The 144,179-nt window shown below is 42.9% G+C and overlaps 1 protein-coding gene across 3 annotated transcripts; it reads left to right on the top strand.

Moving 5' to 3' along the window:
• Positions 1-25,186: 25,186 nt before the first annotated feature.
• Positions 25,187-128,599, top strand: TSPAN1 (tetraspanin 1). 3 transcript variants are annotated; one of them, XM_048497740.1, is made up of 9 exons: positions 25,187-25,358; positions 97,689-97,839; positions 102,591-102,655; positions 112,954-113,160; positions 116,453-116,527; positions 120,920-121,018; positions 121,913-122,053; positions 125,303-125,386; positions 127,625-128,599. In XM_048497740.1, the coding sequence occupies exons 2-9, from the start codon at positions 97,758-97,760 to the stop codon at positions 127,676-127,678; spliced, it is 807 nt and encodes a 268-aa protein (XP_048353697.1). In that variant the 5' UTR covers positions 25,187-25,358; positions 97,689-97,757; the 3' UTR covers positions 127,679-128,599. The 3 variants fall into 3 exon arrangements, with proteins under 3 accessions (XP_048353697.1, XP_048353696.1, XP_048353698.1); XM_048497739.1 differs by having other exon boundaries at positions 25,187-25,370; XM_048497741.1 differs by lacking the exons at positions 25,187-25,358; positions 97,689-97,839 and adding an exon at positions 101,836-101,936.
• The last annotated feature ends 15,580 nt before the right edge of the window (positions 128,600-144,179 follow it).

Here is a 144,179-nt window from a genome sequence, read left to right as displayed (position 1 = left end):
TGCCTTTTTCTTCTAAGAAAATCCGCGGGGTGGGGGCAAACCAACACTACCGGCTCCGGTTCTTTTGCACGTGGCCCTTTAAGAACCCAGGGAGCTGGCCTCAATCTGAGCATCTCACCACCCTGCCTCTGCTGCCTGACTGGGATAGCCTCCTTGCCCCAGTTCTGCCTTACCCAAGCCAGGACTGTGCGTGTCAACCAGCCTCATGGACAGCGGGATTCGCACTCTGGACAGTTCCGTTGTGGAATGGAAAGGGTTACCTTATACCAGACCTAAGCATTATACGGCCCGCAGGCCATATCCGGCCCGCCAGATGACCCTGACTGGCCCCCCTGCCGTGCTGGGGAGCGAGGTGTCTTTGAAAGGCCCGCAGAAGCCGGTTGCCTTGGCTGCCAGCTTCTGCGGGGCTTTCAAAAGCGCCTCGGCCCCCTGCCTTTTGGCCGGCCCTCCACAATATTTTCTGTTTCTTATGCGGCCCCATGGAAAAAATAATTGCCCACCCCTGCCTTATACTAAAAACCAAGACAGCACCATATAATAATGTGAATTGAAAAGGGAAAGAGGGATTCCATTTGACCACCCCAAAAGAAGAGGAGGAGGAGGAGGAGGAAGAAAAGGGGGAGGAGTAGTTTGGATTTATATCCCCCTTCTCTCCTGTAGGAGACTCAAAGGGGCTTACAACCTTCTTGCCCTTCACCCCTCACAACAAACACCCTGAGAGGTGCGTGCGGCTGAGAGAGCTCCGAAAATCTGTGACTATCCCAAGGTTACACAGCTGGTGTGTGTGGGAGTGCACAGGCTAATCTGAATTCCCCAGATAAGCCTCCACAACTCAAGCTGCAGAGCTGGAAATCAAACCTAGTTCCTCCAGATCACAGTGCACCTGCTCTTAGCCACTATGCCACTGCTGCACCCAAAAGGCTATGCTGGGGATTATTGGACCTGCATGGATATCTGTGTGGGTTGCGGACTGTGATGAGAAGGACAATTTATTCTAGAATAAAAGCAAACCGCATTGATTCCTGACCTTTTTGATGCAGTTTCGTTGCTTGATGGCATTCACACATGGCCAGGTAGTCACACATCTTCTGCCTGCTTTGCAACTCCCGGGTTTCTGCATCACCCAGGAATGCGGCGCAAACAACCGCTCTGATTGGCTGTTGCACCATCATGGGGCCGTCCGGGGGCGGGCTTCCAAATTGCTTCCCATCCCATTTCCGTGGACGGGCTGTTGAGCTACCGTGTTAACGGAGGCGAAACGACTGAATGAGCCACCGTGTTGCAAATGTATCAAAGCAACGGTGCCATGGGGACTTGGTAGCTCGAGCTATCAGGCACACACAACCGAATGCGAGGAGGGGAGGGAGTCGAGTGAGACTCAAGCGGAACAATGGGATGTGCGCGCGCAACCGGCAAGCCCAATCGCGTTCCCATTGGCTGGATCAAATCACGTCACACTGTGGGTTGCCAATTTGACTGTCGCTATATCTATAGATTTGTTTCATGACCTAGCCACCAGATTGTGGGGGGAAACCGGTTTTTCCAAGAAAGTTGCAGAAGTATCGAGCGACTGGAAAAATGTGGAACAACGGCTGGAATGTGGCACAGAAGGGGGGTCGGGACACATTTCGGCTTAAGTGTGTGCAAACAAATGTGGGAAACAGCAACGAACTCACATGCTGGATCTGCAACAAACAGTGTGTGCAAAAACGCCCATACATTTATTTGGCGTACCCTGTAATATAGCCATTATCACCCCCCCCCCAATTCTTCAGAAACCAAAATCACCCATTTAGTTTGTCACAGAGACAAGATTTTGTTAGGATTTTGCAAGTGTCTGTCACAACTCAGTTCTAAAAGGGTTAACTTTTCACATGTAAACAAGCTGCTGAAGTCATTGATTATGACCTGATCTGTTGAATAGCTATTGATCAGTCAGATAGCCACTGCTTATGTATTAGCGAGCACATACATCCAAAGATATAAAGTTATGGTAACTCTGTTTATTTGAGCAGACACAAGGTAGAAACATCATATGAGACAGCAGATAGGTAACAAGTTCTAACCAGACATACAGTAATGTAGATGTGTAATAGGAAAGAAAGGATTTCTTATTTTATCTCCATGTAACCCTCCCTTATAGTTAGTAAACTCATATATAAAAAACAACTGAGAATCTGTCTCTTCTGTTCTATCAATATACATATTTGAACACAGGGCCTTCTAGATTCTAGCTCATTCTCAGACAGATTGTGTTGGGAAATTTCGTATTTTCCCCTCAATCACTTAAAAAGTTTAATATGAAAATACAATAACAGTTGATGCCAGAGACAGTCCATCTTGGGAAGGACACAGAAAATCCCATACAATAAAGTTGCCCCTTTTCCTGGACTTGTTAAAATAGAAACACTTGTGAAGCCATGAATTTGAATATATTTCCTTAATGCACAAGGTGGAATTGTCTTAACTATTGAAAGCATCCATGCGTCCATTTTGTATCAATAGTTTAAAAGTGGCTTTTTCTTTTTGAAGAGAAGGTTCTTTGGAGTTGTGAAGACCACCATTTGCAAAATAGATCCTTGTCCTTCCTGGCTAATACAATCTTGCCAGGTTGTGCTTGAATGGAATTTCCCCAACCCCCATACAGTAAAATAATAGGAAATAGTAAGACCGCTGTAAAAGACCTCTTTTTGGTGTCATGATATGAGAATTGGCTGCAATTCTTCCAGGGGTCTGCAACCTGCTGCTCTCCAGATGTCCTCTATACAGCCTTCCAACCAGAAAATGGGAGATCAGCTCAAAGGCATCTGCATTATCACAGAAGTCCCTCAGGGCTATCTGGTTACCCCAAATTTTAGAGAAGCAGTAGAAGAAGCAGAGCACCAATGTTTTTGTGATCCATGGGACTGAAACGCTGTTCCTTTATTCATGGCTGCGATCCGTAGGACAAATGGAGCTGCAACTGGGGAGCAGGAGAAGAGAGTTACAAAATATTCCATAAGTGGGTACAAGGAAGGAAGAGATTCTGTGGAACATCAGCAGAAAATTGAAACCTTAGGCAGCAGCCATTCTTAATTCAGCTGTTGTAAATGTTCAGTAATATTCAGTGGTGTATATTTTTCCCATGTATTAGTCTCCTGTGACAATATTTTACAAAGTTTCAGCAGCAAACATTACATCTGCTCTTCATCTGAGAGCTTGTCTGTAATGTAGTCTATTGCATCACAAATCTACAAAGTGTTTAATATATTCATCTTGGTCACAATAAATTAATAATATAGACCAAAAGAGAATTAAACAATAATAAAAACTATTAGTAGGTATGGAACAAAATACACCAATGACAACAGATTATTATCCAGTAGTTCTTTTTTCTTTCTGTTTGCGCTGTACTGATTTTTCTGCTTTTACTAGTAACAAATAGCTGTATGAAAGTAATTGGTGCCATTCACTAGATCCTGCTGGACATAGGAATACCTTCTTAACATACTACTCCACTGTATTCAAACAGAATGATTTGGTCTAGCTAAATTTGCGTCTTTAAGCATTTAGAAAAGACTTTTGTGTGTTGGAACTGCTCATCAGAAATTCAGAGGTCAAGCAAGTTCGTTAGGTACATCTGAAAGTCATCCCTAAACTGATAAACTTCTTCTCCAGCAAAACAGAGAATCATTGTGGCTTCAGGATTTGGAGTGTTCATTGGGAATGATCTCAATCCAATCCTCTTCTGGTGCCTCAAGAACTACCTGTCCATAACCTTGTTGGTCAGAGGACAAATGCAAACAAACACAAACAGTATCAGGAGTCATCCCTGCTGCCAATAAACCTCATGTGAGCAAACAGTGTGCTGGAAAATACAGCAACACAATTTCCCTTCCCCTTTCCTTCTGTATGCTGGACTCTTCCCAAAGTCAACCCACACCAAAGGCATTCCTGTAACATCACCTCAGTGATTCCCTGAAGAGCAATTAAATGGTCCCCAGCTGCCAGCTGTGCTGCCAATCAAGCTACATCAATCTAACAACTACGGACAAAGTCAAGAAGGCGAGACGAAGATGGATCTTCCATTCCTGCCCCAGGCAGGGTGACTGCCTTCTGGAAAACCAGAAAGTGAGAGGGCAGCATCACTGTGCAATCAAGGAGCAGACAGTTGGGTAGTGAATTCCCTAAGAGTCATCTGTTCCCATTGTCTCTAATTCTCAGAAACCTGCCTGTGAAAAGAGGTTCTTTAGCAAAACCATGTAATATTGAATCAGGTGCTCTACCAGTCTGAAAATCTTGGAGAATGCAGGGCAAGCAGGCATTTTGAGATGAGAAAGAGTCTCTCTCCCCCTCCCAATCTGAGTCAATGGCAACACAAAGCAGTGTTGAAAATGCATTAAGGAGCTGAGATATATTTTCAGGAGTTTCAGATATTTTTTGTGGAAATGTGTATGTTTCATGACAAGGAACCTTCCGTTGAATACCTAAACAAATCCCCAACCCCATCCCAAATCACCATCCACTTGGAGCACACATCACGATGCAGATACATTGCTAATTCTCTGCATATGTTGGTAGTCCATATATTTGGACAAAAAAAAATGAAATTAGACCAACACTAATGTTGTAGTATGTGCAGCCAACTTTTTGCTAGCAATATGCGAGATGTTCTCCTTGTTCTCACTGGGAGCCATCTTAAGGATTTCCTTTCCAAGGGCTTTCCAAGCTTCCAAGGGCTGACCTGACAGCATATAAAGTTGCTGTGGAGCTGCCAGGAAGCCCCTTAATACTAGGGGACAAAGCCATTCACATCCCTTATCACTGCTACCACCTACGTATATATTTAGCAACAGTGATGAGACTTTATGTCTCACAAATTCCATTAGCTATCCTTGTCACAAATGCTGTCCAATCAGCTAATGAAACACCAGGGAACCCCTCATGCCACACTGCAGACTTTCCATTCTCTCCATTCTTTGAAGACCCATATTAGCCCTAGGAGCAATAAATCAAATGTTTGTTAAAGGATTACAATCAATTACACAGCAAAGACCAGCTGTATACTGCCCCCAAAGCCTAAATATTGCTAGACTATGGTGTTTGGAGCACTATGGCTTAAGCAGTGGTGGCGAATCTTTGGCACTCCAGATGTTATGGTCTACAATTCCCATCAGCCCTTGCCAGCACGACCAATTGGCCATGCTGGCAGGGGCTCATGGGAATTGTAGTCCATAACATCTGGAGTGCCAAAGGTTCGCCACCACGGGCTTAGAGTGATTTCCTACCTGTGGACTGGATCTCAGACCCTCCACCAGCTACAATGAGAGCCTCAATAATCTCTACATGATGTTCAGAATTCACATCCATGCTGGCAATACAAAGACAAAAAAAATAACAGAAGCAATGGGTCTTGTACTTGAATTCTGCTGGGATGGTAGATGGAAAATGGCATTCAGAGACCTATGAGACAATACGATATTGACCTTTTTTCTATGCACAGCTTACCAGAGAATTTTCCAATGGCCAAACCTTGTGATTTGGTAACTTTTATGTGAAACCATTCCATACACCTTCTTTACCACCATTGTTTTGACTCCCCTCCCCTGTCTCTTCAGTTGGATTTATTTCACATGCTAAATAAGTGGAAAAGAATAGGTTTTCTTATCTGACATGTAAATGGATTTCACTTAGGGTGTCTGTCATACTGTCAGACAGGAATAAAATCTGATTTTCGAATAGCTCAGGTTGGGCTGATTTGCTCACAGAGCAGTAAAAAAGAACCTCAACCAACTCCTGCAACATGTCTGATAAATATTACAGCTCAACAGTCTCACCTTAACAAGGATGGTCTGAAAAGTACTTTACTGAAGGCCTCTCCAAACACCCTGGGTGTGAGGTGACTCTTGTTGGCATTCTGGCACAGTTTGTAGAAATATCTGATCAGCTGCTGCAGTAGACATCTGTGCCACTGGGGAAGGCAAGGAGACTCCAGGATCAGCTTTATTTGTTCGTCACACTGTTTCATAGTTTGAGTTTCTAAAAGAAAGATGGAGGTGGAAGAAAAAGAGATTTTGTCTATAGGTAAAAATGCAAGGCAGGCAATTTTTGAATCATTTCACCAAAACTTAACCATTGGTTCTTATCTGCTTCCCTTGAGTTGGGAAGCTGAGTGCCCTCCCCCCAGGCTTCCTGATTCCAAGGGGACCTGGGAACCCACCTTAAGCACTTGCTTACCTAAATGGCAACACACCAAGGATGCCTTTAGGGAAAGGATTCTGCTCCACTGGCTGGCTGAGACTGGCTCAAGGCTCCTGACAATCAGCTGGAAGGCAGCCTTGAACCAGGAGTGAGGAAATGAAGAAATGAATCATAGCTGAAGCTGCTTCCCATGAGAATTGCTGAACTCATGAGAAATCTTGAATGGTGGAGTCACCAATGGGGCTAGAATCAGGAAGGGCCAGTCTTTTTGAAAAGCAAAAGGAGATCAGTTGAGAATGATAAACTGACTAGTTCTTGCTCCTCAAGTTGAAAGGAGCAGGGGCAGAGAGGGGTAGAGAATAATTGTGATCATTCCTCCACAGTCTGAGGATTATGGGAGAGTACATGAGAATTATATGCTGGCAAGGATCTGCCAGACTTTTTGAACAGTCTTCCAAAATGCAGGCTCCATCCTGACTCAACAGAACTTGAGTTTACTTAGTAGTGGGGAAGATTTGTTCATAACTAAAGTGTACGTTAGAGGAGGATTTGGGGCCAAAGGATCCCAGTCAATGATTCACAAATATTAGCTACTACACACATGAATTTTAGAATCTGTCCATTCTCGCTCTGTACTATAAAGACACCTTTGATCTAACAAGTTCCTATAATGGGTGAAGCAGTCCTAACTTCCTATAACGAGTGAATCAGTCTTAACTTCCGATAAAGGATGAAGCAGTCCTGACAGATGTGCATTTTGTGTTATTGTAGTGTGTGCTAATGTACATTGGCCTTTTCTATATGCACAGCTTACCACAGATTTTCCCAGTGGTCAAATGGAAACATTTTCTGTGAAATCATTCCACAGAACCCCTTGCTCCTGGTCATTTTGCCCCCCACCCCCCGTCTCTTCAGTCACCTTTATTCCACATGCTATTGATGAAAACATATTATTTCTGAGGTGGTGGGATGTCATCCATGATGCAGAAGTACAATCCTCCCCCCTTTTTTCTTTTGCACAGGCATTCTAGCGTTACTGCACAATTACATTTTGAAGCAGCAATTCAAAAATGTCTCATCCTCCACTTCTACTACTGAGAACTACCAACCCAAAATGGAAGCCAACACAACTCCATTACCTGAATGAATGTAAACATGTAGCCCAATCCTCTCCACAAAGAACCATATTTTCTGGCCAAATTTGATCTGCAGTAATGCACAACTGATTACATGCTGCAATTACACCAAGTATTCTTCTTAATTGTCCCCAGCTTCAAAATGGGTCTCTGTCCTAACACTGCATTGGTAGTTTGATATGAAATTGCCAAAGCTGATCCAATTGAACATGCTAGCTTGAATCTCTGCCTGAATTTTCAGATCCCAGGTTTTATGTGTAATTGACAAAGTTGATCGAATTGACCATGCTAGTTTGTATCTCTGCCTGAACGTTAAGATTGCAAGTTTTGTGTGAAACTCACAAAGTTGATTCAATTGACCAAGCTAGTTGTAGCTGTGCCTCCAGGCTATATCACCAGTTTGAGATGACAAAGAATAAAAATAAAAAAGAATTCCTTTTGAAAATGGAGGAAGAAGGGGAGAAGAAAAGGGATGTGAATAAAGGCCAGGTGCTTGCACAAAATGGAAGCAAAAAGCCCCCTACTGGAGCTGGTGCCATTGCCTGAAGGAGCAGAAACATGTAGCTCCCCCACTCAAAAGAACCACATTTTTGACCACATTAAAGCTGCAGTAACACACAATTGTTACTGTGGCAGTCCCTTGGCAATTTTTTTTCCAGCAAAAGCAATTTCTCTTGTCAATTTCACCTGCTTCTAACTGGGAACACAGTGCATCTTTATTTTAACATTAAATAGCTAATTTGTGATGAAATTGACAAAGCTGTAACAGCGGGGCTGTCTTTGTCCTAATGTTATATCATAGTCCCCTCCCCCACAAAAATCAATGTTCCACTGCAAGTGCTATATGAAATTGACAAAGCTGATCCAATTGACTGTGCTTTTGTGTGTGTCTGACTGAATGCTAGTTCAATATAAGGATAATATTTTTAAAATCCTTTCGGAAATGAAGGAGGGGAAGAGAAGATGGCTGAAGGGGAGTTTGGGCGACTACACATGGGCATGGATAAGGACCAGGAGTTTGGTGGGGCAGAGAAATAAAGACAGTTTCAACATGATCGCAGGCTCAAGGAAAGCTGGCTCAGAAATGGAGTGAAAAAAATTGCAGTAAAAGTGCTCAGGAACACAATGAAGGAAAAACATTTCTGGAATCAAAGGGAGGGAAAATGTGCAAAATTAAAAAAATGTAGCATTTGGTGGCAAGATACATAGTGAATGACTCATGCAGAAAAGACCCTTGTGTCTTTTTAATATTCTCACTCTGGAGTGATCGGCCTCTAATGCTGAAACAAACAGGAAAATAAACTAGATTTCCTGTTAAAATTCAGGAACAGGGTTTAAGAATCAAAAAGTGGTTAACATCTTTGCATTTGCTTCTAAAGAATGTTCAGTTTATAGCCCATCAGAACATATAGTTATTGTCAATATTTTCACGTTATTCCACAACATCAGGCCTACAAACTATGCCATCTGAGTGATGTGTCTTTATTACCAACTAGCGGGGCCTGGCCACGTGTTGCTGTGGTGAAATGGGAAAGGAACAGTAGCAGCAAATCAATTGCAGAGGCCAGCAGTACATGCTCATGGAAATGCGCAGGCTGATACTGTGCGATGTCATTGATGTGTGTGACCGCATCCTCCCTCACTTCTCTTCCCTTGCATGGCACCCCTCCCCCTACCTCCCTCCCCTTTCCCTTTGCTAGAGTGGGTGGGTCATATCAAGATGCTGTGCCCCCTCCCTCCCCTCCCTTTCATGCCACCCCTCACTGTCTCCCCTCCCTAACTTCTGTTCCCTTGCATGCCTCCCCCTCCGTCCCTTCCCTCTCCCACCCTCTCTTCCCTTGCATGCCACCCCTCCCCCTCTTCCGTCTCCCTCTGCTAGGGTGGGTGGGTCACATCCAGATGCTGGGCCCGCTCCCTCCCCTCCCTTGCATGCCACCCCTCACTCTCTGTCCCCTCCCCCACTTCTCTTCCCTTGCATGCCTCCCCCTCTGTCCCTTCCCTCTCCCTCCGCTGAATGTGTATGAGAGTAGATGTGTTGTGTGGTAGTAGTGGGTGAGGCTCAGAGAGTGAAAGGTACCTGCGTGTGAGGGGGGGGAACCCCCAGAGGTGGGATCCAGCAGGTTCTCACAGGTTCCTGAGAGTAGGTTACTAATTATTTGTGTGTGCCAAGAGGGGGTTACTAACTGGTGATTTTGCCACATGATTTTTGCCTTAGTTACGCCCCTCCTCTCAGCAGTAGCGCGCAGAACTTGAAGCAGTCTAGCAGGAGGTGCACTGGTGTGCGTGGCAGCCTGCACCTGCATGCATTTGTTTCCCGCCCAAGGACCGGCGCAGCGGCTGCGTCCTTGCCACAGCCCCGCCCAGGAATGCCCCGCCCCTGGAATGCTTGGCCATGCCCCCATCGTGTCCCGCCCAGCCCCATTGGCGCTACACCACAGTTTGAATCCCACCACCATGGGAACCTGTTACTAAAATGTTTGGATCCCTCCACTGGAACCCCACCTGACATCTCACATGGCAACGTGTGTATGTGTTTCACGTCCACTCGAATTATTGCCTATGTTCTGTTTTCACTGCTCATATCTGGCCATCTGAGCGAACATTCTAAGAGCACGAACATTCTAAGGGTGACAGTTACACACAGGCAGCTTCATGGCCTGGTGTGCCAGGAAAAAGATGTTTTACCTGGCTCAGGTGTTTTGTCTGACAGCGAGAGGTACGTAAGAACACAGTCGGTGAATGAGTAAGTATCTGTGAAATTTTCAGAGCTTTTGGGCCAGCAGGTGCGGGGTTATTCTCGAAGCAACAAACGCATGGTTCCATTTTTATATATATAGATTGACATCATTATTGCATTAGGATGGCTTAAACCATTGTCCAGCTTGCATCATGGCCATGGCTACATTTTTACGCATTTCAGCAGCTGAATCTCAATATATCACATCCATTTTGCTGTTCTTACAAGGTCCTTTTTATAATGTTTGTCTTGCTGAAGCAGAGTTTCTCTGTTTTCCCAAGCCGTCCTATTGCAATAATGGAAACAGCTAGACCTATTAAACAAAGTAGAAGAAGGTCTCTTGGGATCTGCAGACGCGACAAAGTCTGGAGATAACAATATGGGGAAAAATCCTCGCTTTTCTCTGGAGTGGAATAGATGCCCCCTGGTAGATCTTCCGCACGACATTTCAAACAATTTGTGGGTTTTAGAGTTCAAATACCTGGGAGCTGGATGGCAACTACTTGGACAGTATCTTCACATAACCTGATACAGTTTACATTTCATACAGGCAATCTTTAAAAAAAAATATTTTGCTTTCTGTCCAAGAAGACATTGTGTTCAGTTCTTCTTGCGTTACTTCATGGTATTAACCTAGATTGGTATGTTCAGGAAGCTGTAGCTATTTTTTTTTCTAGTTCCCAGAACCGGTTGTTACCAGCCTGGCCTCTCTGCCCTCCCTTAAAACCTAGGCTCTTAAAGGGAAAGCACCTTTCCCTTTAAGAGGACTTTTCCTCTTAAGAGGACCTTTTCCTTTAAGAGCCTTAATTGAGGGACCGAGGCCAGTCTGGAAAGTGGAGTTTACTAGGCGGGAGGGGGAGGAAATCCTCCAGGTCCTGCTGCCTGCCTGAAACTAAAGCAGAGCCTCCATAAGTGAATGGGAGGGGGAGGGGTGTGGTGGCAAGACTCTGGATGTTGAGGGCTAGGCAGAAGCCTTCCCTCTCCCCCACTCTCTGCAAAAGGCTAGCTGTGTCCTTGGGGGGCTGGCAGAAGCCTTCCCTCTCCCCCCAACCACCCCAAAAGGCGAGCTGGACCCTTGGGGGGCCGGCAGAAGCCTTCCCTCTCCCCCCAACAACACCAAAACAACCCCAAAATGTTCAGGCACATTGCCAGGGGCATGAGCTGCGATGTGCTGGTGATTTGGGGTGACCAAGTGCAAAAATCAGGAGGATCCATGAGGATCTGTGTGTTTTAACTACATTTTTGTGCCACTGTGGTGCCATGGCACTGTGGTGCCATGGGATGCAGGGTTATTGTGTTCAGACATGTGTGTAGGGGTATGAGCTGTGATGTGCAGGTGATTTTTGGGTGACCAAGTGGAAAAATCATGAGGATTCATGAGGATCCATGTTTCTCAAGCAGATTTTTGCATCACTGCGGCACCACAAAGTGTGGGATCTGTGATTGTTGTGTTCAGACACGTGGCTAATGGCAGGAGTTGTGAAGTGCTGGTGATTTTGGGATGACTTAGTGCAAAAATCATGAGGATCGGTGTTTTTCAAGCAGGTTTTTTCATTAATATTTTAAAACTCTTTCTTATAACAATCTAGTTTTGTGCACCTGTTTTTTTGTTCTAATTTAAGTATTAGCTGTATGAAATAATACACTACCTTTCGATATATCTTTTTTAATGCTTAGAATAGTCATTAGGGCAGCAAACTGGTCGTTAAATTATTTGAATCCCACTACTGGGTATGTTTGATTTGTATGTGAACTTCCCTCTTTTGAATTCTGGCTTTGGCTAGAATTCAGTTGGCCTCTCTCTATACATGGCTCTTAAGCAAGGGTAACCATCTACTGTATTCTGGGGGGCTACAAATCCCCCGAGCTCAGTGGTCCATGTTGCTGCACAACCTGGACACCTCACTACTTGTTAGACTCTTTAAGTTAGTTCTTACAATTAGCATTAAAGGCTTCATGGAGCACATACACACAGATATGGTAAGGGTACCATACAACAGTAAACAGGATGCAATAGAAAAATACAGACCTCTATCTGGCTGTTTTTTTTTGGGGGGGGAAACTCTTCCCAGAAAGACTATGGGCAAAATATTTTTCACACTTTGATTAAATATGCTGGGGCTGCTGCAGTCCAGGTAACCCTATTTTGAAGGCCAGATCTAGCACATGAACTGCCAATGAGACACCTCTAGTTTACTGGGTAGGAATCTGCTCTCAGTTCTGCCATAGACCCTGTTATGTAGACCTGGGCAAATCACAAGCTCCAATCCTAGCACTGTCCTGACTCACAGAAGATATGCAAGAATATCCTGGTGATTTTAAGGTTCTTGTTCAAAATGTGAAGGAAAACAGATTTTTGCCTAGAGTCTCAGGTCTGGTCTCTTCCTCAGAATATGACAATTTAATATATGCAACAACCTGGGACTTATTTCTTGCTTAGGATTGCAGCCAAAATAATATCTGTACTGCTAATATAAACAAATTCTTTAAAATGGAAGCTAAGGTGTAGGAAATTTTGTGTGAAGTTCTCTGCTGTATGTACCAATTACACAGATGTGTTGCAGGCCTTAAAATATGGGGGTGGGTGGGTTGCTGTGATTCTCTAGTGGGTAGCAGCTGTTCTTTAAAATCTTATCTTGACAAAGTTGTCTCAGTAACCACTGGCTCCACCACATCTGCAACATTAATGTCTGATGATAATAATTAGCAAGCAGAGTGTGATGGTACAATGGTGCAGCTCATTAATGAGGCTGCTGGGATGCAAAATGGGCTGGACTATGCATTGCTAATGAGTCAGTGGGGAAAGACTTCTGACCTGAGGGCCCATCAAACAAGGCTGTAGGGAGAGGGTGGGAGGGAACAAAACTACAGGAAACAGAGCTGCAATTAAGAGTAGGCAGACATGGAGAAACTCAAATCAAATATGGATATTGTTATGGACTGGCAAATGTATTGGCTCCAGTTTCAGAAAATCTAAATTATAGCTCATTCAGTGCCTGTGAGAATCTATGAAGGCTATGGACAAGGGCATGATGAACTGAAGACAAAGAACCATGTTGGGACACAGGCCAACAAAGGATAGTGCCCTCCCCCCCACCCCAGCTTAATTATTTTCTGGTAAAAATGTCATGTCAGTCTTAGGAGCCACATTTTCTCCAATTAAATGATCTATACCTGCTCCCAAAGGGAAAACACAAGATTAATATGCAGGTACAGAAAGTTCCCTTGAAACTATAATTCCATACTATTGTTGTTTTTACAAACATCAGAATTACCAGGTGTAATACATTCTAGCTATATGATCTTTGCTGTATACAACTTCTCTAGTTAAAGTATAATTCCAAGGGGTCCATGAGATGGCATTCCAAGATACAGGTCTGCTATTCTTCCAGACCAGCCCAAATATATGTATAATGCTTCCCTCTAGTGGATGCAAATAAAGCATTTGTACAATGTGTCATGGCCTCTTAATGATGACTCAGGGCATAGGGATCCCCCAGAATTACAGCTCATCTCCAGAATACAGAAATCAGCTCCCTTGGAGAAAATGGATGCTTTGGAGGGTGAACCCCATGGCATTGTGCCCCACTGAGGTCAGGGATGACATCCCTCCACCATCAGGAATAATATGTTTTCAACATAGTGTGTGGAAAAAATGCAGATGAAAACACCGGGGCGGGGGGGCACCAAAATGCAGAGCGGTGGGAGGTAGGAGGCGTGCAGAATGATTTCACAGAAACCATTTCCAAGACACAAGATTTGACCACTGGAAAAATCCGTGGTAAGCTGTGTATGCAGGAAAGGCCTAAGACTCTTGAGAGCTTCTATCCTGGAAACCTTGCTAGTTTTTAAGGGGTTATGTTCTGGAATCAAACCTTGATGTTCTATATTATATTTTTTTGTTTTGGGCTTTTTGGTGAGAACTAAAGCATTCCCAAAAGAACTGGAATAAAGGCTTAAAAAATTAATAGGGAAGTACTTGTAAGTAAAATATTAAGAAGTTGTGAAATGTCCTTTAACCCTGTATTTCTAACCGGGGACTGAGATAGAAAGAACAGTAGATTACCTTAATGTTATCTCCTGGTGCCCTCAAAAAAAGTGAGATTTCAGCTGGGGACTTCCCATGTCACATTCCATTCTCTTAAATTAACCAATGTGCTAGTTAATTAACCCGACTTCCCTTGGAACCAGCTACAGAACTTTATTACTCCTGAGGGAATTCCCTTCAGTTTCTGGTGGTGCTCCCCAGGCCAACCAGCCCCACCCCAGGTGGCTAGCAGGGGGCACAAAATGTCTAGGTTGCTGTGTCACCACAGAATCCCAGTTCTGGCCTTTGTAACCTGTCTCTGCTACTGGTTTATCTTGCTGTTATCTGGTTTATCTTACTGGTTTATCTGACATTGCTCAATGGGTGGTGTGGTATCTTAACTGGGCAGTGGGAACCCTGAGGAAAGACCCTGTTCAGTAAAACGAGTGGTCTGCTATACTTCTCACTATAAATGGCTGGTAGGTAGAGGCACTCTGGGAAAGGCCCTACTCTAGAGACATGTATGAGTTCCAACACTTTGGGAACAGAGGACAACACTTCCCTTTAAGAATGTCATCCTCCTGCTAGATTTGAATATTTCTTTCAAGTAAGAACTGAGAAGACAGCAAGCAAGTTAAGGTTTTGTTATAGCCTAAGTAATTGTCTGTGGAATGGTGCCCTAATTGGGGCAAGAGTGGCTTTGCCACCCCCTCCATCTTTCCCTTGTCCCAAGTTTGTAGCTTGCACTACGCTGGGTAATAATTAAACTCAGTTAAGCTTTTTCATTTATAAATTCCATCAGCGCTCTCAGGCAGCTCCCCTAAGCACCGAGAAAAAGCTGAAATCTGCTCAGCCACATTTCCCCAGCAAATAGGATCTCAGCAAATCCACTTAGCAGCAGAGAAAGCAAAGCCTCGTGGGCTGGGGATGTGCTGCTGCTATGTATCACCCTCTGCACCCCACCCCCAGTGCTGGCAAAAGCTCTTTTGATGTCTCACTGCCCCCCCCCCCCCACTCCTTCAGCTCTTCATTAGAACATTAGCAACACTCAGCGTGCCTGACCTTTCCTCTAGCAAAGGATTCAAGGAGCTCATTTGATTTAAAGGGGTCAAGAAAAAGAAGCCCTAGCAACAAGCAATGCTCAATTGCAGTGCCTTTTAAAATGCAGCCGCCTTCATCGTGGCCAAGTATTTTGAGGACTGGCAGCTATCTCTCGCTTTTCAAAATGTGTTCCTTATTGCAAAATGCTCAATTACATGAAACACATGGAAGGGGAAAGGGTTGAGGAAGAAAGAGCTTGAATCATGTGCTCCTGTCGGCCAGCTTTTGAAGGGTAGGTTATGAGAAATATCTTAAATAAAATGAAAAATAGGCTTAAGATCTCAAGCTGTGCTTCCAGAGAACCTCTCATTTAATAATTTGAATACCGTATATAAAGAAAAGTCTGCAGATGCCATCTAACTAACAAAAGTCTTTATTCCTCCTATTATACAATATGCATGATTTTGAATGGTTAAGAACATAAGAACAAGCCAGCTGGATCAGACCAGAGTCCATCTAGTCCAGCTCTCTGCTACTCGCAGTGGCCCACCAGGTGCCCTTGGGAGCTCACATGCAGGATGTGAAAGCAATGGCCTTCTGCGGCTGTTGCTCCCGAGCACCTGGTCTGTTAAGGCATTTGCAATCTCAGATCAAAGAGGATCAAGATTGGTAGCCATAAATCAACTTCTCCTCCATAAATCTGTCCAAGCCCCTTTTAAAGCTATCCAGGTTAGTGGCCATCACCACCTCCTGTGGCAGCATATTCCAAACACCAATCACACGTTGTGTGAAGAAGTGTTTCCTTTTATTAGTCCTTTTATTAGGTTTTCTTTTATTAGTTTCCTTTTATTAGGTTTTATTTTTGTTTCAGTTTTTGAAGGGAGAAACAATGATATCTGTATGTGGCAGAAAGAGAACTAGGCTCTGTTGGAGGGGCAGAGTGGCCCTTAAGGCCACCTGAAAAAGTCCCAGTAGGCCAATGGCCTTGCAGGCTGCCTCCACCTATCAGGGCCACCTCAGACCAAAGAGAGGGGCAAGCACAATCTGCTACTGCTATGAGCTGGAGATACAGGGAAGCTGGCCTCACCACACTCAGAGCAGCCAAGGATAAGTGGCCCATCCTTTACTGTGCTGGACACAAGTTCAACTGGACAAGTGGCATGCTTGTCTGGCCCCACTGCAATGAGGGGTGCACCAGCCCAGTGAAGGACTCTTTTGGCCTCTCCCCACCTGGTCTCATAGTTTGGCCAGGCACTTCCTGCTTGGGGATGACCAGGCAGGCACTCCTTCATCTGGGGGCAGGGCCAGGGTGGACTTGGGGTGGAGCTGTTTCCAGGGCAATTTCCCCCTCCTATTTTATCCCTAGGTTTGTAGATCATGGGTAGTGAATGCAATGCATTAATACAAATAAGATGGCAGGAAATTCACAGCCTGCATAAGAACTTGGAACTCTGTTGAAGTTCTTGGCTATCAGAATTCTCTTCAAACTTCTAACCTGTGATAAAAATTCTAAAACTTGCTAAGGCTCAAAGAGTGTCATCTTGAGTGTCTGGGACCTTAGACCCATAGAGATTCCTTTAGGATGAGCTATTTACTTCCATTACGTATTGAACCATCATGGCAGACATAATCCCTTTTGGACAAAGGACAATCTGGTTTGGACCAGACCATCCATTTGTTATGGACATTCAGAACCATTACCAGGAGCTTGATGGAGGTGGTATTACACTGTATATTGCTCTGATTGGTAAAAGTGGACTCTGACATCAGAGATGGGGATTTGCATGGGATTGGAGAAATCCACTTGTCCAGGAGGCAGGTTTAGGGCCAACTGCATTTAGCATAAATACCTGGGACATTTGGGATTTCCTCTTGTCTTCAGTGGAAACTGGGTCCACAGGAAGTTGGGTAGATGTTAATGAGTCCTTCAACCTCTTGTTACGACAAGGAGCAACCAGCTACAGCATTGGTAACATGTTTACCCTAGTTCAACCAAATTGCTTTTAATTTGAATATCACTGTTGTGTGCTTGTCCCTGTATTTTGTTTTGCCTTTTTCCACCCTCTTTGAATCCTTTCCCTTCTCCCCTCTCTTTTACAATAAATCATTTCATAAATACTTTTTTTGGCTTTGTCTAGTACAATCTATTTCTCTGGGATATTTATCTTAACCGCTTCCCCATAAGCTAGACTGCCTGGGTGTTATCAGATTGGTTATAAGTTGTTTTGTTATTTCTCAGGTACTGTGTTGGAAGACTATCTTCTCAGTGGGTCAGTCTAGAGGTTCTCAGGAGGTCCTGAGTTGTGAGTTTTCCAACAAAGAAAGGTACCATTTCTCCTTTCCAACCGTAACACAACCCTTTTAACAGAAATATCAGATTTTAAAAATTGTAATAACAAGGACTCGAAGCTTGCTTTTCAAGTGAAATAGAAACTGGACTTCATCATTATATTTAATTAGTATTCAATTAATATTTCAAATGCAGTGTTCTATAAATGACACAACAATGATTTTAGATTCCTGGGAATGTTGTGAAGGCCCCTTATTCTTCAACAGTCCAGTTTCACAGAACTTCCTAAATCAGACCCTAGCTTATTTGGCCAGGTAGCAAAGTGATCTTTAGACTACCGGTATATTTGCAAAGGAATTTCTCCACAAAGTAGTTCACAAAAAATAACATTCTGGTAAACTGGGGCTGCTCTCATTCCCACTAATATATAACTTTAGAGTAAACTTTAGAGTAGTACTGCTCCTCATACTCTACTACTACACAATATTACACAAACAATAGTTAAGATATAATAATATACAATGCCATAATATAGTTAATATTAACATAGATTCTAAAACTGGCACATCACAGTTCACTGGCACAAAAGCCCTCCTTGCAGTAATCACATTTCAAATAACAACACCTTGAATTATGTCTCACCAACTATTCAGAGTTCAAAGGCGAGGAAGTTAAAGAGATTCTCTCCTCCAGTACATTGAATCCAGGACATTTAAGACTTTAAAGGTTGAAATGTGTATCTTGAACTTAGCCCTGTATTAGAGTGGTTACCAGTGAAGATGGAACAGAACCAGCGTTACATAAATTCCATAGACAGTTCCAGGTAAAAGTGAAGCTGCCAAATTCTGAAACAGCTAAAATTACTGAAGTGTCTTCAAGGTCGTTCCCACTAATCAAGTTGAAAGGTTACCAGAGTACGCAAGATAGTGGCCAAGTCTTTACTCTTTGGGACTAAGGACCTCTTTGGTATAAGACTGAAAAAGACAGTTTTAAAAGACACTTTAAAATGCCACTTACTGGCACTGGAATCCTCCTTGCATTCCAAAATGAACAGAGATCACATTTTAGGAACTATTTGGCTAAGAGATATGGTGAAAGCATAATGGGGGAGTGGTGCTTTGAAGTAGTTTAATGAGCAAACTCAACTAATTGCCTTCTAATTAAGTTTTTTTCTTTCTTGGGGAAGAGATTTCCTTTCTAGTAAGTAATATGAGAACATGGGACAATATACTGATGATGAAATCTAAAGAATTAATAGAGAGATCATGTTAAGTGGCAAAAAGTCTGGGGTCAAGACTTTTTGGGGAAAAAAGCTGGCAGTAATGGAGAAGGAAAGAGTGAGCTTTTTCCCACTGAAGAAGAATGTCATTGGATAGGGGAATCAGACGCTGGGACTTTTAGTGCAGGAGATCAAAGAATGTTCTATATAAGAACAGACTTCTATAACCAAAGGATAAGTGGTAAAGCAACTTAATCTCAGGGCTGCAAAGCAACAGGTGCAAAGGAGTTTTGGCACCCTGGGGGAACTGCGCTGTTTGCAGCTCTATCAACTTTCTGTGGCAATCTCAAAGCCCACCAAAATTGAGGTGGGGATGGGAGAATTCCTCTATCACTCTGACCACATGGCTCTTTCTCTTTCTGGGCTACAAGATGTTCCACCAGCATTTCCGGACTGTTCCAGCTGCTGCCAGCCAGCTCTATGGCACACAACCTGACACTCCTTCAGAGTGTGAATTGCTAAGAAAGTGCAAACCTTGGCACGGCTCTCCATGAACTTATCAAAGAGCTACAGAGATAGTGGGTGAAGCAGAAACAGTGCAAAAAGAGAAAATACATGAATAAATAAGGGAACTGAAAGATGCTGGTGCCAAGAAACCTGTGGAATGAACAAAAAGAAAAAAGAGAGTGTACAGAGATGAAGAGAGAGCAGACTAGGCAATGGGATGCAGAGAGGAAATTCTTTTCCACAATGAATTTAGCAACATGGCCGTTGGATTAGTAAAAATGGAAATGAGTAATCTGAGTTGTGCATCCCTACATCATATTATGGGTTTTTATCTGAAGTACTGTTCTACTGCACTCAGTAAGGCATTAAACATTCCTCATAAGGAGTTGCCTTGTAGGATGAGAACCGTGATCCATCTAGCCTGACACTGGCAGCAACTCTCCAGGGGCTCAGGCTAAAGGATTTCCCAGCCTTATTCTCCAGGGTCCTTTCAGTCCAAATGCCACTATGGGAAGCCAGGTCCCAACAGTAACATCATGTGCTTTCCTATTAGCATGTGGGCCTCTTTGCTTATGCTAGGATTTTAATCTTTATCTAGCCTTCTTGGTTTCCTAAAGTAAGTGTGAGGGGGGACACGCTGCTGAACACGCTCGCCCTCTGGGGCCCCCCACACTTACATTTTAGGAGCAACATCAACTTTGAAGACAGGTTTGCCCTGTTCGCTGGAGGGCAACTACATAAGTGATCTCCTGGTGGGAACTACATGTGAGCCCAGGGTCAAGTCCTGGGAACAGTTCCCAGGCCTGTTCTCCAGCCAGCTTGGTTTCCTAAAGTAAGTGTGGGGGGTGCCGTGGGGGGGCTCAGGGGAAGGGGGGCAGGGGGAATTTTGCACCCCCCACGTGACCCAAATCCGTGCGCCCGGTGCGTGGCACCCCCCACCCCCATCCCCTGGTAGCTTCGCTGCTGATTTTATATGGAAAAAAGTTCAGAGTTCTGTACTTTCTTTTAAGAAGCAAAAGTAGAATGTGGGCTAAGGCAGACGGATTCTATGTCTTTAGCCCCCAGGAATGGGAAAAAACTCCCTCAGCTTGAAGGGGACCCTGGAAACTTCTTAGGCTTTCATGGTCTCTTAGAGAATATTGAGAAATACAGAATTGCTTTTGGTAACTAGACATGACAGAAGCAGCTTGTATGAGACTGAACCTGCTCCCAGACATGTGTGATGGACTGCACAGAATAAGTGAGTTAAAAAGTGCAGGTCTGTCAGTAGCCATTGCTGTTCAGAATGGTGAATAAGGCTTAAGAACAGGAAGCCACCTGATTGAATGTGGCTCCTGAACTTTGATGGGTACAGCAACTTGATGACACAGAGAGGGAGGAGGATAATTCCTTAACAAGAACAATTTGAGAGGCTTTTAGATTTTGGAGTTTCTTAAGTAAAGAGCTATCTGCCTTAACTGAGCTAAACATATCTTTTCTGAGAGAGTAGGTCAGTTAGTGTGTGTGTGAAAACCTGACTGGTTCTACTAGTGACAGCCTGTGCTATATGAAAGCAATAGAATACCCGACTAGATAACTGGTGGTGGGTTATTGATGGGCCCAAACTGAGGTGGCCATATATATAACCATAGAGGAACAGATCTTCCAGAGAGGGAAGAATTCCTGGGACCAACAGTCTAGTGTATGGGGTTTGGCTTCATTTTCCTCCAGAGAGAGAGTTTTATGTTTATTTGGGGTTTCTAATGGAGAGGAGGTTGTGATGATAATGAGGTGAAGTACCAGCCCATATTAGGGCCTGTGTGTGTAATCCATAAGCCAATACCATCTGAAGAACATCTTAAGAAACTGTACCATCTAAGAACATCTAAGCTACTGTACCTGAAACTGAATAAGCCTGTGTCTGAAGCTAACAATTGAATTTTGCCAAAGCACTTGTACATATATTTCTCCTGCCTTATTTTTTCCTTATTCATCTCCTATTCCCATCTCTCCTCTATTAAATAAATCTTTGATTCTGTTTAAGTTTGAAATCTGTGTCAGTATTATTTTGTGCCTTATTAAGGAGTCTGCCAAAAAGTTTAAAACAACAGGCACCTTTCACTTTCTGGGACAGTTAAAGGACTGAATAAGCTTTTATACCATCTTATGATACCATATCTAAAGCAATGCAGTCCCTGAAAAAGGAGGGAAATCTGACAAGCCTGGTCAGAGTGGTTATTATGCCTCAGTGAGTTGAGATGGTGTGAGGGGATCCATCCCAGCATGCAGTTAAGCCTGACCCATATAAAGGGCCAAATGGATGTCCATGGAAGAGGGTCCAAGTCTTCTGTAAGCTACTGTGGAGAGGTAAGCAGCAGCAGCAGATGCTGAATCTTCTCTTCTCCTATCACTGCATTTCAGGATTTTGCCAGCCCTGCTCAAGTCTATTTGCTGAAATTTGGAACTGCATCAATAACATAGAAAATAGACGGATCTTGGGCAGAAGAAACACATGCCAAACAGTTTAGAACAATTCCATTCCCATCCCTTCCTTCTTGAAGCTTCTGTTGCAGAGTGCTTTTCTGTATAGCTAAAATCTTATGCCAGACAATAAATCAGCTGGTTGAAAATCACTTGGGGAAACAGGATGGAGAAAATAAGTACCAGGAGCTGGAACAGTTCAGATCCGCCACCCCTCTCCCTCGTGTCTTTTAAAGAGGTGACCCCGTGGCTTATGGTGAGTGGGGAGTGGCCCTCTATTAACGTGATTGTGGCAGTTCCCTACTTAGTCATGCAGTTCTTCTGCCATGAGTCTATTGTGGCTTGTAAGAAGCTATATCTTCAGGAATCTTCATGAGAGGAATGGGATGTACATGTGACCATCTTACTATGAACAACATTAATATAAAGAAATAGAGTAACTCTTGGGAAAGAGGTTTTTGGTGGATTGACTGGAACGCTAATTTTCCAGACCACAATGGTTGAGCTTAGTGCTAGGCCAAAGGGTGAAATAACTACCTGTGGTGCCAGCTAGCTATTTCCACAGGAGGGAAATCCCTAACTTGTGTGCAGTTCTTATGTTATCCAAACTGGCTGAGCCAGACATGAGAGAAGAAGAGTTCCCCAAAGGTTGTCTTGGTTCACTGCAGCCTCTGCATTCCCAGTGTACAGCTATGCTTTAGCCAAATCAAGGCAGTAGCATGCTTGTACAACATAAAAAAAACTTAAAATACATAAATAATGAAAATATGTTTTTCTGCAAACAAGGGGTTGGTTTTACAGGGCGTTATTTTATTAATTATTATAGTGCATGAATGCGCAAAAAAACCCCAATTCTTATTCTGACATTCCACTCAAATATATATTTCTGATAATGAATTGGGATGCTTGAACACCCACCCGTTGAACATATATTCTGTTTGTAAGTAATAAAAAGGAAGATTATTTTTTTGAGATGATTCAGCAACCAGTTTGTGGCTGCTTGGCAGGTTGCATCAACATATTCCTTCCTAGAAGTACAGTATAGCACAATTAGTTTTTTTTCTGAATGTGCATTCTCACACAGCCTAACAGAGTTCTACTTCTTTAAGTTACATTCTTGAAGATAACACTGCAAATAAAAATTACTGGCAAAACAATATATCTAGAGTCTAAACTGGACTGGGTTTTTTGCACCCACCAGACATTAATACGAGAGGGCTGCCAAGGGAGTGGGATTGAGGGGGGACAAAATTCCCAGTAGCTGCATGTATCAGGTTTGTTGAATTCCCAGCTTTCCATTCTGCAATGGAAGGGGATAAAGTATTACATTTAAAAAAATGAAAATGAGAAATCAGAGGTGCACATATTTGTTATAATATTAAATTGCTATAGCAATATTATAGTGCCAACAAAAAAAATTAAAGCACCTCAGGCAGGGGAAAGAAATAGCTGCTGCTGGGGCAATCTCAGGGAAAATCTGGGGAACTTGGTTAATATGCTTCCACTCCATGGAGGATATGACCGACTTTTCAAATCTCCCCAATTTTGTTCCTCATTATACATCTTCACATTGTTGTGACTTTTGTTCTGGGTGAGCAGACAGATTTTCAAGTATATTTTCCAGCTGAGTACTTCAATTACCACTCTCTTATTCCTTCATAAATAAATATGATAGGTGAAAAATAATGCTTATTTATTCCTTTATTTTCATATCTACATATTGCTGAATTCCATATCTACATATTGCTGAATTCCATATCTATATATTGCTGAATTCCATATCTATATATTGCTGGATTTATATATTGCTGCATTTAATTCCAAACTCCTTTTTATTCCCTCCTAAAGTAGTGTGTCCGAGCCTCAAAGCAGTCTCAGAGGACTATGTAGTCTTGAGGAAATCACCAGTGTGGAATTCCAGGTTACATTTAACAAATTTTATTTCATATATGTTCTTTAACTTAAAGATTAAAAGAAAGAATTCACAATAAATAAAACAATCTGAGTCAATAACCTCTGGCTGAGGTTACACTTCACATCAATCCACTCTCTCACTCCTTTACATCTCTGAGACCATATTAGGATTTGACTTCATTTCTAGTCTCTCAATGTTTCTGTCTATTTCTTTGGGCAGTTCTTTGGGCTGTTAATATCACTATGTCCCCTTCTCACTATCAGTTTAGCCAGATAGCCTCACACTCTCAGTTTTTTGCCCACTCTCTCTCTCTCTCTCTCTCTGTACAAAACCCTTCAATCACTGGCCCTTTCCCCACTTACCATTTGCGGCGCGCTACTCTCAGTGTGAGTCATTTCTGGCGCGGGGTCGTGTTCCCCACTGCCCCGCGTCATCAAAAGGTGCCGTTTTTTCAGCGCCAGAAATGACGTGCGCTGAGGGAACGGGAGAGCGAAAGAGTTGGGGCGGCTGCATTGTCGCCGCCCGGACTCGTGGGGAGCGCCGCAGGACCCCGTTCTATTTGGGGAGAGTAGCGCGCAGCAAACGGTAAGTGGGGAAAGGGCCACTCTCCAATATCAACCAATCACATCACTCTGTCATTCCCCTTTCACCCCCCTTCCTTCTATAATTTGCTTCTCATTTTAAAGGAACACACAACGTATTCAATCGTTACAAGTACTTTTTGAGAGACATGCATGTCTCATTTCATTCAACAGGCAGTTTGTGTCTCATATGTATCAAATTCACAGAGCACTTTTGTCTGGGGGGGGGGGCATGGTGGCTCTCAAGCAACTCTGCCATGCAATATGGGGGTAAAAATTCCACACAGGTGGACTTTAAATAGCTGTGGATTAGATGCAGAATGAGTACGCCATGTAACCTGTTAGGGAAAGAAGTACTACAAAATGCTGACTGCCTCACAGAGAACGATTGCAAGGATGACAATTCTGCATATGTGTGTGTTAGTGGGGGACATGGTCAGTCTCAACGTTCTGTACATAAAGCTGCTTTATATATCCTTGATGTGGAAAAGCAAAATATACAATTGCTGAAGGGAAATAAAAATCAGGCTAAATAAAAAAAAGGTCCTCATAAATCATTAATTTTTTTCTTTCTGGTATTTCTAAACAAATAAAAAATCTGCAAGGACCTAACTGAGCAAACAGAAAAGTTGTGGGGAGTGTAGTGACTGTAAAATGTTTATTTTCTATTCAGAGCCACTTTTCATTCACAGCTAGTTTCATCTGCTCTCATGCTGACTGGTGAAGTTGGGCCAGTTTTGTTCCTTACTCAGTGCTCTCCCAGCTATGTTAGTTCTCTTTTTCTTCAAAGGTGATTTAAAAGCGTGCATATTCAAATTAAGATGGAAGGACAAACAGTGTTTACGCTTTCCTGAGAGAGGACAGAGCCTTGTTGTTACAATAATCATGACAATTGGGGTGGGCGGGTGTAGAATCCAGAATAAGAACAAATGTTCTATTAAAGTTTTGGCTGAGGTGCATAGAAAGACTTTTTGAATGTTGGAATCAAGGATTTAAGAGGAATGTTTTTTGGCTGGATGTAGCTGAAAGGATTCTGTCTTTGAAAGACTCTGGGAATGCAGTAGGAGAACAGTAGCTTTCGGTGTTATGAGGCAAACCATAACATGTGAGCTAGTCCTGTAGCTGCTCTATGACCTGAGGCAATTGCCTCTGATCTTCTGCACAGGAACTATACATCTGATTGCTGGTATTTAATCAAGCCAAACAGCACATAGGAAATGCACAAGGACAGATGCCTCTTCCTGTAAAATAGGTCCAGAGAACAGGTGGGTGGTAAGGTGAGTAGGGAGAACAGGGGAGTCACACCATTTTTGTATACTTATAAAAAGGTACTGAAAAGCAGGCAGGCTATTCTCTGGTTGTTTCTTCTGATCAATAAGGAGTTTGCTTGCCAAACAAGACCTAAAAGAGTGATATTTTTGTTTTTATGTTTTTAGAAATAGGGCCTTTTTACATTTGTCACCCAATTGTGGAACATCTTACCTTAGTCATTTCCCCAGTACTAAGTCTTTATGAGTCTTTCACTGGCTGAAAACATATTTGTTTTCTATGTCTCCTCATTTAATGTTCTTAGCATCTTCTCTCAATCCCCTTCCATAAAGTATATGGTCGTCTTTGAGCCTTTAGACCTGCACAATGCTCATAACCTTGCCTCTGCTGAGGGTTAATGCTGCTGTTTAATTTTGCTGTTGTAGCTTTTTCATTCTTTGTATTGCTATATTCATTTTAATATATTGCTATATTCGTTTTAAGGTATTCTTGTTTTATACTTGGGCAGCCCAATCTGGGGGCGGGGGAATGAATTTCCTTCTGGAGCCAGTGCAGCCCTGTGCCAATGGAAATGCCCTTTCTGCCGGTGCAAGGGGCAAATGCATCAGCAGAGGGGCAACTTGGCTGGGTGCTGCACAGCTCCATGGCAGCCAACCTAGGAGCTTGCTTCATCAGCCAGTCCTGTGGGCACAAAATGGTGCACTGGCATGACTGGGAACATTCCGGGGGTGGGCTGGGGTCAACCTTAGTTGGCCCCTACAGCCTGATCAGCCCCCTTGCGCTGGCAGAGCTGCCAACAGAGATATGAGATATGCCACATTTTGGATGTCTTATCTTTATTCTGCCATATGGGGCATGTTAAGATGAGTGGGGAGGGGTTGAAATTTTGGGCTTCCTGCACCCGGGAAAACCCTTTGGAGCAGGTGGGGCTGTGCTGGAGCGGCACCATCCCTGCTGCCCACCAGCTGAGGATTGCACTGTTAATGTCTTCAGCCTATTTGTTGTATTGTTTGAAATGTATACCATCCCAAGAACGACTGGTAAAAATATTTATTTACATAGGGCAGCTAGGCAGGCTACCTATCAACACCATGAGAAACATCTTGGGAATGTGGTCATAAGTTTTCTGCAGGCAGCAGCTAATATTAGGACTTCTGGTCATGCCTACACTTGAAAAAGAGCATCCAATCCCTGAAGAAAAAGTTATGCCACTTTTCTGAAGCAGCAACTATGTAAAAAACAGCCAGGGCACATCTAGAGGCTAAATGGTTTGCTTGGCAGGAACTTTCCTAACCATAGATGAGAAAAGGGTGGGCATTTACACACACACACAAACATGCACATCTGTACTGTGGAACACAGGATGCTTAAACTAACAGGGAGAGAAATAAACTCAAATTTATATTGTGATTTGCAAAGTTGACATAATAATAGTGATGCCTATGAGCCTAACTAAATATATAAATATATTTGTGGCCCACAAATACACACACACACAAACACACACACAGCACTTGGTACCAATATATATCAATTTCAAAATCTGAATTAACACACAAAGTATATGTGTCTGGAATCAAAATTCAGATTTCACATTTATCTTGGCTTTAACATGCAAGCAGTAATAGAGATGACAGTATCTTGAGCAGGATGGATTTGTTTTTCACAGCCATATTCAGGAAGTCCAGGCTGACTGCAAGGAAAGCACTTGCCTTCTCATCTCTGTTGAGGGAACTAAGGTTACAAATATACAGTATGATCACTGCACCTTGCAAAGGTAGTCTAAGCCAAAGTAAATCAAGACAAACTGAAGAAGCTGCTTTACAAGTGTTAGGTGATAAAAAAAATTGCAGTCATGGAGGTTCAGACAGAGTATATCACCTTGATCTAGGCATGTCAGCAGTGACTATCATAACCAACTGCAAAAGGGGCATTTCTGCCATTATTCCTAAGAGTGATGTGAGGGAGTACATATAACAGGGGACAGATTATTTCTTCACCCTAAGCCCATGAAGGGCAATCTGTATACGCATGTGCATGATTCCACAAGAATATGTTCCTGGATCCATTGCTGTGTAGTGTGATAGATGCTAGCAGAATAGAATAGAATAGAATAGAATAGAATAGAATAGAATAGAATAGAATAGAATCTTTATTGGCCAAGTGTGATTGGACACACAAGGAATTTGTCTCCGGTGCATATGCTCTCAGTGTACATAAAAGAAAAATACATTTGTCAAGAATCATAAGGTACAACACTTAATGATTGTCATATAGGTCTAGTAAGCAATCAGGAAACAATCAATAGTAACGAAACCATAAAATGTAAAATCATAAAATAAAATGAAATAAAATGAAATAAAATGTAATGTCAGCACAGGCTATAGTCATACAGTCATAAGCGGGAGGAGATGGGTAATAAGAATGATGAAAAAAAGTAGTGCAGTAATTATATAATATTATATAATAAATAGCTTTAACATTATCGAGGCAATTATTTGTTTTAGCTTAGAGTGATGGCATTCGAGGAAAAAAACATGCTCTTATGTCTAGTTATGTCTTGGTGTGCAGTGCCTCTGCTTAGCAACGCTTAGAGGGTAAGAGTTGAAACAGTTTTATGACCAGGATGCTTGAGGGGTCAGTAAATATTTTCACAGCCCTTTTTTTGACCGATGCAGTATACAGGTCCTCAATGGAAGGCAGGTTAGCAGCAATTGTTTTTCTGCAGGTTCTGATTATTCTCTCTGAAGTCTGGTGTCGAGTCTTGTTGGGTTGCCGGGAACCAAACCACACAGTTATAGAGGGTGCAGATGACAGACTCAATGATTCCTCTGTAGAACTGTGTATCAGCAGCTCCTTGGGCAGTTTGGAGAGCTTCCTGAGTTGGCGCAGAAAGAACATTCTTTGTTGTGCTTTTTTTGATGACATTTTTGATGTTAGGTGACCATTTCTCTTAGGTCATGAAGGATATGATGGAGCCTAGAAATTCTAAAGGTCTCTACTGTTGATACTGTGTTGTCTAGTATTGTGAGAGGAGGTAGGATGGGAGGGTTTCCTCCTGAAATCTACCACCATTTCTACGAGTTTTAAGTGTGTTCAGTTCTAGATTGTTCCAGTGGCACCACGAGGCTAGTTGTTCAACACCTCCCGTCTGTATGCTTGGTTTCTCATCGTTGTCACGAATGAGACCAATCACTGTTGTATCCTCTTGCAGAAACTTCAGTATTTTAACAGATGGATAGTTTGAGATGCAGTCATTGGTATACAGAGAGAAGAGAAGTGGTGAAAGTAACACAGCCTTAGGGGTCCCTGCATGCTCATTTTGCTGGGCAAGTGTCTGATGTAATTTTTCCCTAGCCTCACCTGCTGTTTCCTATCTGTTAGGAAGCTTATGCGATCCACTTACAAATATATGCTCAGGTACTGCTAGCATTGATTTAGATTTGGTTAGAAGAATGTCCAGTATGATAGTATTGAATGCTGAACTAAAGTCAACAAAGAGGACCCTTGCATAGGTCTTTGGCGATTCAAGATGCTGTAGAATATAGTACAAAGCCATATTAACAGCATTATCTGTTACGATTCATTACTGCTCGGTATGCAAATTGCAAGGGGTCCAACAGTGGATCCGCTGTTGATGGTTTTCAAACTGATACATCACTAGCCTTTTCAAAAGTTTTCACTTAACTACAGATGTTAGAGCAACTGGTCTGGTGAGTCGTTCAGTTCCTTATGATGGAAGGCTTCTTTGGCACTGGGACGATAGGGGAGTGTTTGAAGCAGGAGGAACATAGCACATCTCGAGTGATTTGTTGAAGATTTGAGTGAAGATGAGATGGCCAATTGGACAGCGCAGACTGTTAAGGAAGAAGGTGTTATCTTGTCTGGGCCTGGTGGCTTTTTTTCCAGGCTTCCTGTCTGTGTAAATAGGATCTTGCACTTCCTTTTCTACAGAGATCACCAGGGTTGTAAACCCAATGAAATGGAGTGCAGTTGTAGGAAGTTTGGCTATTGTTGGTGCATCTGAAATAGAGGTTGTGTGAGAAAGGTGACTGTAGATTATTTTCAAACCTACAGTAGAACACATTCAGGTCGTCTGCCAATTGCTGATTTCCTTCAGCTTGGGAAGGTGGTTTGCTGTAACCGGTGATATTTTTAAGAGTTTTCCACATGTTTGCTGTTTCGTTTGGTGAAAACTGATTTTTTAGCTTTTCAGAGTAGTTTCTTTTTGCTGCTCTGATCTCCTTTGTTAATACATTTCTGGCCTGATTGTACAGCACTCTATCACCTTTTCTGTAGGCCTCTTCTTTGGAACGACGTAACTGCTTAAGTTTAGCTGTGAACCAAGGTTTGTTGTTACTATATATACGCAAGTTCCTGGTTGGTATACAAAGATCTTCACAAAAGCTGACATATGATGTTACAGTATTGACAGCCATCTGTCAGTTATTTGGGATTCCTAAGTCCTAAAACTCCACAAACAGTTCCTGTTGCAGTTTCCTGCATGTTTCTGTACGCAGCTTTGATCTTACCAGCATGTTCTTCCATAAGTATGCCCCCTTTGTCCAAGGCATGTTTGGCAACAGTCACATTTGTTTGAGTCTTTTCAGTAGCAACTCCATGCCTCTGAAGAGACTCTGGGAAGTGATTTGGGGCAATCTGAACATGGAAAAAGGGGAAATACACCCTAGGCAGGCAATAAGGTACTTTTTGACTGGTTTTAATATTTTTATTTTTAATGTTTGAAATATAAAATTGCTTTTACATTATTGTTACCCACCTTGGCTCTTGAGATGCTCAGGAGAAAGGCAGGCACATAAATATTTTAAATAAGTAAATAAATAAAGACCATATGCACAGCACTAAAGAGATGCTCTGCACAGCTTCTTATGACAGCAGCATTCACCTGTTTGGTTGGGAGAAAGGGTCTTTCTCCAACAGATGGCTGTCATTTGCAAATGGAAAAAAGTCAGTGTCATCTCTTTGTAGGGCATGCATGTAGATTTTTACACAGAGCACCATGAACATGGCCTGTTGCATCTATCTTTCAGGACTTCTTGGTGTAAGTTGGATGGACAGTTGATACACATGCCTAGGAAATGATTACATATAATGCACACAGACCAAGTGGTGAACTCTTTGTCATCATATTTTATATAGGGGAATGTTTTCAATCTGTTCCAGCAGCCATACTTTCTTCTGATGCAAGGAGCCTTTCCCAAATGCAAGGGGTTACTTCACCAGCAGAAGAGCCTCTCGTGTGTAGTGAAAGGCTAGTCGCACTGGAGGAAGGCACTGCTGTCAGCTGAATGGATCCATAAAACCCAACCCACTTGGTCAAAGTTCTTTGACTGTAAAATAGAAAATTATATTTTTGGCATTTTTGAGAAGGCAAAAGACATTGTAATAAAGATCAAGACTGGGATACTCAGGAACTTTGGCTTTGCTGCCTGTAGATCTATGTTCACAAATTGCATCACTAATTATTATTATTAAGAACATAAGAACTAGCCTGCTGGATCAGACCAGAGTCCATCTAGTCCAGCATTCTGCTACTCGCAGTAGCCCACCAGGTGCCTTTGGGAGCTCACATGCAGGATGTGAAAGCAATGGCCTTCTGCTGCTGCTGCTCCTGAGCACCTGGTCTGCTAAGGCATTTGCAATCTGAGATCAAGGAGGATCAAGATTGGTAGCCATAAATCGACTTCTCCTCCATAAATCTGTCCAAACCCTTTTTAAAGCTATCCAGGTTAGTGGCCATAACCACCTTCTGTGGCAGCATATTCCAAACACCAATCACACGTTGTGTGAAGAAGTGTTTCCTTTTATTAGTCCTAATTCTCCCCCCCCCCCAGCATTTTCAATGAATGCCCCCTGGTTCTAGTATTGTGAGAAAGAGAGAGAAATTTCTCTCTGTCAACATTTTCTACCCTGCGCATAATTTTATAGACTTCAATCATATCCCCCCTCAGATGTCTCCTCTCCAAACTAAAGAGAGAGTCCCAAACGCTGCAGTCTTCTCCTCATAGGGAAGGTGTGCTCCAATCGCTTCAATCATCCCTCGTTGCCCTTCTCTGCCTTTTTTTTTTCTATCTCTTCAATATCCTTTTTTGAGATGTGGCGACCAGAACTGAACACAGTACTCCAAGTGTGGTCGCACCACTGCTTTACATAAGAGGATGACAATCCTTGCAGTTTTATTATCAACTCCTTTCCTAATTATCCCCAGCATAGAGTTTGCCTTTTTCACAGCTGCCATGCATTGAGTTGACATTCCCATGGAACTATCAACTAAGACACCCAAATCCCTTTCCTGGTCTGTGACTGATAGCACTGACCCCTGTAGCGTGTATGTGAAGTTTGGATTTTTTGCCCCTATGTGCATCACTTTACATTTTGCTACATTGAACTGCATTTGCCATTTCCTAGCCCACTCACCTAATTTATCAAGGTCCGCTTGGAGCTCTTCGCAATCCTTTGTGGTTCTCACCACCCTACATAATTTGGTATCATCTGCAAACTTGGCCAACACGCTACCAACCCCTACGTCCAGGTCACTTATGAATAGGTTAAAGAGCACTGGTCCCAATACGGATCCTTGGGGGACACCACTCCCTACATCTCTCCATTGTGAGAACTTCCCATTTATACCCACCCTTTGTTTCCTGTTCCTCAACCAGTTTTTAATCCATAGGAGGACTTCCCCTCTTATTCCTTCATTGCTGAGTTAGATATTACTTTTACAGTGCTCTTAAAACTAAAAAGCTAAATGTGTTTTAAATGTGTTTTATAAAGTGTTTCACTTTCAAGTAGCTGAGATTCTCCTGTTGATGACTGATAAATCAAAGCCTTCTCTTCTGAGTTCTGTTTCTTTTAACTTCCACAGTTTCAAATATTTGGCTTGTTGCTTCTAAAAAATAATTCCAGTAAAACTAAATAAACATAGAAACATAGTTATATGGAGGTCCAAAAGGAAAAAGGAAACCCTCCAGGGACTCAGAGGGGCTTCTAACATGTCAAACTAAAAAAAGGTCCTAGAGATTTTTCTATGCCCATATAAAGCCAAAAAAAGGGATGCGTTTACAATAAAAACTTAATGTGCAGCTCAGCCAAAAAATTACAATAATACTTTCTTCCTAGGCCAGTATCACAGAAACTTGGCAGCCATTTGGGCTTCTGGCCTGGAGCAACACATAGATCTGTGCTTACAGGCTTTCCAGAGCTTGAGGCAGAGCTTGAGGCAGTCTTCTGGCCTGCTACAAATAGGAAGAATGTGAACTGGTATTTGGACAAGGCTCTTAGCAGGTTCCAACCTCCTTCTGTAATTTCTTCCAAGACCATAACCTGCTAGATATCTCCAGCACATTAAGAGTGACACTTCTTTGGTCAGCTACCAAAGACCAGGTGATCGGGAGCAGGTGATCGGGAGCAACAGCCAAAGACCAGGTGATCGGGAGCAACAGCCGCAGAAGGCCATTGCTTTCACATCCTGCATGTGAGCTCTCAAAGGCACCTGTGGGCCACTGCGAGTAGCAGAGAGCTGGACTAGATGGACTCTGGTCTGATCCAGCTGGCTTGTTCTTATGTTCTTACGTTCTTACCACCATCTGTAATATACTCATGGAACTTAGCTAGCTACTCACAACATATGCATACAAGATAAATGGCACCAGGCTTGAATCAGTGACTCCACAACTCTTACCAGCACACACACCTCAGAAGGATCTTGCTCCGTATCAGAGGCTGCTCGTGACCTCTGTGCAAGTGTAGTGTGGGTGCTCCATTTCTGCATGAAACAAACTGTGAGAGATGACAAAATGTTGCTTTTACACAAAGAAGGTATTATTAAGTATTTTCCTGAAATGTAAGACTATAGTAAGTATTTTCACAGATAAACATTTTAGTGCACAAATATAGGCATTATTTAGAAGTCACAAAGAATATAGCCTTCACAGAAAATACAAAGGTTGTTGAACACTGACTATAATTTAGCTTTATAAACGTTTTGATCTGAGATTGCAAATGCCTTAACAGACCAGGTGCTCGGGAGCAACAGCTGCAGAAGGCCATTGCTTTCACATCCTGCATGTGAGCTCCCAAAGGCACCTGGTGGGCCACTGTGAGTAGCAGAGAGCTGGACTAGATGGACTCTGGTCTGATCCAGCTGGCTTGTTCTTATGTTTTTATGTTCTTATGTTTGTGTAGAGTTCATATAAAGTTCACTTTAAAGATGTTAGAAGTCCAATTGACTCCAAGGTTATCATATCTCCTCTTTTGAAGTCCGTTAAGAAGGGAGCATAGTGACCTTGGCAGCAGATAGAAGTCTTAAAGTTTGTTGGCTAATTGGGATGAAGCACACCTGCTCTGAGATCATATCCCACCAGAATGGTACTAATTGGAACAGAAGGAGAGATGAATGGCTTGACTGTCATATCACCTCCTTTGAAGTCCGTTAGTAGAAAAAGGGAGTGTAATGATAACGTGTGCTGGTTTAGTATACTTGCTCTAATGAGCTGGCAGGAAAAGGGGTTCAAGAGTTTAGTAGGGGAAAGTTCATAATATGTTTTTACGTTTAAAATGCTTCTATATTGTAACTAAATAATGGAACTTAAAGAATATATGTATTTTGAGTATGCTTTATGAGAATCTTTGTATAATTCTTTAATATGGCCAAAGAAAATGTCTTTTTCTCAGTCCATAAGGCAGTTTGCTTCTTTAGAGAGGGCCCTAGATGCTAGCTGACCAGCAGAAACTCTATTTTGAAATCCGGTTAAGCCTTTTAGACCGATAGCTACCAGTTTGTCCAATATATTGACTTATATTGACTTAAATCTTATAAAGAAACATTTTAAGATGCTTCTGAAGCCCAGATTCAATAGTTATAGGAACGTAGGACAGGATCCACGTTCCAATTAGCAGGCCTAGGTCAGCAGAGGGGCACCTGCTGATAAGCAACCCTTGGATGAACCTACGATGTCCTCACAGAAAGAAAATATATCATAAAGATACTAACAGGGTTGACACTAATTGCAGGAATTGACCATATAAAGAAATATTAATTGGAGGAGATGCCACCTGGTATATGACATAATATGTCCAGATGAATTGTAATAGGCTAAGCCCTCTTATCTCCTGCCAATGGAGACAAGAAGGAGGGAATGGGTGGTCCTAAAAAGGAAATATAAGCTGCTGCACAGCCAAGGAACTGTGTGTCTCTCTCTGAGAGGGCACCGGAACTTGCAAGACCGAGAACCAATAAAAGCTTTGTTACCTGCTTCATCAACTTTGTCCAGATTGTTTCTTACACAAGCCCAACCTATTCCCATTCCCTCTCTGCTTTCATTGTCTGGTGCCAGTGACAGAGCCTTTTCTTCCTCTCAGCTGCTGTTCAGTTTAGAGGCTGAGAATGGAAACATGAAGCTGCTAGCCTAGTCATATCAAGTTGATGGGGAAAACTGCATTGCTATGGCCCATATCTTCTTATCATGATCAATGCAGCTGAATTTAGGTATCATTCTGCAAACTTTTTTAGAGCTATGAGGACAACTATGAGTGTAGATTTTTCAGGTTTGGGTTCAAAAAGCATGGAAAGTGGAAGAAATTTAACCAAAACAACAACTCTTCTGCCACCCAGTGCAATATACAGCATTACAACACTGAAATTCACCATTTCAACATCAGTTTCCAATTCTTTTCAGGGTGGTGACAGAGGCAAAGCCCAGAGCAAATCTATTCTAGAGTGTAGATGTAACAGGGGGTTATTAATAGCTTACTAAACACTGGGTTTGATAGGGTAAAGATTTGCTCTTCACATTCTCTCCTACTTTTTCAGTGGGGCTGTTAAGTAGGACCCATCCACACTCAAGATTTGCAAGGAATTCCTCGCATGTTCATATCATTCTGGGAAAATATGCAGTAGTTTGTTCTGATATTACTAAAATGATTCTCAGTAAAGGGCATCCTCCTTCCTTATCATTTTTGTATTGCTAAATACTCTTAAAATATTCTACATAAATACAAGGTTCCTACCTACAGGCTCAGATTCTAAATACATTTGTTTAAACATGTAGATGTGAAACCTCTTACAAGCAGAAATAGTTCCTATTATTTTACTATGAAATAAAGCAAGGTCCGCCCACCCACCCAGAATGACTGGGGAGGAGGAGAGGCTTTGGTGCAACGGTAGAGCATGTCCCCTCGGGCTCTCCAGCCAAAAAGCATCTTGAGTAGCAGGACTTGGAAAATCCATCCCATATCTTAGAGCAGGGGTCCCCAAACTACGGCCCGGGGGCCAAATGTGGCCCCCTGAAGGCATTTATCCGGCCCGCCAGGCATGGCAGTGATGGCTCCATTCATGTGCAGTGGGGGCTCGAGGGAGAGGAGGAACCGGCCCCAACGGCTGTTGATTGCAGTTACATTAGTTCACCCCCAAATTTCCATGAAGTTGCTGACCCAGAGTTGGAAACCTTACATGTGGCAACGCTTCGCTCCACCCTTTCCCCTCTTGGCTACTCCATGTGTTTGCTTCCTCAGGCTTTCTTGTTCCGCCTCACTCCCTCACTGGCATCAGCCAGGCTGGCCAGGATCGCTACGCTGGCTGCTAGGGAGGGAAAGAAACCCAGGAAGATACCTGATCCTGGGTTAGATGGAATGCTTCATTGGGAAAGTTCTGCTTTTTTTTTTACAGGGGAAGGTATTCCACAGCCTCCCCAACAATATTTGGAGCCCACCCTGTACTTGACATACTTTGGTCACTGTTCTAAAAATAGACCATGACAGAAAGGCTGAAAGGTGAAATCAAACATTTTACAATCATTTGTGCATAGGTTTTTTTAGTTTTTTTTAGTCCGGCCCCACCAACAGTCTGAGGGCCAGTGAACTGGCCCCCTGTTTAAAAAGTTTGGGGACCCCTATCTTAGAGAGCTGCTGTCAGACAGAATAGAAAACACCAGGAGGACTGATAGTCTGCCTCAGTATAAAGCAGATTCAAATGAGGCTCACTAAAATGTGAGTCGATAAAAACAATATTGGTGTTATTAGTGTAGCCCGTTTAAGGCTCTTATTTTCAATTACTATTTTTCATCATATTTGAGGATACCACCAGCGAAATGGGAAATGCTTCAAACAACAGAATAATGTTGATTTCTGAAACCATGATATTTCAACCTTTTCTGAGGGAACCTGAAGAAATTATTCTGTGACTTTGGCATGTTTTGCTTTTGGAACAGGCTCACCATCCATATGGATAGGTTTTCTAATGCAAATTGTTGTTGCTTTCCCTCTTATAAATACAATTTGGAACTTAGCACCTCTGGCTGAGATTCTTTTCAGTCACTCTGCATATGGTTCACCTGAGCTGGACCTGACAAATTCACTTCAAATTAAGTTTAGGTGGCAATCTGATATGCACAACAGCAACCTGCTCATTGCTGAAATCTGACATGGAAGTGAATCCTTCACATAAATGTATTTTCAATCCAACCGGTGCTGTTGACTTGAATTCTAGCTTTCAAAGTTCAATGCCTTTATTGGTGGCACTTTTCCAAAGACCATCTGTAGCAGGCCTGTGAAATGGGCATTCCCTTAGGCCCGACTAGATTTGATGGTGTCCTCATGTCCACCATGAGGCTGCCACTGCCATCTTAAAGAGTTTTAACATGCTGCAAATGCCTAAGGCATGGTGGGCTGAGGGACACCTATTTCCCTTCTTTGACTTTTCAAATGCTAAAACAGCTGCATGGGGTGAATGCATATGCTGCTCCTTTAGCACTTGAAAAGATACAGGGGAGAGGGAAACAAGACTCCTTCTACTTGCTACCCTCTATGCCCAATCAGAATTGCAGCATTGTTAAATCATTTGAAAATGGTACTGGCATCCCCATGTTTGATACAAGGATGCCACCATATCTAGTTTGGTCCAAAGTGAGTGCAGAACTGAACTGGGATGAGCTGAGTTCAAACAAGCACTCACCCGTGCTCACTGGCCACTCATTTCCATCAAATGCCCACTCAACTTGGCCACCATTTCCTTTTAGCATAACCTACAAGGGAGGGAATAAATATATCTAAAAATTTTTTTAGGAAGGATGGAGTATAAATGCAATCGATAGGTCCACAGTGCCCATTTCAGTCCGTGTAAAAGGTTTTGGGAACTCAATGCTTCCTACATTCATTTTCATGTAATGACCTTGCTAATTTGGTTTTTTAAACTTTGTAAAAAACAGGCATAAATTGAATTTGGACATTATTGCAAAAACCACATTAATAGCATCAGTCAAAACTGGCCTAAAGTTTTAATTTGTAGATTAATAAATTGAAACTTTGGTTGATATGTCATTTGGAGTGAATTTTAGTTGATAAAAGCAAATTGTAACCAACTGAACTGCAAATTCAGGGCTCTGTTCTTGAAACTGTTTTGATTCTATCATCTTAATGTAACAAGGAATGAAAAAGAAAATATTAAAGGAGGCCTTCCTTTTCTACAGCTTTTGTTTATTAAATTGTAAATTATTTGTATATCAAAAGGGCATCTGCAAGTTTTTTAATTGGTTGACATTGTTGTACTGTGATCCCAGTGGCAAGCCCCAGATGGTAATCAAGCAGTTCAGCAGTCCATTTTGAACTAATTTGAGTTCTTAAGAATTTTTCAAAGGCAGCCCTGTGTGGATTGCATTATAGTAATTTAAACTTGAGACTACTGCAGGATGTGTAATTGTGGTCCATGGATCAAACACCAATCTAAGCTAATTTTAAAAAAAGTACTCCTGGCCACTGTTCCCCCATGCCATCCAGAAAGAAGACTGGTTCTAGGAATACTCCAAGGTGTGAAGCTGAATCTCCAGTGGTAGCATAACCCTGTCCAATGTGAGACTTGTATCCTACAGACAAGTAGACTCCTAAACTAGGAGCTCTTCTACCTTGTATAGATTATAATGGTTGGCACTTGCCCTGCAATACTACAGCTCTTTTGAAGACTAACTATGACTGGACTATTTGTCACACAATCTAACAATTTTCCAGGAGTCCTTAAAATGACACATTCCTATATCCCAAATGGATAACAGAATGTTTGTGTCTGGGGACAAGGCTGACTTCCAGCACCCAGAAGCCCTTCTCACACCCCTCCCTTTCATGGATGCTCACCCATGAATGGCAGGACATCCTGCAACTGGCAACCTTCCCTGGATTTCCAGCAAACAAAGGGACCTTGTGGAAGCCAGGAGAAGCTGGTGGGAAGGCCTGAGAAGCAGCAGCTGCCAGCCTCTACAGAGCAGAGCAGGACCAATAAAGCTGAGGTAAATCTGTAAGCAGTAGACCTCAGCAGTTCCCCAGAGCAGGGCAAGGCTGACACAGCTTTGACCAGACTGCAACCAGCAGGCCTCAGCCTTTCCTCAGAGTACGGCAGAGCTCACACAGCCCAGACCAGGTTGCCATCAGGGGGAAGGGCCAAGAGCATTTGGGGTGGGGGTGGGGGTCAGTCCCAAGCTGGCAGGGCTTGAAAGACAGCCTGCTGGCCATTAATTCCCTGGAGCAGGGAGATGGGGTGGGGGTGGGGTTTTGAGAGGGATAAAAGGAGGACAGAGGGGGAAGCACGGGGTGGTTGATAGGAAAGATATGGAGGGGGAGGAGAGCACTGTAACTGCTTGAAGTGGAAATAAATGCCTTGGGGGCAAAGAACCCTGTATTAATCTTCTGTTATCGAGCTGACTTATTGTGAGGATCTGAGCCTACCTTGTGGGGACAGTGAAAAGGGGCAGTGCGGTGTGGTGCTCACATTTCAGAATGTGGACATTTTGAAATGTGGTCAAAAAGGGAACAATAACCATTTACCTTTAACTGTGTAGAGTAGTTCACAGTATATTGCTGGGTGAATCACAGGGTGAGGCGATTGTTCCAGATAGCCTCTGAGCATTTTGGCTACTGTCTGTCCATCAAAAGGATCCAATTCAACAGATGCAAGGTCTGGAATAAGCAGAGAAGGGGTGTTACTCCAAATCACTATTGAGTCCTTGCTGGGGATGAAAACAAGCTCTTCTCCTATCCCAGAAATAATGCTTATATTGAGGGAAGTTGGTTGTGGAAGGACTATAAACTCTTACAGTGAAGAATGGATTCAGCTAAACTGTATATGCAGTATGTCCCTTCTGGATTCATTTTGACAATGAGCATATGAAATCACTGTGCTGCTCTTTGGAAGCTCACACCCAGCATATTATAGTTTTGGAGAACTTTTAATGCCTTGTACTTTCTGGATAATAATGCTAAAATAAAGACCATTTCCAATGTATGGTTAATTCATAAAATGTGGCAAAAGTTCATTTCATAAAACACTAACAAAATAGGAGTCCTATTTTAAAAATGATGCCTAAGAATTAAGGAATTACTTACCAGAATTAAGTAATTCCTGAATTAAGGAAAGAGGAAAAGTCTTAAATACAAATTACAGAGGAAAGATCAGTTTTCAGAGGACTACCATGTGTGATGTAACATAATTCACCAAGGACTAAAAAAGGTTTGTTTCACTGACAAATACTCCTCCCCAAACCCTGCTCTCCAGGTTCCATGGCCAAAATATTGAGGTATTTCCTCCTGGCCCAAACACACACACACGCCCCCCCCCCCCCCCCAATATCCAGCTTTATTTGAAAGCTTTGTTTTGAACCCTATATTAACATTTTTGCAAAATTTACAGGAAAAAATCCTGCTAGGATTACCAGGTCCTCTGAGACTCAGGACTAGAGACTCAGGGGCGGATTCTGTATGGGCCAAAAACAGTGTTGTGAAAACGGTGTAAACCCTTTTACTCCGTTTTAAACCATTTTACACTGTTTTCATACTGTTTTCACACTGCTGTTTTTGGCTGTTTTTGGCCCATGCGGAATCCACCAAGGAGTGAAGCCTAAGGAAATACGACTGGATGGATGGTGCAGAGTACAGGTCCTGTTTTTAAAAACAGTTTAGATCTTAAGTCGAGCTGATCTGTTGTGCAGAATTATTACTCTCTTCTACATGTGTTTTCAGGCAGATTTGTTATGACTATATAATGTTAACTCTGACTAAGAATGGAAGAAGTGGGAGAGGGGGAGTAAAATGGAGAGAGAAGGCCTGTGCAAAAGAGCAATGATTCTGTCTCCTTACTCTGGCACTTCTCCTTCCCCTGGAGACACTGGGGGAAATGGCTAAAATCCTGAAACGTCAGGTCAAACCCCGAGACCCGACAGCCCCAGATCCAGCAGCAAATCACATTATTTTAATGGGAGACTTATGCTATCTTAAATATTTCCCACTGAAATCAATGGGGAAAGCACTGCACCTTAGCTACAAAGGAGAAATAGGGGCAAGAATATATATATTCTTGAGAACCAATATATATATATATATTGAGAACCAATATATATATATTGAGAACCATGTCAATCTTATCTCTACAACAAGGGAGGTTATAAAAAGACTTCATTTGAAAATGAAAGGTGAGGTTCTTAGAAATCAACAGAAGCAAACACACTTTGTGCCAGATACCTGACTATGCAAATATTCTAGCACAATCAGAGAAGACAAATAACCCCACCTGTTTCTGATTACAGAAATATAAAAAACCAAAAAATAATACAAGGTTCAATTTTCAGTGTACAGTCATTCACAGTCAGTTTCAGATGGATAATTATAATTAGATAGCTAATTACAATTAGCCATCATTCATATAATACTGAAGAACCATATTTTTGTGGGTTTTTATTTAGTAATAGTATTATTATTAGGGAAACTTTCAACATTTTCACTGATTTTGGAGGTCTGAACACCTTGGTTTAAAATATAGCCAATACATAACAATTACCCATTAGTGCAGGGTTGAAATTTTCAGATTGTTTTACAGAATGCTGTGCATTCAACAACAGCTTTCAGTTCCTGCAGTTGATATGTAACTCTTTTTGTTCAGTGTGTGTACATGCATTGATAAAATACTGCAAAACATAAAATAAAAAGCAATCTTGCTTGTTGTGATTCTATGCACAATTTATCAAGCCTTGTGTGTGCGCATATAGTACTGACACACAGAGGTACTTGTACTCATCAGTAACACACTGCAACAGTCCATAAGATCATGGCAAGGTTGCATTTTAGAAGTGATTAACGAACATGTGCCTGTTGATAATGCATGGGGGAGAAAGGTGCAAATGAACAAGAGGAACAAAATGTTGTAGAAAATTGTTCAAGCTTCAATTTCATATTTAATTACACATATTCTTTTAGTTAATACAGAATTCAGAACTAGAATGCAGTGTGGAGCAAAATTCCAGAACAAGAAAACAATGAAATAGGGTGAGGGGAATCTATCCATCCCTAATCATAATTCATGACAAGAATCAATTTCTTACCCAACATATACTACTGGAAACTGGAGGTTTCCAAGATAACACAATTTATGAAAAGCAATTGCTAGGGCCTAAATTTTAGAAGAATTACATCAACAAAACCTGGTTCTTTTTCCTGAGACAGAAACATATAATTTGCCTAAAAATAAGAACTGACAGAAATGACAAGCAACCACAAACCACAGGGACACCTAATTATATTCCCTGTGTCCTACATGTCACCCCTCAGAAAAGAAGTGTGACACAAAACTTGGTCTTGAGGCTACTACTTCTTTAGAACAACTTATGTGCCAAAGCACATATTGCATAGAAAAGGGGATTTCCATACTCAGCAATCTCTGTAGAGGCTTATGACCTTTCCACATAGTCACCAAAAACATGCCACATGCTAACTCTATCCATTGTACAATAAGTGTAAGGAATATGACCCAACTTAGTCTAATGGCTAAAATTTGCCCAGCCTGGTGTAGCTAGATTCCAGTTTTTAAGAATCTCTAAAATAGTAGTCAAAGCTTGCAGATATTTGTCACCTCTTGTTTAGATGGAGAAAAGTCCATCCTTCTCACTCTTTTTCTATTATTTGTTTAACCAGAGCATCAGGTGACTAAAAGGAATTCCTAAGTCAACCCTGCTTCTGGTTTCAAACTCTTACTCTTCCAAAGAGCATGAGCTATTTCTGGAAACTTCATGAAATGATGTCTGAGGAGACTGAAGTGTGGAACAAGGAAATTTTATTTAGAACTGTGGAAGCTGTACAACTGATCAAAAATGATAGCTACTCAAGGTTTCAGTTCTCGGGGCAGGATTCCACACAAGAACCATGTGTAGTTCACACAAGGATCTTCCCTGTTTTCTCCTTCTCCCCAGCAGTAATTGCAATCACTTTCTTCTTCCTCTTCCACTGGAAGAGCTCAACTCACTGGAGAGTAGGAGGGAGTGATTTTTGCCCCTTCTTCAGCCTTCTGTAGCCTTCTGCCCTGCATGGATGTGGCTTGATGCAGGTCCTGCAACCATGGACAAAAGCTTTCCTAGGACAGAAAAGGACTGCTAGATGCAGAGAAAACAGTGGAGATCTGTGACCATCAGACTTCTCTGTTGATAGATTATGGAATCCAACCTACTGATAACATTCTCTGGAACTCCTTTCGATTTCAGGAGGGAATATAGCAAAGCATAGGAGATGAAAAAGACATGCATGCCATTCTTATTTGGGTAGAAAATTGGCCACAACTTGTTTATTGAATACAGGTAAGGGAGTAAAACCACAGCTTGGGGATGGATCCTAGATCTTGGCACTGGGCGACTCACCTGTTGCCCGATGAATAGCATCCCCTTGCTGGGGAAACCCTTGGATGCTGGCTTCAGGCAATCTTCCTGCCACCTGATGAAACACCTTCCCCCAGTTCACTTGCAAACACCATGGGAGCAGAACCAGTTTATTTTTCCCGCCCAGCCATCTGATCTCCCTGCCCCACCCCAACCCGCTGATCTCCCCACCTGAGGCTCATTCAAGCTGCTACTCAAAAACAATAGCCAATTAGAATGTGGGACACCGGACATGTGTGGATACTCTTGCAATGTAAATACAAAAGACCTGGGCTCGTGCAGTAGAAATTGGAATATTTCCTTCCGGTCTTCCCTGGATTCCTTCACAAAATGGGCAGCCAAGCGAAGGGAGAAACTAGGATAAAACAGACCTGGACTGTAAGAAAACGGTTGTAACCAGGCATGGTTGTGCCGTACGGAAATGGCCTTTCACTGAAACAGCTCAGACTTTAAAATGCTGAACTCTGACTGAACTGTATCCAAAATGTTGAACAACCCCACGATTGTAAAGCAGTATATCTCTAATATTCACTACACATTATGTGGCAGCAAATGCAGGGTCTGCTACTTTGTGATACATGCAGTAGCAAGCCAAGGAAGTCCTGGTTCTCTGTATGCCTGTGGTTGAAAACAGACATTTGCTGCATAGCCAAATCACTTCATAGAACATACTAAGTTGCCTTATATCAAATCAGACCATTTGTCCATCTAACCCAATATTATTTTTTTCTGCCTGACACTGGCTATTCAAAGTGTGAAGGACTGAATAGATCATTTTTGATGGAGATGGCAAAGATTAAAAGCTTGGATCTTCTGCTTACAAAATGCTATTGCCGTCTGAGGGTGGAACCTTCTCGTGGATCCTCTCCCAATAATCACACAACACCTTGGCTGGGATAAATCAATTGGCCATAGCCATTTATTATACAAAAGACAGAAGCGTGAGGCGAAGCATGGGTCTTGATCTGATCGTCATGGCGAAGCTCCTGCGAGCGGATTCCTCGTATTGGAGCTCCGCTCCACTGAGGGGCTCTGCCGGGCGGACACTCCTGGCAAGAGGTGTTCCCCATTGGCCCTGTCCGGCAGGGCGGTTGCCTCTTGCCGCCATTGGCCACTCGAAGTGGGGAAAGAGATAGCTCCCTAGCTCCCTTTCCCTGGCCCTTTCGGATCAATACCCATGCACCAACTGCCGAGGCTATGACAAAAGAACATGCATTAACAACTTGTAAAATTGGGGAGAGGTGGGCGGGCAAATCGTGGGCCGGCCAAAGCACATGACTGGCACAAAGGAGGGTTTGTTCATTTAAAGACTCTGATCTGCCCCCCTCCAGTGACGTCTGCCCTGCCGATTATAGGCCAGGCCTTGGCCTCCGCCCTGGCCTGGCCTGGGCAATTGTAGCCAGTTCTGCTCCACTAACCCACCCCGAGCGGCAATCGCACCCCGTGGTGATTCACAGCTGTCTTTACTCTGCCCCTAGTTACATATTCACATTTTGCAAGTATACTTGGAAAATGTAATGTTTAGGGACTGTTTCATTTTATATAGTGTCCTAGCCAAAAAAAGATGTCACCTGTTACATAATACATGGTTCTAAAAACTAGATAGAACAGACGTCACAAACCAAACCATCTTTTATATCTGAAATTTTGCTTTCACAACTCTGTGCAGACATCAGAGCTCCTCAATTCAGAACAGTATCCTCCCTGTTTGTCTAAACAGCAGTTATCAAATTTAAATCTCTGATTTGGAATCCTTCACATCTCTTTTCTCTGGTCAAAAAATTGGAAAACAAGTCCTGTTATTTTTCTGTTAATCTCCTTTCTTGTGCACCCCTCTTGTGGGAGCAGGGGGCACCTTTAATTATGGGCTCTCTATTTTTCTTTGTCTGTGGACAAGAGTGGGAGGAGGAAGAAACATTGCCTTTCTTTGCTCTACACAGTAATTTTGACCAGGTCTCTTGATGCAGAAATAATGGGTGGCAATTATTTATCTTCTTCCCAGGGTAGTCATTTTGTGCATAATCTCCCATTTTCTCATCTGAATTTACACTTGTAATAATTATCTTAGATTGTCTGAAACAGCTATGGATCAGTGATCATCAGGTAACAAGTGATGCTACTACTAGAAGACAAATAATCTCTCAGCATCCCATCAGAGAATAATAGCACCATGAAGGACTTCTATTTACTCTCTCTCTTTCCAGTCCTTTTCAAAGGTATTAGTGGGTGCACGAAATAAAGGCCAAGGAGATCTATTAAGTGTAATGATGCAGAATAAAATATCAGATCTCTTTCAAAACATACAAAAATGGTCTCTAGTGGCTGGAGGTCCATAAAGAAAACAAAAAAATAGTAATAGCTTTGGCAGCTTTTACCACAAATGCCTCATTTCTAGAACACAAGATTATGTATTTAAAATATTTATGTACCCGTCTTTGCCCAGGCATCCCAGGAGCCAAGGGAGTAACAGCAATGTAAAAACAATTTAAGCAATTTAATAAAACTAAGATTAAAAACAAACAACCCTTAAAACACCTTATGCCCTCAACCAGAAATGTTGGACAATGTTATGTGCTAATAGATCCTGGGGAGGGAAGACAGAATGGCATAGACCGATTTCAGAAGTCAAGCAGGGTTGTTACCTAGAAGGAAGACTCTGCAGAGGAAGACAATGGCATTGGCAAGCCGCCTCTGCTTCTCACTTGCCCTGGAAGTCCCTTGGTGGGTTGCCATAAGTCGGCTGCAACTTGACAGCACTTTATACTCACATGCAATAGATCCTGTGTCATCACTCCCATTCTAAAATGGAAGTTTTCAATAAACAATTAGCCACCTTGTTCCTGAGATTCTTATGTGAATCACAGCTGATCAACAGGCATGCCTCTTGCCCTCAGCTTACTCTTCTTGGTATGCAGGCTTTTTAAAGCTTTCTTGATTAAAACACATGTGGGTCGCTGCCGGAGGACGTGCACCTCCATCACCTTACTCGCTAACTGTGAACTACTCCTCAATAACAACTCCCAACATCCCTGCACACAAATTGTCTTCTTCAGAAAGAAATGATGCAATTTCATACAAAGCCCCCCCCCCCCCCAAATTTACCTTTCAAAATCATGGGTTTTAAAAAATTATTTAAAGCTAGCCGTAAAGCCCATTGTGGTAAGCAATAAAGCTGTTGAGGGTGGGCGGAGCAGCAAAGCAGGATCTGTACTCTGAACATCAGTTGTATTGCTGGGAAAACGGAATCGTTCTATCACCTCATGCCTACAATAAATTTTTTATATATTTGATACCTAGATTAATTTCAGTCCCTTGGGGAGATGCTCACATACTTAGCAAATTTTGTGTACACTTTTTCTTGATTTGAAGAACTGAATTCTTTTTTAAGAATGTGGTAGATGGTGAGAGAAGAAGATATCGAACTGTGTCCCAACTACTTGCAAGAATGGTTATCCTGTTCCTTTTAAATGCTTTTGACCAGTATTCTGCTGGATGACTGAGATCAAAGCATAGCTACTGGCCTTCAGTTATGCAAAATGTTTGCTAGTCAGCAAGTCTCCAAAGCATATATAATCTTTCTCCTTAAATACTTAAGCTTTCTGGAGTCCCAGACACTTCTAATCCAGCATACCATACAAGATTGATTACAGAATTATTATTTAATCTGGATGATGTGTCTTTCTATGCAAATCCTTCTTAGAGTTCCAAAAACCTTAGTTCACGGCAAATGACTGGGCCATGAGATCCTCAAAGAGTGTTTCAGAGGGTATACAAAAGGAATTAAACCTCTACAAGTGTGATTATACTCAAATGTGACAAATGATGAAGCTAGGGGCTGATCATTCTTGACCTGAACATGTAGGAAAGTAAAGGAAAGGGCCGTGGCTCAGTGGTACAGCTTCTGCTTGGCATGCAGAAGATCTCAAATATAATCTCTGACATCTCCACTTAAAAATCAGGCAACATGTGGCAAGAAAGACCTCTGTTGGAGATCCTGGAGGGCTGCTGCCAGTCTGAATAGACCATGAGTCCTCAACATTGTGACCAAGTACACCATGATGTCATCTAATACCTTTCCTGGTGTCCATCAATTGTTTTTAGAAAGTAGTTGGGGCCAGGTGGGATTTTTGTCCAGCAGGGCTTCTGATTGGCCACTGAAAATCTGTTAAAATTACTATTAAATTTATGTATAATCTCACTCCCTGACATTTTGTAATTGACCCACCACCCTGTGTCAGAATTCCAAAGGTGCCCACAGACTCAAGAAGGGTGGGGACCTATGGAGGTGACAGTACTGACTTTGATTGGCCAAAGCTCTGTTTCAGTAAAAGGTAGCTTCGTGTGTTCATGAAAGAAAAGGTGTGGAGTAGGGTCATGTAGATCCACAGCATGCTTTGAAGTCTCAGATATTTATTATTTATTTACCTCAGTTATACCCATCTTTCATCCCAATGGAAGAAAGGTAAGGTATAACATTCTCCCCTTCTGTCCTCACAACAACCCTGTGAGTTAGTTATGTGGAGAATTTGTGACTGGCCCAGGGTCACCCAGTAAGCTTCCATGGCAGAGTGGGAATTCAAACATTGGTTACCCAGACACTTTATCACACAAAAGCAAAAATCCCCCCCAAAATGGGGGTGGGGAGCATAATATTTCAAATTTATCATTCACTTGTGGAGGAACACCCATTTTGCATTCTGGGACACACATCCAAACGTTGAGCAGGGAATGTAGGGGTCACGGAATCATTCACATATATCTTATAAATGGTCATGTGCTGACCAAGCTCATATGCTGAGAATCATAAGAACCGAGCGATATTCATTATTCTTCCAGCTGACCAGTTCTATCCTTCTGTTTCATGCTTCTTGGACAAAGGGAGAGTGAACTTTCTGCGGTTTGGATTTGCTCACATTTCAAGCCATGTGGACCAAAGTTGGCTCAGCCCAGATGGAGAGACAGACTGCAGAGATCGTCTTCTCCCACAAGGTCTTGATCCAGTCTTTGACTTTAAAGTTGTGTTTGGCAGCAATCACCAGAATGTTGCAAGCAGAATACAAAGGACAGTATTCATGCTGTGCCAGCAAGGGTGACCAATGAAGTCATAACGGTACAGAAAGTGTTTTGTTCTGCTGGTCTCTGTACTGGTATACCTCTGAGACTGGATGACCTGTCGGTGCCCCAGCCTCAATGTTGCTAGGGCCAGACATAAGAGAAACATTATGATGAGTCAAGCTTTCATTGGGATCTACACTGACATCTGAGCTCCGGAATCAAAATCAGGAAGCCTCGTGAGATTGCCCCTCTGTGCAAAGTACTTTTGTGGGTTTACTGGTTGCTCCCATTTCATTGAATGAGCTCTGGTCCCCTGACTACATGCTATCTAGCAGGAACTTTATGGCCCAGCTCTCTTTTTCCTTGCCATGGGTTACTAAGTAAGATATCATCTATTCTCACCCTACTATCTACCTACCACAATGTTTTCATTATGGAAGCCTTCCCCTCTTGAGACATCTGTGTCCTAGCAAACTGCAATGCTGATTGTGTTCTCAGGAGGACAATATTAACATCCAGCAGCAGGACTTGATTTTGAATTATTTTGAATTTAAAAATAATTATGCAGTAGAGGAGTAAGGAATGAAGGGAAGTAAGACTGTCAGTGTGACATTGGTCCTCTGATTATTAACACTTAAATGTCACATGTTCCTAATTTTTTAAAGGACCTGTACTTTCCGGCTGCAACTCCAAAACTCCAGTACCTTATTAAGAGCATAGAGACCAAGTGACACTCACAGAGAAAAACTTTTGGTCTACAAGGATCTTCAGAAGCAGGGCTGAGGGAATTCCCCAACAGCCTGAGAAACATAGAGGCTAATAAGTCAACCAAATGTTAATCAGCCTAGCTAAGCATGATATGGATGGATAAGCCCAGAGTGCTTGTGTGTGGTGGTGAGGCAACATGAAAATAAAGTACCATTCTATTTCAGATAGTTTCGGGGAAGAGTTCTTTTGGATCCACAACTTAGCTTGTCTGGGCTATTTCTGCCCCCTGCATAGCAACCTAATCTTCAGGCGGTTACAAAGATAGGGAAAATGGCATGATGGCTCTTCATTCAGCATGTCAGCAGAGCATTCACCACTGGGTCCTAGCTTTAATGAGGATTGACTAGATGGGGTAAAACAGCAGCAATCTGCTTCTGAACTTGAGAAAGCTTCTCTTAATTGGTTCAGGCCTCAGGCTATTAGCCCTGGGGACCCCCTCCCTCAACTAATTGGATCATTTGCATATTTCTTCATAACAAGGCTTTCGGGGAAGGATTTCAAAGGCAAAGACTTGGGAATTCAAAAATTATTTTCTTTTCATTCTAAAGAGAGGCCTCTGACACACAACTACATTTTTTCAAGTGGTGGAACACTGGGCAGCCAAAAGCAGCCAAATGCATGGGCAAGCAGGGCTGGCGAACACTTGTGGATTATTAGCCACCCAGAGTGGTAGACTCCACCATGAACCATTCAGGTGCCACCAAGGTGTACTTCAAGTATTAGAGTATGAAATTCAACCATTTTATTTATGATATTTAGTAGTAATACCACTCTGTTCTGCATTGAAATACTGTGTCCAGCTCTGGGCACCACAATTCAAGAAGGATATTGACAAACTAGAGCATGGCCAGAGGAACATGACCAAAATGGTAAAAGGTCTGGAATCTGTGAGAAGAGAAGATTAGGGGGTGACATGTTGAAATATTTGAAGGGATGTCATGTTGAAGAGGGAGCAAGTTTGTTTTCTGCTGTTCCAGAGCCCAGGACATGGAATAATGGATTCAAACTATGAGAAAAAAAATTCCACCTAAATATTAGGAAGACCTTCCAGGTTTCCCCGTGGATGATTCCTCTACTTGCATCGCAGCCACCTGACATTTCAGCGTTCGAAGCACATGAATAAACGTCATTTTGCCTGGTGATTCTGCAAACGTGTTGTTTTCCCCCTTTTTTGGGTTTTCAATTAGGTATCTTCAAAGCTATGTAGCTTCAAAGACATCTCATTGAATACAAGAAGGAGAGGAAAAACGGACACATCCGCAGAATTGCCAGGCAAAACCAAGTTTATTCATGTGCTTCAAATGCTGAAATAGCAGGTGGTTGTGACGCAAGCAGGGAAAACATCCATGGGAAACCTTCAGCAAAATGTGGATGGCACGGAGGATCACTGCATTTGCAAAAAATGGCAGGCATGAGTGGCAGAGAAAATGAAAGTGAGAGGTTTGAAATTGGGTGGGGGAAATAAGATGTTTCCTGAGCTCCTCACAGTAAGCAGGAAACATCTTGAAGCTGCCTTAGGGGAAAAGATTGCCAATTTAGCCTTTTCAAAATACAGCAGGTTGCGCTGAAATAAAATGACCTGAGGATGTTTTGGGGAAAAAGCTGTGTGGAGTGTCTTCTGATATTTTTTTAAAAATGTCCTCAAGATGTTTTATTTATGCTGTGCAGAAAAAGCCCTGATGGTAAGGGCTGTTCGACAATGGAATACACTGCCTTGGAGGGTGGCAGAGTTTCCTTTGTTGGAGGTTTTTAAACAGGGTGGATGGACATCTGTTGAGAGTGCTTTGATTGTGTGTTCCTGCATTGGGGGGGGGGGGGGGTTGGACTGGATGGCCCTTGGGGTCTTTTCTAACTCTATGATTCTATTGTCCACCTTTCTCATTGAGATGCACAAAGGATTACACATTATAAATCAGTGTAATCAACAAAACAAGACATCTGATCAGTAATAAGAGGGATATTACAGAAATCTGAAAACAAAGCATAAATATTAGATATTACATATTAACAATGCCAAAAAGCGGAACTGCATAGGTAAATAGCAGAGGAGTGACAACAAACTGATACATATGGCGAACAGATAACATATGCTATACATAGTAGTTTAGGCCACACATACATCTATTTCATTGCAAAATAATAGCCAAACATATGTTTCATACATTTCTACATGGAAAAGTCTCTTGCATGGGAAATTTATAACATTTACAGTGATCTCTGTTTCTGTTCTGTTCACTCACACTGGAGTGAGTGAACTCCATGCCTGCCAATTCAGTGCTCATGTTCTAAATTTGAAATGTTAGAACTGGAACCTGCAAAAAGAAAGTGCTGTGCAAAAATCCAGTACATAACAACAATCTTCCATGTGGATTGTTCCTCAAATGCTGTCCTTGTAACTCTCCAGCAGGGATTACTAATAGAAGTCTCAACCTCAGCTGAATATTCTACCAGCAGTCTTCCTATCTACAGTTCCATCACAAACCCGCACTATGCTCCTGGTCATTCCAGAAATCAAGAGAAATGCCAGAAGGCCATTGATAACAGATAAACCTACTGCCAGCAGCAAAGGCAGGTCAAAATGGAGCTCCCTTGAGGATTAGCACTGTTCACCCACACGTAAATTCCATTCAGCCCATGCCCATTTAACACTAACTTACATGCGTTTAAATAAGAAGTAATTCACATTTTTCATGTAATAATTTATATTGAAACATTTGATAATTTAGAGATGAAAGAATTACAGAAAAGTAGAACATTCAGTCATGTAACAAAAATCATACTAAAACTATAATCCTAAACAGAATTAAAGTCAATGGGCTTAGAAGAGTGCAATTTTGCTCAGGATTGCACTGCAAGTAACATATATTATGCCTACGTGGGACCATTCCACACAACACAAATAAAATGTTTTCATGTCACAAAATAAAACATTTTGGGGTAGAATTGTGCACAGCTCCCCCACCCCTAACTTTTGCAAAACATTTTATTTTCCTTGAAAATGTTCTATTTCATAAATACTAAAATCAGGAATTTTTCCTGAAGCCATTTTGAAAATGATTCCTGCTTGCTGTGCAGACAGCAGGAAACATTTCTTCCCCAGCCAACTGTTAGAGCTCTCACTTCCGTTTTGTGAGCAGCTTTGGTCCACCATTTTCTGCCACTTCAAGATTCTTTGTGCCATCTGCCATTTGCAGAAGACACCAACAGAGGTTTCCTCTGCTTGCAGCTCAACTGCCCACAATTTCCTTCTAAAAAGTATATGAATAAAGTTAGTTCTCACTGCCGATTTGGCGCAGGTGTGCTACAAACAGGCATCAGCCACCGTACATCTTTGCGGGTAGCAAGCAAAGACGTAGTCAGTCCAAAATCAAGGCAGGCAGCAAGCAAATGCATAGTCAGACAGTCTCTAGAGTCAAGCAAGTCCAGGCAGGCAGGCTAGGCACAAAGATACAAGGAATGGAGCAGGGAACCTGGTACATGGAACTTTCCAGTGAATCACATTAATTGCACCCAGGCAGAGCCAAGCCCAAGAAAGGATTTATATTGGAGAGCCTGGCTAATGAGGCTAAGATCCTGTAAGGACTCAGTCCTCCTCACATGCAGATGGCTCCATTTTGCAGAACCTGCTGCCATCTCTAGCAGCAATGCAAGCACTTCTCCTTTTAGAACTTAGCTGCTGCCTTTATCTTTGCCTTCTTCATGCAGCTGGCTTAATAGTGTGCACAGTGGACATATCAGATGGCTCTCCCAGCTGCACAGCATCAGGCTTTGTTGCTGGCTCTGCCTTGCCTGGCAGGACAGGTCTTGGAGCTGGCTCTGTTGCCTACAACTCCTGGTCCATGGTGTCTTCAGGCTCCACGTGAGATTCCTTGTCTCCCAGGGACTGACTCATGACAGCATGTGACTTTTTCCTCTTTTTGTTGTTGTTTTGAGGGAGGTGTACTTGAAGCTTTGAAGCATGTTGCCAATTCTCATACTGTGTCTTTGCAGCTTTGAAGACTTCTTCAAAATAAAACAGGAAAACTGACACGTGCGCCAAATCAGCAGTGAAAACTAACTTTATTCATGTACTTTTTAGATGGAAATTGTGAGTGGTTGAGCTGCAAGCAGAGGAAACCTCCATGGGAACCTTCTGCAAATGGTGGGTGGCACAGAAAATCCCAAAGCAGCAGAAAATGATGGACATGAGATGCTCACAAAACAGAAGTGAGAGCTCTAACAATGGGGAGGGGGGAGGCTTGATAAAGAACTGTTTTGGGGTGAAACACTTTATTGCAGGCAAAAAAACCCAAAATGATTCTTTTTTAAACATCTGCAAAACATTTTATTTGTGTTATGCAGAATGGGTCCTTGAAAGGCAAAGCAGTTACCAACATGCCTAAGCCTGATGCTCCCTTAGGCTACAGTCTTACTTCCATACATTCTATTTATTCTCTGCTGACCTTGTTCCAAGAAGAAAGCCCCAGATTTTCCAATAACTGACTGGTGAAAATGTTCTTGTGTTGAATTATCATGTGTAACATTCTTGCATGAACAAACAATTTACTTCAAAGTGGTCCAGAAGTATGCAAAGTGGTTCAGAAGTTCTGAAATTATTTGAAATCTTAATTTTAAATGATGCAGCTACAAGTAACATTGAAACACACACACAAAATGTTTATATTTAGAGACTACAAAAGCACCTGCCAGTGACTATAATTTCATTCTGAAGAGTCTTTTTAAAACACACTGAATTAGGATCCAAAAGGAACATGCACACTGGGTGTTTCCCCTTGCAACCCACAAGCTGAAATTAGTGGAGACAATATAATTTAAACCATACAATCCATAAAACACAAGAATAATCCACAAACCACATAATAAATACTTCTGGACTAAGTAAACGGAGTATAGCTGCTGATTTTTCAACTGTTGTTTCAACATTAGGTGCAAATGCAGGCCATATTTCAGATTACAACATAAGGGTTCACAGAATGCAATGCATTTCAATTTGTTCAGAATGTCTCCAATAGTTCAGAATGCTCTCCATCAGAAACAGAAGATTAGAAGCATTCTTCACTTTTTGAAAACTTATCCTGTCAATTCCAAAATATGATTGGAAAATATTAGGGTCCGGGGAGGGGGACCAAAATGTGATTATGGACAATGGTGCCAGTCTAAAAGAGACATGCAAACAACTGTTGGCATGAAGTTTCCAGAGTGCAGCTGGTTGAAATGGATGATGTTAAAACTCTGAGAGATCTCCCTTCAAACTGATCTGAATTCAAATGGTTCATGAATAAAGACCAGAGAACTTGAAGTAGTTAATGCCTAATGACAAATGCAATATACAGAACAAGTAAACTTCACCAGATACAATAAAGCAGGCTAGAATCCTCCAGACTGAGTGTTCATCCAGTTGCTGTCTAGCCATCCCTACAGTGAATATTTCACTATGAAAAAAATGTGCAGTTCCCATGACTACAGCAGAACTTCAGCACTATTCCCTTCTCAAGCTGAAGGGCAGACCTTGGAGGACTCCCTTCCTTCACCTTTCAATTACTGGCCTAGGCAGTCCATAGCCCTCCTGCAGATATCCGGTTGAGATTATAGCCATCTATAGTAAGTTAATGATGCTTTGGCTCTGAGTCACTTCTCTCCTACAGCTCTCCAGATGTCACAAGGAGACAGTCCATTATAGTAAGTTCCATTAAGGAGGCACTATTCCTTCCCAAAATGACAAAAGGAGAAAACTTGTTGTTGTTGTTTTGAAAAAAGAATGTTTTGGGCAACAATACAAATTTACAAAAATCAAATCAAATGTCATCTGGTTTGATGATGCATCTGTTCAAACATACAACCTAGTCATTCTATCTGCTTTTCCAACAGCCATCTCTTGACTGCCTGGGAATGAACATTTAGCCTTCAGTCAGATGGCAAAATGCCATGGTTTTTATTGTTGGTGGGTAAAAGTGTAGAGTTAAAAGTCTCCCAAGTTCCCATCTCAACATTGCTCTTAGGTCACACAGAACTACTAACAAAAAGCAGCTGATATATCCTGAAGGAGAAAAGCATTTTGGCCTGGCACTTTTTCTCTGAACTATATTGCCCCAGCTTCCTGAAACCCCCTTGATCCTGAGTTAATAACAAATCTGAACAGGCTGGTTAACATAATAAAAATGCCACTTTGAGCCAAGAGAAAAGGCAGCATACAAATATTTTAATAAATAAAGAATAATTAAATAAAATTCACCTATAGAATAATTGTTGTTCTGACCCCCACCAGTAAGTGATCACTCCTTCGGACTGAAAACAATTGATCTCTGATTTTTTTGAAAGAGGACTTATAAAACAGATCCCAGATTCATGTTAGATTCCAAGCATGTTGGATTGGGGGCTGGGGAATGCATATGAGAGAATAGAGCATACATTCAGCTGAACATATTGCATGAAGAATCTGTGAAAGCAATGAGTATCATTCAGGCAAATGTTGGCTGAGTTTGGCTGGTGCATGAGGAAACCATTCCATGGCCACTTCGGGATGTAATGAAGATACCTTCACCCCACATTCACAGTCCACTATGTCATATGAACTGGCCCAGTTTCCTCAGAGATGGTGTGTAAAATTTGGCTTGAGATGCTTTTTGGCCACAATACAAAACACAGGAGACCACTTCAGTTTGTGCTCTTTGCTGCATGGACCTACTCTGGCAACATTCATAATGCAAACATGATTTCAGCCCCTGTGACAATGTCTTAGGGCTTGTCCTGACTAGTTTGACACCATAGCACTAAAATAGGGAAGGAAAGGCCCTGAGAGAAAGTGATGCCAAGTAGCATCAGGATTTTCCTGACAAGTCTGTTTTGAACCACCACCTGTGTTGATCCTGCTAACCCATGACCTGTTCTTTGGGCTAGCAGAGATTATCACAGTCCTCCATGATTTGCCAGAGTTGCTGACATTCAAAAGATTATCTTCCCCCTAGAAGTACCCCAACTGAATGCACAGTCACACAAGCAAGGCAGCTCTTTGCATGGGGAGAAGTGACTCAAACAAGAAGCCAGAAAAAAAAACACCACACACCCACACACACATACAAAAAGATGAAAAGGGCAGCAGCTCAAAATAGCCAAGCATAGTGGGCAAAGATAAGCCCTAAGCACAGACGGAGGTTGATTTGATTACGTGCTCCTTGTTATGGATTCCAGGGAGCTGTCTTGGTCGTCTTGTTTGAGATTTAAGGGCAGCTTTTGTTTAAAGCTGACTCCAGCTCTTTGGACATGACTTATGATGAAAAAAAAATCAAATCAAAGTGTCCCCGCTTTTCATCTGGATACATTTCAGGACCTTCAAAGGGAAAGATCAGACCATCCTCCACAGATCAGGGCAAGAAGGGGCAGCCTTACACATGCATGGCTTCCCAGAAAAGATCTAAGGAGGTTGGAATCATTCACCCTGCACCACAGTTATGTTTGCAAAACTCAGCCTCAATTGCAAGCTATTTTGAATTGTTTTCTAGTAAATACATGAACAGATGCCAATGACCTTTCCTTGCCTTGATAAAGAAGCCAATTGATGCTGGAGCTTAGGGGCGAAGAGGCTAACTATGCAATCTAAAGGGGGGGGGAGCCACACTGGAAGTGGCTGAAGGGTCGCGCCACTGCTTGTGTCACCACAGCTGTGCAAAGTGACATGGATGCTGATACCAAGGGACTTACCCCAGCAGTGGGATGCTGTGGTCCAGAAACCAAGAAGTGTTCCTCAATGAAGTAATTCTTGTGCCACAGAAGGCTTTTAGTCTGGGAATGGCCCCTACACTGGCAGCCGACTTAAGCCACAAAAAACCGTGGTGTAAGTTGGTCTTCCCAACAGGTTTTTTCAAGCAGCCAGGTTTTTTATCTTTCCCCTTCTCATGCTGCCTGAAACCCCATTGAAAGTGGCACAGGTGCCATCCCTGGGTGCCACTCTACCACCTCCTCTTTGGATTGGGCTGCCCCTCCTGCCTACCCAGCATATACTTGGAATACATCTACAGGGCTTTCCCTCAGAGGATCAAGAGCACTGAGTCAGTGCTCATGTACAGAATGATATGGTTCACCAGTGTGCCCCATCAATCCTTCAGTGCACATGTGTAATCCATACAAGTCTTCCAACAATATAAAAACAACGCTTAATAGTTATACAGACTATTCCAAGGGCTTTTCATTATGTTAGTAACTTAACAACAGTCCTGTGAAGTTTGTCAGCTGCATTATTGTTTTCATTTCAGACAGGGAAAGCAAAGCCTGAGAATAGCTTCCCTAAACCCACCTCCTAAGGTCTGAACCAGAACCTCCCCAGCATACAGTTTTAGCAGCTTTACCATACTGGCTTTCAATGCAGCTGCATTTTTTTAAATAATTTTTAATTGATATTTTGGATTGTTACAGATTTATGTTATACATCTTTATGTTTCATCCTCCATATCCTTTCCCCCCCTTTCCCCCCTCCTCCCTTCTTCTTTTCTTCTTTAAATATGCAGCAGCAGGTCCATTCTTTCTAATCTTCTTTTCCAGTTTTCTTCTGTGATTCCAATTTCGTTTAACCAGTCTTTGAATTCAGTCCAGATCCACTTCATATCTTTTTGTTTTTCTTGCCATATTTGGTTTCTTGACATTATGTCAAAAATTTCTAATTGTATTTGTTCCCATATATATTCCAACTCCAACTTGTTGCCATTTTTCCATTACAATGCAGCTGCATTAAACCAGCTCTGTATGGTTGACAAGTATGACTACAGATCCAAGGTGCTCTGTGCACAGTTGGGCTTCTGCTTTCAATCTAGGGTGCTATGGGAGAAAAAAAAACCTGCCCTTTCCAGAGGCACTGCTGTACTCTTGGTTGTACACCTGCCATTTGGCCTAGGCTTATGTACTGAGTGAGATTTCAGAGGGTTGTCTAGAGAAAATGCAATTTCCTGTTCTTTTAATAGAGGCTTAGTGGGATTGTATATCCTAGGTTAAGTTACTTATCTCCATGCCATGACAAGTGTCAGCTGCTCATTTCCACACATTAAGCCTGTGTTAAAGGGGTGGGACGTTTTCTTCCAGTCCTGTTGGCAATGATATTCAGAGAACAGATTGGTCAGTAAGATAGTAGTAATAATGGTCATGCTAATCAACTGCATTTTGAGAAAAGTGGGTCTCTTGGTTTTCAGATTTCTCCTAGACAGGGACCAAATTACACATGACATTGAGAATTCATAATCAGATTTCCTATCAAGCATTTTAGTTGCAAAAACCATCCGGGGGTGGGGGTGGGGGGGTGGGGGGGGCAGTATGGACCACGGCCACAATGCTGGTGGGTAAAAGGGATTTAATTCTTCCACCTTGTGCTGCTTCCCTGACCAAGATTGCTCCTCTGGGCCCTAGAAAGAAAGAAAAGATCGGCAGAATATGGCCACCTGACTTTTCCCACATAAGTGGAATGTGGATCCTTTTGGGAATCAGGGAAACAGATCAAGAGAAAAGAATAAATTCAGACTGTTCACCTTCTCCTCCTCCCCAACTGCCCTTTGTAGCTAGAGATACCAATTACATGTCCCCAACAGTGTGATCCATATACAACCACAGTACCCCAAAAGACTTTCTTCGGCAAGTAGATTTACACAGAAATAGGGATTATGAAGAAGTTTGCTACATGATTTCTGGCAGGAGGCCATTCCCGGCCAGCTCAGCCCTTTTAAAGGGTTGTCCGGCCCCTTCCACGCCACGTGACCGGTCTCGTCCTGGCCGGGGAGGAAGCATTCAACTCCTTCCTCCCCCGCCGCAACAGTGTCTCAGGGCTGATGCCTGGGACATGTTTTCTTTTAACTGCTGTGAGACAGACAGAAATTCCCCAGGACTGCATGTCCATCCCAGAAAAAAAAGTGCACTGATTGGATGCAAGAGCTTTGCCACAAGTAATTCTGAATCCAGTTCTGTGGGGGCTCAGAATACCATGCATTTGCTTGGGACTGATCTATTTAAGGGTTCTCTTATGGACTAGTTAAACAACTTAAACAACAGGAAGAAGTGAAAGGACAGCTCTCTCAAAAGAAGGAAATAAGTAGCAGTTTCATTAGAACTGGTGCAATTTTTTAAAAAGTCAAGTATTTCTCTAATCTGTCAGCCTTGGGTTCACTGACTGGCCTTCTGCAAGTCATAATCTCTCACCAAGGCTACCAACAGGACTGGAGAAAAATGTTGTGTCCCTTTAATAGAAACCTAATATGTAGAAGTAAACAACTGTAGCTTGACATAGCATGGAGGTAAATAACATTACCTGCTGGTAACATTCCATTAAGCCTCTGTTAAAGAGACAGGACGTCACTCAGGTATCTCCCATCTATCATTTGCCTTCACTCAAATGACAACATCAGAAGTTTGTCAAAAAAAGGTTGTTATATGGATGAATGAAGAATTGTTAAGCAATCTGTTAATTAGTACTACTCTATAAAGACTTAAGTTTGACTGTCAAACAACTGGCCACTTTTCCGAGAGAGTTAGATTGCAGAGCAAAATACAGTGATTGCTTTGACATAGTGATAAAATGGGAGCCAGTGAGGGAATAATAGTAATTAAAAAGTAGAAAAGTTCAAAGCAACATAATAATTGAGGCACAAAGAAGTGGGAATTAAGAATGATTACCAGAGAACAAGGTAGAATTTTAACTTGGATGCTGTTAGTAAAAGCCAGAAAGTTCCCCAATTTTGGAACTCCCACCAGCATCAGTTGTGATCTATTCTTGGTCCTTCTAAGAGCCCCGTGTCAGTGCTCAGAACTTGCATTGAGTAAAGTCTGACAACTGGAGCAGGAAAGCAAGCAACTCTGGTGCTATTTCCTTTGCCTTACGGGATGAATGGGGGCTGTGAGCCATGGAATTTTGCTGACTCAAGCCAGACAGGAAATGGTATTAAACCTTCACCATCAATTTGAAATGAAACAGGGGCTGAAGCAGAGAAGTTGTTGTGTGACTCACGCAAAATAGGGGTGGCCATGCAAGCCTGACGCTACTTTCAGTAACCTGGGAGGATGTTTAGTTAGAGGAGGTGGCAGCAGAGCAGAAGCAGCTGCAGGAAGAACCTTTCTGAAGACAGCAGTGTGATGTGACGCCCACATTTGGCTCTGTGACTTTCTAGTTATGCTTACAGTTATTGGACACAATTGCAATTTCCTTTCCAAAGTCCAATGACAAATTTGCATGCTATCTCCTTAAAATGGCTCTTTTTGGATGCCTCTATCTCTTGCCTCTATACCTTATTGCTGAAATCAATAGCAGAACAGTTTTGTCCTGAAGTTACACTTGCTGGACAAGAAAGAATTGCTCCTAAACCACCTTTTCTGGAATAGCATACTATTCTGTCGGGGGGGGGGGGGGCGGGGTTGCATGCATGGCATGATACCCTTGTTCCAGTGAAAGACAACTGCTACCCTGTTTCCCTAATATAAGACATCCCCGAAAAATAAGACATAGTAGAGGTTTTGCTGAAGTGCGAAATATAAGGCATCCCCTGAAAATAAGACATAGCACATCTTTGGGAGCAAAAATTGATATAAGACACTGTCTTATATTCGGGGAAACACGGTAGCATAACCATTATGCCTGAATGAGTGTATCAGTGCAAGAAGGGAAAGTGTGAGGGTTTAGTGGAGGAGTAGAAATTAGTTGGAATTGTATACATTTCCAGGAGATCATTGTTCATGTGACTTAGGCATAACTTCATACCTGCATAAGACATAGTATAAGGAAAGGGATCACATTGAATCAGTGCAGAACCCTGGGGAACTTCCCACCCATAGTCTCTGTGGAAGTTAGATTCTAACTAATTCTGCAGTTAACTGCAACACACTACAAGCCAGGGAATAGAGATGTATATCCAGATGTGTGGTATAGACTGCCCCCCCCCCATTGCTATAGAATGAGAAGCACAAAAATGATGATTTATTGCTGTTTGTGCTAGAAGTACCTCATCAGAATGGCAATGGGTGCACCACCAGAGTTCAACACCAACATGATCAACGGTAGGTGGTATGTTTGCTACATTGACTGATGTTTTTGCACCTGGTCTTGTTATACTATTGACTATGCTGCTGCTTGAGTTTAGAATTGTGTCCACATGCACTGCAGCTACACAACTGAAAGTCTGTACATGGCTGCAAAGCTAAAGCTGCTTTGTTACAGCAGGATTCATTTGGGTTTTTTTTTGTTCTACCTTCCACCACCTTGCTAATGATTTGTCCACCTCCTTTTCTCCTCAACAAGATGCCTCCAGACCACAAAAGGACATCCTGTTCTTTCCCAGCCAGATTTTCCTTCTCCCCTGCATCTCTGGAATAAAATTTGGTGATGGTGGTTTACCCTCTTTACTGTTTTTGTAACTTGTTCCTCTTATTCTGGCTCATTCCTCTGGTGCAAAAGGCATTTTGGGTACACAAGAGACTCTTCTACCAGATAAGTAGGTTCTTGTGTTGGTAGACTGCCCCTTGAGCAAGAGAAACATATCGCGGTTTGGATTCCTGAGATCCTATCTATGATGTTGCCCATAAAAGTAATACCTGTCTCTCATTGCTAGCAAATTATTATTATGACAATTATTAGTTATGTTGTTTCATGATACCCTTAAATATGCAGAATACATTATGGTGTCATTTATCTCCTGCCATGTTCCCAAGAGAAATATCCTTCCAGTCAGAGGTAACTACAAAACACATATTGTATGGGAAAAGAAGGGATTACATTGACTGGGGCTTAGGGTTTCAAATTACAATACTTTCAAATAGCAGCCCTCTAATACTGCTTCTTTTATATTCCCAGTTCAGGAAGGTTGGACAGATAGTTGGGTGGGCAAATTTGAGGCATTGACTCACCAACACTTACTGGATTTGAGTCCCAAGCAGATTAGCTTTTGATTTGTATAATAACTTTTTCTTTTGAAAAGGAAATCTGGGGCAACGAAAAAGCCCAGAGGCAACAACATTATCATAATATTTATTATTAAGAGCCTGTAGCAACTGGGCTGAGTTCAAAATTATTAAAAATGAGGTTCATGCCAGAAAGCTTAAAGTCTAATAAATAACACAACCAAATATAAAAAGGAGGAAGAAAAGGAAAAGAGAGAGAGGGAGAGAGAGAGAGAGACTCTGGGAAAGAGGGTTGGTCAATTGTCTAAAGGTGCTGTGGCATAATACAACCACTGTACAAGCACCAAGGAGGTCATCTGAAGCACATCTGTGCAGTACAGAGCACTTTTCTTGCTGTGAAAAACAAGATTCTTGGACTTTTTGCCTTATCAAAAAAGAGAGAGAGAGAGCTAAGGGAGATGTGACAGAAGTTTTTTTAAAAAAATATTCACCAACTGGAGAAAGTGGATAGAAACAGATTTTTCTCTCTATCCCATAATTCTATAATTCAGGGACACCCTGTGGTATTGATGGGCAATAGGTACAGGACAGACAAAAGGAAATGCTACTTTACTCAATAAATTAATTGAATTGTAGAATTTGCTGCCAGTATACATAGTGATGGCCATGAACATAAATGGCTTTAGGGTTGCCAGATCTCCTACTACAGTGCTCCTGACTACCTTTGCTGCTTAGTAGAGGGGGAAAATGGAAGGAAAATTGCTGTTGCTGTGATAGTGTGACACTGATTTTGGTGCAAACCTGGAAGTAATATCATCACATTGGGTGAGATGCTCTAGGATTCCACTGCAACTCTATGATAAAACTACAGTGCTTCAAGTGACTGTCTAGAGCAAGAGTGTCAAATATGCAGCCTGGGGGCTGGCCACTGGAAAGGGCTTATTAGGCCTGCAAGCCTGCTGAGGCAATTAACACCTCCAGCCACCCACCCTGAGCTGACAAGCTGACTGTGGGCTCTCCAGTTGAGGCAGCCACCCCCATTGCTGACCACCTCCTCCAGTGCAATTCTGGGTTGGGGAGCCTGATGTGAGACACCAGGTATGGCTGCTAGTGCTACCCCTGTTCCCATCCCCCCAGTGCCAACAATCTTCGCAGTGCTATTCTGGGCTGGAGAGTCTGCTGCAGGCCCACCAGTGCAGGCAGCTACCTCCATCATCCCAATATGATCTAGTGAGCCACCCCTCCCCAGTGCCAATCTTGGCTGGTGAACCTGAAAGGACTTTCTAGCTGAGGCAGCTGCCCCAGCGCTGACCCCCCCCAGTGCAAATCTGGGTTGGCAAGCCAGCTGTGGGGTCACCAGCTGAGGCAGACCCCCACCCCAGTGCTGACCACCTCCCCTAGTACCATTCTGGGGCTGGCGAATTCATTGCAGACTCACCAGCTGAGGCAGCCTGCCCTGCCAGTGCTGACCACCATCCCCCAGTACCAGTCTGGACTGGCAAGCCTCCTGTGGGTTTGTGAACTAGAGCAGCCATCCCTCTCCCAGTAACAACAATCTCCCCGAGTGCTGATTTGGGCTGGTGAGCCTGCTGTGTTTCAATCCCACCCCAATTATTTTTTTCTTATTCTCAGCTCTATTAAAAAACACACCGCTTTTCAGCATATAGATCTCAGAAGACTTGTGAATTTATCCACCATTTCCTGAACCATCTTTGTTCTAGAATGCTCCGCTTGGGTCCTAGTGCGTTGGGGGCAGAACCAGGTAGGCACCAAGACCCAAGAGGAACATTCTAGAACAAAGATGGTCCAGGGAATGTGGATGAATTCACAAATCTCCTTAAATCTTTATGGTGAAAAAGGTACTTGCAGTGAAAAGATTACTAGAGTTTGGGCTGAGGGGTTAGCAAGGGCTGATAAACAGCAGTGAAGTGCTATAGGGGGGTAAATAAGTGGGAGGGAAAAATTGTGCTTCCTTCCTACTCCCCACTTCTTCAAATCCTAACCCCACACCACCAAATTGGAAAAGAGAAGCCAGAAATAAAATAAATATATTATATCTTCAAAAGTGTTGTACTTTGAGGTAGATACTGTGAGAAGAATTCCTGGAGAAAAATGTCATTTCCCTTTAATAGAGTTTTAATGCATGGAAATGAGCAGCTGAAACTTTTTATGGCTCTGAAGTAAATATCACCCACCATCTGACAAGCAATAGCTCATTAAACCTCTGTTACAAAGACAGGACTTTTTTCCTCCAGGAAGTTTGGAAGCCCTAAGTTCAATTTCAGCATCTTCGCAGAATGCCACGGGACTAAGCTTCCCAATGGTCAAAGGGGTAAAACCACTAGCCTGCCTGGAAGTGAGCAGCTGTCCTAATGGAACATAAAATCAAGGTGATCCAGTAAACACTTGGAATTGGGACATAAGGGTAAAAAGTTTTAGTTTTGCAAGTATGTACCAGGGATAAGATATAATGTGAGACAGGGTGAGTATTCTTTCATCCATATACTCAGGTCCTTCATATATCCAGATCCTCACGAAGACTGTGAGTATATATATGAGTATATATACACGCTACTGCCTGCTGTGTTTCCTGTCTGATCATGTGATCTGTCTTTACATTAATTTTCAGTGAATGTTATTTATCTTGGTGTTCTGCTAGATCTCTCCATATTCTGTATATTCTGTTTACTTGTATGAAATGGATTTGATTTATTCACCTTGTAGGCTGCTTTTCACCAACAGAGCTTGCAGAGTCAAATTGGAAGATCTAGGTATCCAGCAGGCGTAACCATTCAGGTTTATCTATATGTACATCATGGGTGCAGTGACGAAGGGAGGGGGAACTTCGCCAGGGGCATGAGCTGCCTATGCCCCCCCTCCCGCCCCCGTTCTGTCCTGGCCCCAAAATGCTCCCGACACGCCCCCACACCCAACACATGACAGCAATGATGGCACCCAGGACAAGCCATCCTGAATGTCACCATTGCCGCTACGCGTCTGCATTGGCGTAAAGAAGCTATAAAGATTTGATCTAATGGCTGATGTTCTGAGGTTCTGCATGGAGGGTCTAAACTGCCAGTGTGCTGGAGTGGTTAAGACTGTAGACTCTTATCTGGAGAATCGGGTTGGACTCCCCACTCCTCCACATGAGCAGCAGTGAACTAAATTTGTTTCCCGAGTCCTACAAACAAAGCCAGCTGGGTGACCTTGAGCTAGTCATGGTTCTTCAGAACTCTCTCAGCCCCGCATACCTCATAAGGTGTCTGTTGTGGAAAAAGGAAGGGAAGAAGTTTGTACGCTGCTTTGAGACACCTTATGGCAGTGGTTTGGGGGGGGGAATAGCACCCAGGACAAAATCATGTCTGCCCCCACATCTCCCCCAATGCCCTCATCCCACCCCCCACTTACCCACTGCCCCAACATACCTTAGTTCAGCTGGCTGCAAAGAAAAAGCAGCCTGGCTGGACCATTGACTGAACTAAGGCAAGTGGACGGTAGTGGGTGGGTGGTGCCCCGCTCCCTTGCAGGGCCCCCATCCCACCCACCCCCACTTACCTTAGTTCAGCCAGCTGCAAAGAGCAGCCAGCTGAAAAAGCAGCCTGGCTGGGCCACTGGTTAAACTAAGGTAGGCCTGACTGAGCCCCGCCACCCCACCCCCACCCCCACTTTCCTGGCTCCACCAGGCTGCTCCAGGCCATGGGATTTGGCTGGTGGGGTGGGGCTGGGCAGGGGTGCTCAGCAGCAGCTTCTGCCAGGCCTGGTGAGGCAGGGTGAGGGGGAAGGGATTTGGGGGGAGATTTTACACTCCCCACATAACCCCAATGGCACATACCCAGGGTGTGGCACCAACCGCCCGCCCCATGGTAGCTACGTGACTGCCTTACGGCTGAGAAAAGCAGGGCATAAATGGAAACTTCTTCATCATCATCATGGTAGTATAACTTGGGCATCTTAATCATAGACAGAATTTTTAGAAATATCTGTGAAGATGAAACTGACTAGCAGAGCAACTCAAAAGCAATCAGATGCAAACATGCAAAACAGAAAATCAGCTTCAAAAATTGTGTCACTTACTCAAAGACTGAGGTTAGATAGTCTGACATAATAAACAGTTCAGAGGTGTTTTTGCCTTAAATGTCATGTAGAACATTATAGGACCTTGTCATTGAAGACTGAAATCACAGGCTACATTCCAATTTTGCTCAACAGTTCTGTGTATATTGCTGAGAAACCCTCCTTGCTTGGAAAAAAAGGATGACCCAGATAAACCCTGTCTATATGACATTCATGACAGATTCCGTCAGGGGCGGAACTCCCACAGGAACACGTGGGGTCACATGTGCCCGGGCGCATGACATCCTGTCATGTGGGGGGCGCAAAATTGTCCTTGCACCCCTCTTCTTCTGTGCTGACTCAGCTTCCAGTGCGGGGGAGGAGGGGATTCCACCCATGGGGGAGGGGTGCAAAATTGCCCCCCAAACCCCTCCCCCTTCTCCCCTCCGCCGGCCCCTGCTCCTCCAGGCCGCTCCTTCAGCTGGCGGAGGCTAAAGGAGTGGCCTAGTGGGGCTGCTGCAGGGCGCTCCTCGGCCCAGCCCAGCCTCGCCAGGCCCAACAGAGGCCTCATCCAAACACCCCTCACCCCTGCCCTGCCAGGCTGCCTGGGACCACCCCTGGCTCAGGTAAGTGGGGTGTGGGGGTGTAGCTACCACTGGGCACGGTGGTGTGTGTGCTTGGGGCATAGCTATCATGGGGCACGGGAGGGCGTGGGGGTGCCATTTTGCCCCAGGTGACATTTCCCCCTGCTATCTTTTTGGCTCAAGCTGATGTAATGCTACATAAAGAGGGAGAAGGCAGATGCTTCCAAATGCCAGTTCTTTCCCAAGGATCTCGTTGGTCTGGTTGAAGTTTGACTGTAGAAATGACAAGGAGAAAGTGTGAGTCATGAGTGGCGTTTGGCCCTATTGTGATGAATCCAATTATTTATCTTTATCTCCTAACCAAATATAACAGATGAGCTCATGAGTGATGGACCTGTATTTTGTTCACATAGCAGGCATAAATAAAAGACAAACAGGTATAGAGAGACCATGAATCTCAAGAAAGTCCATCCCAGCAGACAGACCTGAAGTGTGAATAAACAACCATAGGAAAGAGCGACTGAGATTTACCTTGGCTGCTGTTGCTGCCTGGGGGTTGGGCAGGGAGACGGGCAGGCTCATCACTGGCATCCAGCTCCACTAAACCCAGCTGCTGGCGCAAGCGAGTGACATGCCTGGGGAGGAAGAACCTGTGTGCCGGCCCTCCCTATTTGGAGGAGACCTCCATAAGAGGCCTGGGGGCGTGAAGTGAGCCTGTGAACGACATGCCCAGGTGGGGGCTGCTGGTGGCGCGTGCCCTCTGGCAGCAAGGAGAGTTCATTGAGAGGCCAGCGCCTAGATGGCTCCCACTATTTTGCAGCTCCAGGCATTGGTGTTTTCCCCTATGTATTGGGTGGGGGAAAAGTTATTACTAGAGAACAGCAGACATGTGGTCACTGGGGGACAGGAGACATGCTGCCCAGTGCTGGATCCATTCCTTATGCTGTGCCTCTGCTTCCTTTTGCCAGCACCCCAACAAAACGGCTGAGGCCAAATTTTACCCACACAATGGGGTTTTCTGCGTCTCCTGCATCCTCAAACCACTTCCTCCCCTCCTCAAGTGGCAATACACAACTCAAGCTGCACTCATAGTTTCCATTAACAGGAAAAATGATATATGCACTAATATATAACCTGTAATGCCACACAGATACAAGGCTGCTCTGAGCTTCACCCTGGTGGGGAAAGAACAGGATATAAAAAGAAAAATTAAATCAAAAAAATAAAATAAAGACTGCTTTGTGCATAGCACAATTTTCTGCTCTATGATGTAATTTTCAATTGGATCACATCACAAAGGGAAGAATCACTTGCTATAATATTCTATGCAGTTCTCGTATTTCCCCACTCTTTTTATCCTAAAGTTTGCCAAGATGGCAACTGTGATTTGTTCACTGCATGAATGCCTAACTAGAAAAGCAAAAAGCAGACAGAAAAAGTAACTGGAAAAATACATTTTCCCTGCATTATTTATTTATTTACATTATTTATAGTCTACCATTCTCACCGAGTCTCAAGGGGAACAAGTCAGTACAATCAACAGGATGGCACATCCAATAAACTATGCAATGAAAACAAGCAAAATCTGAAACAGTGTTGAAACAAAACTGAAACAAAGCATAAGTATTACATATTAGGAGGCTACCAGTGGCGTCACCCCCACAGGGTGGGGGGACGCAATGCCCTGGTTGAAGCCATGGAGTAGATGTGGCCAGGCCGGGGGTGGGGAGGTTCTGTGGTGGGGGCGGGCACCGCTACATCAGGGGCGCAGGGCGCGAGCATGCCCCGGGTGCAGTTTCCCCTTGCTCCGCCCCTGGAGCGTACTTACAGCAACAGACAATAGTACTATTCACAGTAGAATAGTCCACAGTCTCTGTCCTTTTACCGACACATTTTCTGAACCATTTTGTTACCCTAGTGGGACCACCTGAAGTAACTCTTCCTTTTGAGGAGTAGTTCTCATGACCCACAAACCCTCTCTGTTGGGGGAGAGACATGGAAGGGTCATGGCTCAGTGGTACACCAGCTTTTCATGCAGAAGGTCCGAGGTTCAATGCTTGGCATCTCCATTTACAAGAAGTAATAGATAATATTATCAAGTAATAGATAATATGAGAGACCTTTGCCTAAGACCCCAGATATGAAAGAAACCCAGATGTGAAAGAAACAATGTGGATGCATAATTTTGCACATTAACAGTGTGAAAAATCACAATAAAAGGTACTTATTATGAGGGAGAACTTCTGGGGTGAAAGTTGTTATGGGAGGCTTTCCCAAGTTAAAATGATGGACAAATCAGGAAGTTTGACAGTCCTTTGTGAACACACATCACTCAGAAATCTAGAAGCAAAGCTGCGATCAGTGACAAGCCTTGGGAGGTAGCCTTCATGTACCAAGTGAAACAACATCAGCTGATGTAATTCATAATGTTGGAGAAAAGGTGTTAGCTTTTGAGTGAATATAAAGTTTTGTTAAAACTGTCATGTATGTAAGGATGTAAGTAACAGCCCATCAGGGAGGGATTTCACATTGGCTTCAATGCACAAGTTTGTAAGAGCTGAAACACTCCCTTCCCTGTCTACAGAACAAATCGAGCATGCTTGTATTGTATTGTATTGTTGGCTTTGGTTTCCTGGCCTATCACCATATTTTTCCCACAATTTTTCTCTGCCTGGATACAGGAACTATGTCAAAGTCAGTGGAATATCCCCTTGCAGCTCAAAAGACAATGGCCTGCCACAACCCTTCTTAATCCTTAAAGAGCTATGACCTAATTCTTGTGCATACAAGCCTGTTTCCAGGCAGATTGGTAGGTACTACAAGAAAGAGGTCAATGTATAGACATGCCAACAGCAGATCAACTGACCTGCCTGGCAAAAGTCCTGATTGGTTACTTCCTATCCAATATCAAGGTCCAGCTTTATGTCTGGTGACAAGATGTTTGGTTTCATACTTCAGCTAGCATTGCACCAACCATATAATGAATTAATGGGTGATGCAAGTGGTTTCTGAGCCATCTGATTTTTAGTGTGAATATTATTAAAGCTAAATATTATTAAAGCTAACCAAAGATCTCAGACTGGATTAAATGGGATTTTAGATTATGTTTTGTAATTAATTCTCTTTGTTGACATCTGGAAATAAGCAACTACATTGCTATGCATTGAAAAATATTTGGGATTGGTATTGGAACTTTAATGTATATACTGCCCTCCTCCGAAAGGCTCAGGACGGTGTACAACATGATACACATCAAAACATAGCATAACAACAGCAATAATCATAATATCAAATGGCAAAACAATAAACAATATGTTAAATAGTAAACATCAATAATCAAAACATAATTGACATAACATCATAACATTTCAAACAACATAAGCAACATCAGAGATCTCAGATATCAAATAATGAGAACATCAATAATCATAACATAACAACATAATATTTCATGGCATAATAACAGAATAACATTATAACCTAACAACATAATAGCAGATTACAACATCATAAACATAAGAATATAATATCATAAGCAGCAAAAGTAACAGTAAGTATACCATAATTAAACAATGTGAGTAAACTTAGATGGTGACTTTCCTCTATAGCTAAACTACAAACATGACCTAAGTCTAACATCTTTCAATGCAGTGTCAGTATAATAAACTACTAGCAGTATTACATTACATTAGTATTTAGTAAAATACTAAACACTACCTAGAAATACAACCTAATTACTAGATATCATAATGGGAGGGGGAGAAATATATGGCCGTTTGGAGACCATTGTTCTTGCTTGGTCATGCCCAACCTCGGCTACCTGGAGGTTACCCGTCAGTGTTGTTCAGGGTCCCCCTCTGCCACCGGTCCCCCTCGCCAAGCACACACTGGCTCTGCTGAAAAGCCTCCTTTCTGCCGGTGCTCGGGAGGGTTTCCCCACTCAGCTAGCTGCGACTTGGAGGCAGTTGTTGTCTGCGCTGCTTGCCGACCACTACATTTAAGGTGTAAATGTCAAGGTTTCTCGACTGGCCAGCAATACAGGGGAGTCAGACACCCCCATTCCATCGTTTTATCTCATGCTAAAAGTTCTTAGCAAAGTTCTTAACTCCAAAGCTTCTATACCAAACCCAAGGTAGTAGTAAAAACAACTTTACTTCACTCCTAGGTCTTAATTGTTTAAAGAACAAGAGAGGAAACTGCATGAGAGCTGTCTCCTTCAATCTCCTTCCTCTTCAATATTCTTTTTACAACCAGCAGAAATACAGTGACCAGCTGAATAGCCATGCAGTGTTGAACTCAAGTCTGCTCACTCAGGGCTACGCCAGGTCATGAAACCACTTTGTCTTATCATTCATGTATTTTGACTAAACTGATCAAACTAGGAATCTTCATTGTATTGAAATCAGACAATATGGGAGCAAATTAGTGGTGACACTACAGTGATCTTGAAATTAGAGTTAAAGAGACCATCACAGAAGGAAACCGTACAACACAGGGATGAAGAAATGCAGGATACTTTGAACAAACCACCAGAGCAGGTCAAGAAGGGGGTAGAAGGTGGAGGCAGAGATGCCAGCGAATGGCAAGTCACAAGGCTCTGAGGTAAAACAAGTAAACAAAGAGAGTTTTGTTTAGTATAATCAAGTATATTCAACCAGGCAATGTACGGTCTGTTGGAAACTTGATGAGGTTCACACTCTGTTTTTGGGCCAGAATATGTATTTTAGAAACTTGAGGCTGGATCCTGTGCAAAATTTCTGCTTGATTTGGTGCATGTGGAAAGGCAAGAAAAAGATCTTGGTACTTCTTGTGCTTACTAAAGCATCTTGTACCCCCACTTGAGTTTCTACTTGCGCAAGATATAGTATAGCCAATAACTGGGCACAATAATATATGGGGAGGAAACTGTTAGTTGTTGCACAATATCTTGTGCAAGCAAGTGCACCAATTCCATTTATTTTTCCATTTGTGCATTGCTGTATCCAGGCCTTGAAGTCCTACAAAGTTACTACAGATATTTTCAGTTGTGGAATAGATACGCTCCTCTGCCCAAACCACCAAGGCTGCAACAAATGAGCAGCACCAAAACCCTGTCCAAATAGGGAGGGAGGGTGGGTCAGTTTGCTCGAGGCGTTGAAGAAGGCCGGAGCAACCACGTGCTGCCTAATATATAGGGAGCTCCACCCCTAAGACTCGTTTGCATCACACAATCAGGCCGAGTGTGGCTCAGTGCTCTGGAGCTCACCATGTTCCCTGCCCCCTGTCACAGTTACGGCCCAGTTGATTCTGGGGCCGTTATTTATAACCCTTGCACCAACAGAATCCCAATACAACCAGGACAAAAGATGGTCTACTTGAAGAGACACAGATCTTAGATTTATGCTTATCCAGAGTTTGACTTTACCTCTGTTGTACCACAATGAATTACCAGACCCAATAATAAGGCAGAGATCCAGGTGAGCTGTTTTGTAGAACTTTACTAGATAACAAATGAATTTACACTAAATATAAGAACAACAAACTCTATCTATGCAAGTGCTCAGTCTGGGGGTCTGTTCACTCTATCTGTGCCTGTCTCTCTCCTCTTTTGCTGGAAGAAGAAGCAGAGAGATCTTTCCAGAAGCTCATGTGATTCCAGGCATGTGGCTTCAGTATTCTACCTACATACTCAACAATTAACTCTTGCTTGACTGAATGAAGCAGTCACTTGTAACATCCTAACCAACAGGCACTTCTAAAATCCTCAGATGTCAGCAAAAAGACACTCCAAACAGAGTCATTAGAGAGCTCCCGACAGCTCTTCCTCCTCAGCACCTTCACTCAGGTCAAAGAATACAGTTCTGAATAACTCACTTGTGTTCTCAGAATTGGGCCTTAGGATTTCAAATACCCTCTAGGTGCTTCAACCTCATTCCTGAAACTAGGCCTGCAAAGAAAATGATAATCCACACAAGCAAGCAAGATAAAGACCTCAAGACTTAATACCTGAACTTACTTTATCTCTTCCAGCAATGCAAGACTAGCTGAGCACTTGATTGCCCATGGCCACAAAGTGTGTCTTCTTTCTTTCCTTGTCTTCTTGCTTGCTCGCAATGCATTCTACCACCTAGTTTTTCATCTTTTTTGCAGAATCCTACTTATTCATAGAAGGCAGCAGGAGCCACTTCTAGGCTACATTTTTAGACTACTGATATTTCTAAGGGTGTGCTTAAAAATATTAAATGTGATTTGCATTCACACATTTGTAACCATGAACCTTAGCAACACACTTGTTTGAAAAGTGTGATGGACAAATCTGGGTTTGCCACTGCATAAAAGGCAGAATGTCCATGAGACTGACACACTATATTGTGTTCAATATTGTTATATATTTGCAAATATTAAAAATTAACAATAAACTATAAGCTTTTCCAGGAATAATTTTGTGAGCTTCTTGCATTTTATGTCAGGGAGAAGAAAGCAGGATAGAGCTCCTTTGCACGTGCATTCTAAATGTAAGGATAGAAGGTGCTCCTACTTCAAAAAGTCTGAGTTGTACTCTGTATGCACATGTGTGGAAGAGAGAGACGTCATCTTAATTTGTAATCATTCTCTTCCTTCCAAGGCCGAAGAGTGAATCAGTCTTGCAGAAACATTCTAGGAGGCTCACCTTTGCTCTGTAAATACTACGTATCTTTGTTTATGATATCTATTGGAACTTCTGAAAAAACTCCTTTGTTAGACTGTCTTTTCTGTTTCTCTGCAGTGGCATGCACACAACTGTGTATTCAATTGTGACTTAATGGCATGTCATATGGCTAGTCACGTGTATGTTCTTGATTGTACAGCCTCACTTATTTTTCTCATAGATAAAAACAAATGAGCTGTTGCGTGTGCCCTAATGATTAATTCTTTCCTGGCCAATGTGTAACAGTTATGATGCTAATTATTCTTTCAATCTCCCCTCTCCTACACACAGTCAGCATCCACATTTAAATGAGCATCAAGGACAAGACATTAAATTTAGCAACCTACTTCACATTGCAGTCTGGAACTCACAGAACAGTCAGCACCCATATTAGCATTTTCATTCTTCGCTCTCCTCCAGACTGGTTTCTGAAACTTCTAACTTTCCTTTTTCTAGTGCAGGGGTAGGGAACCTTTAACACTCAAAGAGCCATTTGGACCCGTTTTCCACGGGAAAAGAAAACACTTGGAGCCGCAAATAATTTTTGACATTTAAAATAAAGATAACACTGTATATATAGGGGTTTTTTTACCTTTTACTCCGCTCATTCTGAGAAGCGCACGGATGTGCCAAGGATGAAGCCGGCGGCTCAGCCTTGCCGGCTGCTGGGAAAGCGCCCGCCCCGCTCCAACGGGGCGGGCGAGAGGGGAAGCCTGCGGCGCGGCCCAGCCGACCCCGGGCAGTTGGTGCGCCCGCCCTGCTGCCTGCAGAGCGGGCAAGGATGGGGCCGGCGGCTCGGCCCGTGGAGCCATAGTGCAAGGGCAGAAGAGCCGCATGCGGCTCTCGAGCCGCAGGTTCCCTACCCCTGTTCTAGTGCTTAACTTTTTCTGCACAAGTTGTTTACAATGAATCTTGCTGAATCTTGCTGCCAAATGCTTTGGCTTCCAGTAGAGTTCCGGATCATCTTCAAGGTGTTGGTGTTGACCTTTAAGGCCATTCGTGGCCTGGGGCCATCGTATCTTCGAGACCACATCACCCCATACGTCCCTAGGCGGCCTCTCCGATCGGCGGAGGCCAATTTACTGGTGGTCCCTGGCCCCTCGACGATGCGGCTGGCCTCCACGCGGGCCAGGACCTTTACAGCCCTGGCCCCGGCCTGGTGGAACGCTCTTCCTCCAGCTGTCCGGGCCCTGCGGGACCTTGGGGAGTTCCGCGGGGCCTGTAAGACGGAGCTGTTCCGCTGGGCCTTTGGAGGATCCAGCCGCTAATAGTGCCCCGTCCTTGGCCCTTAACATCTGGGCCGCTAATCCATCATTGAGACTCGCCATGCCTCCCTTTATCGTGGGGACGGAGGGATTTTATATCATTGGTACGCTGGACGCCACCCTACATCTTGAATTTTAACTTAAATTTAAACCTTGGGCCTATATTGGTAAATGCATTGGGAGATTTTATTGCTGCTTTTAAAGTTATTTAATTATACTGTTTTAAATGCTGTACACTGCCCAGAGCCCCTCAGGGATGGGGCGGTATAATAATAATAATAATAATAATAATAATAATAATAATAATAATAATAATAATAATAATAATAATAATAATAATAAATTTTAATTCCATGCATTTTTTCCTCCATTCAGTTCTGGAAACATTTTCCTTTCATTTTTCCTCTATCGCTTTCCCATGCACTTTCACTGCAATGCTTTTTTAATCTGTTTCCAAGCCAGCTTCCTTTGAGCATGCAATCATGTGTTATTTCTCCATTCCACCAAACACCTGGCTCTTATCCATGCCCCTGTGTAGTTGCCCAACCTCTCCTTCGGCCATTTCCCCCTTCCCCTCATCCTCTATTTTCAAAAGGATTTTTTCACCTTTTACCAAGGTAGACAGAATAAACTCAGCATTTATTTCAGCTTGCAGCTGCCTTATAAAATGAGAATGGTAAAGGTGGCAGTTAACACATTAAGGTAAGAGGCAGTAGTCAGGACTCCAGGATCTGTCTTTGATTTGTAATACAGCTTGTGCATGACCCTGGGAAACTCACACTTAACTTGTGCAAAAGTCCTTTTGTGCATTGAGGTTAATTATGGCTTTTACCACATACCCAGTTTACAACAAATTTTCCCAGTGGTGAAACCTTGTGTCTTGGAAGGTTTTCTGTGAAGTCATTTTGCACACCTCCTTTCTGCCTGTCGTTTTCCCCTTTGTCTCTGCAATTGCATTTATTCCACACACTACTGCAGAAAATGCATTATTTGAAATGGTGGGGGGATGTCATTCATGGTGCAGAATAATAACCTGTCCCCCTTTTTTTCTTTTGTGCAAGAACTCTATCATTTCTGTGGCAATCCAAAAAAAGCATCAGCCTCCATTTCTACCTTTGAGAACTACTGTGACAAATGCCCATATTTGGGAAGTGGTTTCCAGGGAGAGACTGCCTTGAAATAGTTAAGTCCTGCTCAGTCCTGATTGGCTGAAGTAAATTGTCAGGGAAAAGAAAAGGAGACAGCTTGAGTGTGGAGGGTTCTTTTGTCTTGGTTCGCTCTTGGACTAGGTTCCAGAAAGCTGAGTGCAGATCAGGAAGAGAGATCTGTTGCTGTGTGTGCGTTCTGACCCGTGGCGTAGCCAGGGAAAATGGAGCCCGGGACAAAATCTGAGTTTTGCGCCCCCCCCAAATATGGGCAGTGTCCCTCTCCCACCACAACCAAACAACATTTTTTTGCACCAGGTCATCTCAAAGTCACCATCACATTATAGAACATGCCCCAACACACAAATCTGAACACACCCAGGGCTCCCTAGTTTAAACAACATTGAAAGTGATGCTATTTTTTGAAGGGGGGGAATCCACCCTGAAACAGCCCAGATTCTCCTTTTAAATCCACCTTAAAGAGAGACTCTGGGCTCTCTAGTTTAAACAACATTGAAAGTGATGCTGTTTCAGGGTAGATTTCCCACCCATCCACCCCAAACAGCATTGTGGGTTGCGTGGCTGTGGTCTGGTAGACTGTAGCAATTCTTTGTCAATTTCACTCACTCATAACTGCAGACACAGAGCATCTTCACTTTACATTGCTAGTTCAATATGAAATTGACAAACCTGATGTAATTACCCCTGTTTCTTTATATCTTTGGTTGAACATCATAAGCTCCATGTGAAATTGACAAAGCTGACCTAGTTGCCCCAGCTTCTTGCCTCTGCCTCAATGTTACATTGCTAGTTCAATATGACAGATTTTTTTTTTAAAAAGATGCCTTTTGAAGATGGAGGCTGAGGCTGAGGAGAAAGTGACTGAAGGGAAAGTTCAGCGACTACATAAGGGTGTGGATAAGGACAAGGGTTTAGTGGGGCAGAGAAATAAAGACTGTTTCAACATGATTGCACCCTCAAGGGAAGATGCCTCAGAAATTGATATTTTAAAAAAACATCATGGTAAAAGTACTTGGGAAAACGACAAAAGGAAAATGAAGAGAAAACATTTCAGAACCAAATGAAGAAAAAAACATGGCATTTGGCAGCAAGATTTGTTGTAAATAACTCATGCAGAAAAGGCCCACCTTTGTCAGAAGTGGTGTGAAAATGAATGAAATATGCAAAGTTTGTGGATAGGTAGAGTAGAAGTGCATTAAAAAGTCTCTTTCCATTTTCCTCAATTAAATCAACAGGCTCAAAGTTGCATAAAAAATTCCAGGTAGCAACATTTCAATATTTATTTAAATCAAATCTAATACAACATGTTTAACAAAAGCAAAAGAGGGTTGTGGCAGGTTTTGTTCTCTTTTTCTCAGCTTAGCATTAAGATTAGTTGTTGAATTCTGTGTACAGACATGGCCCTGTGAGGCTGCTTAGGTAGATCTGAGCCCTCATCCCAAAATATCATGTTGCCTAGCACTCTGATTGGCTGTCTGAGCAAGAAATGTGTTGGTGGAGAATGTAGGAGGAATGGGAGGGGAGAGCACACTGAAGATTCTGTCTGTTGTTGCAATGCCTTCTTCTGTGCTGATGAGTGCCTCCGTTCCTTGACGCATATCTATGCTCGTGATGATAACTGCATGACTGTACACATGAAAATACAAAGAATTTTTAAAAGATGTGCCATCAAATGTTTATACATTTGTATAATTTCATACTTACATATTAAACAAAGATACACCATCACAATTAATGCCAAGCTGTGTGTGGAGAATTGAGATAGGACATATTTTGTTTGCTTGTATAACCTAGAAAATTTCATAAACCCTTCTGTATTGGTTTATGAAATTGCAGAAGTCCCACAGTCCTAAAGAACAGTGTGCAGCACTGAATTATAGTCCTTGAAGTGACATAGAAGTGTCACTGAAGAAAAGAGCAGTTAAAAAATAGCATGAATTGTAGTCCAGTTTTCTGTAACTGGAACTCTAGTTGGAGGGTGCAGTTTTGTTGGTGCTTACAGAGAAGTGCAAAGTATCACTGTGTCAGGTGGGTAAATGTATTGGTTTGTATGACAAATCAACCTAACAAGAATTCTGATTGTCTCCTGACTGGCTGAAATGAACAGGCACAAAGTGTCATTGAAGTAGCCAAAACTAGTAAGCAAGATGGTTTTCATTCTGCTCAATTTTCTGCATGATATCCAGTTCAACGAAAGTGGGGCTTACAGACCCAACTAGCACACATACAAGAGCACCAGTATATCCAGCTTCATTCATACCTCCTGAAATTATTTTGCCAACATGCTATAACTTCCTTGGCTGTGGATTTAATAGCTCACTGTGAGCTGGCTTGAGAGCTGATGAAACAAAAAAGGATCCTCCCCCCCCCCCCATTTATACATTTGGCTCAAATATGCTGGCATCATGGGCAAACAGCAAGGCAACATGAGATTTCTAGGGTATTTTATTATTAAGAATTTTCATACAGATGTATTAGTGGAAAATCTTTGAGGCTCTGAATGCAAAAGGGTGTTTTTTTAACCTGCTTATGCATCCTGCACCAGGTTGACCCTATTCCTGATTTCACAAGATTCCTCTCTGCTCCGATTGAAAAACAGTATCAAATGCCTGATAAATGGGTCTGTCTGTAGAAAAGGAGTAAATTACTGTAATAGAGAACGGCTTAAGTAGCAGTGTTTGGTTCAACTCCTTTTACTGCCAAATCCATAGCCCTAATTGCTTATTGACTCTCCAAATAAATGACATCACTGTCAGCCAACCACGATCATCCATGCAAATGAAATAAATGGTAAAAAGACAGAAGAAAGCTGAATGGTTTTATACAAGTCATGTATGTGTCTAATTGCATCAATGCTGCAATACTGCCAAAAAAGAAGGAAGAATAGGAAGAGCATTTCTTTTCTTTTTTAAAAAAAACAACAACAACCAAGATAAAGGGAAAAATGATTGCTGAGGCTTTGAAATCAATGTTCCCTGACTTATTTTATCAGTGTTGAGGTCAACGGAATTCTGGAGCTTGATCTCAGTGAAGTTGAAGGGCATTTTCATGATGACATTCACCTTTTGATCAAGGTCAGAAAGTGAGTGCCAGCAACACAGAGTATAAGCTTTCACAGTACTCAAGTTGGACTCCCAGACTGGAAAGTGTGATCTCACTGGGAAGTATGAATTTTACTAGATGAGCAGCACACACAACTGTGATCCTGACGTGCTGCTTTCCATTTGAGGTGCTAGGCAACAGGGAGGGTGGGGTGTTCCCTTTCTCTGTTGGTTGCTAAGTGATTGTACTAGGGCAAGGATGCCCAACTGCAATCACTCTGAGGTCCACTTTAACATTTTTTACTTATTTAAGAGGGCTACATCAGTATGTTAATACTACAGGAATCATTCTCATCTTTGTTATCTCACTTTTAAAAACTTCCTCACTCATAGGACACTCCATGTCATGTCTTTCAGTTCCCTACACTTCTTCTTTTAGCCTCTTGGTTTTGCTCTCTTTACATCATTAATTCATAAGGTCCCCGAACACCAGAGGTGGCCTGGCAGTGCTTAACACATGCACATATGTTTCTCCACCCTTATTTCTACTCCTCATCAAGTTGAAAGGAAACAAGCACACAAGACTTTCACTCTCCCAGCAATTCACATTGTCATAGAGTCTCAGATATGGGCAGACCATGAAGTGTGGCTTGCTGCACTAGGCTGAAAAACTTCTGCAAACATTATGCCATACATCTCTGAATCAAAGCAGAAGAGTAACAAAGCTGGTGCAGACATTCGTTGACTCCCACTTCTGATCTGCTTTGGTTGGCTCGGAGATGTAGTTCTTGTATTATGTCAACGATGTGAGCACTGCTGAAGCACTGCTGTTTTCCAAGGCAATGAGGACACGAGAACCTCATCTGTGAGAAGGTCTTGCAGAGGCTCCTAATCATACTCCCCTTTTTGAAAGTGGAAGCAACAAACTGAAGTATGGATGGGAGTCAGAATAGGCTCTTCTCAACAGTCCAGAAGCTTTTCATGATAACAAGTGCAGTCACAACAGTCTTCTCAACAGTCCAGAAGCTTTTCATGATAACAAGTGCAGTCACACCATCAACCTAACATGAGAATGTCAATAGTTCAGCCAAGGGGTGTGGGAAAAGGTAGCACACAGCACCTATTTTAGGATTTTCAAAAGGGAGTGCCAATAGTCACAGAGAACCACAATCAGCCTGTGGTACTTACATGTTGCATGTTACATGTTGGTGGTTCATGTACAAAAGGCTGGTTGTTTTCCATCTCCCGTTCTTTCCTGCTTGGGAGTCTAAGACTGAACAACAAATACTTGCTTACATTTGGGATATTGCCAGCAGTGATGTAGGTATAGATTTTTTATGGGGGGGTTCGAGGGTGAAGCCACACCCCCACCTGCCCCTGGGGGCATGGCCACACCTCCCTAAGTCCCGCCCCTGGCCTCTGTGCTTATAAAACAGCTCTCTGAGGGCAGGGTCAGCAGACTCCCCTGCCCCCCGCCCCGCCCCACCCCGCCTCGCTCTGCTCCCCCCCCCCACCGGCTGGGCTCCAGGCTAGTAGCTGCCAGTCCCTTCTCCCTCCCCTCGAGGCAGAGGGGTAGCTAGGAAAAATGGAGCCTGGTGCAAAATCTGAGGTTTGCCCCCCCCCCCCCCAATGTGCAGCTGCTGTGATGCTGGAATCCATTCCCAAACAGCATCACTTTCGATGGTGTTTAAATTAGGGAGCCCAGATTCTTTTAAATCCATCTTAAAGGATGCATCTGGGGTCCCCAGTTAAAACAACATTGAAAGTGATGCTGTTTTGGGGTGGATTCAGTGGTGAGATTCAGCAGGTTCGCACCTCTTCGGCAGAACTGGTTGTTAAATTATTTGAATCCCACCACTGGGTGGATTATCCCCCATCCTGAAACAGCCTCACTTTCAATGTTTAATCTGGGGACCTCAGATTCTCCCTTTAAATCCATGCCAAAGGGGGTGGATTTAAAAGGAGAATCTGGGGAAATTTGGAGGGTGCCTGCTGTCAGGGGTGCAACTTGATATATCAGTGCCAGTACCAGAGTCTACATTATGGAAAGATGTGAAATAACTCTGTAAACCTCCACAGTGTTTTGTTGAAGGCTTTCATGGCCGGATTCAACTGGTTGTTGTGGGTTTTACAGGCTGTGTGGCAGTGGTCTGGTGGATCTTGTTCCTAACGTTTCGCCTGCATCTGTAACTGGCATCTTCAGAGGTGTATCATAGAGAGAAGTCTGTTACACACTGTATCCAGTGAGAAGGGAATGTTTAGTGGGGTATATATTGTCCATGTCTCAGGGTGGGGAACCAATCAGTAAGTGTTTGCATGGAACTTGCTAAGCAAGTTGCTAAGCAAAGTGTGGTTGACTGCATTGTATTGCAGGTGGGGTTTTTCAGTCCAGGGAGTGATTCACATTTGCATTCCCTGCAACAGCAACAGTCTTAATGCATGCAAATCCTATATCTTGGTGGAGTCCATTGTCCATGAACCTAGCATGCCCTTGGCCTTTGATTCTGGTGTTTTTAAGAACTGGTAGCCAAGTTTTGTTAATTCTCAGAGTCTCTTCCTTGTTGAAGTTGTCTTGGTGTTTGTGGATTTCAATGGCCTCCCTGTGTAGTCTGACATAGTAACCATCCGAGTTGTCCAGAATTTCAGTGTTTTCAAATAAAATGTGATATTCAGTTTTGTCTAGAGCAGGGGTCTGCAACCTGTGGCTTTCCAGATGTTCATGGACTACAATTCCCATCAGTCCCTGCCACCATGGCCAATTGGCCATGTTCTGCTACAGCAGATTTTTTAGAATGGTTAAGCTGACAGTGTCTTTCATGCTCCTTAATACGTGTCTGAATGCTGTGTTTTGTAGTTCCAATGTAGACCTTTCCACAGCTGCAGGGTATGCTGACGTGAGGGGGAATCTCTTGTCCTTTCTTGAGTATAGTATCTGCTGTATTTTTCTGGTAGGTTTGAAGATGGTTTGTAGGTTATGTTTTTTCACCAGTTTCCCTATTTGATCTGTGATTCCTTTGATGTATGGTAAAAATATTTTTTCCTGTGGGGGGCTGTTTCTCCTCAGTCCTCTGGGTTTTTCTTGGTCTTAAAGCTCTTCTGATTTCTGTTATGGGGTAGCCATTAGCCTGCAGAGGCCAGTCTAAATGATTGATTTCATTAGGATGGAGGTGAGGTTCAGAAATTTGTTTTGCATGATCTGTCAAAGTTTTGATTGCTGTATATACTCATGGATAAGTCGAGCTTTTCAGCCTTTTTTTAAGGCTGAAAAATACTCCCCTCGATTTATACGCGAGTCAGTGATTCCCCCCGCGATACCCCCACTTACTTTAACTCAGCAGGCTTGAGAAGAGGCCTTGCCTGTGTTCCCTTCCAGGCTGAAATGGCCTGCTGGGGACTACATTTCCCAGGAGACCCTGGGAAATGTAGTTCCCACCAAGTCCAAATGACTTCCTACAAGGGAACATAGGCAGCAGGTCTCTTCTCAAGCCTGCTCCGCTTGTTAAAGTTATTGTGGGGGGGCGGGGTGCCATGGGGGAGGGGTGGGGGGCGCCGAGCAGGGAACCCCCTCCGCCCCAGGGAAAAGGCAGCTGCCTTCTCCCTGGGGCAGAGGGGGAATGGCGGTGGCGCCCTGCTCTGTGCAGGGAACCCCCTCTGCCCCAGGGAAATGGCGGCTGCCTTCTTTCGATGAAGGGGGCTGAGTCTTTAACACAATGCGTCGTCTGTTTGATGTGGCTTTGTAACTGTGAAGTTGTCCTGCCTGCAGAGAAAAGGTTCTTGATTTGGGACCTTGGGCAGGATGTGGGGGCTGCCTGACAGTTTCAGCTCTTCTCCTGCAGCAGAGACATGCCCTTCTCCCACAAGAGACGAACTGGGTGCAGAGCAAACCATTTGCCTCTTGACCAATGGAAATCCCATCAAACCTTGATTAAGATACAATGGTGGAATTAATATTCCTGTTCTTTATGGAGCTCATAAAATCCCACAATTCATTGTACAAAACCAGACTTGCACAGGAGAGTAAAGCATTAAATCTCTAGTGAATGATCATTCCCAAAGCACGAGCTGAACTGATAAGAATTAATGGTGTAAATTACACATATATCAATATCAGCCACTAATGTAAACATCTATTTTAGTTATACTTAGAAAGAGACTCTGAGGGAATTACAGCAGTACCCATGCGAAGACAAGGGGGACCCTAATAATTACTGTAATCCACAGAGTTAACTCACAGAAGGGCCAGCTATGTACCCAAGACAGTAGTCTCAGACACAGGAAATGTACCATTAACTTGTTTCATGCTGGTACTATCAGAGCCTTAGCAACTCTGGTGAACTAAGCCAAGTCAAATTATGAAAATTTTATTGGAAACCAGTCTGTTCTTTATGGAAGAGGAGAGAAATTAAAATCACTGTAGATTACCTGTGTGTAAGTTTACAACTTAACACCCTCTCCAACCCTCTAGTGCAGTGGTGGCGAACCTTTAGCACTCCAGATGTTATGGACTACAATTCCCATCAGATGGGAATTGTAGTCCATAACATCTGGAGTGCCAAAGGTTCGCCACCATGGTAGTGGCTATTAATAAATGAATATGGCAACTTCTGGGGATTTGGGGAAGGAGCATTAAAACTGATCACAGTTTGAGGGAAGACCTTGATTATAAAACTGAGGAAGATTCTACATCCCACCATGTCCCTGGAACTGGTACAAGGAATTGCATTAGTGGCACTCCTGCTGGAGGTTGTGTTCATGCCACACTGACACTTGGCTGCACCAACATATCACTGGGTTACTCTGATGTATATCTGAGATATGGGGGTGTGATAGTCCAGTGTTAGCGCTCCCCACCCAATTGTACTGAAAATCAACCATAAACTCCACTTTGCAAGCTGAAGAATATCTCTCGTATTTTGGGTGAAAGTCTATACCAACACATGCTACAACCCAGCTTTTCCTCCAATGGAAACGAAATTATTTATAATCATGTTTAATCAAGATGATGCCTATAATCTAGCAAATGACTTATGCACACAGCACAACTACATAACCATGAGATCATTAAAACACGGGATGCCACCACTGGAAAGAGGCACAATCTATGAACAAATAAAGGCAAGTATGTGTGGGTCATAACCTGGATCATCACATTTTGCTCCTATAACACAAGAAGATTGAGTAAAAGATTGGATGAAACAACAACAAAAAAGACTTCCTATAATTTGCAGATCCAAAATTCAATACTTGGCTCTCTATAACTAATCATTCAGTTGAAAACTCTCTTTGACTATTTACACACAATTCAACTTCATTGAACATATTTAGCTCCCCTATATAATGAGGTCAAAATACATTGGATTCATTCAATGGGCCTTTCCCCACTTTCGTCCTTCCCCTCTATCCCCGCTCAGCGCTAATAGGCCAAGCAGCGCCATCCCGCCTCCCAGTCAGCTCATTAACGCGCGGGGCCATCAAAAGGCGCCGTTGAGAAGAGCGCCTGGGATGCTGCGCGCTGAGGGGCGCGACAGCAGCAGCTTCGGGGCGGCTGCGCTGTCGCCGCCCCTCTCAGTGGGGAGTGCCGAGGGACCCCACACTACTCTCCTCAAGTAGCGCGGGGCTTAAGGGAAGTGGGGAAAGGCCCAATATAACTTTAATTAGTTCAGTTCCTTCCTTATCACAGCTGAAGTTAGTGGCACAAATGCAGCACAATTGAACTGAACCAGACTCAACTTTATTAATAAACTAACTCAGGGGCAATTTCAATGTTATATGTTGCATTTGGAGTAATTCTTATAACTGCATTACATCAAAGGCACCTATGAACTGGTCAGCTTGCCCACAAACTATCCCAAGAACCACTAACTGCCAATAATTCCTTCATGGTTCACAGGACCATTTCCAAGCAGGCTGCATCAATGACTACTTTGTACAAAATATTTTCTCAAGCACAAAGCCACAGGAATTAGTTCAGGATCCACCGCGATGCATGGAAACACTTCGTTGCACGTTACCCTTAGTGGTTATTAATCATTCCTTAGTTGAACAGCTCTGGTGTGCACAAATGGGCTGACCTAAGGGATATTTACATGAAACACCTTTATAGCTTTAACACCAGCTGAACTGTTTGGGTTTTCCCAAAAGAATCAAAGGGGGGGGGGGGGGGCATTAGGAACTGTAGGAATATTCTGTTTAAAAATGTCTAGCAACTTTTTGAAAGCCACTGTTCCTAAGATTCTCTGAAAAGAGTGAATAGTTGTGAAATCAGTTTAAGGCCACACTGTAGATTTACCCAAGCTTTGCCCTTGCAATGGGATGCCATCATTTCCTGAGTAACACAGTGTGTTGATTTTGTGTAGACTGAACTCTGTGTATGCATCAGCTACTTTGGCACTAGAGATCATGCCCTGATCCTCAACATTTTGGCAGAATATAAGCTAAATAAAAATGCACTCGGGTTTTTTAAGGTATCCCTCATTTATCTAAAATGCAATGAAGTGTTTAACAACCCTTCAAAAGAACCATCGGTCATACAAGTATGTGACTCTGGGGGCTGAACTGGTAGTTGCTACCTGCACCCAAGTGTGAGGGGTTGACTCCTGGCTGAGAGTCTGAGCCTGCCTGCCCATTCCATCCCATGCATCTGCCTCTGAGCAGAGGCTTTAATGTCCCAGTAAGGTGAACTTGATTTTTCCAAATGCAGTCCAGAAATCAACAACCTCATCTACCCTCCTGAATACCCAACCCAAGAGTTAAGCTCCAGTGTGGATCTCTGGAGATGGTGCAAACATGTCTGGCTGTCAGGTCTGTTCTCACTGCCAATCACATGAGACAGTCACATTGTTTCCAGCCAATGGTCAGGAGACATTCTTCCTCATGGGCTTTCATAAGAGCAGCATGATCCCCACGTTTTACACTGATATCCCACTTTTCTTTTATCTTGGAACTTGAAATGATGTGCACAAACTCCCTGGCAGGCCGCCCATCTAAGTATTGATCAAGCGCAGACCTGCTTTGTTTTAGCAAAGTTGCTGTATCCTTCCTTTTGTACCTTGGAGGATCTTTCACTTTAGTATAGGGGAATTCACTGGTTTTCCTGATGAACTTCCCCTTAGCCTGAGCAACAGGACGAAAGGGTACCAAGAGGACTAAAGTGTACCTGACCTAGCTTAAAAATTCTAGCACAGCTTGGCTGGCAGATGAGATCAGACCCCCTGCCCATGTTTCACTGACTGTGAGAATGTTTTGCTGCTGCTTCTGTGTGCCTCACTGCAGACAATGAGGTATCTCGGGACTTGGTTTCTTAGTTCTGCTGAGGATGGATGAGCTCATGTTTCTTTATATAGATATCCCGTCAGATTCCTCTCCATAGCAACACGTTCTGGCATGACAGCCTCTGGGCTTGTGCTGTCAGACAGCCTGTCTGCTTCAGCCTGACACTGCATCCTCCACATCATTGGAAACAGCACCTGCCCAAAGGCAACAGGGCAGAGGAAACGGCACAGGTACAAAGAGGGTGGATCAGCTTGCTGTTCCAAGGCGTCCTACAGCCTGTTAACACAGTCCGCCTGAAAAAACACACAGCTAACTGTTGTTCTACCTGATACTACAGTGCCACCGTCTGACCAAAGTGTTCAACAGGGCTTCCTTTAAAAAAAAAAAAAAGCAACAACAAGACAAAAGCAAGAAAAAGACTGCTTTGAAAAATCTAACCAGAAAATATACCACATAGGAGAAATATATTTAAAGGTCAAAAATCAAAATAATTTTAGGACAAACCATGATGGAAAAAGTGGCACCCAAGATGCCTTCCTGGTTATTATTAATTTATTTGTTGTTTATTTAGTTGATTTCTATCCCATCCTTCAAACGCATCCCAGGGCAGGTCACAGTCATCTAAAAATGCTTCCCAAGTTACAATAAAAACAGCATCATGCGCAGATTAAAAATTCCTCAAAACACACCTAAACTAACACATATCTAAGAACAAAAGCATACCTGAATCGAAAACATACTCCCCAAAAAAGTACCTACCGAAAAACATACCTAAAACATACCCACCCCCTCCCTAACCCTCCCAGGTGCAGGTGGAGGACAAGTTTAGGTTAGGGCTGCAGAACATACTTTAACAATACAGAAGGCTTAATAAATGTCTATTACATTTACTACTATGAGAAGTCAGATGCCCCACTATACAATTAAGATTCCACACTTCATTTAATTCCTGAAGGAATTAATTTATCAAAATACCATCTCCCCCCCCCCAACCCCCCCCAAAAAGATGTGGGTTTGTCAGTTGTCTGCAGCGGAAGAAACAGAACAAGCTCAGTACTGTAACTGTAACAACTAAAAAAAGGCTTCCATAACTAGCCAATCTTGTCTAAATACTACTCCTGTGCCTCTAAACTACATTTCCCACAATTCTTCATCTTAGACAAAGCCTCTTCTTCTTTACTCATTATTGCTACATAGATGCTGGCTCCTTTGTTACTACTAACTTCCATGGGACAGTACAGGTCCTGTGTGCATAATATCTTCTGGCCCACATGCTGTGGTTGCCATGTGAAAAATAGTGGGGAGGAGGAGGAGGAGGAGGAGGCCATATCATGCCCAGGCTAGCAGGGGGAACCTTGATGCTATCAGGGCCATCCAGGGGTTTTTGTGTGACCTAGGTGTGTGTGTGACCTACCCCAATACTGCAGGGAATCTGCCTCCACTCAGACCACCTGCCTCCACTCAGACAGTCCATCTAGTTCAGCACTCCAGAAGATAAGAGTCCATCTAGTCCAGAAGATTTCATCATCATCATCATCATCATCATCATCATCATCATCATCATCATCATCATCATCATCATCATCATCATCCTCGCAGTGGCCCACCAGATGCCTTTGGGAGCTCACATGCAGGATGTGAAAGCAATGGCCTGCTGCTGCTGCTGCTCCCGAACACCTGGTCTGCTAAGGCATTTGCAATCTCAGATCAGGGAGGATCAAGATTGGTAGCCATAGATCGACTTCTCCATACATCTGTCCAAGCTCCTTTTAAAACTATCCAGGTTAGTGGCCACCACCACCTTCATTTTTAATTCATTTTTAATCATTAATTGGCACTCACAGAATAAATATTGCCTTTTATTTTCCAATCTAACAATAACACAAACAAATGCACATACACAAACACAAAATTAAGGAAATCTGATGCGTGTGTGGAGAAAATGAGCTAGCTTAGCAGTCTTGGGGCCAGACAAATCATTGTGTGCCAGGAATTTCACATGAACATGAGAAGAGTTCTGTTGAATCTGACCAGTGGTCCATCTAGTCTCACAGCCTGTTTCACAGAGGTTATTTCTGCACAACCACAATAAGCAGTGGCATAACTAGGCAAACTGGAGCCCTGGGCAAAACCTGAGTTTGATGCGCCCCCGGGGCATGCCCGGTGCAACGTGCACCCCGTGGCCCCCTTGTAGCTACACCCAGTGGCGTATCTAGGCAAACTGGAGATTGGTGGCCCCCCATTGGCAGCCATCCTCCCCCACCGTGATCAAGCAATGATTTTTTACACCAGGTCGTTTCAAAGTCACCATCACATTATAGAACATGCCCCAACTCACAAATCTGAACACAGCAATAGGCCATGCCACACAGCAGAAATAATTTTTTTGAAAACATTTTCAAAATGCTTTCAAAATGTTTTACTACTGCTATGAAAACATTTTATGGTATTGTATCCAGTCTCCCCAATTGGGGGAAACAGTATCACTTTCACTGTTATTTAACCTGGGAACCCCAGATTCTCCCTTTAAGGTGGATTTAAAAGTAGAATCTGCGTTCCCTAGTTTAAACAAGTGATGCTGGAATCCACCCCCAAACAGCATCATTTTCAATGGTGTTTAAACTAGGGAGCCCAGATTCTCCTTTTAAATCCACCTTAAAGGGAGAATCTGGGATCCCCAGTTTAAACAACATTGAAAGTGATGCTATTTTGGGGTTGATCCTCCCCACCCTGAAACAGCATCACTTTCAATGTTTTAGAAACTGGGGACCTCAGGATTCTCCTTTAGGAAATCCATGTGCCAAAGGGGTGGATTTAAAAAAAAAGGAAAAATCTACTGGGGAAATTTGAAGGGTATTACTGCAGTCGCCAGGGGTGCAGCAATTAGTTCAGCTAGCAGCTCAAACCTTAGGAGTCTTTAGGAGACTCTCACAGTGATGATATTTCCAGGAGAATTTGGTGAAGTTTGGTTCAGGGGTCCAAAGTTATGGACCCTCAAGGTCTCCAACCCCATCTTCTGTTAACTTCCATTGGAAATAGTAATGGGTGAGGGCTTATCTAGTTGTCCATAGTTTTGGACCCCCAGGCTCTTCACAAAACCAGGGTGGTATCGATAGAGACTCTCTCCTGATGAAATTACCTTCCCGGAGGTTGAGTGAAGTTTAGTTTCAGGGGTCCAAAGTTATTGACCCTCAAAGATGTAGCCCCCATCTGCTATTAGCTCCCATTGGAAACAATGGGGGAATGGGGCACCCCCTTTGGGAGTCCATAACTTTGGACTCCCTGAACCAAACATCACCAAACCTGGGTTATAGCATCAGGAGATTCTCCCGAAACATCCCTGAAATTTTGGTGCTGCTAGCCTAAAAACTGCACCCCCTGCAGGCTAAAAACGGAAAACCCACTAAAATACCCCAAAACCCACAAGCGAACCCTGCATTTTTGGCGCCCTGAGCAGCTGCCCACTTTGCCCAATGGGCATTACGCCTCTAATAATAAGACATCATGGGGATGTCTTAAAAAACCCTTCTCTTTTTTTGTCGGGACAGCATGAACAAAAAAAGCAACAGAGCCGACTCCCCCCCCCCCATGGGATCAAAGTGAGTTTGAAGCTAGGGAGCTCCCCCCCCCCGTTTTGGTATTGAATGCTATAGCAGGAGGCTGACCGCCCAACTGAGCATCACAGCGAAGCTCTAGTAAGAGGCCGACTTCCTGCTGGAACCCCACAGCAGTGGCAAGGGCATCCGCTCAGCCATAAGGGCGACAGGAAGAGCATCTTGCCAGGAGGCACCCCTGAGGAGGGGCTGCCCAGTGTTACAAATCAGATCAAAATCCCATGCTGCACTCCACGCTTCTTACTGTGCAATAAGAGGTTGGCTATGGCCAAGCAATTTACCCCAGCTGTGAGTGTGGTGTGGTTATTGGGTCAAGGGGCTCTGGGAAGGGGTGGTCCCGTCCTCGGGCAGCAAAAACATGAATCCTCAACACCCAGCCACAAGTTTGGCTGGCCATTGACTTACTGCATTTATATGATTACCCTGCACACAAAGTCAAAGGAGCAGCTGGAACACTGGCTATGAATTAGCCCTCCATTCCCACCCTTGCCTTGCTCTTAGATTGCCAGTGTTTTGAACTGTATGAACATGATGCTTCCAAGCACACAGACTATGAACAACACAACAATATGGCTTTCAGGAAAGGCTCCTCCCCCACGGTATTACAGTTTACATTGTGTGGGGATGCTTCTTGCTGAAGCACGTTCATTTCTGTTTTGATGGGGAGGAAGTGCAAGTACTGGGAGAGAGGGCCCAGAAAGTCCTATGTGGTATGCAGCTAAAGGCCCTTTAATTCAAATATAACATCCTTTCTACTGCTGCACGTGGTCAGTAATTGAAATGTTGCTGGAAAACTCATATGTTGTGGACACCATGTAAAACTTGTTCATTTGTACTTACCGCTTGGGTGACTGGCTGGCATCCCAGCAGGTATTAGTGACAGAAGTTAGGGTTTAGATTTTGATGTGGAGGCCACGATCCTCACAGGGCCCAGGAACTCCACATAAGTGACTGGAAAATCTCCCCGTTCCTTGATACTTCATTGAAGCCATTCAGCCGCTCTTGGTGAGCCTTCTCATCACTTTCCTTAGAGTCTATGGCAGTGATGGCAAACCTTTCTGAAACCGAGTGCCCAAATTGCAACCCCAGACTCTTTTATTTATCGCAAAGTGCCAACACAGCAATTTAACCTGAATATTGAGGTTTTAGTTTAGAAAAAACGGTTGGCTCCAAGGCGCGCATTACTCAGGAGTAAGCTTGGTGGTAGTCAGTGGCTTTGCTTTGAAGCAACCGTGCAACTCTTCCAACGGGTGACTCTTACAAACCCTGTGGAGGGTTTATACGATCGCGCCAAAGCCCCATTGCCAGCAAACTGAGCTTTCACTCCCCTGCGGTAAAAGTGGACTCGCACTCCTTAGTCTCTTTCGCCACATGAAAATCAGTGGGGTTTAACAGCGCTTAACAGGGTTGCCTACACTGCTTCCCCAAAACTCAGTCTTAGGTTTAATGCTAATAATCGAGCCCAGCGGCCCAGGCCAGCCGAGATGTGTGTGGGGTGGGTAGGGTCACGTGCCCACAGAAAGGGCTCTGAGTGCCACCTCTGGCCCCCGTGCCATAGGTTCGCCACCACTGGTCTATGGAATGGAGACTTAATTTGCTGACTGCGAGCAGGTCTTCAGGAGAGAGATCCAAGTCTCCTTCCCGGTTCTTCTTATATTCATGGAGTGCCTGGTACTACAATCCATCCACCCAAGCCAGTTCTTCTGGAAGTTCTTCTGGTCTATACCAAAACATTTACCAACTCCATCCAAGATGTTAAGCAAGAACTGGAGGCTTGGACAGGGCAGATGGATACAGAGAACTGTAGTTGCACACCCCCACACAAATCCTTTTAATGCTTTATCTAAGGGCAATTATTTATTCTGCAAAGGAAAAGTGTCAGAAACAATCCTCGGGGATCAACAGTCTGCAAAATTTACACCCCATTCACAAGGGATCGTCTTTATAAGCTGGCAGCTCCATTCTCTGCTAGCTGAAGACAGTTCGAGTGCTGCTATGAAAGAGGAGGCTCAACTGGGATTTCTCTCCTCTGTCTGCAGAGTTAACATCTGGAGCAGCTACGTGAATTAAGAAACTTTCCCCTAAAAAAAGAATAAGATAGTGTGTTCATGATTTCAGTTACCCTCTGTAGCTGTGCCTTTTACAGCAGCTCAGTCAGCTGACATTGCCAAGCAAAAAGCTTCATCTGCTGATTTCTGCAGATCAAGTTACTTTTAAGGGCACAATTTCTTCCTGCCCAGTTGGCAATCCTGCAGTGATTCCAGGCCACTTTGCAGCCCACTTCCCAATCTTGCAAACCACTAACAAGCTTGAGACAGCAATGCACAATCATTAAAAAAGCAAGCAGATGTTACAAAATGGCATCCTGTCTCTTTACCCCCCAGCCAGCATCTCTACAGGTTTATTTGATTGTAGCCTAAAGAAAGGCCCAATGGAATAGCTGAAAGGGTGAAAGCCCAGTACATTTTGAAGCAGTGCTTTAAAGGGCAGGCAGAAATGGCAGCAATGAACACATTTTCTGAAAGTCATGCAAGTGAAACTGCACACATCATCTTAATCTGGGGAACTGCATTTGGGATAAACTCAAAGAATCATGGAGAAAAGGCAATTAAGCCTCTCCATATCCTCCGAGGTAAAACCTTACAGCCTTTGAGCACAGAAGTGAAGAAATGGAAATGAAACCATGTCAAAGAATATTCAGCCAGCCAACCCCACACAGGCAAATCTTTACCAAAGTCTCCTGTGAACAGACTCCTCCCTAGAAGCATGTAATCTGTCACATCTTGGCCATGTTGCAAAAACCAGAAAAGGGGGAGGTGGGGAGAAGAATGGCAAAATGCACACATTTTTCTTACCACTCAATGCATCCGGTGTCCCAGCCCCATCTCCCGTTTGCAGTATCCGGAGCTTCCCTGCAAAAGCAGTGGGGGAGTGATGGGCGGGAGAGAGAAGGGTGATGCTGAAAGTTGTCAGTGACCTGCTCCTCCTCAACTCCTTCCTTCAAAGCAAAGCAACTCCAAAGCAGTTCAGTCAAATGGGCACCGTGCTTCATCATCCATTCCTGCTCTCCTGTTTGCTTGCCTGAAACCAAACCACTTTACACTCCTGCACTGCTGTACAGGATTTATTTGGTGATGTCAGCAGACACACCTCCTGGATGCCTGAAGAATGTGAGTCTGGCAATTCTGCAGTGGGAAAGGGAAGGAATGGCAGGTTGGAAGGAGGAAAGTAGACATGGAAAGGGGTTTGGAGCAGTCTGTGACTGGCAGGCAGTGGAAAAAAAGAGGATAAAGGGATTGTGTGTGTGTGTGTGGGGGGGGGGAGGAATCCATCAGATAGACATTTTAACTACCATGAGTTTTGGCACTGGGATAACACAGGGGACTCCAAGTAGACACTGGTAACAAGTAGTTTGCACCCCATTGAACAACATAATATTAAAACAAAGCTTACTGAGATACAGAAATATTCAGTCATGACAAACTCTTTTTCTTCCATTTCCTCCCTCCCATGCTACTTACAGAGTTATCTAGTAATATATGTCTAAAGGGGAACAGCACATCTAGCATTACCTCAGAAACAAAAAGCCCATTTTTGCCAAAAAGGACCTTTTAACATTTACAGCTATTATATTTATAATTTATGTTTTAAGGACATAAAACATTGCAGAAGCACAATGGATAATCCCTGGCAGACCAGGTCAGTGAGAAGTGGCACATCGAAGACACTGGCTAGTGGGCAGTAGAAAGAGGGAAGTGGGAGAAACATCAAGTGCCCAAGATTACTACTAGCATGTCAAAAAGTCATAGATGGATAATGTGTGGCAGGTGGGGTGGGCAAGAGATCTAGGAGGGTCAGAGGGGACAGACGACCCAGGTACTATTCACCTGGGTCACGTGGGGGGCACATTTTGGCCACCCCCTCCTCTTGGAGGTAGGTGGGTGTAGGAAAATGTTTTGCAATCTGCCCAAGAACATGCATGAAAACTCAGCAATATTGCTGTCTTGACTTTAACACTGCACACACATCAACGTGTTTACTACATATATGCAGTGTTAATCATCCCTTGCAGGCCAGGAAGGGGAAGCGCCTTGCCTCATTGGTCTCTGCATGGCTCCCACCACTGCTGATGGCCCCAGGCACCCAAGAGCAGTTACTGGCTGAGATGTTCAGCCTAAGCTCCTCTGGGCATCAGGGTCCACGTAAGTTGCAGAAGCTGTAGCCATCACTAGGCGAGTCAGCCAGCCAGCAGTGCATGGCCACTGTGAGTCACCCACCTGGGCTTGGCCACCCTCTGGCTTTTGTTCCACTGACCTGCTTCTTCTACCTGCCTCCCACCACTCTCCCAGTCACAATTCGGGGGCAAACATCACGCTTCTGATTGCCCAAATTACATTCAATTATGCGCTTGCCACAATTTTAACATGTTTTCTGACTGCATTAAAACACCTGTGTCCCAACTTCACATGCCATGTATAAATACAGTTTTTATGGGGGTACTCTGCCCCTCTCACTTGAAAAACCTCTTAATCACAACTTTCAACATTTCTTAAGTAGAAATAATTTCCACTTTTTTTGGAGTAAACTGCATTTTAAGTTTGCTATCAAAGATCTTACAGTAGTTTTCCTTGAACACAATCTCACATCCACACTTCAGCATCCTGGATACCGAGATTAAATTGTCTGGGGCTGAGGGAACGTACAGCGCACCAGTCAATGTACACTGGATCAATTCTCCACACACACTCATTATTTGTATCTCCACATCTCCATGCTCAAGCAAATTAAAAGGCATTAAGCTCTCAGTACAACTTTCCATCTCAAAAAAATATCTTTTATCATTCATAACATGATGCAAGGCACCAGAATCAAGCATGAACAAACTGTCTTTTGTTTCAAAACCAGAGTTGGCAACCATGAAAACAGTACTTGACTTTTCGTTTCCTCTTTCTCTCGTCCTTGCAGGAGGGAAGGATTTTCCACCTCGCTTTTCAGGCAGTGCCTTTGATCTGCAGTAATTTACATCTTTATGGCCCTTTGACTCTGCATCAGGGCTTCTTTGTTTTGACCAGCACTGGCTGGCATAATGGCCTTGTTTTTTGCAATCAAAACACTTAATTTCTCGTTTATTTAAAGTAGGTTTTAAGACTTTGCTCAAATGCATTTCACTTTGTTCAGCATCACGTAAATAGCTTATAGCATCATCAGCTTTAAACTTTGCTGCCTCCCCTAGATTATTGGGGGGGGGGGTGTCTTCTCTTCAGGCGCAATCAATTTTCTGCATAGTCAAAGCTTGTTCCATACAGCATCTCCATGTCATAAAATTATTTTTCTGTAATATCCTTAGTGGAGTTAGACCGGAGCTTTGACTCACGTGTCCCAGGGGTTGGGTTGGGTTGGGTTGCTCGCTGTGTGTTTCGTAGCCGCTGCATTTTCTGTAGTGGCTGGTGACATGATTCCAGCTGTTCTTTTGAGATGCATTCTCAGCCAAAACAGCACTTGTAAAATCCATGCTGTGACTCAGCGAAACACTTTCTCTCCCTTTCAAAAGCTTAGCAACTGATTTCTAAAATCTCTCTGCATCAAAAAGTCTTTTCTGGGCCCATAACCTTTTGTAGGGTAAATTAGCACAGTAGAACAGAAGAGACTGATTCACAGTTGCTTTTTATATAAATGAGTTTACTAACTGTTCGGGATGGTTACACATGAAAAAACAAGAAATCCTTTCTTCCTATGTTACTACATTTGGTTACATATTGCTACCTTGTGTGGTCACATCGTGGTGTTCTGCTCACATGGCTTCTGCATTGTGGTTTCTACATCATGGTCTGGGGCGCAAACAAACAAAAAAGAGTTTACTTTATAACCTCTGACTACATGACCACTGACATATTGACAAAGTCTACTGACTGACCAATAGCTAATCAATAGAGCAGGCCATAAAACAGTGACTTCAGTAACTGGTTTACATACACACAGTTAACTCTTTCATGACTGAAGTGTGACAGACGCTTGCAAAAATACCAACACTTCTATCTAATCAGAGCTATACCTTCTTAGCTTCATCTTGCTATCATGCGTCTTTTAATCATAAAGCTGAATAAAATCAAGGATTTGATATGACTACCATACCAGTGGCAACACTGGGCTCTTTTTTTTTGAGGTGGGGGGAAATTCTCAACTTTCTGTTTCTCTTTTTGGACCAGTATCAACAGCAAGTAACCCAGTACAGCTGTATATGCTGTGGGTATCTCCCTGCCATCTCTCATCTATTTCCAGACACTCATTGTTTCAAAATGCAATTGTTAGGCCCTTTGGCTAAGGTTTGCTTTAATTTTCATCTTCCTTTAAATTGTTCTATTTAACATTTGAGCTAAGTTCATTTTCTTTTACTTGAATTCTCACCACAGAAATGCTGACATTCTCAACAAGAAGGAACATAGAAGGCCTATTCAGTTTGAGTCTGTGCTTCCAAAACATTGTGTCTATTTCTGTCTCAATCTTTTTTGATGAATCCATTGTTTTTTTAATTGGAGAAGAAAGAGTGCTTCAATTCTTCTTCAGGAACAAAATTGTTGATTGTATCTGAAATGACAAATTATTTATGAAATCTGTCCCAACTGAATTAACAATAAATCCTGAAAAACTCCCATTCTCCAATTATTTGTAACTTTGGTGACTGAGTAGCCTTTCTACTGAGTTTCACATACATCTTCTGAATATTCTCCCGTCCAAGAAAAAAAAGAATTAATGTGATTAGTTTCTTCATGCTTGTAGTAACCTTTGCAATTCTCAACCAAGAGTTGTGACACATAGAGCCTGCATTAAATGGCTGACTAGCAATGAATAGTCTCTTATAATCTCTGGGGAATAAATATGTCATTGCTACCTAGTTTTGGGATGTAATTTTGAGGGAAAAAGTGAATGTTCCACAGGGCTTGAAATAAAGTAACAGGTGCAATTTAGGGAAGTCATTAGGAATAGTATATTTGATGACCAGATCTGCCCACAGATTCAGGAGCACTTGAGATAAGCAAAGAAGCAATCTAGGGCCTCTGCAGCCAGAAACCATTCAGCTGAGAGCTGTCCAAGCTGGTGCCTTAGCTATTTCACCCTGATCCTGCCAAGGCCTAGAGTGCAGAGTTGTTTCTCTTCCTGGCCCAGTCTTTTGCTTGTCCCTGCTGCCTTCTTTGTTCCTGGGGTCCCAGGGGAGACTATAGAACTGTGGTGGCGAACCTTTGGCACTCCAGATGTTATGGACTACAATTCCCATCAGCCCTGCCAGCATGGCCAATTGGCCATGCTGGCAGGGGCTGATGGGAATTGTAGTCCATAACATCTGGAGTGCCAAAGGTTCGCCACCACTGCTATAGGAGATTTGTAGGTTGACAGGTCCACTCAGAGGTCCTTATTTCACCACTTTCACTATATCACTCCTTGGAGCCTGCTGCTGGGTACTGATTGTGGGACAGAGGACACTGTGATATTTCGTGCTTTAGGGGTGCTCAGGAAACTTTGAGGGGTATTCACCAAAGAAATTAGCAAAACATATATTTTTCCAATATGTATTGAAAATGTGAATATAATGAATGGTTGTTTTACCATTTATGGTGGACTTTTAATAAAGCTTAAACATTTTTCAATCATTCTGAAGATTTTAAAGACTGCTTTGTTCTGCACAGCCTATATAAGACATCCTGGGGACTCTAAAAAGGAATCCTGGGAAGGCACTCTGCACAGCTTCCTTCCCAAGATATGCTCAGGGCACTTTATTTTAGATCAAGGTGCCTTTTTTGGAGACCGCTTCAAAGTGCACCTTTTCCCCCTAAGCCATCTGCAAGATGTCTCCTGCCTGGCTGTGAGGAATGTAGAGCCCAGGAGGCATTTTATTTCCTGCAAGACCATTTTGCTCTTTGGTCAGTTTCATTCTCAGCTTTCACCCAACATTTTGAAGGTGTTCTCCTTGCTGCCATTTGCTAAATGTTGCTCCAGGATGTTTGCTCTGCAGGCTCCAATCCTGGGCACCTTTTTAGCCTAAAAATTTGGAATCCAGGAAATGGTGAACACTGAAAGAGCATTTCTGTTCCCTAAAAGAGTCACCTGGATGAACACCTGAAAGAACTTTATAGCCCTATCAATAATACATCCCCAGCCCAGTACCGTGAGCTACTTTAGCCAAGCCAATTTTTTCCTCCTTAGTTCCCCGTTGTTCTCACAGATGTGTAAACAAAGGAGTCCCTGTATTCCCTGACAGAACTGATTACTATTCTGTTTCTTTTAGAAATGAGATTTTTCATAGGCTCAGAAAAAACTACTGGATTATCCAGAGAAAAAGGCACAGTTGGGATATATGTTTGATTCACAGAAGAGGCCAAAACATGAACACAGCATCTGGAAAAGCAATGGAAATAGGAGGTCCTCCTTAATCTCAGGTAAATTGATTTATTTTTATTTGCTTAGTGAATTTAATTTATTTAGGGATTTTCTAGGGTGCCTCTGCAGAGTCCTGTCTGAAGTGACTTATAAGTAAAAACACAATCCTTAGACTGGTTCGTATATGTTGAGCTCAAAGTAATATCTATGGACTTAGCCCCTGACTCACTGGCCATTCTATCAGTAAAGGAAGTTTTTCAAATGAAAATGCAGACTTACTGACAATGAATTCCAAATTCTCAGTTGTTCAGCTCTCTCTTAGTCTGGGGATTCCTTTAAATGTAAACCAAGTGGCCTCTTATTTTTACTACCTAAAATAATCCCAATCAAGATAGAGAATTTTCTCTCACCAGGTGCAATTTTCTGCCACCAGTGATTTTATCTGAGAGGTTTTCAAAAATCCCATATTTGAATAGGCTCAGTGCTTATAAGATGAACTGTGTAGAATCTATACCACATTTTTTAAATTGTTCACTTTATACAACTATTCAGATCAACCTATTAAAGCCTCTCTTCGTTAACAAGGAAGACCTTTTGGGTTCCCTAAAAGTATCTTTCCTTCTGAATAACTGCAATTCTGAAATAACCAAAATTGTCACAAATTTTTTCTATCAGAAACATAAGAATGTGTTTATATAGGGTTGTGACATGAGCCATTCTGCACCACTGATATATGTTTTACCACTTTATTAATATGCTATCACTTTTTGACTGAGTTCCCGTTATGTTTATGCTGTGCAGAATTGACCATGCAGATCGAGTATGCAGATGCTGTCCTCACTCTTAATAAAGTGCTGTTAGAACAAATATTTATAGAACAATATATGTTCTATAAATGTCATCATATGTTCAGAAATGTCATCACTGATTTCTCCTGATAGGGCTGCTCCTTCTGTGACTTCAGTCCTTGTTCTTTTCAGAAATAGGTACATATCTTCTTTTTCAGTTTCTTTACTGCCTTTGAAAGGCAAAACGATTTTTTAAAAAAACCACACAACTATTTCAGCTCCAAAAAACAGTAATACAAAGAAGAGCTGACTTGAACAAAAACCTTGTACTATTACAAAAAGGTCTTAATTATCTGTGTCATAGGATCGCCAATCTTTAGGTAGGGCCTGAAGATCTCTCAGAATTACAAGAGACCTTCAAATTACACAGATTGGTTTTCCTGGAAAAAACAGCTCCTTTGGAGGGTGGACTGTATGACATTATACCCAAATGAGGAATCTCCCTCCACCCTCCATCCCCAAATCTCCAAAACATTTCCCACTTAGAGATAGCAGCCCTAGCCATTAGACCTCCAATGAGACTTTGGACCACAGGATAGACTTTTCAGGCTTCTTAAGAAATTCACAGGGATGTCCAGTCCCACCAATGTTTATCCAGTTGCCCACAAAATTCCTGTCACTACTACTTAGATGGGATCATAAATTTGCCACAGAACTGAAAAGGACAGAAGGTTTGTCTGCCCAGTGTGTGTTATATGCCATCAAATCCCTTCTGACTTTTGGTAACCTGATAAATTAATGGCCTCCAAAACATGTGGCTTCCTTGACTGAGTCAATCCATCTCATGCTGCTCAGTCACATCTCACAATTCAAAACTGATCATGTCCAAAGCAGAGAGCAGAAGGTATTGAAAATCTGAATCCTTTGTCATCAAGTGGGTAACACATAACCAGTAAGAAGACAATATTTTAGCAGAAACAAATTATACTGGCTTATTTAGTATAATATAGATAAGAAATAAAATATGCAAAACCTTAGACCTCAAATGTTTGTTTGTTTGTTTGTTTGTTTATTGGGTTTATAGACCGCCCTCCCCCGAAGGGCTCAGGGCGGTGAACAACACATAACAGAGCACAATAATAAATTAAAATCCAATAAATATAAGTTAATATGGCTCTAATAATAAACCCTATCTTATTAAAAATACAACATTATTAAACTTAGCATTAAACTAACATTAAAACAAGATGGCGCCAGCTTCAGTTCACCCAGAGCCCCAGAGGGGGGATGAGGCGGTAGATCCACTTGATGTTATAATAAAGGAGAGGGAGGAGAGGGAGGGGGCCCCTATCAACAGCTATCAACAAATGTTGTTTAGAACAACGCCTATCAACAACGCCTATCAACAAATGTTGTGTAGAAGGACCACACTGGCAGCCCTACACTAACAACACTATCGTAGAATAACTACCACCTGGGCTACTGCCCTATAAATAGTGTTAATAAACCCACGGGAAGCCAATCGCCCCAAAGAAACAACAATCTGTATATATGACTGCAAGGTATATATTATTCAACTAGTGCATGCATACATTTGTGCAAATTATACAACTGTGTTAACTATACAGCATATATCACTGAACAAGTATGCTTATGAATAAAGTTGTCTTCAAGTCTCTCTATAAGTTTGTGGCGTCTTTTTTTATGAATGATTCAGTGCGCCGTCCATCTGCAGAACGAAATGAATGAACAACCTGCTATGACACAGGATAGTTTTAACAGTGAGTATTCACAGTAGTCCACGGAGGGCTCAAAGCACCGACAAAATAGTGTTGCCAGCTCTGGGTTGGGACATACCTAGAGATTTGGGGGTGAAGCCTGGGAAGAGTGGAGTGTGGGGAGTGGAGGGAGCTCAGTAAGGTGTCAGGCCATGGAGTTCGCCCTCCAAAACAGCCATTTTCTCCAGGAACTGATCTTTGTTGTCTGGAGATCTGTGATAATCCTGGGAGATATTTCAGCCTCACCTGGAGGTTGGCAACCCTACATATAAAACTAATAAAGGTAGATTATGCTTATAAGGTACACATCACCTTTCTGCTTATCACAGGGACTGGGATGACATAAAGAGTATAAATTAACTTGGAACTTCCTTGTGTATGCGTTATTATTTTTTTCTAAGTAGTTCAGAAGGATGTCCAGCTGTCTCACAGTTTTGTAAGAACCCCAAAACTCAGATTTTATTCCTTTCCAGATATTATTGCAGTGAAATGCAGCCTCAAGCAATGAAGGCTTTTTATATGATGTCAGGGTGCCATCCAGTGGTCCATTGTGAGTAGTATTCACATTTTGAATAAATGTGGAAGAGGAGTCTTTTCAGAATCAAGGAATGGCTTATAGATTTTCCCTTTCGACTGCTATTTTATAGAAATCACAAGTGTTGGTGAAAAAGAAAATATAAAAAAATAAAACATAGATGGCATAATTTAAGGTTAAATTGCGATAAAGCAGTGCATATTAAGATAATTTGCTGTGATTATTTTCAGTCTCTCTTTATATCTTGTAATAGGAATGTTATCAGAATAGGACAGTCACCTTCTTGCTAGCCTTTCATCTACATCCTTGTAATTGCTTTCAACAATAGCTACTTGGGGCTCCTGTGGCAAAAATGTTATAAGACTGGTCTCTTTTCTCCCTGTTCTTTCCTAAATGTCATCTCTGCTGTTGAGGATGACAGAGACCCCGCTGTTGTGTAGCATGTGGAATTAGCTGCCATGGGAGGTAGGCTACGTGACTGGACAACTGCCAGTCTAAATTCAGTGAAGAGAAGGTTCAGGATGTATTCATTCTAGAACCAAAGTTTATATACACCAACAGCTTAAATCCTCCAGTGCAGGCTGACACTGCTTGTGACCAGCAAGCCAAACTCAGTCCACTAGTGGCTTAATAAATTGCTAGGATGGTAGCCTGTCTATGAAGGTCAGAGGCGTGCTGTTGGTGGCGTCAAGCAGTTGAGTGGCCACAGTAGATAGGCTTCCTTTGGATAGGTGGGTCACAAGTTGTGAGGTGTTATTCTAGCACAGGAAGTTGTGAGGTCCTACTCCTAGTCAACAAGTGGAAAAACATTCCCCTGTAGCCACTAGAGAGCAGTAAAGAATAAAGAAAATTAGCTTCCTAATCGTATAGGTTTTTGTTATTCAGAAGTTGGTGAGGTGTGGCATTTGCTCTAAAAGAGATTCAATTGGCTGGGAAGGGGTATGTTTTTCATAGGCTGAAGCGACAAGCATAGGTTTGCTTAAGACGCTGGCTGTCCTACCTAGTGGAACAATAGTAAGAAGAGTTTCAGTTTATTTTTGGAGTTACCCTTAAAGGTAAGCTCTGTGTGGAATACTGTGTTTTGGGGGGGTGACATGGGAGGATAATTTCCTAACTTCAAGAAGAGGTTTGATGTAGGTTAGAGCTGTAATGGGCTTTCAATTTGTCTTTTTTTTTGGTTGTGACAGAATGCTGTATATAGTCTCTCTGTTTTAAAAAAGTTTACTTGAGGAAGATCTGTCTCTGTGTTCAGTGCTGAAATAATCAGCAAAAAATATTTAGAATGTTAAACTCACAATAAAATGTTGCTAATATAGAGACTATGCCAGTGTGTTTCCTTACATTTGTTTTTAAAACATTTAAAGAATATTTAAAGAATGTGAGTTAAATTTTTCTGGCTTGTAATGCAGGTCTTTGCTCTTTTGGGAGTGATGTATTTCTTCCCATCCTTTACAGTTGTCTTTCTCAAAAACAAAAAACCCCTCATAAATGATACACAAATACAGCTGTCATAAACTGACTATGAATTTTGTCTAAGGTTGTGGTCTAAAATATTTTTACCAAGAAGTAAACTTCACAAACATCACACTGGGATTCTGGATACATGTTTAGGATCAAGTCATAAGCTGAATTCTGTGTTAAATGACTGCAAGATGTGTTGGTTTTATCTCTCTGCAGCTCACTGACTAGATCTCTGTTAACTTCTTTAGGTACCAATATGAGTTGCTTCACTTTTTTGAAGGTCATGATGGTTTTATTTAACCTGGCTATAGCTGTAAGTACTTTTTTATTTCTCTGTCAATGAATGATGACACACTTGGTGTTCTAGTAAAGAACTGGTTAGAGAAATCTTTTCCATGCTTGTTGATCCATGTCGGTTGATCCATGGAGACAAAATACAATCCAGCTTGCAAGTGTAAACACTTTTCTGTATACGGTTCAGATTGTTCTGCATGATCCTCTTCAAATTGGTGGGGAGTAGGTCAGACAGATTTAGACAAGAAATGCTAGATTTTCTTGAGAACATGTTAACCAGATGTATAATTCATTAACATAAGGTTTGCTTATGACCATATTTAATGTGTTATAGTTCTAATCACACAATGCTGTCCTTTGTTCCATGTGGTATTTATGAATTCTAGCATCTCCAGCATAATATAAAGGATTTATATTGGATTTACAGTCTGTGAATATGCTTATCATAAACAAGGCGCATGTGAATAATCTTTCTTGAAGTGAATATTCCAAAAGCTGAATTAGATTAGTTTTGGGCCTCTTCTGATGTTCCCGTGGGACTGGGACTGCGTGCCCTTGTGGTCTTGTACAGCCGATGATTATATGGTGCATATTAAGTGATGTTTAACAAAATTAATCATTGCTTTCCTGGCTCAAGGCTTATCTTTCTATTGGACAGCAGAGAGCAGCAGCTTTAACTAGGACTGATTTATAGCAAACTTTATTGTTGACTCTGGTTGTTTTCTATGATTGACACACCCAGAAGGATAAGGGAAATAGTTTTTAAAAAACCTCCCATTGTATTTTATTGAGTCTAATGCACAGGTGTGTCTTCATGTAAAGGCAAGCCAAGCCTACAACATGGCAATGGATAACTTAACTACAATCATGATGCAAGCCAAGGTACTCATTAAATTGTATCCACCTATCTCTTGCTTCTATCTAGAAAGGTTGAGTGGGTGTTACAGTTTCTATGAGCTTGGACTTGGTTTCATACTTGTGGTGTAATGTATTCTGCAACAAACAATGCAGACTTTTCCCTGGTGACCTAGTGATGCTTCTGTAGCAACATTCTCCAAGATCTCTTCTATACAGTTCACAGTTTTGCTATAGTCTAATCCTTAAAAAATCAAGAATTCCTGTCTATTGTGGCACTGACTGAAGACCAAGGAACATACACAAAGTATGCCAAGGACACTAATGTTACTACAATATCAAGGAAGCTCCTAGCAATTTACAGGCTATAATCAGCATACAAATAACACCTGAATGCATTCACGCTGGAAAGTTACAACATGTATTATTGTTGCTCATATTACAATGCAGTTTAGCCAGTGGAGCTTAAAACTCAGTCCTTAAAAGCTCCAACTTTGAAAACAAATTTGAGCCACTGCAATGAAAGACTAACACAGAGCAGGTCAATTGATATGCTGATCTGACAGAAAAAAAGATTAAAAGAAATGAGGCTAACAAACTTGCTTTGGTATCTTGTTACTATAATGATTTTCTTCGCTGCAATAAGAATTTGGCCATGGGTGTCTGAAAGACAGATGAGACAGATGAGATTCCGAGGCGGCTGTGAAATATATGCATCACCCATGAATATAGAGAAGACTTAATGTTAATCAATGTACACCTCATGAGGATTTGCTACATTTACATGCACTGAAACTTGGAGCAATTTTTTTGGCCTTTGTGTACCTTGTGTGATCATCAAATCTGATGATGTAAGCATCATTTTTGGGCAGGGATTATGTGAGCATATACAAACTATCCTTTACTCCTCAGAATATTTTGTGCATTCCTCCTACAAACTTCTGGATAAGACTTTTTGATTTTTGGAATAATGTGATTTCTTCTCTGGGGAGAAGAACAGTAGATGTATGATCTTCCACATGTAGAAAAGTATATTTCCTGTAGGCCAGGGTCCCCAATTTTTGTGAGCCCATAAGCACCTTTGGAATTTTGACAGAGTTGAGTGCTACCCTGTAATGGCTGCTGTATGAGTGGAACCAAACCCATAATGGCTGCCTCAAGAAGTGGAGCCACATGGAATAACTCTTCATACCTCTTGGGAAGAAGGAAATAGTGAAGGGGGAGTGGGACCACACGCTAAGAAAATCCAGGGGCTTACCACTCCTCAAGATTCTCCAGTGGAAAATCTTTTGTTTGATAACAAAGCCTGCCTTTAGGGTTCCAGGCACTCTAGGAATTACTAGAAACTCTATGATAAAACTGTAGAGTTCATCATGCAATTTCTGGTGATTCCTGGAGCTATCTTGTTCCACTTCTAGTTTTTTACTGGAAGTGATGTGATGTTGCATTTGGCATCATGTGGGGCAGGGCTTGCCCATGCAAACCAGACTTGGCAGCCATACCTGTCTTACAGTGCCCCATCCACTTTCTGTAAAGCTTGGTGGGTGCCCAAGGAAGTACTGGCACTACATTAAGGAATCCTGCTGTAGCCTTTCCATTTATACCTCTTGGCAGATAAGTTGGCCATCCTCCAGGTAGGGCTTGGAGATCTTCCAGAATCACAAGTGATTTCTAGATGAAAAAGATAAGTTCCCTTGGAGAAAATGGCTGCTTTGGAGGGTGGCATCACTGCTGAGGTCCCCCCCTCCCCAACTGCCCCCCTTCCCATGTTCTAACACCAGCTCTACAGGTATTTCCAAATCCATATCTGGCAATCCTGTATGGCAGAATATTGCTTTGGAAAGACTGGTTCAGATTTCTGGTCAAATCATGGTTTACTTGTTGGGGACTGTTCTCAGACTCATGCTTTAATTCTCCTCACTTTCTGATTTGACAATAAAAATTAGTTTTTCATTAACAGTTTTACTGTTTTGGGGATGTGCATGCATTGTGGAACTGTTAAATCAATAGTTTGATGTGTGGGCTAAACTAGCCAAACTATGGCCCTCTCTACACAGCACAAATAACTCAAAATATGTGCATATTTCACATTCTTATATCATATGGTCATAGCTACAAAGACACCTCCCTCAAAACAAGCAAACAAAGAAAATAAAGAAAAAATGACACGTGCACAGGATTGTCAGTTCAAACTAACTTTATTTGTGTACTTTATACAGTGAAATCAAACCTCCGTGGGAAATCTTCAGCAAATGGTGGGCTGGATAGAGAATCACAAGTAGGAGAAAATGGCAGGCATGAGTGAGAGCTAGTGTGTTTGTGGAGGGGGGGGGGCAGGAAAAAGAACCACTTTCCCTGGCAACACTTTTTTTGTCCACACTATGTGGACAAAAAAGCCAAAACAGTTCTTTTTAAAAATGTCTGCAAGACACTTCATTGATGGGAATCGACCAAAGACTATTTCTCCTAGTCTGTCAATTCTATTCTGCTACTACCTGCCAGGTATGGGGGCTTGGTAGAGATTGAACAGGGAAGGAGCGAAGATGCATCCCTGTTTGACTCCTTTGTTGGAAATTATCAGAGGTATTAGATGACTGTCTCGACGGTATCATACCTGGCAGGTAGTAGCAGAATAGAGTTGACAGACTAGGAACAATGGTCTTTGGTTGATTCCCATAAATGACAGTTTGTCCCAAAGATGTTCTCTGGGGACAGAGTCGAAAGTGCATTTGAGGTCTAAAAAGGCTGTGAAGAGTTTCCCTCCTTTGTGGCTACTATATTTCTCTGCCAGGTAGTGTAGGATCAGGCAATGATCAAGAGTTGATTTGCCGGGGGAAAAACCAATCTGTGCCGTACCCAAAACTGATGAGGACCAAGCTGTTAGCTGTGTCATTAAGGTCTTTGCATAAATCTTGCTAGCCACGGAGAGTAGGCTGATGGGCTGGTAGTTTGATGGATTGGATGGGTCACCCTTCTTGAATAGGGGACTGTAATGGCCCTAGTCCAAGTCTCTGGCATTTTATGAGAGTAAATAATAACTGTTATTTATGAGAGTAAATAATTTGGCTAAGATGGGAGCCCTGAAGTCAGAGTGTTTCTTGAAAAATTCTGGTGGCAGCCCATTGGGCCCTGCTGCTTTCCTTAGTTTTAATTTAGATATGAGGGTGGCCACTTTGTTGCTACTAACTGGGGACCAAACAGGCAAATCTTTCACTGCTGGATTTGACTTGGAGGGTTCCGTGAGCTTTGGATTGCAAAACATAGTTTTATAGTGGGCCTTCCAGGTTTCTGCTGAGATCTGAGGACCAAGGATTGTGTGAGGTTTAAATGATATGCCAGAAGCTTCTACTGTCCCTTGTGTTAAAAGCATGATAGAGGGATTCCCAGGTTTTCGTTAGGTGGACTTTCCTTTTGGCCTCAAGAAGGTCTTGGTATGTTTTCCTAACTGTTAAGCACTCTTTGGATAAGACCCTATTTCTCCTAGATTATTGATGATGGAACAACATTCTTAACTGTTGCTTCTTTAGGCCCTAGCATGTCTATTTTAGGGTTGCCAGCTTTGGGAGGGACCTTAGCATGGTATAATGCTTTAGCGTCCATTCTTCAAAGCAACCATTTTTTCTAAGGGAACTAATTACTGTAGTCTGTTGTCTGCCTCAGTGTGTATGTGTGTGTTTGGTAAAAATTGAAGCTATTTAGGTTATATTCTTAACATAAGATAAAGAGAACATCCTGTGTGGGCTATGCCCTTTAGGTACCAGAAAGTTATCTGTCTTTTAAGGGTTGGTGACAGATGTGTTAGGGTTGCCCAAACTATGAGGGGGCAGGGGTGGGGTAGCAATAGTGCAGGCAGTGTGATGTCACTTGGGGAGGAAGCCCAGAAGTGACGTCATGCCTCTCCATGAATCACTGCAAAATCTGTGGTAAAAGGATTTCCACCCATTTCTAGAGGGGCATGGCATCACTTCCAGGTTTTCCTCAGAAGTCATGTCAAATCACTGGTCTGATTGCATTTTTAAAAGCATTTTTTTAAATAGAGGTACCTCTGTTTCCTCTTTCTATGACGTAGTAAATGTCTTGGCTGTATTTGTTTTGAAAGGAAACTCTTGACCTTTGGAGTCCTACAAGTTTTGTTTCCTGGTTAATGGGTTAGCATGTTTCTTTCGTATGTTACCGAATCAAGAGAGGAGTGTTAGTTTGTACCCTTGCTTCTGAAATCCACAATGGTTGATGATGCCCTTGCCTTCGAATTTGTCTTTGTTATTTCAAGCTGTTTTATTTGTATAGCTTGATAGATGCTAGTAACTGATAAGCTTGTTGTTCCCACTTAGATTATAAGGAAATGGTGGCTCTGAAATTGGCTTTATTTCTCCTCTGCCCCACCCCAAGAACATTTCCCAGCCTTGTGCTTGTGTGTAAATGTCTTCTGGAGCAGTGCCTGCCTTAACCTTTTGTTTGAAAACCCGCTCCTTTGGTCAAGGACAATGACTTTGAACCTGTTGGGGAGGTTTCTGTACAGTGCCAAGGCACAACTGAGTTTAAATCATAAGGATGAAGGTGTGAATAGCTTCTTTTGAAACCTTCCCTATATAAGAGAATGGGTGAATTTTCAGGGAATTCTCAAAGTGCAACAAATTGAAACGAGATATCTAAGGTTGTCACAAATGTGCCTTGAGTCTGTGTGTTCTCACATGTGTCTTGTATTTGCATGTAAAAGCATGTTCCTTTTCAGTGTCACTAAGATATAGAAACCCAGGCTATCATGTAATTGGTGCCTTGGGAAACCCCAGAGCAAATACAAAGGACACAGCATCCAATTACTTCAGCTTCCCTGATGCATGCATGTCTTTAGCGGGTAAGAGTGGTCTTGAGCATATGAGTAGAATTTGAGTTGTAGTCTACTTTTTTAATATGGGAAGGAAGATTTATTATGAAAGATTAAACTAGAATACATACACGGAAAATAGCTGCCCAGCCTAGCAGATAGAAATCTAAGGAAAGAAAAATGAAAGATAAGTTTCGCTTAGGTGAAACAAACAAACCCACAAATTCCCTATTGCCCCTTTGCAGAGGCATCTAGACCTCAGCATTGATCATAGCATCTGGGCAAAGTATCTGAACAATTAACAAAGGAATCTTCTGCTTGCTTAGGTGAACCCTCCCCCAGTGGTGGGATCCAAAAATTTTAGTAACAGGTTCCCATGGTGGTGGGATTCAAACAGTGGCATAGCGCCAATGGGGCTGGGCGGGGTACGACGGGGGGTGGCCAGGCATTCCGGGGGCAGGGCATTCCTGGGCAGGGCTGTGGCAAGGACGCAGGGCACGCACAGCTCAGGTGCAGTTCGCTTTAAGGAGTCTCCAAACAGCTAACAAATGCCCCCCCCTTTCCTCTCCCCACAACAAACACCTTGTGGGGCAGAGAAAGTGGGGAATCAAACTCAGCTCTCCAGATTACAGCCCAGCCCCACAGCAAAAGTTAAGAAGCCAGGTGCTTCATGTCTGTCCTGCCCCCCCCCCCCCCATCAAGGCCATTCACAACTGCAAACAAGTTTTTAGGGATAGAAGTGCAGTTTGGATTTGCACATTACCTTTAAGGAGTCTCCAAACAGCTAACAACCCCCCCTTTCCTTTCCCCACAACAAACACCTTGCAGGTGGGGCAGAGATTGCCTCCCTAGCTGGCCTATGGACTTCTCCTGTGCTGGCCAGCGCCCGTCTGCTGGGGAGAAGGCTTGAGACTGAGAGCAATGGCAAGGACTTAATGGAGAATAAGGCACTGCACTCTGGGTGAGAGGGAGGGGAGGTGGAGCTCCCCAGTCCTCATCCTGGGAGCACAGTGGTATTTCTCCCCCGCCCTCTGGACACTCAGGGCCACTGTAGAGAGTGGGCGGGGCTACATCAGGCTTCCTTAATTCTTGCAGCAGCCGGTTTCTTCAATGCTGGGCTTTCTGGGGCTTGCAAAATCCGTCTGTGTGGGGGGACATTTTGGCGCCCCCCATGTGACTGCAATGGATGCACCTAGGGACATGGGGTACCCCTTGTCCCTAGGCAAATATGCCACTGCCTCTGAGCAGACCCAATTAGTAACCCCCTCTTGGCACACACAAATAATTAGTAACCCACTCTCGGGAACCTGTGAGAACTGGCTGGATCCCACCTCTGTCCTCCCCCATCCAGAGTTATGAATCCTGCCCCTCATGGAAGATACCCCAAGCTCTCCAAATCAGGTCATTTGGCATGTAGCCCTCGTATCAGGGTTTTTATGACTGTCATCTATATCCTCCATTTGGTATTTAATCCAAATGGACTATCTTCAGTGGAATTCCTATCACTTGACTCTTCCTGGAGCATTTTATTACTCTTCATGTGAAAATAAACAATTGTGATAGCTTCTGGGACCCCTATCATAACAGTGGTCACTACAGACACATGTAGATATGGCAGATAAGGTCTTCACCTTTAATGATAGCATGAAACAGGAAATTTTGCTCAAGTGCTGCTTGCCAGGCAAGAGTGAGAAGCTGCATCTTCTGCATAAAGATGCTTGATCCCTCTTTTGCTATGCATCTTCTCCACCTAAGAGATGGTACCAGAAACCTCCATCATGTGTCTTTATTGGGCAAGTATAACTTTTGACAGGAGCAGAACACTGTCCTTGTACTAGACATTGACAATATCCTAGTGCAGAATGGCCACATTCCTTCCAGTTTTCAATGGATCAATGAACATAAGGATGAGTGTTCAGAGATAATTATTGTGCTGTTTTAAGGTACCTAGTTAGTTTTTCTTGAATTTATTTTTTAGTTCAGACCTACCACCACCTCTGGGTGTTTCCAGCTAAGTTTTTTATTCTGAGTAAGATGCGCTTGAGAAGTGGTTATTTTTTTCCTGCTTTTTGACAGCATCATGGTGTACCACCTGGGGGTTCTTCAGCTTTTCTTTGATCTTCCTGCTTTGCACTGAAGTTTTGGGAAAGACCATGGCAAAGCTAGGATAGGTGATATATGGATGGGAAAGTTTGGATTTTCTGGATTTTGCTAACACAGCCATTTCTCCCACAGCATTTCCTATTCCTGTCATCAGATTTCACTTCAGAAAAAAAGAAAGTCTCCTTCCTCTTTCTTGCAGTGCTATAAAATGAAAACTGGTAATTCAGTGAATCTACATGGAAGCCTTATTGTCACTGCATGTATTTGCATCCACAGCAGCAACGGGGAACTGACTCTATCTTGTCTCTGTGTGGAAACCACTTCTCTCTGTCCCTCCACTGCTCTAAAATACAGCATTTATCTGTAGGATAATTATCTTTATACTCGACCCTGCTCAATATACTGAAATCTAAAATTAATGCTGAGGCAGGTCATACTGGATGCCTGCAACAGTCAAATAGGGAGTGTTCCTTAGTACCAAAGTTAGAGAGGGTGTCTGTTTTCCATGGAAGGGGCTGCAGCTCAGTTGGCAAACCAGTGCTTGGCATGCAGAAGACCCTGGAATTGTAGAAAGATCTTGTCCAGATGTTTGGAGAGGTTTCTATTAGAGATCTACTGTCAGTCAAAGTAGACAGCACAGAATTAGAAAGACCAGTCATCTCGGTTGGTATAGGATTGCTTTGTACATCCATCCCAATATTAAGGGCGAAAGGAAAAAATACAGTCTCTCTACTCCTTGTATGACCAGGGGTGGACCACTTTTTTGGCTTGAGTGTAAAAAAATACAAAATGTTTGTAAAGATGTTGGTGTACTAGCAAGCAGGCAAGCAAAAGTATGTGTGTGGATAAAGGCTGCATTTGACCAGACACAGTTTGCTCCCAGTGGTGCTGGTACCCTCAGACCCACCTGGAGCTTGCACAGATCAATACAGCAATGAGAGGCATCAGCTATGCCATCTCCTTCTCCTACAGCACTTGGGGGGTGGGGCTTGACTTTGTTGTGTGGGCATAGAGCCATCCTGACTTGCTGGGCAAAATGATAAGAACATAAGAACATAAGAACAAGCCAGCTGGATCAGACCAAAGTCCATCTAGTCCAGCTCTCTGCTACTTTGCACAAGTGAAGCCCACCCGGAGATTGCCTTTGGGGAACTCCCACATGTAGGATGTATGAAGCGCATAATGGCCTTCCTGCGTTTTGCTGTTGCTCCCGATCACCTGGTCTGTTAAGGCATTTGCAATCTCAGATCAAGGAGAATCAAGATTGGTAGCCATAAATCGACTTCTCCTCCATAAATCTATCCAAGCCCCTTTTAAAGCTATCCAGGTTAGTGGCCATCACCACCTCCTGTGGCAGCATATTCCAAACACCAATCACACGTTGCGTGAAGAAGTGTTTCCTTTTATTAGTCCTAATTCCTTCCACCAGGCAAGCATTTTCAATGACCATGCCCCTGGTTCTAGTATGTGTGAAAGAGAAAAATTTCTCCTCTGTCAACATGGTTTCTACCCCATGCATAATTTTGCTTGGACTTCCAATCGCCTTATTATCCCCCTCAGCAGCACTCTCTCTCCCAAACTAAAGAGTCCCAAACGCTGCAGCCTCTCCTCATAGGGAAGGTGCTCCAGTCCCTCAATCATCCTTGTTGCCCTTCTCTGCACTTTTTCTATCTCCTCAATATCCTTTTTGAGATGATCCTGTTCAACATGCACCCCAGAGGCTCAGCATATGTTCCTGCTTCTGTGGGGAAGGGGCCTGGTTCCCGGCTCTGTAGTGGGAGACTTCCTGATGATTACCTCTATTCCCTGTCAGTTCTTTGCAGGCCAGCCGGGGAAAATGGGGGTGGGGTGGGGGTGGGGGAGCTGCTGAAGTTGCACAAGTGCATGACCTCTCTTCCTGCAAAAAACTGGACATTATATCATTATATTTGAGAAATGATCCAGGATTTGCTGAAACCTCTATAGCTTAACCCTCAGTTCCTCCTGGCAGATTGTTGGCTGCAGCTGGCAACCCTATATGTGGTTGCCAGCCTCCAGATGGAGCCTGAAGTTCTCTCAGAATTACAGCTGCTCTCCAGATAGGGATGTTGACTGCTGCTGGGGCTCCAGGGTGGATTAGAGGGTGGAGATATCATGTCATCAGGGGTTTTTAGCAAATCCTTGAGTATTGTCCCCAATATTATGATACCACTTCTAGGCATGGGGGCTGACAATCTCCTGGAATTACAACTGGTCTCCAGGCTACATAGATAGCTTATTATTTGTTTATCTATTTTAAACGTTTATTCTATTTCTGGAGAAAATGGCTTGGAAGGTGGATTGCATGGCAGTATACAAAAGTTTTTCCCCTTCCTAAACCCAACTCTTCCAGGCTCTACCCTCAAATTCTCAGGTATTTCCAAAACAGCACTAGGTAGCTCTACTTCTGAGATGTGCTGGAAGTGACATTTGCACCATTGTAATTTGTCAATGTAATTTGTTTTTCTCTCTGCCCCATGCTTATTTTTGGAAATAATGGTCTTTTTCCCCCTTAGCTTGGTGGGGCAGTGCTCCTGGGCATTGGCATCTGGGTCAGCGTTGACAGCAACTCTTTTGTCAATCTGTTTGGTCCACTGTCCTCCAATGTTTTGCAATTTGTGAATGTGGGCTACCTCCTCATCGCCATCGGAGCTGTCCTGTTTGCGCTGGGCTTCTTAGGATGCTGTGGAGCTCAGAGAGAGAGCAAGTGCCTTCTGATCATGGTAAGATGCTAACACCAACAGGTGTCTCTGCTGCATGTCTATCCATGAGGACTTTGAGAACTCATCTATAGGAAAAGAGTTGTTAAGGCATAGTGGGAAGCTGTCCTCTTCGTGAAATGAGACTGTTAAGGCAGAAGGATATCTGGGCCAGGCAGTCAGTTAACCACATGATAGAATTCCTTAAGCAGTGGCATGGTGGTTAAGAGTCAGTGCACTCTAATCTAGAGGGACCAGGTTTGATTCCCTACTCTGCCGCTTCAGGTGTGGAGGCTTATCTGGGGAAATCAGATTAGGCTGTGCACTCCAACACAGGCCAGCTGGGCAATTTTGAGTTAGTCACAGTTCTTCTGAGCTCTCTCAGCCCCACCTACCCCACTGTTTGTTGTGGGGGGTGGGGGGGTGGGGAGGAGATTGTTAGTCCCTTTGAATCTCCTTACAGGAGAGAAAGGGGGATATAAATCCAACTCTTCTTCTTCTTCATCCTGACTCTTATGTACATGGTAGTTTTGTGTGTGTATGCCTGAGCATATGCATGCTTTTCTCTTAGGATGTTCACTGATGGATTTCTGTCCTCCACTCTTCTTTGTAAAAGGATTAACCATTCACATTGAATTCTGTTTAATCCCTGAACTGATATGTCAATAAATTATTTTCCTCACTTGAATTTGGTACAATGAGACAAATGTAAATGATGGTCTTGTGTTTTCAAGCTGAAGATTACTTCTAGTTAAAGATTATGCACTTTTTTTTATACTTCTGTTTTCTTGGTATGTTTACATTGATTCATTTTTCACAACACAAATAAAATGTTTCCTGCAGGAATTCCACACAGCTTTTTCCTCAAAGCATTTGGGAAACATTTTATGTTTCCTCAAGACATTTTATTCCGAAAACACAAACTAGCATTTCTTTTTTCTTAAAATGTTTTCCAACTGTTTCCTGCTTGCTGTGAAGAATGCAGGAAATATTTTATTCTTCCTGCCTGAGTGTATAACTTTCACTTTCTCTGAAATGTGTGCCTGCCATTTTCCACTGCTGCAGAGAGTCTCTGTGCCACCCACCATTTGCTGAAGGTTTCCTTGTCAGTTTCGTTTGTTGTGCCCGCCATTTTGTGCTGTTTGCAATTCTCCTCATCACCCACCATTTGCTGAAGGTTTCTCATGGAGGTTTCCTCGGCTAGCATCATGTCTGGGCGACATTTCACTTATTTAAGTATAGGAATCAATTCAGCATTGCCTGCTGATTTTGGCAATTTGTCACTTTTTTTGGTGTTTTCCGTTAAGCAACTTTGAAGCTATGCCGACTTGATATGTGAATTGGCAATATGCACAAAATTCAAGTCTGCATAGTTTTGAAGCTGTTTTCCTGAAAAAAAGGGGAAAGCAACACATTTCCAAAATAGGCCATGCTGAGTTGATTCCTGTACTTCAATCAATCAAGTGCAGCCCAGATCACGCAGTGCCAGCCGAGAGAAACCTCCCATAGAAACCTTCAACAAATGATGAGTGATACTAACAGCACTGGCCTATAAAAACTGACAAGCTTTGCAGTCAGGCGGCAGGTGGGAAAAAAGACCAATTTTTGCCTGGAATGCTTTATTTTCCTGCGTTGTGTAGGAGAAAATGTTTGGAAGACATTTTAAATGTTCTGTGTGGAATGGACCAGTGTCTTACAGAGCAATCCAGATTCCTGGACTGCACTGCAGCAGTTGGAGGCAGCATTGAAAAGGCAGTGCCAACAGGCTTTCAGAGGCGCGAGGAAGAGGAAAAACCCCAAATCCTCCCTGCCACTGGAGAGCCCTCAGCTGGGGGGTAATGGATTTACATCACTCTAAAGCACAGCATAAGTCTAGGGCCAGGGCTGCAGTGCAACTGGTTGCAAACTCAGGGTGGAAGCTGACTAACATCGACTCCACACCCTGGAATGTCCTGGCCCTCCCCCAATGCTGGTGTTCATTCCAGACACCGGCGCAGCTCCACCAAGGCTGGGTCTTCCAGCTTTTGCCGTAACACAGTTGAACTGGATGCTGGCACCACTGACCCCTCTGTCACTTTGAGTGCCCCTTGCCTGGTGGAGGAAGCTAATGTGTCAGAGTGGCCATCCACCAGCTCCTGTGACTGATTGCCCCTCCTGTGACTGATTGGGCTGCTCATCCATGCTTTCTTACCCTTTTCTTGGAAGGTGTCCTTTCTGCCATTTTTTCCTACTAGTACAGCTGGAGACTTTAAACACTGCCTGAATTCCCAATGAAAATTTAATCTAGATACAACCAAGTTTCAAAAGAATCAGCACCTTTTCATCCAGGTTCCAACATCCTCACTGCAGCATGTTTCTAGTGAAGATGTCTAGGCCTGCCCCTTGCGGGAGGTGCCTGCTGTCAGGGGTGAAATTGTTAAGCTAGCAGCACCAAAATTTCTGAGTATCTTTGGGAGACCCTCCTGATGATGCCACCCAGGTTTGGTGAAGTTTGGTTCATGGGGGCCAAAGTTATGGACCCTCAAATGTGTAGCCCCCATCTCCTATTAGCTCCCATTGGAAACAATGGGGCACCCCCTTTGGAAGTCCATAGCTTTGGACCCCCTGGACCAAACTTCACAAAACCTGGGTGGTATCAGTAGAAGACCCTCATGATAATATTGTCCAGGTTTGGTGAAGTTTGGTTCATGGGGGCCAAAGTTATGGACCATCTCCTATTAGCTCCCATTGGAGTGTGTGTTTTTTTCAAAAAAGGTGCATATACAAGCAGGTCCAGGAAAATCCTGTGATGGGGGTATGTGTGTGTAGAAATGGGACTGATCTGTGTTCTGCAGTTTGGCAGTGGGGAGATCGCAAGGATATTTTGGGTGACTATCCCAGGATTAATCGCCAGTGGGAAATCGCCCATTGGTTGCTTCCTCTTTTTTGTAAGTAGAATGTTCTGCTCAGACTGCCTAAATGTCCAGAGAATGAATGAAGAAGTTACAATAACCTGAAAAAGAACAGAGGAATTTGTAGTGAATGGGATGGAGGTGACCATTTTTTAAAATGATCCAGACAAAGATGGTGCTTTGAATCACCTTCTTCCAAAAAGACCTACCGGTAAGCTAAGTCATCACCATGTAAGAGAGCTCTCCCTACTAGAATATGCTCTTAACACATTCCTCCCCTTTTGTTCAGATTGCAAGCTAATCACAGTTTGGTCTAGTAACCCATTATAGTTTCAAAGAGTTGTAGGGGACATTTGTAGTCACTGTATTGTTTCTGACCACTCCACAGAGAATGATTCCAGTGTGACTCTTTTCTCTCTTCCTAGTTCTTCTCCATTGTCCTGATCATCTTCATAGTTGAAGTTGCTGCTGCAGTGGTGGCTCTGGTCTACACATCTGTTGTAAGTGGAAGGGGTGAATGTGGGGCAAGAAGTCTCAAGCAAGAGGACAGTGACCTACTAGCTTTAGATTTTTTTGGTGGCTGATGAACTTTGATGCCTTGAATAGCTGCTGATAGGTATCAAAAGTATGCCTCAAGCAACCATGGCAATTCTCCTCTTTCAAAGAGCAGACTTCCAATTTGACAATGACTTATCTTCTAATCTTGTAAAATGCCAGGAGGAAGGTTTACATTTGCCTCAGAAAGGCAAATAAAATTCCTGTTATGCAACAACCTTCCCAGGGAGGTAAACCTGAACCCCCCCCCCCTTATTGATCTTCAAGAGGCAGTTGAAGACAGCATTTAATTGATTTTGTTTTTATCAGCAGTTCTAGTTGGACATTTTTAACATGGTTGACTTCTAATGTTTTTAATAATTGTTGTTTTTATTGTGTTTTTAAAATAATATTTTATTTATATTTGTAAGTCACCTTGAGTTCTGCAAGGGAAAAAGGCAGCTAATAAATGTTTTTATTATTATTATTATTTTATTATAATAAATTCATACAGACATACAAATACCCCTTCCCTCATTCCCATACAATACAACATTTACATTACCTAAAACCATCACCCCACCCTCAGTGCTTTTGACTTCCGCTTGGAATCAGTCCATCTTCTAATGTCCTTCATCAATTATATAATTCTACATCAGTCCAGTATTTTCATCAACATTGAAGGCATAACAAAAATAACTTATACTCTTCATTTTTCCTTAAGAAATTAATCAATGGTTCCCAGGTTGATATAAAGTCATCAATTGTACTTGTACTTAGCACATTGGATAATTTGTCATAAGAAGCAAATTCCAAAAGTTGGTTCATCCTAATAAATGTTTTAAAACAATAAAATTAGATCTCTTTACAAGAGCTTTCTTCTTTGACAAGCTGAGAGGGGTTCAAGCATCTATTTGTAACATGGTTGAGGTTTATAGCATGAATGTCTTCTGTTAATATTTGGAATGAAAATATGACAAATGAGCACAATTCCTTTTGTGTACCATACATAGGAACTTGATTTGAATTAATGGAAAATATTTGAGGTAATCCAATGGCTTTATGTGCAATATGAATCTGGAACTTCTCAGAAGAGAGGCTAAAATTACATCTGCAGTTTGTATAGTAAACCTTTTTTGCAAAGTAAGATGTATGACTACTGTTGGACATTAACCTTTAGCATATACAACAGTATTAGTTGCATGTAAAGAAGAAAAGGTAAACAGCTTGCCTAATCTCTAAGAGGAGATATATGAACTTGTTTTATTTTTCTGGAGACTTGAGAAGCCAAACTAGAGTAGGATTGGAGCAACCATGGGGGTTTGATCATGTGTCTATCCTAACAAAAATGAACTTTGCTGTGCCTAATTTTTAACCTCAAAAAGAGGTGTGCAAGAGCAAACTCTCCTGATTTACATAAGGGTAAAGAACTGATACTGCTTTCTAACATTCAGATAAATGAAAGAGTCAATGGCCCAATTTCACTTCTTTTTCAGGCCACATCCCAAATGGTATGTTTCCCAGCAAAGGAAAAATATTGATCCACTAGAAAACATGGTAGCATGAAGCCCTTACTAAAAGAACTAAATTTCATTGTACCTCAATATAAATCCTCCAGCTTTAAGATGAAATCAACCCTGCCCTGTTTGTTAATGGATAACTCTTTTGATGAAGATGCATATGAACCATAAAGTGGCAGCTGCCAGAAAAAGCACACAGAGAAACACAATGTAGCAAGGGAAGGTCAAAAGGAAATGTTTAAATGATAGAGCAAAGTTGTTGTTACTTCAATGTAACAAACCCTTTTCTTATAACAGAGCCAATTTCCACTTCCCACACACCAGATATGGTTAAGAACCCTAAGTAATCACAGTTGCAGATACAATAGATCTCATAAATGTACAGTACAACTTTGTGCAGGTTTTCTCAAAAGTTCCATAGGTTTGAGAGGATCTCAAATAAATAAGGCCAGGACTGCAAACCTCATCAGCCTCTTATGAACTGTTGTGTCCTATGAAGACTGAAAACAAAAGTGGAGTAGGACTGAGTCTTTAGTTGCCACTCCCACAAAATATTACCTACAATAGTCAGGAAGCAAATGTAGGTTGCTACAATCCCTCCAGATATTTGGGAAACTCACTATAAAGCTCTGTACTCAGCTCTAGAACTGGCTGGCCCTGATGGTGTAGAAACAACAACTCTCCTCCCTAACTGTGAGGTCACCACCTGTAAGTCATAGCTAATTGACCACGTTACACTATGGGAAAGCCCTGGTTTTATTGTTCCTCTGACCTGATTAAAGAAACACTGATTGGTGGGTACCAGTCCTGGCAAACTGTTCCACCTCAATGGGTAGATCAGGAAAACCCTAAGGGCTGGGAAATAGCTGTAATTGTCCTATCTATAAAGGGTGATGGGAATACCGGAGAGTTATAGGCCCATCAGCCTACTTGAGTACTATCAGCAAGCTATATGCTAAACATCTATGCTGGAAACTGAGGGCTGGCTGGAACAAAGAGACCATTTGCTTGAAGAACAGGGGGGCTTCAGAGAGGGATGTCAACACAGAATCACTGTGTAATCATGGACCATCTCATAGCTAAATATAAATAAAGCCCCAGACCTCTCTTTATATTGCCTTTGTGGACTTTGTCGCCTTTGATTCTATCTCAAAGAGATTTACTTTGGAACAAATTGCTTAGTACCCGATATAGACTTGGTTACTAATGCTAATCAGGGCACTTATCAGAATACCAGCATTAAGAGTAAAATATAACCCACAAGGCTATCTAACAAATGAAATCCAAAGAAAGTAGCAGAGGGGTCAAGCAGGGTTGTGTTTGGCCCCCTCCTTATTCAATTTTACATCAATGATATTGTAGCCTTATTCAATAGCAGATCTCATCCCCCCAAAATTGCTGACAAAAGTATCTCTTTACTTTTATATCACCGGATGATCAACTCTTATCTCTAGAACCCCCATTGGCCTAAGGAGAGCCCTAGGACCCTTGCTGACTATTCTCAGAAAAACCAGTTAGAAATTAACTATGAAAAAACCAAAGTGATGGTTTAGCTACTAGACCTAAGCATGCATATATGGAAATTAAATGGGAAAAAATTGGAGGCAGGTTCCACTCTACAAATATCTAGGCATTAGTATTTCAGTCATCAGGACTTAGAGCGGCTCTCATATCAAATATGCTGTTGCAAAATGCGTCTAGAAGCTCTGGAGCCTATTAGAAATTGACTGGAACAGAGGTGGGCATCATATTCGAGCTGCCATCATTATTTAGAGCCAAATCATTGGCACAACTATCATATGGTACACCACTCCACCATAACCGGCTCCCTCTGCAATCTTGGCGTCCTCAGTCAAAATTCTTGAGGTCCATCCTACAGCTCCCCAAACAACATTTCGAGCAGCTGCATTGGAAGTATAGAGACTGGCTAATTTCAGGTACAAGCCAAAACTATGGACACTCTCTATAATATATTGGCTCAGGCTGTCACGTTGCCAGAGGGGTCTTGCAAGACTTGTCTTGTCTGACATATTGTTCCCCATTATTAGAGCAGTTTCACGGAAACTATCATATTATGGACTCTCCCAACAACTAATTACCAGCATAAATTATGATAGAGCTAGGGATCTTGTTAAACTTAGAATCATAGATAATGACGCTTGACCTGAATAAGCTCAAACACCCAATCTTCAGCAAAATAATGCTGAATAAACTTCCAATAATGCCTTATCTTGCTTCTTTGTTTAGCGTTAACTATCGAAGAGCCTACAGCCTACTCCGTTACAAGCATACTTCGTCTAATTATACCAAAAGGATTTATAACAAAGTACCAACTGAGGGCAGAATTTGCAGTTGTCAAATAGGAGGTGTTGAAAACTTCGGAACACATATTATTTGAATGCTCATACTATGATGAGATGCGTTGGATGCTTCTGTCCTTTGACCAGACAAGCATTCCTTTGGCTAAGAAAAGAAAAGGATTAAAATATGACTATCAGATACCAATAAAAAAAATCTAACGTGTTCTGTTTACTTAAGTTTGCCTGGATATCCAAGTAAAATCAGGAAGGCCGACAGAGCACTACTGGCTCTGCCAACTAATCCTTATTACTAATTATTATTAGACTGACCTTCCACTCATTATCTTGAGCTGATGTTCTGAGTTCCTGAGGTCTATTATCTGTATTTTGTTAACTGTTTTAATCTGTATATTTGTAATATCTGTAAATTTTATGATTTTAATTCTTTTGGATCTTGCTGGTCAATGACCGTAAATAAATTATGTATGTATGTATTACTACAATGTTTGGGCTTGATTACATCTTTCTTTCCTTGCAGGCAGAGACTATACTGGAAGGGACAGTAACTAAAGTATTGAAAGAAAATTATGAAACAAATGAGGAACTGACAAAGATCTGGAATCACACAATGAGTGAAGTAAGTTGTCCCGCAAAGCAGCTCATAAGCATGAAGAATAATCAACAATATTGACTGCACATAGGCTAGTAGACTTCTGGCTTTTTATAGGAAACCCAAATACTATTTTCAGTTGCTTTTATGGTAGCTGAGGTAACAATGACATTGCTTTGCTTCATCATGGTTTGGGTTTCTACTGTGGTGTGTTACCTGCTTCTAGCTAGCAGATTTTGTCAAGGCCCGTTTTTGCACAGCAGAATTGCACCTGGGTGGACCCGGGATCTCACGTAACGGGTCAATTTTGCCCCAGTCTGTGTTTCTGCTCCACTTTCCTTAAATTGGATGCTCTGAAAATTATTCCTGTCTGCTTTGCATGCTCACCATGCTAAGTGGAAGAAGCAACTTTCTGTTTAGTTTGATCATTGGAGACAAATGTTTCTGGAAAAATGAGATTCATTAACAGATAATACTAGTGTAAACTTTCACCACCACCTTATCATTTCATCCCATCTTTTGTGTCAGATGAGATTGCAAAAACTCAATGGAGGAGTGTGAACAGAATGCAACTGGACTGGACTGAGAAAAAGCAAATTGTCCTTTTTGGGAGGGCCTTTAGTTTCTTACTGGTGTTGTAGTGTGCACGGCAAGATGGACAGGTGTCTTTTCTGCTTGCTGTGATGCAGGAGATGGTGTTAAAAGTGGAGCTGTAGCATCCTGTGCAGTTAGGGTGGCAAAGATTTAATAGTATCCTGAACACCAAGCAGAGATGGTGTTGCTTTTGTTCAGACTGATAAGACCTTATCTCCAATGAGATGGTGATGGTTATCTAAGTTGCAGAGTAATTCTACTGTTACAGAGGAGTTACTTGTGATGAGAAACAGGAATATGCTAATATCACTTTTTTCCCCTCCTCAGTGGAAGTGCTGTGGCTTAATGAACTACAGTGATTTCAATAACTCCGCCTACTGGAACAAATATATGAACTATCCACCATTCTGCTGCTACAACAGCACCATAACCTGCACTCCGGATTTGGCTCAACAGGCCAATATAACAGTAAGAGAACAGATGGCTGTTCCTTATATTGTGTAGTGGAGGAGGGGGCTTGAAATGACTCATATGCCTAGTCTGTGTATTGGTGGTATCTGACCAAGTAAGATAATAGTGCTTCTATTAGGTTAAAAAGTTTTTTTGTTGTTGTTTTTTGCTGGTGGTGATCAAGGTTGGTTTTTTTTGGGAGAAGAAAGCTGGGCACATTTTCTGAGCTAGTTGAATCTCTCAGCTGAGAGGCTATTTTACAGATGGAGGTTAATGACTTTCACTGAGATAATAACTTAGTTGTAAACTTGAGGTTTAACCAGAGTTTCATGGTATGGATGGCTCTGCATACTGACCTATAGAATGACCTTCCACACAGCCTAAATAAGGGCCTTTCCCCACTTACCTTAAGCCCCGCGCTACTTTAGGAGAGTAGCGCAGGGTCCCCCGGCACTCCCCATGAGAGGGGCGGCGACAGTGCAGCCGCCCCGACGCTGCCGCTGTCGCGCCCCCTCAGCATGAGGCATCCCTGGCGCTCTTGCAAAGGGTGCCTTTTGATGACCCCGCGCAGAGCACGGGGTCGTGGGGATGCCTGGGCACGCGCCAGGGATGTCGTGCGCTGGGAATTGCGCGCAGCGACGGCGGCCGAGGAAAAAGTGGGGAAAGACCCTAAGACATCCTGGGAAAGCACTCCACACTGGTTTCTTTCCAGTGGGAGAACTAATTTTTGAAGTCATTATTGTAGCCTGGTTGGTACAAGTTTTCTTCATTTTCACTTATTTTAGCTCAAGGCATCTTTTTTGGAGAATGCTTCAAAGTGCATCCCCCCCCCCCCCCCCCGAGCTGCCTGTACAGTAAGAAAAGAACTGTTGATTCGCGGAGGGCAGGTCAACCCGGTGCTTCTCAATGGGAGTTAGAAGGGTCTTCCAATAGGCTAATATTCTTGAATTTCTGTCTGTGTAGCTATGGAGATAGCCCATTGGGGAAAAAAAGGAAAACTATACATATTGCAGGAATTGGCAGGACCAGCTGAGTATTTTTGGGCTGAAAAGGTGCCCCAGGATTGGAGCCTTCAGAGCAAACATCCTGGGGCAACTTTCCACGAACAAGGCAGCAGGGAGAAGCCTTGTCAGGGGCAAGCTGAGGGTGAAACTGACCAGAGAACAAAATGGTCAGATGAGAAACTGCCTTTTCCCTTATCTGAATCCTTTGCTGTCTGGAAAGCACACCTGAAGCCACCTCTTTTTAAGACATCCCCTGGACATTTTATTTTGGGTGTGTCAAATGAAAAGAGGCAGTCACCTCTTTTTAAGATGTCCCACAGATATCTTTTTTGTGCTGTGAAGAATTGGACCAATGACTATTGTGCTCAGCCCACAATAGTAGCTGAACGTCTTTGCAGAGATTGCAGTATGCACGGTGTAGATCTGACTCTTGCTGCTGAATGAAGGCACAGACCATGCCGTGCAGAGATCTAAAAAGCTTCCAGGCATGCACACTGTTTCCACCCCCACCCCCCACCCCAAGAATCTTTTCTGGATGTTATCATTGGGTAGTATTTGGGATAACTCATTTTGTGCAAGCCATGGACTGCAAAGAAATCTTCTAATGCCACAGTAGGGCTGCCAACCTCCAGGCGGTGATTGGTGATTTCCCACTACAACAATTGATCTCTGGGCATTGACAAAATGGCAGCTTTGTAAGGTGGACTCTATGGCAAAATACTCCACTGAGGTCCCTTCCCTCCCCAACACCACCCTCTTCAGGCTCCCCCCCCCCCGCAAATCTGCAGGTATTTCCCAACCTGACAACTCTAAATGCTCAGGTTAGTTGCCAGCTTGTGGCTACTTGGGTAGTTACTCCTACACAGCAATGGCTGTGACTCAGGCCAACTACTCAAGCAGATACTTAGCTCTGGCCAGCTGCTATCCCTTGCTATCTGTGCTGTCCTTGAGTAGTGACAGCAGTGGTCAGCCCAAAAATAGACTTTTTTGTCACAAAAGCCATCATAGTGGCTTCTGTCTTGAAGTCCCCGCTCCACCATCTGAGGGTGTGGTAGGAAGTGATGGCTGGATGTTCCTCCCAATGCTGCTGTTACTGCAACACAATGCTGGTGCTACTACTACACAACTACACTGCCCAGCCCAGCAAGGGATGAAGGCTTGAGGGTGCTCAACAAAGCCAGCTGTTGGTGGGATTGCCAGTCTCCAAGGAGGACCTGGAGATCTACTGGAATTATTAACCAATCTCCAGATTATGAAGATCAGTTCCCCTAGAGGAAATCGCTGCTTTGGATCATGAACTCAATGGCATTATACCCTGATGAGGTTTCTCCCCTCCTCAAACCTCACTTCCCTTGACTCCACCCCTAAAATATCCAGACATTTTCCAACCTAGAGTCAGCAACCCTAGCCATTGGGTAGGTGGAAGCCCCAACCTGAACTCTCTCCATTCTCTACCTGCACAACCACCTCCCAGCATAGGGCCCTTGGCTAAGGCCACCCTTGGTGCCTAGAACCTTCTGAAGTTGCAGATTGGGACATGTATACTACGATACCACTCAGCTGAATTGAAAGCTTTCATCTAGCTTGTAAAAGAGCCTCTGAAGTATTAGGAAAACTTTAACCTTTGCTCAGTAGAACTGTAAGGCACGCATCATTGCGTTGGATCCAGCACTGCATAAGCAGAAATGCAAAAACAAAACAAAAAAACTTAGTACCATTCTGCTTGTACAGGGGTAGGGAACCTGCGGCTCTCCAGATGTTCAGGAACTACAATTCCCATCAGCCCCTACCAGCATGGCCAATTGGCCATGCTGACAGAGGCTGATGGGAATTGTAGTTCCTGAACATCTGGAGAGCCGCAGGTTCCCTACCCCTGTGCTTGTACAATCACTGGCACTTTCCTCCATGTATTTTATAGCGCCCAGAAATAGTTTGCTCAATATCTTGAGCAAGCAGAAAAGCAGTTTGGGACATAATATGTTTAACATAGTTAAACATGAGGTTTTTTTTCATGCTTCTGCTACTTTGAGGATCATAATGCATGCAGAAATCATCCAGTCGATTCAAGCCATTATTTCCCCTCCTCTCCCCAGCACCAGCCTTGTGCAGGAAGCTCATTAAATAGATATTGTTTGTAGCAATCCAATATTTATGCCAGCTAGGTGACCTCTGAAATCCAAATATTGCCCATTTCAGATCTTGTTTGACTGTGAATTGTACTATAATGGAAATTGCTTTATCTTTCTTAAAAAAAAAATCCTAGGGTTGCTTTCCTCGGTTGTTGTCTGAAATACGTTCGAATGCCGCTGTAGTGGGAGGAGTAGCCGCCGGGATCTGTGCAGTGGAGGTATGTTGACTGGGTCTTGCAATTCCGTTTGACTGCTGGAAGTAAAGAACACAGGATTGGTAAAGAGTGCCTTGGTGTATCAAAGGCTGTTTCTGGTCTGAGCAACTGTAGAATTTGGAAGGAGATGTTGGTTTTTTTCCTTGGGAGACTGAGAGTGTGCTGAACATTCTCTCACCGAAGGGGAAATCCTGCTGCTATTTTTTGCACATAGGAGCACCATTTGGGGTCCTAAGTCATTTGGAAACATCCTCAGATCAAAGAGGATAATTTGTGGAGGCCAATCCATCCCCTGCAACCTCTCAAAAAGTTTCTCTACAAGCATGGAAGCCAAAAGACACTGATAACGGGAGAGTGGAGGAGGCTTTTATTAGCTGGTGATAAGCAGTGAGGTAATTGAGATATGCTTTTTGTCCCTTTTTAAGCTCAACATACCATCCTTCTTCAGTAAGAACTAAAGTAAAAGAAGTCTCTTTTTTAATCAATGTATCTTCAAGATGTCATCTGAGGCTGTTTCCGCACGGCCACGCTGCAGGGGTGCATTGGCATAAATGACGCCAACGCACCCCCCGGGACCGTTTGCACGGTAGGGGTGGGGAAGACGGCACAGCCTGCACAGAGGCTGCATCGTCCCCCGAATGCCTTGCCGTTCCTCCGGCCTTCCGGCGCGTCGCACAGGTCAGGGGACACGCCTCCCTGCCCTGCGCGACAGTTCTGGAGTCGCAGGCAGGGGTGTGTGTCCCCTGGCCTGTGCGACACGCGGGAAAGCCGGAGGGATGGTAAGGCATTCGGGAAGGGGGGGGGGATGGTGCCTTCCAGCCGCTGCCATTCACACAGCAGCAGTTGGAAGCCGCTGTTTCTGAAAAACCTTGCTCAGGGAGCGAGGTTCGGAAACATCAGCTTTGCACCACTTAGGAGTTGCAAGGCTGTGCAAACAGTCTCCCAGGGACACTGTTTTTAGCGTCCCTGGGACACTGTATTTGGCCCGTGTGGGAAGGGCCTGAAACGCTCTTAAACTTAAAATTCGTTTGGAGCTTGCAAACTTAAATGAGACTAGCTGAGTTAAGGATGCCCTCAAACCAGCCATGAGTAAAACAATTAACTCTTCTGTGGGAGAGAAATGCTTGAATGGGATAATGAGAATAAGTTTGGTGCAAAAGAGACATCTATGACAGCTTGATTGTAAAAAGAAAAATAATAAAATTTAATATAAATCCTGAAATTTACTTGTTAGGAATATTTGATGTTGAGGTGTTAAATAAGAATGATACTCTGTTTTCTCATACAATTAGAGCAGCGAGAATGACGGTAGCTGAAAGTTGGAAATTGTTGAAGATTCCAGCTGAGGAGGAGTGGCTGAATAAAATTTGGGAATTTGCAGAATTGGATAAGCTAACTAAATTGTTGAAATCACTAACATTAGAAAATTTTGAGAAAATATGGTCTCCTTGGTCAAAATTTGGCTCAGATTTGTTCTCAGTTGGGTTTAAGTTTTAGAATGAAGAGGAGTGGCTGAATAAAATTTGGGAATTTGCAGAATTGGATAAGCTAACTAAATTGTTGAAATCACTAACATTAGAAAATTTTGAGAAAATATGGTCTCCTTGGTCAAAATTTGGCTCAGATTTGTTCTCAGTTGGGTTTAAGTTTTAGAATGAAGAGGATATTGATTCTTGAGCATATTGTGTCAGTTCAGTTTGCTTTCTTTTTGTAGTTCTGATTCGGTGTAGGGAATAAATTTATTATTGTAATGACATACGTTAGAGACATGGAATATAAGCTACTTATTTCTTGGATGGATATGGAGATGAAGGGTGGAATTGGTCCTGATTCACTATATTTTCCTCTGGCTTTCTTATTGTTATTGTTGTTTTTGTTCACTACTATATGAATTTTTACTGAGAATTAATAAAATTCATTTTTTTAAAAAGATCACAGGACTGGTAAAGAGTGTCTTAGTGTATCAAAGGCTGTTTCTGGTCTGTGAAACTCTTACTTGGGCGAAATGGGTCCCTAAAGTGTGTGTAAGTTACACACTGATTTGTGTTGCAGGCTGAAGGGTGAATAAATGTTTGACTTGACTTGTCACTCCTGAAATCTTTATCCATCCTCTTCCCACTCCAGATACAAGCATTAGTAAGAATGTATGCTCCCTCCCCCGCAGTTTTAATGTTCTTCCCATGTAAGAAACTTGAACTGAAGTTGTAGAAAATTTTTCTTCTGTTCCATCTTGTTTTCCAGATTGCAGCAATGGCTGTAGCAATGTACCTATACTGTCACCTAGATGAGAAGTGACTGGGATAGAAATCTAAGAGGACCGCCAGCCAGAGGCCAGAGACCAGCACTCATAATAGCACCTTTTTTCAACCTGTGTCTACAATAATCAAATATTTCTTGAGCCTGAGGCATCTCATGTGATTAATTTATTTGACTCTATTGAGCTGGAATCTATAGCATGTACATGAATGAAAAGTGGTTTGTTATGGAATTTTTATGTTGCAAAGGGCTCTTCTATTGAAAGCCAGAGATAAGAAAACTCTAGACTGAAAGGAAAACAGTGTTTCTCCCTTCAGAAGTTGCCTCTGTTACTGCAGGAAACATTTGGGTGGCATAAATACCTGGCATAGTATGAAATCTCTCTCTTCCAGGGAGAATGAATGGCTCAGAATGCTGCCCATGGTATTAAAAGGTTCCCATCTCTATGCAAATAATAAGAGTTCTAACCTCCAGATGGTATAAATGGGAGTCAACTGCACTTCCAAGTATAAATACCACCTAACACAAACAAGAAAGAATAAAAAACCAGCTGGCTGTTGGGGAGTAGTGTTGCAAAGCTTGCAGGCAGAATCAGTTTTCTCCATGCCATTGCATGAGTGTGGGGTGGGGACTCACCTTGACCATTTATGAATGCACTACTTACCCCGCTGTTTGCTTTGCAGGGGTGTTTTCCTGAGCTTTTTTGTTTACACAGGGATTCTCCTTTTGCGAAGTGTCCCCAGCTGAGCTGATGTGCCATTTTGTCCATCCCCCACTTCCTTGTTCTTTCTGAACAAGATTCATTTGGGAAGGTAGCCTTTGGTAGGCTTTGGTCTAGTGTTTTTTTTTACCAGATCATGTCAATTTCAGCATCAATTTTTTTTAAAAAAAGAAAGCACTTCTGAGCATTTTAAAATGGTGGCAAAAATAGTAGGAGAAACTGCTGTTGTGTGGGTTGGGAAAGGCAGGGGGGAGTGAGAAAACCCAAAGAAAGCTTAATGCACAGCGATCTCCTTCACTTTCCCTGCAAAGGGAGAGAAAAAGTTGCACTTTAACAGCTTTAAGAAACCTTCAGATTCTCTGATCTGAGAACACGGTAAGTTCTGAAGAGGGGAAAAAGAGTGTAACTGAGAATCAGATCCAAAAGAAATGTACGCTCAATGTGAAGGTAACTACAAGTGTATAAATGGCCCTTGCTTTGCCCTTCCTTTCCCCATGTTGTTACCAAAACCAAAATCTGTCGGGGCTTCTGTGTAAGCAGGCCATTTCTGAAGGGAGTGCTACTCTATTATATAGTAAGCCAGTTCTTTATATAAGTATTTTTTTACTCTTTGTGAATATGCCTTAATTTATAATCTAACTAAAATTTTACTGTTTGCACATTGACTATTGCAATAAAATTTACTTTTTAATGAAGTCTTATGGATATGGATGTCTTGATGCAGTTTTCAGTCCTTACAACTTCAGAATATCTATTAGAAATTAATAATACCAGGGGATAAAGGTAGCTTTAGAACATGTGTGTGTTCTTCCCCAGGATAGAAGTGTGTGTCTCTGCCCCATAATGCCTAGAACGTTTTCCGCAGGGCTCTTCATTCTGCAGCGGGGTCATGGTTGGGTCTCCCCACATTTCTCTGTTTACACTCAGGGAGGTGCCCACTGCCTGCCACATAGCTTGCCTGCCCCCACTTCCAGGTCGCTCCTGGTCATCACAAGATTGCTGGCTTTGTTTTTAAGGCCCTTTATATTTTATATCAATATTTCTGTGTTATGTTGACATTTCTGTGTTATACTGATATTTGTGTGCTTTTTGCAAAAGCTGGCTGTAGATCCCCTGGAAATGCCCACGAGAAGTGAGGGAGGGAAGACTGGACAGAGTGGAAACCTTGAAGCAGCAGTGTTTCCCTACCCTCAGGGGTTTTCAAAATCTGCAGCACTGTAACACAGAGAGCTTCAGTACAGATATCTCTGCCCTGAAGGAAATGTTCACTTGCTGCAGAGTGTGTCGATGTGTCCTTGTGATTTGTTAAAATGGGTGAACAGTGACATTTCAGTACCCATCTCCAACCCCCACCCCTCAGCTCTGGCTGTTACCATAAGAGACCTCATTTCTCAAAGTAATTTTTTAAAAAGACAGTCTCTTTCTTTGTTGGATTAATGCTCAAAAGAGATGCAATAGAGAGTGAAAGGTGTCCTTGAGGCAAACAGTCATGAGGCATCTTTATAAACAACGGATGCCATACATCTCCACTGGTCTCTTTTTCCCTCTGACCTTGTAGAACATCAGATATAATAAGAAAGTAAATGTGTTTACTTACCTTTTATGCAGCCTTGGTGTAGTACATCGATTTGGACTTCACTCACAATCAAAAGGAATATGTGCCTCCTGCTGGTCTTGCTTAATAATATAGTCTATAAGAACCCCTTGTTATGCCAGACACAGTGAGCTTCAGGGTTCTTATCTAGAAAATATGTAAGCTCCAGGCCATTAAGAGCTTTAGAGGTTAAAATCAACACTTCGAGTTGAACTTGCTATAGTTGCAGATGTTTCAAGATCTTGGTAATATGATTGACTCTGGTCTGGTCCAGCAGGCTCTTTCTTATGTTCTTACATTTATGTAATCTAGTACATAATATAATGCTTTAGTGAAAATTAGGACTTTCTCTGTGAAGACAATTTTGCACGCTGGTTGCTCACATGACAATCCCCACTTGTGGCTGCTGTGGCTTGTCATGAATTTTCTCAGGCTAATAGAACTATAGAAGTGCAGGGGCCACGGGGACAGGGGGGGTCAGATGACCCTGGGCACAATGGTGGGAGTGCAAAAATCATCCCTCACCCCTTCTCCCCCATGCCGACCCTCGGCGTCAGGCCTGGGGGCAGGGGCAGCTCGGACATCACTCCCCTGCCTGATGCCCAGCCCCGGTGCCTGTTCGCTGCTCCATGGCAGCAGCTGGACGTGCAAAAGGGGAGGCGCTACGGGCCATGAGGAACTGCCTGGCCAGATTCTCGACTGAGACTAGGGGTGAGCGCTTGGCATAGTCTTCCCTTCCCCACCACTGAACAGAACTCAAGCCTTGCCTCCAAGCATGGGGGGTGCAGGGGTGGGGGGCGCCCGGAGCAGGTGTTGCCCAGGGCACCATCCCCGCCCGATACGCTTCTGTAGAAGTGTGAAGCTGCCACAGAATATGAGGAGAGTGCGTTTGCAAATATAGTTCTTTAGGATTTCTGGAAAAAACAGGCTTACTTAAGCTCTGCCTAAGAGAAATCAGAACTAAGAGAAATCAGGTGGTAACAGATGCTGTGGCAAGTGGGTAAATGGGAATCTCTGGATTTAAAAACTTGAAAGCTAAATAAATGTTAAAAGTTGCTATGTTACTATGGTAAGACTATAATTTCTTCAGACTTGTAGTATCCAGAACTTTACTGCTAATTACATTTTGTTGTTTAACCTAATTCTAGCTGCAATTGGATACATGTGAGGAATGCAAAACTATTTTCACATTGAATGGTATGTGACCCATTCAGAATGGCACGACCTTGAGCCCAAGGACTAGTGAGGATATTATTTTGCCCTGACTTGATTGCCTTGCAAATAAGTGAAAGTTACATAATAATAGGTACCCATGGACAGTGGGGACAGTTTACAGGTGTATATACTTAAGCACTTGCTGCTATGCTTAAGTGTCCTGGGTCCACTTCCAAACCCAGAGGTGGAGGAATAGGGTGCCAGTGTGGCACTGTCCTGCCACCTCCAAGAAGGCTTTCTGGTGGTGCGGTGAGCTCAAAAAGAGACCCAACCCCCCCAGTGCCTCCCCACCACCAAAAAGCCTCATAGGGCTTACAGGGTTTATGTCACCAAAAGGGTGGCATAAGTCCAAGGGCTGGGAAGCCGTAGTCCTGGCCCTCAACCCCAGGAGGGAGTTGGATAATGTTGGTTTTATCCCTGGGAACACCCTGGTCTGCCTTCCCCCATGCTGGCATCCGAGCAGGACACCAGGGCAGGCCTTCTGTAGCCTGGACTTTTGAATTCTGTGATGGTGGAGCTGTAGGATGGGTGGCAGCTAGCACATCTGCCTCCTCTGCCAGGTTAAGTGCCCCAGGGCAGGCAAATGTGCTGGCACAAGGCCGTTCAGCTCCCTAGAACCCTTTTGCCCCATCCCACCCACCCCCGGATGGGCCTGTTCATATACCAAAGTTTATACACAGAGTAAAAAAGGCCGCATCCAGTGTATACATGTTGCTCATAGCTGGATCAGATCAGTTCTTGCATTTTCAAACAATTGGCATAGGCTGCTTTGACAATAGTAATTGCATGTTTGGGTGGAGATCAATTCTACTTCTACTTTTGGGCAGTTCAGCTGTCCAGGAGCATTTTAACTGTGTTTGGAATACTCTGTGTATACATTATAAACTGCTGTTGCCAAACAATTCTGGGCCTGCACAGTAGCTGCTAATTTTATTTATGATCTTTGACCCTTGTGCAGTAGGGGACATCAGTCTCGCAGAGGTCACTACTTGATTATGTTATTAAAAAGCATGTATCACTCAGTAGCAAGATGAGGAGATCTGAGGTTTGACACATATATGTAATCAAGATGAAGTTCTCAGCATCCCTTATAATAACAGTGATGCACAGGGAGTGTTTCCATGGTGAAGACAGCTCTTGTTGATCTGCCAGTTCTTATATAAGTAACCATGAGAATGTAATTACCCCTGATGATGGCTTCTCTTTAATAGTTACTACTTGTACAAGAGCTAAATGTCAATAGGAAGCATCATATTTTTGTGATAGAGATAAAAAGTTTCTGAAGCACTTCCTTGTGGAATCTCATTTAATAGTGCAGTTTCCTGCTGAGCAAATTCCAGATAGATATGACCAAATGTCATGAAAAAACAACCTCCTGATTTAGTAGTGCTAATCTTTAAGAATAGCTTGATATGTGGTTTTGAACAAAGAACATAAAAAGACTAGTGGTCCCTCCAATCCAGCATTCTGTCTCATGAAGTAGCCAACCAGTTACTCTGGAGGGCCAACAACAGGGCATAGAGGCTGAGACCTTTCCGGATGCTGGCTTCTGGCACTGGTATTCAGAGGTTTACTGCCCCTGATTGTGGAGGCTACCTTTAGGCCACCTTTGGTTACCTTTGGTTAGTAGCTACTGATAGACCTATCTTACATGAATCTGTCTAATCCCCCTTTAAAGCTGTCTAGGCCTGTGGCAATTACTACAACCCCTGGCAGTGAATTCCACATTTTAATCACTTGTTGAGCAAAGAAATATTTCCTTTTGCTCATTCTGAATCTACTGCCTCCAACTTCACTGGACGCCTTTGACTTCTAGTATTTTGGGAGAGGGAGAAAAGTTTACCGGCAAATAGCTGTGTGTGTGTGTGTGTGTGTGTCATTCCAACCTGTCTTTCTTCATACAGCTACTATTTACCAAAAAGAAAAATCAAGAAGAGCTGGCTGTAGTTCTCCCAGAATATCACCTTGTTTTGTTCTATATATGTTTTACAGTTCTATGGAAACAGCATTGACTAAATCTACACGGAAGAGAAGGAAATTAATTGCTTTCTGCTCCATTGCTCTAACTATGAGGAAGTGAGAGAGAAATCTTGTGTCAACTATTAAGAATTAGGAGATCAAATAACTTTAGAAAGACCTGATCCTCCAAGGAGCTAGAATTGACCATTTTGTTTCTAGTACACAAAGTGGATTTTGCCTATTCCACACTTCCTCTAAGGAGCAAAGGAGCTTTCCCCATTTTATCCTTGTAACAAATACTGTGCAGAGGGTTAAGTGGAGGCAGTAATGGGGCCAGGCACATTCCTGAACTCCAGTGTGCGTGGGGCGGCAACTCAAGTAGCCACAGCTGAGCTGGGTTTGGTCTGAAGGACCAAAGGAAGGTCCCTGGGAATTTCTCAGCCAGCAGTTGGCAACCCTAACAGGCAGACTAGTGTAAAGGATTTTTTAATTAGAGAAAAGTATAAAGCAATGTGTATAGCTACGGACTCCCAATAACTTCCAATCTCACCAAGGTAGGGAAACAACTCACTGACCAGGCTTGTCAGATTTTTCCCACCTATTTCCTGTCAGGGACTATGGTTTTTCAGGAATGGTAGTGTTTAGTGATGAAAAGCACTTTCCCTCAGCTGTGTTATACTCCCAGAAGGTGAAGGAAGCCCATTATTATTATTATTATTATTATTATTATTATTATTATTATTATTATTATTATTATTATTATTATTATTATTATTATTATTATTATTATTATTATTATTATTATTATTATTATTATTTTAAAAATGTCCTTGGCAAACCCCTTTTATAAGGCACACCAAAATAATAATCCTGAAGCAGATATAACTTAAACAGAATAAAAGATTGGAGTTGGGAATGAGAGTTGATTAACTTGGAGAAAGGAATAGATAAGAAAGGATAAATATATTTTTACAAAAGAACTTGGCAGTATCAGTATTTGGTTGTTGGCACAGCATAAACTTCATACTTGTTCAGTTGCTGTTATTTGTTACAGTTCAGTTCAGCTTAGACGTCGTATCATTTCTTAGATGTTTCACAGATTGTACTGTTCCGTAAACTTAGATGTTCTAACAAATGTTCTCACTCAGGGTTCTAATACTGGCTTGGTACATGAACTCAGTACCTCACTTAATCCTGTCCATCAGAAAACCCTCCACAGACATTAAACAAACTATTGAGGTAAACCAAAGCAAAACCCCATACTCCAGACCAACTGGTATTGTGCCCAGATGTGCAGAGATTCCATCTGATGAATAACCACAGGACACATCTTGGAATTAAATTAGGCTGCAACCCTTTTTATTGAGGCAGAAGCTGGGCAAGCAAGAGGAGTGCATCGTTTAGCAGCCGGTCAGCACCCCTGGCTGACCCCGGCAACAACCCCAATCCATATTGGGGGGGACAGAGAGGGTATGGGGCCACCTGGGCACCCACCCATTGTAGCCCCCTTCCTGCTGGGGTGTTGGGCTCAATTGCAGAGGCCTCCGCGGCATGCGCTATGAGCCCGCCCCACCCCAAGCCTCTTATGGAGGCCCCCAACCACAGGGAGGTCCGGCGCGCAAGCTCATCCTCCCTATAAGGATGCGCTCCTCTGCCCAAACCACTAAGGCTTCGATGAAATGAGCAGCACCCCCCCCCGCCCAAATAGGGAGGGAGGGTCAGTTTTCTTCAGGTGTCGAAGAAGGCCAGAGCAACCGCGTGCTGCCTAATATATAGGGAGTGTGCTCCACCCCTTGCGCTGATGCATCACATGCAAACAAGCCGAGTAAGGCTCGGCTGCCCAGTCGGCCCAGGGCATGCACCATGGAGCTCACCACGTGCCCTGGAGCTCACCACGTGCCCTGCCCTCTATTGCAATTACGGCCTAGTTAATTCTAGTGCCATTATTTACTTTCTTCCTGGTTTATATGGCTCTTCAGCTTGGCCTTCCAATAAACCCTTACACCTGTTCTGTGTATGTTTGCTTTCCCACAGCTCTCAGGCTGATAATAGTAGAAGTCACACACTGCTTTTACTACTTTTAGTTTACTACTCCCCTCAGAGTTGTCAGAGGCATATTGGGGGGAAATGGCACCTGGAGATAAATTGTCTTTGGGTGGCCCCCCACTGCACCTGGGGATGGGGCTCCTCCCCTGAGCCACACCCCCTCTCCCAGGCTCCCAAAGCCCGGCAGCCGGCAGCCCGGCTTCTGCCCTCCCCTCTGGGGAGAGCAGAAGAGACTGCCATCCTCTGTCTTCTGAGAGATGCTTTAATAAGTACTGAGGCCAGGGGCGGGATTCAGGGGTATGTGGCCATGCCCTTGCCCCTGCTTCCACCCCAAGCCTCACCTTTAGCCTCAGTGCTAATAAAAGCCCCCCTTGGAGGATGGAGGAGGTAGTCTCTTCTGCTCTCCCCAGAGGGGAGGGCAGAAGCCTGGTGCATGGTCCGGGGCTCCTGGGAGCCCAATGAAGGGGGGGCAGCATCCTCAGGCGTCCTTGGCCCCATGTCGATGACGACATGGGCGGGGCCGAGGGAGCCTGAAGATGAAGAAGCAGCAAGACTTCCTGCTGCCTTGTCTTCGTGCCAGACCTAGTCTTGTGGGGGGCCAATTTTGTGTCCCCACCTGACTATTGGGGCCTGGGGACAAGGGGTACCCCGTCCCTGGGCAAAAATGTCACTGAGAGTTGTTATGCTTTTAAACAAAGTTAAGGCAGACATCTTTTAACAGCAGGAAAGCTAAAGACCAAAAATCCTCAGATTGTTTTACATAGGGAGATGTTCTTTTCCCTCCTCATTACATCAATACACTTCACCCAATCAGAGGGCAGGATTCCGCAGTCAATCAGGTGGCCTATCCTTTTCCTATACCTTTTCTCATGATAAGGTGACAGTATGGTTGTGTGTGCTGTGGCAGAAGTTGTAGCATCCCATGACCACATTTTAAAATAGTGTCAATTTTCTTTTAACATTAAAGATTCATGCTTACTTTATCAAAACCATTATTGTCTGTCCAGTAAACATAGCAGTTTATTAAAAGGGCATTTATATATGCTCCGACGGCTATCAGCACTACTTTCATTTTTATAAAGTTGCAGCCACCATTCATGCCACAAAAAGCAAAATGGCAGGCACAACTTTACAAAAACAAAGTGGTCCTGATAACCATCTGGAGCATTTATAAATGCCCTGTTAAGAAACTGCTATGTTCACTGGGGCAGGCAATAGTGGTTTTGATGAAGGTGACGCATAAGTACTATTCTTGTAACGTTAAAAGAGAATCTGATGGTGGGCAGACAGGAAGATGTGGCGGTTTGATTCACATCTTCCTGTCATCTTTCCTTGAGAAAGGGTATAGGCCTCTCTGCCTCACTCTGGATGTAAACAATAATGGCTCCTGACAGATCTGCTCTTTAAAAATTATACTTTCTTCTGCAGTCTATCTTGTGCCATCCGGGCTGGTATCACTTCCCAGGGTTAGTATCTGTTGGGTCAGCCCACCATTGGAAGGTATTCTGAACCCCAGCACTGATATGCATAATGAGAAAAAAGAAAAGAAGCAAAAACCATGTAATACCTTTTATAAAAACCAACCAAATTGCCATAACATATGATACAACCTTTTGAGTTCTCCAAAACTCTTCATCAGACTGAATATTTTAAAAAAGGAAGGAAATAAAAAGGTGGGAAAGAGAGTGTTTCAAACCATGATATTCTAAAGGCCTCTTGCTGCACAGTGTGTAGACTGCCACTATATTTTAATAGATGAGGTGTGGCTGGTATCTGGTTGCACCTTTTGCTATTGAGTACAAAGGAGTATGACAGCCTCCTACTGAAAATGTAAAAACCAGTAGTTAATAAGTCTCTGAAGTAACACAGAACACACATGTCCCTTGAAAAGTTGACAGCTGAGGGAAAATGTGGTAGTTTTTATATTAATACTGCAGATTAGGGTTTGCTATTGAAGACTCTGGAGAGTTGGGGGCAGTGCCTGGGGAAGATAAAGGGGGTGAAGTTTGGGGCAGACAGGGGACACAGCTTGCAAATTCAAATTTGAACTTCTTGCCTCATACCACTCAAACTAAAAATAGATCCTCAACATTGTCTTAAGGGTTTTCCTCAGTGTTAAGGAGAAAAAAATGAAGACCCCCTGCCATTTGTTGTTCCTGCTTGGAGTGGAAGGTAAGGCTGCCAGTTCTGGTTTGGGAAATGCCTGGAGATTTTGGGCATGGAGTCAGGGCAAGGGGTTGGGAAGGAAAGGAAAGGGACTTCAGTGGGGAATAAGGGAAATAAGGTGGGGAATAAGGAATAAGGCCAGAGGGGAATAAGGCCTTAGGGGCCACCTTCCAAAGTGGCCATTTTCTCCAGATAAACTGATCTCTGTTTCCTGGAGATCAATTGTAATAGTGGGAGAACTCCAGCTACCACCTGAAGGTTGGCAAATCTTTGGAATAGGGAGAAAATTTTAGACATGGCTGTTTGGTCTATGGCCCAGGGTAAGTGATGTCATACTTTTCTAGGAATCAATGATTGATTGCTAGAGAGGTGTAACATTTCTGGGTTTTTTCCCCCCTGAATGCAATATATTGTCACTGACAGTCATACACAGGTCCCTGTCTCCCTTGTTTCCTGCAGGTTGCCTTGCTAGGCTGGGCAACTTCAGACTCCCATCCCTTTCTCAATCCCCAAGTGGCCTCTAACCTTTAGTGCCTTTATAGGTGATTCAGTTAATGTATCCTAGTCTGTATGGTGAACCACAGAAGAGATGGAAGTCCTGCCACATTTACTCAATGTAGCCACTGCAATGTAGCCATATCTCTTAGATTCTATGGTTCCTTGAGGGGAACTGTTATTGTACTATGGAAATCAGTTTGGGAGAACTCCTGGCCCCACCTGGAGGCTGTGAGCCTTATATGCAGATTAATTATGAATGCACTTGGTACAGAGTTGAAGGCAAACAGGCTTAATATTCTAGCGTGTTTCAGTTTGTGTGTCCGTGAGTGACTGTCACTAGAAATAAATATAATTTTCCTGAGATCATAAACTTTGTCCTCACATTTAAATTCAGTTACATGTAGTACCAATAAAAGATTGTTTGTCTTGATAAGGTTTGGAGTCTGAACTGGAGAGAGCACCAGATTCCCCCCTCACCTCTTGCATTTGCATATGGTTGTGGAAATGGGTACACAATGACCTCAGTATCTCTACTATTTTTCAAAGCAGCTTCCTTACATATTTGTAAAGTTTCATTCTACCATCAAAAAAGAAATTTAAGCAATGCTGAACTTATATCCACTCACTCCAAAGTGCTGTTTCTGCTCTAAACTCTCTGCTGAGACTATGCAGTCACTCCATCATGGAATATATTCTTTATGAACACTTTCTACAGCAGTGGTTCTCAACCTTCCTAATGCCGCGACCCTTTAATACAGTTCCTCATGTTGTGGTGACCCCCCCAACCCTTTTATTCATTTTACAGATGGAGAACACTGATGCAGAGAGTTTTAGGCGACCCCTGTGAAAGGGTCATTCGAACCTCTCACAGGGGTCCTGACCCCCAGGTTGAGAACCGCTGGTCTACAGAATAATGTAGAAACCATGCTGGGGGATGAGGTTTATGAAGACCAGTGGGAGAGGCCAAAACTCATGGGAGTCAGGCAGTAACGAGGCCTGTGGGTTTAATTAAGCCCCCCTCCCCTCCCAAATTATGCACTGATCTGGAGGTCCAGATAAGGCATGGCAAAATGTGGCTCACTGAAGTCTGGCTGTACTGCTATATTCATTAACAGAACCGAAATAAACCCAGGAGAATGTCAAGTGTGCTGCAACTAGGGCTGCCAATTTTCAGGTAGTACCTGGAGATCTCCTGCTATTGCAATGGATGTTCAGATGAGCAAGATCAATTACCCTGGAGCAAATGGCTGTTTTTGAGGAGGGATTCTCTGGCATTATAACCTGCTGAGGTCCCTCCTCACCCAAAATCCTGACCTCCAGGCTCCATTCCCAAAATCTCCAGGAATTTCCCAACCCAGAGTTAGCAAGTACCAACCCTATTTGCAACACAGTTTGTGAATTTTACTTTTGTCACCTTGCTTTGGCTGTATGCCCTGACCATGCCAATGAATCCTGCTGGGAATCAAGCTGCCCCGGGTTCTGGAAGGGTATCTATCTCCTGAGAAGACAACCTAATGCCCAGTGGACTGGCATCTTGGAAACCCCTGAGCAAAAGGTGTGTGCATGAGGGGGCAGAAGCACAGAAAAGGCTATGATGGGAAGATACAGTCTTGCACCAGGGTAGGACAGCTTTTTAGTCTTCCTAAAGGACATTTCACTTTGCAGTGGCTTCTGGTAATAATGACCTTCCTGTTACTGACTGAGACTTGGGAATAAGGATGTCATTTGGTAAATATAAAACAAAACTTTCCCCTGCTTCAAGGAGATTACATATAAACAGACTAGCACCAGCCTTTGCAGCTAATTACATATGGGTGACAAGGGCAAGGGGACAATTTTGAGCAAATGTGCTGATATCACACTTCCTGTTGCTATGAGCCACGAAGAGACTCTGAGTTAAGGAAGACTAGGGCTGAGGTTGTCCCAAGTGTACTGGGGTGCTTCCCCCTCCACAGGGAACAAGAATTGATAGTTTACAATTGATTGATGAATGTCCAATGCCCCAAAAGTGATGAATTCATCTCAAGCCTTTGGAAACCTCACTAATGGTTTGGCAGCCCACACAAGACAGACTGGCATAGCAAATGTGTTTTTAAAATAAACTATTTAATTTTTTAAATAACCAACATTATTTTTGAAGTCAGAAACACAGCACAGAAAAGACTAAAATACAAATAGGTTGACTGGTTATGGTGGGTTTTCCAAGCTGTGTGGCCTTGGTCTGATAGATCTTGTTCCTGCTTGGTTGTCATTTGGATTGTATATGAAAACAAAAGGTCAGAAGTGTGAATGAATCGCTAACGCAGATCCCGTCTTGCTCTTTGATGTCAAGAGACTGCTTTTTTTGTACTTGTCAACTCCTTACAGCCACAATCACTGCCTTGAGCTTATAACTCTCTGTGGAAACAAATCTTGTTAAGGCTGAGCTTCATATGAAGTGGAATCTCTGTAACTGATACAGGTATCTTCATGGGGTGTGTGTGTGTGGGGGGGACAACTGAAACTTGGGAGTGAAAGTATGAGGAAAATGACATGGAGGAAAGGTGAAGAAACACTCCCTGTTGCTGCTCTGAACCAATTAGCATCTTCTGGGCAGTTTTATTTTGGGAGGAAAAAGGAGAGGTTTATTCCAATCATAAATAAATGTACAATGTACAATGAGCGTGAGTCAGATTTAATAGGCTGCTCCTCAAATGCAAAATGCTGTATCGGGAAATCTGTGGATTCTCATTCTCTTGCTGTTACTATATTACAACCAAGTTTTTGGTGTCATGCATTTTTGCATACAATTGGTCTCCAGATCCATCTTAGAAGACCACCCTCGCTACTACCCTCACTTAGATAGGATGCCATCTCATTAAGTTAAACTGGAAATAATGGATTCAAATTAAATATTTTCATTTGATATTTATATTATAATGCGCTGTAAATTATGATTGCAAGCTGCCTGGAGCCTGGGCTTGCTGGTGGAGGCAGGGGTGGAAATGGAATGAAATCAAATCAAATCAATTCAATGCCTTTCAACTGTACCCAGCAAACTGTTTTGTGTCCAATTTTTAGAAGCAAAGTAGGCTATATAGGGAAGGCCACTTATTGAGATGTCTGACAGGTTTTTCTTTTTCTTTCTTTCTTTCTTTCTTTCTTTCTTTCTTTCTTTCTTTCTTTCTTTCTTTCTTTCTTTCTTTCTTTCTTTCTTTCTTTCTTTCTTTTTTTCTTTTTTTTTTTTTTTTTTTTTTTTTTTTTTTTTTTTTTTCTTTTTTTTTTTCTTTTTTTCATTTTTAAACCGTAGCCCTCCCCGAAGGGCTCAAGTGCTGAAGTGTACATCAACATAATAATACAAATATAAAACAATCTATAACAACTTTTAGAATTAAGCTAGAATTTAAAACAGTTTAAAATTACAATTTACAGATGGCGACTTATCCCAACCCCATTCCCACGGGAGACCAAGATAGTATAAGGGTCAGATGAATCATCCCGGCTGTGCCAAAAGCCACTTGGCGGAACAGAGTCCGTTTTACAGGCCCCTGTGGAAACTCTGAAGGTCCCGCAGGGGCCTGAGGTCCTTAGGGAGCCTACATTCCACCAGAGTAGGGGCCAAGGGCAGTAAAAGCCCTGGCCGCCTTGTTGAGGCCAGCAGGATCTATCTTTGAGCCAGGGGATTTCCAGCAGCGGCAAACATCCCGTGACGCGGGAGGGCCCTAGTAGGGCAGTACGGGGAGATGCGATCCCTCAGATATGTAGGCCCAATGCCGCTAATGGCCTTAAATGGGGCAGCCCAATTCAGATGGCAGGGAAACTCCATGATGGCCAGGGACAATGTGGTAAAGGCAGCACCACAGCGCCTCCAGAGGAGTTTTGGGCAGTGTAAAAAGGAGGGAAATTGAAAAACCTTCCTGCTGCCCAAATAGCCCAATAGGCTAAATAGGCTTATGCCACACTTTCTCATGGCGTAAGTTTGCAGCTGCAGAGGGGAGCGTTCCCAGGCTGAAAGCCAGTGGAAGCTGACTAAAGTTGGATTCACCCTTGGGAAAGCCCCCCGGCCTGCTGCACCAACATGCTCTTCCACGTCAGTATAGCTTCTGAGTGGCAGTCTCTTTCAGGTTTGGGTGCTGTGAAGCTGTGTGGTGTCTGCCTGCTGACATCTTTGCTCTCTCTGCCAGGATAGATGCCAGCCATGCTGGTGGGGTTGGGCAAACACACCTGTGCGAGTCTGTCCTGGTGATGAACAAACTGCTGTGAGAAATTGAAACTGGAGATCCTTTGACTCTTGGGCTTATGAGTCCTTGCCCATTCTGAGAAAACTGTTTTGCAGGTCTTTGTAAAATCTTCCCAAGAGCACTTTCTAAGTCAGTTGCTTCTTATAGCAAGAGGAAGTGAGTGTAACTAACCATTATTTTGTTACTAAATTTAGCAAGCTGGAGCGGAAGGGTCACTGTTGTCACTAGAGTGTTGAAACTCTCTGGGTTCTGTTGGCTATTCAAGAGAAGCTGCTGCCTTTTTCTTTTGTTTCTATCAGGAAAAAAGCAAAGCAATTAGAAGGTGTGGCCAGTGATTTATTTCTCGATTAATGTGTACTTTTCTTTTGCTGATGTCATGAGCTTTGAAGCCAGGAATTGCCAAGACTGGAATTCAGAAGCTAACAGTTTTATACCAGGAGGCAAGTGGCAGTGAGGGAACACACTAATCACCAAAGCTTATAATTGTTTCATTACGCAAGTTCTCAAGAAACCCCCCTCCTCCAAGGCATATGATTCCCGGAAGGTCATCAGGCCAGAGTTGTATTTCCTTGTCTGATGCAATATCCACTCCTACAAAAACTGTTCAGAGAAACAGGACCAAGATGTGAAGGAAATAGAAGGATACCAAAAACAGTTCCGTCAAGCAAAGGACCAAGATGTTGAGGAAATGAAAGGATTGTGAAACAGTTCATCAAGCAAAGTAGGCACTACACACACTCCAATCTACTTCAGTGCTTGAGAAGAAATTTGGATGAAGTCACTGAAATGGGGAGAATTCCTCTTTCCAGATATTTCATTTGCTGCCACCTAAGCATCTTCAGTCTCCTCATACTCATTGCTTCTCTGCTGATTGTGCTATGACCAAATTCTCTTTTTCTCCAGCCTTCCACTCCCACCCACCCCAGCTTCCTCCACTTTCATGTGGCTCTCTTGTAGTCTTTATTTACGGTCAATGACCAAATACAATACAATTCTCCAGTACAGCAAAAAACATCTACAGCAAAACAGCAAATGCAATTTTCTCCCCTGCACTCCAACACTTTCCATATACATGTCATTATATAATGTAAGCATACCAAACAGAACAAAAATAGCTAAACAGGATGCCATAATCAGTTCATTTTTTTTCATCATGAATAAGCAGAACTTTGCTACCTGTTTAATAATATTCTCCTTCTTATCTTGTAGTAATTTGTTGCAGCAAACTTCATCAAAACAATATGTCATATTATGTAACAGATATGACAGGCATTTTTCCCTTGCCTCCTCATAGAGGGGGCATTTTTATAGCATATGTGTCAGGTCTCGAACCTTGAAGCAATAAACGGACTCTGTATTGTTGATCAGTAGCATTTATTGATCGGCGTTGAAGCATCCAGCTTGGCAAAGCTAGTTCTGGGGAACCTGACTTTTGCTACCCGTTTTATTGCAATGTTGATTCCCCCTCTCTTTTTTCCAAGGAATGTGAGAAAGGGTTAGTTTGGAGCAGAGGCACCCCAAGGTCAGTGATAGATAGAGATAAACTCATGTAGCATCCTACCTCCACAGGACAGCAGAAACAACCCTGTTTCTATGGGACTAGAGTGTTAGGGGAAAGCCTAGTTATCTACATGGCGTGTGAAGCCATAAAGCAAAGATCAAGAAAAGAATGTCCCAGAATGGTAGTGATAACATATAGCAGGCTGGTTAAATATATCTTGTAGCAATTACATTGGGTTAGGAAATTCATCTCAATCACTAGATACCACTCCCCCCCCCCACTATATGTTCTATAGTTTCTACAGAATTCAGGTAACAAGAACATAACCTTGCAGCATAAGGTATCTTCTGATATTCGCCTTCTAAAACAGCAGAAGGTAAATGTACACTTCTTGCAAGAGTAAAAGCTCTCCTTAGATCTTTATTATCCAGGTAAGTTAAATAAGGAGCAGCGGCGGTAATATATATGTTGCTCTCTTGAAAACCTTCACATAAGTAATGTTTGTTAAGGATTCAGCTTTTGTGGATTCTGTCAGATACCTGGGGTGGACCTCAGTTGGTAGACATTGCATTTGTATAAAGAATAGCTGAAAAAGGTTTCAATTATGAATAGCAGAAAAA

Source organism: Sphaerodactylus townsendi, linkage group LG05 (genome assembly GCF_021028975.2).
Source record: "Sphaerodactylus townsendi isolate TG3544 linkage group LG05, MPM_Stown_v2.3, whole genome shotgun sequence".
NCBI classification, from domain to species: Eukaryota; Metazoa; Chordata; class Lepidosauria; order Squamata; family Sphaerodactylidae; genus Sphaerodactylus; species Sphaerodactylus townsendi.
The sequence above is the reverse complement of the archived record's forward strand: the minus strand, read 5'-3'. Positions and strand labels throughout refer to the sequence as shown.

Coding starts and splice junctions, on each gene's coding strand:
- TSPAN1 (XM_048497740.1), top strand. CDS start 97,758: ATGTTTGATTCACAGAAGAGGCCAAAACATGAACACAGCATCTGGAAA. Junction 102,656..112,953: donor TATTTAACCTGGCTATAGCT/GTAAGTACTTTT, acceptor TTTCCCCCTTAG/CTTGGTGGGGCAGTGCTCCT. Junction 122,054..125,302: donor CTCAACAGGCCAATATAACA/GTAAGAGAACAG, acceptor AAAAAATCCTAG/GGTTGCTTTCCTCGGTTGTT.